This window comes from Oncorhynchus kisutch, linkage group LG29 (genome assembly GCF_002021735.2).
Source record: "Oncorhynchus kisutch isolate 150728-3 linkage group LG29, Okis_V2, whole genome shotgun sequence".
Lineage (NCBI taxonomy): Eukaryota > Metazoa > Chordata > Actinopteri > Salmoniformes > Salmonidae > Oncorhynchus > Oncorhynchus kisutch.
The window spans coordinates 16,190,558-16,333,473 of NC_034202.2; the positions used below are offsets into that span (position 1 = coordinate 16,190,558).

General features: G+C 44.2%; 7 protein-coding genes and 1 pseudogene across 16 annotated transcripts in view; 5 read left to right on the forward strand and 3 right to left on the reverse strand.

Moving 5' to 3' along the window:
• Positions 1-1,696, forward strand: part of LOC109874154 (tRNA pseudouridine synthase A) — a 3,243-nt gene extending 1,547 nt beyond the window's left edge. For all 3 annotated transcript variants that reach the window (XM_020465961.2, XM_020465963.2, XM_020465962.2), the window contains exons 3-6: position 1; positions 193-295; positions 624-1,321; positions 1,519-1,696. The exon at position 1 is cut by the window's left edge and continues 137 nt beyond it. In XM_020465961.2, coding sequence (XP_020321550.1) covers position 1; positions 193-295; positions 624-1,321; positions 1,519-1,557 — 841 coding nt within the window. In that variant the 3' untranslated portion in view covers positions 1,558-1,696. The remainder of the gene's footprint in view (positions 2-192; positions 296-623; positions 1,322-1,518) is intronic.
• Positions 1,697-3,135: 1,439 nt separating this feature from the next.
• Positions 3,136-6,738, forward strand: LOC109873577 (nucleolar complex protein 4 homolog; annotated as a pseudogene).
• An 897-nt stretch (positions 6,739-7,635) lies between these two features.
• Positions 7,636-13,643, forward strand: LOC109874159 (vacuolar protein sorting-associated protein 29). Of its 2 annotated transcripts, XM_020465967.2 has the most exons (5): positions 7,681-7,767; positions 8,597-8,608; positions 12,278-12,469; positions 12,596-12,831; positions 12,960-13,643. In XM_020465967.2, exons 1-5 carry the CDS (start codon positions 7,765-7,767, stop codon positions 13,075-13,077), a joined length of 561 nt encoding a protein of 186 aa, XP_020321556.1. In that variant the 5' UTR covers positions 7,681-7,764; the 3' UTR covers positions 13,078-13,643. The 2 variants fall into 2 exon arrangements, with proteins under 2 accessions (XP_020321557.1, XP_020321556.1); XM_020465968.2 differs by lacking the exon at positions 8,597-8,608 and having other exon boundaries at positions 7,636-7,767.
• A 10,501-nt stretch (positions 13,644-24,144) lies between these two features.
• LOC109874308 (GPN-loop GTPase 3) lies at positions 24,145-27,500 on the forward strand. The gene is made up of 8 exons (XM_020466168.2): positions 24,145-24,354; positions 24,842-24,950; positions 25,043-25,210; positions 25,408-25,532; positions 25,656-25,771; positions 25,940-26,036; positions 26,465-26,593; positions 26,768-27,500. Exons 1-8 carry the CDS (start codon positions 24,307-24,309, stop codon positions 26,831-26,833), a joined length of 858 nt encoding a protein of 285 aa, XP_020321757.1. The 5' UTR covers positions 24,145-24,306; the 3' UTR covers positions 26,834-27,500.
• Positions 27,501-27,599: 99 nt separating this feature from the next.
• Positions 27,600-30,746, forward strand: LOC109874309 (actin-related protein 2/3 complex subunit 3-B). Its single transcript, XM_020466169.2, has 7 exons — positions 27,600-27,725; positions 28,162-28,261; positions 28,590-28,666; positions 29,724-29,792; positions 29,970-30,096; positions 30,334-30,428; positions 30,507-30,746. The coding sequence occupies exons 1-7, from the start codon at positions 27,720-27,722 to the stop codon at positions 30,567-30,569; spliced, it is 537 nt and encodes a 178-aa protein (XP_020321758.1). The 5' UTR covers positions 27,600-27,719; the 3' UTR covers positions 30,570-30,746.
• Positions 30,747-30,773: 27 nt separating this feature from the next.
• On the reverse strand, positions 30,774-36,592 carry LOC109874310 (ubiquitin-conjugating enzyme E2 G1-like). 2 transcript variants are annotated; one of them, XM_020466171.2, is made up of 6 exons: positions 35,973-36,592; positions 35,419-35,521; positions 33,153-33,250; positions 32,492-32,670; positions 32,145-32,243; positions 30,774-31,951 (listed from the first exon to the last, which is right to left on the reverse strand). In XM_020466171.2, the coding sequence occupies exons 1-5, from the start codon at positions 36,013-36,015 to the stop codon at positions 32,157-32,159; spliced, it is 510 nt and encodes a 169-aa protein (XP_020321760.1). In that variant the 5' UTR covers positions 36,016-36,592; the 3' UTR covers positions 30,774-31,951; positions 32,145-32,156. The 2 variants fall into 2 exon arrangements, with proteins under 2 accessions (XP_020321760.1, XP_020321759.1); XM_020466170.2 differs by having other exon boundaries at positions 30,774-32,243.
• A 2,399-nt stretch (positions 36,593-38,991) lies between these two features.
• LOC109873787 (serine/threonine-protein kinase ULK1) lies at positions 38,992-86,996 on the reverse strand. Of its 6 annotated transcripts, none has more exons than XM_031808865.1 (26): positions 86,327-86,992; positions 82,367-82,459; positions 82,233-82,274; positions 69,205-69,237; positions 66,020-66,056; positions 63,007-63,180; positions 60,026-60,099; positions 59,809-59,910; positions 59,260-59,318; positions 58,847-58,929; positions 58,698-58,748; positions 58,465-58,553; positions 55,397-55,559; positions 55,117-55,180; positions 51,446-51,532; positions 50,226-50,360; positions 46,855-47,009; positions 46,129-46,379; positions 45,689-45,992; positions 44,156-44,278; positions 43,760-43,944; positions 43,390-43,568; positions 43,051-43,169; positions 42,688-42,845; positions 42,354-42,489; positions 38,992-41,904 (listed from the first exon to the last, which is right to left on the reverse strand). In XM_031808865.1, the coding sequence occupies exons 1-26, from the start codon at positions 86,414-86,416 to the stop codon at positions 41,849-41,851; spliced, it is 3,042 nt and encodes a 1,013-aa protein (XP_031664725.1). In that variant the 5' UTR covers positions 86,417-86,992; the 3' UTR covers positions 38,992-41,848. The 6 variants fall into 6 exon arrangements, with proteins under 6 accessions (XP_031664725.1, XP_031664726.1, XP_031664728.1 ...); XM_031808866.1 differs by having other exon boundaries at positions 39,240-41,904; positions 55,397-55,556; positions 86,327-86,996; XM_031808868.1 differs by having other exon boundaries at positions 39,240-41,904; positions 55,117-55,177; positions 86,327-86,996.
• A 44,657-nt stretch (positions 86,997-131,653) lies between these two features.
• Positions 131,654-142,916, reverse strand: part of LOC109874343 (matrix metalloproteinase-17) — an 81,144-nt gene continuing 69,881 nt past the window's right edge. The window contains exons 5-10 of the mRNA XM_020466211.2: positions 139,600-139,776; positions 138,547-138,649; positions 137,484-137,566; positions 136,619-136,771; positions 135,584-135,841; positions 131,654-133,874 (exon numbers count right to left, since the gene is read on the reverse strand). Of these exons, the coding sequence (XP_020321800.1) occupies positions 133,549-133,874; positions 135,584-135,841; positions 136,619-136,771; positions 137,484-137,566; positions 138,547-138,649; positions 139,600-139,776 (1,100 nt within the window). The 3' untranslated portion in view covers positions 131,654-133,548. The remainder of the gene's footprint in view (positions 133,875-135,583; positions 135,842-136,618; positions 136,772-137,483; positions 137,567-138,546; positions 138,650-139,599; positions 139,777-142,916) is intronic.

Consider the following 142,916-nt stretch of genomic DNA (forward strand, 5'->3'; position numbering starts at 1 on the left):
GGTATGGGAGACAAACATGGAAAGAGCTTAGTTTCTGTCAGAACAAATGCGTCCCTTGAGCAAGTAGTCTTACATACCTGTGTTTTATACCTGAAGTAATGGAATGCACGGGATAAGACATGCACTGTGTGTGGCCTCAAACACAAATGGATTATTACCTTGCTTTGTGATCAGCACCATTTGTTTTGTCAGGGTGTTTCTGCAGCAGGTCAAGTGGTCTCTCTAAAACTGTGGATGATTGAAGACATAAAGGAAAAGCTCAACTCCAATCTTCCACCACAGATCCGAGTGCTGGGTGAGATCGCACTGCTTCCAGTTAAAAGTGTTGGAGATAAGCCTAAACCCTTCACAAGGAAGCCCATGGTGTCAGAATTTAGAATACGTTCTTGAAGTCTAGGTGGTTGCTTTTGGGAAGTCATTGATTACACTTTTTGTGAAAATATGTTGGACGTGGGATGACAATGGAATTGTTAATTGTCTCATGCTGTTTATTCTGCTTATTGTTTTGAATATATATATATATATATTACTCTTTTTTATTTTTTATTATTATCTAAAAAATAACTTATGTCGGTTACCAGTGTGGTTCCACATAGTTTGTGATATTTTTTTTGTCCCGGTAGGTCTGAAACGAGTGACTGGGGGCTTCAATTCTAAAAACAGCTGTGATGCCCGCACGTACTCCTACATGCTCCCCACTGTGGCCTTCGCCCCAAAAGACTATAGCACTGAGAATTCTATTGCATTCCGCCTGGAGCCAGAGACACTGCAGAGAGTAAATTGTCTGTTTGGCAGCTACAAGGGCACTCATAACTTTCACAACTTCACCTCCCAGAAGGCCGCGCGGGACCCCAGCGCCCGCCGTTACATCACAGAGATGACCTGTGGCGAGCCCTTTGTGCGCGGCGGCGCTGAGTTTGCTGAGATTACCGTGCGTGGCCAGAGCTTCATGATGCATCAAATCCGGAAAATGATTGGCCTGGTGATAGCTGTGGTGAAGGGTTATTCTGGGGATGAGGTGTTAAAGCGAAGCTGGGGCGAGGAGAAGGTGGATGTACCCAAGGCCCCTGGGCTGGGCCTGGTGCTCGAGAAGGTGCACTTTGACAGGTACAACAAGCGCTTCGGTGGGGACGGCCTCCATGAGTGCCTGGAGTGGACTGAAGAGGAGCAGGCTATCTTGGCCTTCAAGGAGGAACACATCTACCCCAGCATTGTGGAGACGGAGTGCCAGGAAGGGTCCATGGCCAGCTGGATGGCCACACTGCCCATACACGACTTTAAGGCCACTGCGAAAGGGGCTCAGGATAAGGACAGGGGGCAGGTGGGTGAATCCAACAGAATAATATTTGCCAGTTCAATTGTCTGGTTTTTTTTTTTTAAATCCAACAAAATGTTCAACATTAGTAGCTTAATCATCAACTAGGAGCAGTTCACACTGAGGAGTCATAAAACTATCTTTTTGGGAGATACCATCACCCTCTTTTTTTTCTTTAACCCATAAAATGTTTCAATTTTCAGGATGATGATGAGGGTAATGGTTCAGATTCTGCACTTTGAAGTCTCCAGCGAGTAGAAAGACACCCTTTGCTGTATCCTCTCAAGAATGAGCTTTTGTTTTGCTATGGAAATGCATTGTCAATAATGCCACTGATTTTACATAATACGTTTGAATAAACATTTTGTTCTTTAATTTAAACCATTGAGCGTGAATCCTTTCCAGTGGTCATCTTTAACACATTGTATTTTGGAGGATTTGTTAGCTGGAAGCATTCATAAAACAAACACAGCTTGAGAAGACAGACAGGTCTATGATGGGATGCCATGAAATGAATTGTGGTATTTGATAACAATGTTAATCAATTATGAAAGTATATTTCATTACAGTACTTCTAGAATATTTGAGATACTTGGAATATTATTTGGCCATGCCCAGCACGATATACCCAAAGACTGCAAGGGTGCGAAATTAGAACTAAGTACGTCTATAGGATCCACAACTGAAAACAAGAGGCAACTTCGGAGGTGCAAGATGAGTTCGGAAGATGGTATAAAAACACCCCAAATGGACACAAATTATTATTTAGAGCAGGAAACATGCCAGCGATGTGTAAGACGTTATTTAGTATCTACGGGTATGTAACTAAACAGAATGTGGTCCATGTTATCGTTGCGTTTTGAAAGCTAGTTAATCAGACCCCCATATTAATTCTGCCCTGATAGTTCTATTGGTTATTGACGATCCATATTCGATATCAATGCACGTTCTTCACTTTCATCCTCAGTCAAAGAGAATAAAGTTGTTTGTGTGATCAATGGATGTAGTAAGCTGTTCTGCTCATCATTAGCAGTGGCGGTTCTAGACCATTTCAACTGGGGGGGCCAAGCTTTGGCCAGTTGTACTGTTAGAGGGGCCAGTAACAGAAGTTATTTTTGTCATATTGTTTTCACTGCAGGCATTAGTTATGTAAAAATGATTTCATGCTCCACATTTAGGGGGGCCACAAGGCCCCCCCCCAGAACCGCTAGAGGGGAGACCTGTATGTTGGGCAACTGCCCAAAGAAGACATGGGTACAGCACATCCACTTGTTATGTTGGAAAAGGTCACTAATAAATGATTCTGTTCTAGTTAAAAACAAGTCAATATGCTTTGATTAAATGTACAATATCCTCGCCCATGAGGAAATTCTGACAGAGTAACTGTACAGTACCAGTCAAAAGTTTGGACACACCTACTCATTCAATAGTTGTTCTTTGTTTTAACTATTTTCTACATTGTAGAATAATAGTGAAGACATCAAAACTATGAAGTAACACACATGGAGTCATGTAGTAACCAAAAAAGTGTTAAATAAATCAAAATATATTTTATTTTTCTTTAATTAAACTAGCCACCCTTTGCCTTGATGACAGCTTTGCAGACTTTTGGCATTCTCTCAACCAGCTTCACCTGGAATGCTTTTCCAATAGTCTTGAAGGAGTTCCCACATATGCTGAGCACTTGTTGGCTGCTTTTCCTTCACGCTGCGGTCCACCTCATCCCAAACCATCTCAATTGGGTTGAGGTCGGGTGATTGTGAAGGCCAGGACATTTGTTGCAGCACTCCATCACTCTCCTTCTTGGTCAAATAGCTCCAATGAAGGAGAGTGCCCTGTGTTCACTGATGAAGTTTGCCTCCACGGAAGGGAAGTTCCCCCTCCATGACTTGGACTGGAGTGAACACTACAGCTTCCCAAGGAAACTCATCCAGGTAGGGGGTTCAATTAAATACTACATGTTAGTTGCCTTGCACGAATGTTACACCATTTAAGAGGTCATTAGGGTTCATTGGTATACCAAAGAGGCAAGTTTGAAACTGGACCCACCTGTATTTATGCCATTTAGCAGCAATGATATTATATACATAATTGTTCAGCAGACAGTCATGCGTACATACATTGTTAGTATGGGTGGCCCCAGCAGGAATTGAACACATGATTCTTGGCGTTGCAAGCGCCATGCTCTACTAACTGAGCCACACCATGCTCTACTAACAGAGCCACACCTGAAACGTTTAGATTTTGTCCATCTGTAGCAATCCATTGCTCTGTGAACAGGCAGTGGTGGAGTGGCTGCTCTCTCAGGAGGACGATATGGCACTTCTTATCTCCAGATTTCAGGACTACCTAGATATGGAGGATGTGCGTCACTACGTCTTGAGCTCCGTCCACGAGAACGTGAGCAGGGTGATGGACAGAAACAAAGGGGTGAGCCCCAATAGGACTGGTGTCTGTGATTGGAGGTTCTAAATGAGATGGTTTATCGTAGCTTGTTTAGTTGTCGGTTTTATAGCGGTTATCTATTGTAAAACATTCTTCACTAATTCTCTTCCATCACCTCGGTTGACCTGTGCTCAACACCTTCGCTCAAGTTTTAGACTGTGTTGTCTGACTGATGTTGTTGGTTTAGAATGGTCTTGTCTCTTCAGGCAGTGATGCCCATTTACCAGAACAATGTTTTCACTCTTACTGTCCAATGTTAACAGGCCTAGCCAGGAGTGAGAACTCACCAACTTCCTGCTTTAACAGGAAGGTCAGTCCCTTCCAGCCTGCTGTTGTGCTCTTCTACTATATATTAAAATATAACAAATCATTTTTTGTAACTTGTATGCAACAATTAGAAATTGGCCATGTTATTCCATTATTACTGCAAGGGGCTCAAGAGTGCAAAGGTGCCATTAACTTATCAGAGTGGCAGAGATGCCAAATTCTCTGGACGCCTCTTCCCAATAGCTAAACACCTGAAGCTTCGGGGCATGTGTGGGATTCTGACATTTTTTTACGTAGCTGCTGCTCCTTCCTCCCTGCGGCCATTATCGGATGTCATTGTCTGTGTAGCCTATAAACTTCGACACTTTATAGAACAAACTTCTGTCCGTAACAGTAGGTAATTACAAATATAAGCACGACACAGACATGTAGTCTTTTTTGCAAACAATGATTGAGTTATATTATTAGCCTAAATGATGTAATGAACAGCAAAATCACTAGCATATGTCAATCTGCTATCCCCAATAGTAGAAAAGTTGACCTATTGGTCAGCTTGTCGTTCTGTGCGAGAAAGAAAAGGCCTATTCCAAACAGACTCTGGTACAGTTGTGGGATGATAGATCCCAAATTCATACAACCAGTAGGCCTAGGCTACACCCCAAAATTATTTATTCACATTAAAAGCAGAGCACAAGGCAGTAGGATACTCACAAATGTTCATTCCATAATGCAATTAACGGGAAAACACCATTGTGAGCGGTTTCATGTGACAGATGAAAATATCCGATAGAAATGTTGAAAGGAGGGAGATCTAAAGATGCAACAACGAGCATGGGTTGCTTGCTTATATGACTAGGATTATGCCTTTGGCTACTGGACAATGAAAGAAAGTTGTTGGGAGAAAAAGGCTACTTGTTTCAATAGCATATGGAAGTCTTTATAAAATAATTGCCTGCACGTTTGGTTGGATTTGGGCTAGACTACTTTGAAGCATGGCGGTTACCTTCAGTCGCGCAGTCTCAGCCTTAGCCTTAACTGATTGTGTGATTTTATTGCCCCTTGATTCATTCTACAGCTAAACACGAAGACTGGAAAGCAGCCAAACTAAAAGTAAGCAAAGTCTCCTATCAACTACAAGAAACTGCATTTTTGTGTCTGGTGATAAGTATTTGTATCGCTGTAAGTGTGAATGTAATGATCATCTCTCCTTCCCATCAGGAAGACAGGTGCCTTTGAGCGGTCGTGGCTTAGGTTTCGGAAGTATAAGGTATAAGGTCAACTATAACATGTAGACCACCTTGTTTGGACTGGAGTCTGCAGCCCAGAATAACATTTTCCTTCTCATGTCTGTCTGTTGCCCCCTGTAGTTACCCAACAGCATGTACAAGAAGGTGCTGGTGATCCTCTGTGACTCCATCCTGCCCCACATAGCAATCCCACACTGATGATCAACTTCCTGGCTGCAGCCTATGATGTTGGCGAGTTGGGTTTCCATCGTCTGTTTTCATAGACTGTTCTATAGAAGACAATCTGAGTGGATGCTATGCTGTACTGAAAGAGAGTAGACCTCTCTTTCATGCTTACTCCATTAACTATCGATGACTAGCATTTCATCCTCACATTTGCTGTAAATTTATTTACAGTCAACAACACCTTTTGTCCATTGTGTCTCATCTTTCTCTCAAAGTCACCTGCCAGTCTACTTGGTAGCAGCGTTTGCCAAGGGTCTGTCCCACCTGGCCCTCAAGGCCCTGCCTGCTGCCTTGCTCATGGTACTGTCCTTCATCTACAACCTGATCCGCCTCCATCCTGGCTGCCGAGTCCTCATTCACCGACCCAGTGCAGCAGATGGTAGGGTGTTCCCATTTCACCCCATACACTCACCTGTCTGGAGATGGGAATGAATTAGATACTGATTATAATGTTGTGGTGGGTTTACATTTAGGCAAAGTCTCAAAGGGCTTTCCAATAGACAGCAGATTGTTTGTCATTTCATGTGTGTGTGCTTGAACAGAAGCCTGTGTTGATCCCTACCTGATGGAGGAGGAGGACCCCACCCAGTGCCATGCCCTGGAAAGCAGCCTGTGAACTACAGGTATGTAGGGATGTCCGGAGAAACACACATGATCCATAGAGATGAACACAACGAAATCTCACTCATTGCTCTTAACTTTTTACTCCTGCTTTCCTCCTGAGTATAGACTCTTCAGAAGCATTGCCAGCCTGATGTGGCCAAGGCTGCCATGGCGATCAACAAGCCCGTCACAGCAGGAGGATGACATCAGCGAGGTCCTGGAGTTATCAACCTATAAGGTGAGGTGAGGTTTCATTGGTTGGTTAGGATATAATGTCTGGTGTGGATTCTTCCTTTGTTATCATTTCTTTGCATGTATATTTATATTGGTGTTTGTCACCATGTTATTGTTGGAATGTGTTTCCATGTCTGTGCACATAGCAGATGGAGCAGGACCTGAAGCAGAGCAAGACTGTGCCACTGGAGTTTGACCCTGCCATCTAGCTACTGCAGGGCACTGGAGGAGTGGGGGTACTGGGCCTGCACTTCTCTCTAGAGTAGAGACAACCAGCACCAGGACATTCATACACCCAGCTCTTTGGACCTCCCTCCAATATCCCCTTTATATTTCAGCTCCACATTTTTCTCTTGTTTTCTGTTTGGGATTCATTGTACTTCAATCATGTGTGTTTCCCGAGTGGCGCAGTGGCGGTCTAAGGCACTGCATCTCAGTGCTCGAGGCATCACTACAGACCCTGGTTTGATCCCGGGCTGTATCACAACCCGGCCGTGATCGGGAGTCCCATAGGGTGGCGCAATTGGCCCAGCATCGTCCAGGTTTGGCCCGGGGTAGGCCGTCATTGTAAATAAGAATTTGTTCTTAACTGACTTGCCTAGTTAAATAAGGGTTCAATAAAAAATATAAACCTTAGGAAACTGTGCGCTGTGTTTAATATTGAGGATTATTGTCAGATAAGATTTACAATGTTTTGTAGATGTTGACATTGGTATGCATGTGTGCAATCTCTGTTGGACATGGAATGATACAATATCTATAACCATTTTAAGCAGAAGTCATATAAAGTTTGACAGGGAGGGAGTTGCACTTAAAAGATATATTCACAACTCTATGCACCATGTTTATAATGCATTTCAATGGGCGCATTAAGATATAAAAATAAGGCAATGAAGTTGTTCAGAAATGTCAGAAATCCACCTAGAGTTTGATCATGATTCTGTTACATTACATTACACAGTCATTAAGCGTCTTCTGTACAGGGGAGTTTAGTTAAGCGCTCAGATGCTTGGTCTCAACATCAATGCACAAAACTTGCAGTACGGTTTAGAAAACATAAGGACCGTGTCTTTCATATCAGTCACAAATCATTTTCAGAAAACAAAAGGTTAAATTGATACCCACTTTTACAGAGTTAGTGTACCGGAGGAGGAAAGCACCCATAGCTGTATGAATCTGTGCAAAACTGCTACAGAACGTGTATATTTTTTTATTTAAATTAGTCATTCTCGCTGTTGAAAGATTAGGTCCTTTCTTTCGAAAGCCGTATTGCATTAGATTAGATTCCACTTTTCTCACATGAGCGTATGTCCTACATTGGAATCCGTAGGATTGCTCAGCATTCATTGGCTTGCATGATCGTTGTCACTGCTTACGTCAATACGCGTAGCTGCTTCCTGAAGCTTAGCAGATCCAGCAAAATAGAAGATGGTAAGTCTGGAAAGACAGTAAATATTAGATTTCGAGGCTTATTTATGTTTCGTGAACATTACTTGTATGAAGACGTGAGCACTAGCCTTGTTACCGTAAAATCTACCTCTAGATCCCGGTAAATAAAACTTGTGAAGTCTGTTGGTCTGCTAAGTTAGCTAGCTACGATCACATGACAGTGGAAAATGTGATCTGAATAAGCGTCAAAACACCGCCTGTATTCGGTTGTACTTTTTATGTTTGTCATTATTTGTTCGTTTTTACAAATCGGTGTGATGAGCTTGCTCGAGTAGCTAGCTAACGTTATTTAATTTCCTTCTCAAATTGTTAGCAAGCTTCAGACAGTAGCTAACTAGTCAGAAATGCTAGCTAGCGTGTGATTTTCAAAAACAAAATCTGGTTTAACTAACGTTACACACCATGTGCTTTACACATCGCAGTTATTTACGAATATAAATTCAGTAATGTGAGTTTTTGTATTTGTTTGATTTTGAACTTTATGGCCCTTTTTAACGTTTTGTGTGGTAGGGACACTTCATCACTCACACTCTCTAGTTTGATATAACCTGCAACCCACTAACAATTAAGGCTATTTACTATTGTCACCTAGCTAACGCTTCTTATTTGTTATGAATATTTCATTACTTTATTCATCCACTTTTAATTTATAATTTCAGTTTTCACTCTTGTTCTTTTTTCCTTTCCAATCTTTGACCATGCTTCATGTAAATCTCTCCACGCACATCTTGCTTTCCACCCCTTTCACCCACCATTCCCTTCCCACCCTCCCACCACTCCCTGTCTCCAATCAACCTCTGCTTGTATTCAGGCTGTTCACCGGGTAAGTGCCCTGTTCTCTGTGTTGGATCTTGTCTTCTGCCCGTTCTGTAGTCTTGTTTTGCGGGGGGAGATGGCTGTCATAGTAACACTCCACACCTCACTATTCTCTGCAGGTTAGGCCTATAATGATGCCCTAATAGCAAATATATATTCATTTATTGCATTCATCCATTAACACACATAGACACTTAGAATGCTGCATTCCATTCAGGTGAGAATATTGAGCAATTCTGATTTATTTATTTATCAGTAACCATGTTTCCATCTACAGTTTTTATGCGAGTAAAGTAGCAACGGGTCATCAAAATTGTCAAAGGTTTTAAAAATAATTATAATAAATGCAATAGTTGGATAATGGATAAAGATACTCCAAGCCATTTTAAATGTTTTTAATCCATCAGATATTTACTGAATTATAGCACACACAATTATAGCACACACAATGGCACGGACAAATAATGAATGGCTTTCAAGTGATTGTCAGATTTCACTTTTTTATTTATAGAATGCACTGAAATATAATTTTTTTAAATGGTATCGGGTAATAAAAAATGGTGTTAAAAATAAAGACAATTATTTGTGACTCAGATGCATAAAGACAAATACAAGTATCCATTATCCATAATAATCTCATCATGTAGGCTATCCTACCAGCACTGTATCTGCGAGCATTTGGCAAGCGCTCTGGTGCTAAAACCAGACTAGGCACATTTGCTATTTAACACAACAGTTTTTGTGACAAAACTATCGGTATAGTTGAAAATGCGATCGTAGTCACACACTGAATTTTGTTGGAAACACACAACTGGTGGAAAAATGCGTATCATTTTCTTTATGCGGATTTTAGAATATTCACATGAAAATCTGTCGCCAATTGGATGGGAACCTAGCTAGGACCCACTTTTCCATCCTGTTTTTATGCGAGTAAAGTCATACTGTATATTAAAAGAGAAATCACAACAGCTGTGATGGAAACAGGAAGTTCCAGTACAATTTCACTAATTGGATGGAAACCAACAGTTGAAGTCGGAAGTTTACATACACTTAGGTTGGAGTCATTAAAACTAGTTTTTTCAACCACTCCACAAATTTCTTGTTAACAAACTATAGTTTTGGAAAGTCTGTTAGGACATCTACTGTGCATGACACAAGTACGTTTTCAAACAATTGTTTACAGACAGATTATTTCACTTATAATTCACTGTATCACAATTCCAGTGGGTCAGAAGTTTACATACACTAAGTTGACTGTGCCTTTAAACAGCTTAGAAAATGGCTTTAGAAACTTCTGATGGGCTAATTGACATCATTTTAGTCAATTGGAGGTGTACCTGTGGATGTATTTCAAGGCCTACCTTCAAACTCAGTGCCTCTTTGCTGGACATCATGGGAAAATCAAAGGAAATCAGCCAAGACCTCAGAAAAAATATTGTAGACATCCACAAGTCTGGTTTATCCTTGGGAGCAATTTCCAAATCCCTGAAGCTACCACGTTCATCTGTACAAACAATAGTACGCAAGTATGAACACCATGGGACCATGCAGCCGTCATACCGCCCAGGAAGGAGACGCGTTCTGTCTCCTAGAGATTAACGTACTTTGGTGCGGAAAGTGCAAATCAATCCCAGAACAACAGCAAAGGACCTTGTGAAGATGATGGAGAAAACAGGTACAAAAGTATCTATATCCAAAGTAAAACGAGTCCTATATCGACATAATCTGAAAGGCAGCTCAGCAAGGAAGAAGCCACTGCTCCAAAACCGCCATTAAAAAAGCCAGACTACGGTTTGCAACTGCACATGGGGACAAAGATCATACTTTTTGGAGAAATGCCCTCTGGTCTGATGAAACAAAAACAGAACTGTTTGGCCATAATGACCATCGTTATGTTTGGAGGAAAAAGGGGGAGGCTTGCGAGCCGAAGAACACCATCCCAACCATGAAGGAGGGGGGTGGCAGCATCATGTTGTGGGGGTGCTTTGCTGCAGGAGGGACTGGTGCACTTCACAAAATAGATGGCATCATGAGGAGGGAAAATTATGTGAATATATTGAAGGAACATCTCAAGACATCAGTCAGGAAGTTAAAGCTTGGTGGCAAATGGGTCTTCCAAATGGACAATGACCCCAAGCATACTTCTAAAGTTGTGGCAAAATGGCTTAAGGACAACAAAGTCAAGATATTGGAGTGGCCATCTCAAAGCCCTGACCTCAATCCAATAAAACATTTGTGGGCAGAACTGAAAAAGCTTGTGCGAGCAAGGAGGCCTACAAACCTGACTCAGTTACACCAGCTCTGTCAGGAGGAATGGGCCAAAATTCACCTAGCTTATTGTGGGAATCTTGTGGAAGGCTACCCAAAACATTTTTACCCAAGTTAAACGATTTAAAGGCAATGCTACCAAATTCTAATTGAGTGTATGTTAACTTCTGATCCACTGGGAATGTGATGAAAGAAATTAAAGCTGAATTAAATCATTCTCTACTATTATTCTGACATTTCACATTCTTAAAATAAAGTGGTGATCCTAACTGACCTACGACAGGGAATTATTACTAGTATTAAATATCAGGAGTTGTGAAAAACTGAGTTGAAATGTGTTTGGCTAAGGTGTATGTAAACATCTGACTTCAACTGGAGCTATAGTCTGTGATTATGGAGTTTGGATGCACTGACCTTTTGGGCTGGTTTCATGGTGATGTAGGATGACTTTTCTGATGTCTGATTGTGGTGTGGAAAAATCAATAAACTTTTCTTGTTTGGGCCTAACGAGTGGCACAGCGGTCTAAGGCACTGCAGTGCTTGAGGTGTCATACAGACCCGGGTTCGATCCCAGGCTGTGTTACAGCCGGCCGTGACCGGGAAACCTGTAAGGCGGCGCACAATTGGGCCAGCGTCGTCCGGGTTAGGGGAGGGTTTGGCCGGCCGGGATTTACTTGTCCCATCATGCTCTAGTGACTCCTTGTGGCAGGTCGGGAGCCTGCAAGCTGACCTCGGTTGCCAACTGGATGGTATTTCCTCCGACACATTGGTTCGGCTGGCTTCCAGGTTAAGCGAGCAGTGCGGCTTGGCAGGGTCGTGTTTCGGAGGATGCATGGCTCTCGACTTCGCCTTTCCCAAGTGCGTACGGGAGTTGCAGGGATGCGACAAGACTGTATCTACCAATTGGCTATCATGAAAAAGAGGTAAAAGTACCAAAAATAAACCACTTTTCTTCTTTGTCTGAAACTAGGATTATTTTGATTAGTCGCAGGTCAGACAAACTGATCCAAACGTGGGGATAGCCTTGTCCCTAAGGGGACAAGAAGCTTTAGTCCTTGACCAAATTGTCAGAACACAATCTTATCTTCCAGCACTAATTACGATGGAGTATTGATATACCCTACCTAAGAGAACATGCAAAAAAAGTGATCATCCAACTCAATGACCAATGTTGTGGTATTTGTTTATGATGAATTGACATGTAATACAACAGACTTGTTGAAAATGTGAAAGTCACATGTTGAATTTCAATTAATTTCCTGAGTTGACTGAGCTGAAATGGTATAGATGCCAAACTTAATGTCACCCACAGCCTACATTTCGTAAGTATGACTGAGCCCCCTCTCGTAACTGTTGCTAACATAAATACTGTTGCTAACATAACTCTCCGTCCATTGTTTGATGACAGTTGGTCCTGGTGTTAGGTGACCTGCACATCCCCCACCGATGTAACACCCTTCCAGCCAAGTTCAAGAAGCTGCTAGTGCCAGGCAAAATCCAGCACATCCTCTGTACAGGCAACCTTTGCACCAAGGAGAGCTATGACTACCTGAAGACCCTGGCTGGGGATGTACACATCGTCAGGGGAGACTTTGATGAGGTTTTTGTCTCTGCTTCCCTTCTGCTTTATTACATGATCCATTGTCTTGAAACTTATATGTAAACCTTTAATGGGTTAGAACAGTGCATGAACTGTAGTGTGTTTTTGGCCTTCTCTGCCCTACAGAACCTGAACTACCCGGAGCAGAAGGTGGTGACAGTAGGTCAGTTTAAGATTGGCCTGATCCATGGGCACCAGGTTATCCCCTGGGGGGACATGGCAAGCCTGGCCCTGCTGCAGAGGCAGCTTGACGTCGACATCCTCATCTCTGGACACACGCACAAGTTCGAGGCCTTCGAAAACGAGAACAAGTTCTACATCAACCCCGGCTCAGCAACTGGAGCCTACAACGCACTGGAAAGGTAATGGAGGCATTTTTACAGATTAAGCCGTTCACATATTTATTGGGTCATTTAGCAGGTGACTTGGTAAATTGCTAACCGCTAGCATTAGTCTGAGCCTTCCTCTCTTTTGTTTGGTTTCTCCTCAGCAACATCATCCCATCCTTTGTATTGATGGACATCCAAGCATCCACAGTGGTGACATATGTCTACCAGCTCATTGGAGATGATGTGAAAGTGGAGAGGATTGAGTACAAGAAATCCTAAAACCAGGACTGAAGTAGGGGGCTCTGTTGTTCACTTAGCGTATCGTTTCATTCCTTTCTACCTGCAGCTCCAACTACTTCACCATTAATGCTTGACTTGGGCAGGAGCTCACCAGAGCTGAGTATCTGCACCTCAAATGTTCTACTGCTTGAGCTCCTGTTCCTCTTATAGAATAATAGCGCCAAAGTATTGTGGAGCTCCTGCGCCTAAATATAAACAGTACCAGCGCACAATGAGTACTGGAACCTATTTCAGTCCAAGTCAAGCACTGGTCACCACAATGCTAATGCTGTACCATATCTGTTTGCCACGTAACTCTATAAAGAAATGTACAATATTGTTTTATATTTCATCAGCATTTCCTTGTGTTTCACCCACCATCTGGTGTCTGTAGAGAATGCAATAAGATCATGAGTTTGCGTAATGTCATTAAAATAAATATTTTTAATTTTACGTATTGGGATGTAAAATGTCCTGTAAGTACATGTAACTCCATGGCCTTTATCTTCCTGTAGTGGGCCTTCTCTCACTCATTTTCCCCACAATAAAAATCCAATTTCACTTTCTTTCAGTCACTTGTTGTTATTAAATTGTAAGACTAACACCTATAGAAAATGTCACCACATGTAAAAACACTGACAACAAATGAGCGTTGCTGTCATGTATCCGATAAGTTAGTGAATTAGTCATCTCCCCCATGAACAGTGATCTCATGCATTCACTCATCTCCTCTAACTCCAGGTCATCTTCCCATTGGTTGAACCCTGATGACAAAGGCACAGATGTAAACCGTAACCGTAATAGCCTTGGTTTCATGCATGTTAACATTAGAAGCCTCCTCCCTAAGTTTGTTCTATTCACTGCTTTAGCACACTCTGCCAACCCGGATGTTCTAGCTGTGTCTGAATCCTGGCTTAGGAAGACCACCAAAAATTCAGACATTTTAATTCCAAACTACAACATTTTCAGACAAGATAGAACTGCCAAAGGGGGCGGTGTTGCAATCTACTGCAAAGATAGCCTGCAGAGTTCTGTCCTACTATCCAGGTCTGTACCCAAACAATTTGAACTTCTACTTTTAAAAATCCACCTCTCTAAAAACAAGTCTCTCACCGTTGCCGCCTGCTATAGACCACCCTCTGCCCCCAGCTGTGCTCTGGACACCATATGTGAACTGATTGCCCCCCATCTATCTTCAGAGTTCGTGCTGCTAGGCGACCTAAACTGGAACATGCTTAACACCCCAGCCATCCTACAATCTAAACTTGATGCCCTCAATCTCACACAAATTATCAATGAACCTACCAGGTACCTCCCCAAAGCCTTAAACACGGGCACCCTCATAGATATCATCCTAACCAACTTCCCCTCTAAATACACCTCTGCTGTCTTCAACCAAGATCTCAGCGATCACTGCCTCATTGCCTGCATCCGTAATGGGTCAGCGGTCAAACGACCTCCACTCATCACTGTAAAACGCTCCCTGAAACACTTCTGCGAGCAGGCCTTTCTAATCGACCTGGCCGGGGTATCCTGGAAGGATATTGATCTCATCCCGTCAGTAGAGGATGCCTGGATATTTTTTAAAAAATGCCTTCCTAACCATCTTAAATAAACATGACCCATTCAAGAAATTTAGAACCAGGAACAGATATAGACCTTGGTTCTCCCCAGACCTGACTGCCCTTAACCAACACAAAAACATCCTATGGCGTTCTGCATTAGCATCGAACAGCCCCCGTGATATGCAGCTGTTCAGGGAAGCTAGAAACCATTATACACAGGCAGTTAGAAAAGCCAAGGCTAGCTTTTTCAAGCAGAAATTTGCTTCCTGCAACACTAACTCAAAAAAGTTCTGGGACACTGTAAAGTCCATGGAGAATAAGAACACCTCCTCCCAGCTGCCCACTGCACTGAAGATAGGAAACACTGTCACCAGTGATAAATCCACCATAATTGAGAATTTCAATAAGCATTTTTCTACGGCTGGCCATGCTTTCCACCTGGCTACTCCTACCCCGGACAACAGCACTGCACCCCCAACAGCAACTCGCCCAAGCCTTCCCCATTTCTCCTTCTCCCAAATCCATTCAGCTGATGTTCTGAAAGAGCTGCAAAATCTGGACCCCTACAAATCAGCCGGGCTAGACAATCTGGACCCTTTCTTTCTAAAATTATCTGCCGAAATTGTTGCCACCCCTATTACTAGCCTGTTCAACCTCTCTTTCGTGTCGTCTGAGATTCCCAAAGATTGGAAAGCAGCTGCAGTCATCCCCCTCTTCAAAGGGGGGGACACTCTTGACCCAAACTGCTATAGACCTATATCTATCCTACCGTGCCTTTCTAAGGTCTTCGAAAGCCAAGTCAACAAACAGATTACCGACCATTTCGAATCTCACCATACCTTCTCTGCTATGCAATCTGGTTTCAGAGCTGGTCATGGGTGCACCTCAGCCACGCTCAAGGTCCTAAACGATATCTTAACCGCCATCGATAAGAAACATTACTGTGCAGCCGTATTCATTGATCTGGCCAAGGCTTTCGACTCTGTCAATCACCATATCCTCATCGGCAGACTCTACACTCTTGGTTTCTCAAATGATTGCCTCGCCTGGTTCACCAACTACTTCTCTGATAGAGTTCAGTGTGTCAAATCGGAGGGTCTGCTGTCCGGACCTCTGGCAGTCTCTACAGGTTTCAATTCTTGGACCGACTCTCTTCTCTGTATACATCAATGAGGTCGCTCTTGCTGCTGGTGAGTCCCTGATCCACCTCTACGCAGACGACACCATTCTGTATACTTCCGGCCCTTCTTTGGACACTGTGTTAACAACCCTCCAGGCAAACTTCAATGCAAGACAACTCTCCTTCCGTGGCCTCCAATTGCTCTTAAATACAAGTAAAACTAAATGCATGCTCTTCAACCGATCGCTACCTGCACCTACCCGCCTGTCCAACATCACTACTCTGGACGGCTCTGACTTAGAATACGTGGACAACTACAAATACTTAGGTGTCTGGTTAGACTGTAAACTCTCCTTCCAGACCCATATCAAACATCTCCAATCCAAAGTTAAATCTAGAATTGGCTTCCTATTTCGCAACAAAGCATCCTTCACTCATGCTGCCAAACATACCCTTGTAAAACTGACCATCCTACCAATCCTCGACTTTGGCGATGTCATTTACAAAATAGCCTCCAATACCCTACTCAACAAATTGGATGCAGTCTATCACAGTGCAATCCGTTTTATCACCAAAGCCCCATATACTACCCACCATTGCGACCTGTACGCTCTCGTTGGCTGGCCCTCGCTTCATACTCGTCGCCAAACCCACTGGCTCCATGTCATCTACAAGACCCTGCTAGGTAAAGTCCCCCCTTATCTCAGCTCGCTGGTCACCATAGCATCTCCCACCTGTAGCACACGCTCCAGCAGGTATATCTCTCTAGTCACCCCCAAAACCAATTCTTTCTTTGGCCGCCTCTCCTTCCAGTTCTCTGCTGCCAATGACTGGAACGAACTACAAAAATCTCTGAAACTGGAAACACTTATCTCCCTCACTAGCTTTAAGCACCAACTGTCAGAGCAGCTCACAGATTACTGCACCTGTACATAGACCACCTATAATTTAGCCCAAACAACTACCTCTTTCCCAACTGTATTTAATTTTTATTTATTTATTTATTTTGCTCCTTTGCACCCCATTATTTTTATTTCTACTTTGCACATTCTTCCATTTCAAAACTACCATTCCAGTATTTTACTTGCTATATTGTATTTACTTTGCCATCATGGCCTTTTTTGCCTTTACCTCCCTTCTCACCTCATTTGCTCACATTGTATATAGACTTGTTTATACTGCATTATTGACTGTATGTTTGTTTTTACTCCATGTGTAACTCTGTGTCGTTTTATCTGTCGAACTGCTTTGCTTTATCTTGGCCAGGTCGCAATTGTAAATGAGAACTTGTTCTCAACTTGCCTACCTGGTTAAATAAAGGTAAAATAAATAAATAAATAAAAACATGGCATAATTTAGGTTAGAACAAAAAATTGTGCAATACTAAAGCTTCAATAACTGCCCTGAGTGCTTTCAAACATACAGTGCCTTCGGAAAGTATTCAGACCCCTTGACTTTTTCCACATTTTGTTACATTACAGCCTTATTCGATAATGGATTAAATGACCAAATTTCCTTAGCAATCTACACACAATACCCCATAATGACAAAGCAAAAAGTTATTTTTAGAAATTTAGCAAATGTATTAAAAACATACCTTATTTACATGAGACTCGAAATTGAGCTCAGGTGCATCCTGTTTCCATTGATCATCCTTGAGATGATTCTACAACTTGATTGGAGTCCACCTGTGGTAAATTGAATTGATCGGACATGATTTGGAAAGGAATACGCCTTCCTATATAAGGTCCCACAGTTGACGGTGCATTTCAGAGCAAAAAACAAGCCATGAGGTCGTAGGAATTGTCCGTAGAGCTCCGAGACAGGATTGTGTCGAGGTACAGATCAAGTCTCACAGCAAAGGGTCTGAATACTTATGTAAATAAGGTATGATGGAACTGGCTCTCATGAGGACCGCCACAGGAAAGGAAGACCAAGAGTTACCTCTGCTGCAGAGGACAAGTTTATTAGCGTTACCAGCCTCAGAAATTGCAGCCCAAATAAATGCTTCAGAGTTCAAGTAACAGACACATCTCAACATCAGCTGTTCAGAGGAGACTGTGTGAATCAGACCTTCATGGTCTAATTGCTGCAAAGAAACCACTACTAAAGGACACCAATAAAAATAAGAGACTTGCTTGGGCCAAGAAACACAAGCAATGTACATTAGACTGGTGGAAATCTGTCCTTTGGTCTTTTGAGTCCAAATTGGAGAATTGTCTTTGTGAAACGCAGAGTAGGTGAATGGATGACCTCCGCATGTGTGGTTCCCACCGTGAAGCATGGAGGAGGAGGTGTGATGGTGCTTTTCTGGTGACAATGTCAGTGATTTATTTAGAATTTAAGGCACACTTAAGCAGCATGGCTACCACAGCATTCTGCAGCGATACACCTTCCCTTTTGGTTTGCGCTTAGTGGGACTATCATTTGTTTTTCATCAGGACAATGACCCAACACACCTCCAGGCTGTGACAAAGATGGGAAAACCTTTGAATGAGTAGGTGTGTCCAAACTTTTGACTGGGTCTGTGTATATATATTGAACAAAATGATTAAACAAAACATGCAACAATTTCAAAGATTTTACTGAGTTACAGCTCATTTGAGGAAATCAGTCAATTGAAATAAATTCATTAGACCCTAATCTATGGATTTCACATGATTGGGAATACAGATATTCATCTGTTGGTCACAGATATCATAAAAGAACTCACAATGGGCTTGTGAATCTCGTCACGAATTGCGATCAATAAAATGCAATTGTGTTTGTTGTCTATAGCCCATAACCCCATTACTGGCTCAAATTGCAGACCAATCAGCCTGTTACCAACCTTTAGTAAACTTCTGGAAGAAATTGTGTTTGACCAGATACAATTCTAATTTAAAGTAAACAAATTGACAACAGACTTTCAGCACGCTTATAAGGAAGGACATTCAACAAGCACAGCACTTACACAAATGATTGATGATTGGCTGAGAGAAATTGATGATAATTTTGTGGGGGCTGTTTTGTTAGACTTCAGTCAATCATAATGGCTTTACACCCCCTGCCATCTTGTGGATAAAGAGTTACTTGTCTAACAGAACAAAGAGGGTGTTCTTTAATAGCCTCTCCAAAATATTCCAGGTAGAATCAGGAATTTACCAGGTTAGCTGTATAGGCCCCTTTCTTTTTTCAATCTTTATTAACTACATGCCAATGGCTTTGAGCAAAGCCAGTGTGTCTATGTATGCGGATGACTCAACACTATACACGTCAGTTACTACAGCAACTGAAATGACTGCAACACTTAACAAAGAGCTGCAGTTAGTTTCACAAATGGGTGGCAAGGTACAAGTTAGTCCTAAATATTTTGAAAACTAAAAGCATTGTATTTGGGACAGATCATTCACTAAACCCTAAACCTTAACTCAATTTCGTAATGAATAATGTGGAAATTGAGAAAGTTGAGGTGACTAAACTGCTTGGAGTAACCCTGAATTGTAAACTGTCATGGTCAAAACATGTTGATACAACAATAGCTAAGATGGGGAGAAGTCTGTCCATAATAAAGCGCTGCTCTGCCTTTTTAACCACACTATCAACAAGGCAGGTCCTACAAGCCATAGTTTGGTTTCACCTAGACTACTGTTCAGTCGAGTGGTCAGGTGCCACAGAGACACTTAGGAAAATTACAATTGGCTCAGAACAGGGCAGCACGGCTGGCCCTTAAAAGTACACGGAGAGCTAACATTAATGAAATACATGTCAATCTCTCATGGCTCAAAGTGGAGGAGAGATTGACTTCCTCACTACTTGTTTTTGTAAGAAATGTTGACAAGCTGAATGTACCGTGCTGTCTGTTAGACTACTAGCACACAGCCCCAGACACCCATGCATACCCCACAAGACATGCCATCAGAGGTCTCTTCACAAGTCCAGAACAGACATTGGGAGGCGCACAGTACTACACAGAGCCATGACTACATGGAACTCTATTCCACATCAGGTAACTGATGCAAGCAGTAGAATCAGGGAAAAAAAAAAAACGGGTAGCAATACACCTTATGGAACAGCTGGGACTGTGAAGAGACACACACAAAGCTACAGACACACGCATATGCGCACTAGCACACGCACTCTTCACACACGTATGTTGTAATATTGTTGTATGGTGGTATTATCAATCACATTTATTCATAAAGCCCTTCTTACATCAGCTGATGTCACAAAGTGCTGTACAGAAACCCAGCCCCAAACATCAAGCAATGCAGGTATAGAAGCACAGTGGCTAGGAAAAACTCCTAGAGAGGAACCAGGCTATGAGGGGTGGCCAGTCCTCTTCTCGCTGTGCCGGGTATTATACATTTTGTATTGTAGATGTGTATTCATGTTATGATGTACTGTTTTATTTTTTGTTTTATATGTAATGTAAGTGGCTTCATGTGTTTGAACCCCAGGAAGAGTAATGGGGATCCCTAATAAATACAAATACAAATACCATAACCCCACCATGGGTCACTCTGTTCACAACGTTGACATCAGCACACCACTCGCCCACACAACGCCATACACGTGGTCTTCGGTTGTGAGACCGGTTGGACGTACTGTCAAATTATCTTTAACGACGTTGTAGGTGGATTATGGTAGAGAAATTAACATTAAATTCTCTGGCAACAGCTCTGGTGGACATTCTTGCAGTCAGAACGCCAATTACACACTCCCTCAAAACTTGAGACATCTGTGGCATTGTGTTGTGTGACAAAACTGCACATTTTAGAGTGGCCTTTTATTGTCCCCTGCACAAGGTGCATCTGTCATCCTGTTTAATCAGCTTCTTGATATGTCACACCTGTCAGGTGGATGGATTATCTTGGCAAATCAGAAATGTTAACTAACAGGGATGTAAACAAATTTGTGCAAAAAATGTCTGGGATCTCTCATTTCAGCTCATGGAACATGGGACCAACACTTTACATGTTGCGTTTATATTTTTGTTCAGTATCTGTCACAGATACCTTTAAAAAAGGTAGGGGCGTGGATCCGAAAACCAGTCAGTATCTGGTGTGACCACCATCTGCCTCATGCAGCACGACACATCTCCTTCTCACAGAGTTGATCAGGCTGTGGATTATGGCCTGGAGAATGTTGTCCCACTCCTATTCAACAGCTGTGCAAAGTTGCCGGATATTAGTGGGAACTGGAACACGCTGTTCTACACGCCGATCGAGAGCATCCCAAATGCCATAACCCCACCGCCACCATGGGGCACTCTGTTCACAACATTGACATCAGCAAACCACTGACCAGTCAGGTCAAGACTCTTGTGAGGATGACGAGCACGTAGATGAGCTTCCCTGAGACGGTTTCTGACAGTTTGTACAAAACCGCAGTTTCATCAGCTGTCCGGGTTGCTGGTCTCAGACGATCTCGCAGGTCAAGAAATCGGATGTGGAGTTCCTGGGCTGGCGTGGTTACACGTGGTCTGTGGTTCAAATCAAATCAAACTTTATTTGTCACATGGGCCCGAATACAAAAAGTGTAGACTTTACCCTGAAATGCTTACTTACAAGCCCTTAACCAACAGTGTAGTTCAAGAAGAGTTAAGAAAATATTTACCAAGTAGACTAAAATAAAAAGCAATACTTAAAAGGTAACACAATAAGAATAACAATAATAAGGCTATATACAGGGGGTACCGGTACCGAGTCAGTGTGTGGGGGTACAGGTTAGTTGAGGTAATTTGTACATGTAGGTGGGGGTGAAGTGACTATGCATGATAATAAACAGCGAGTAACAGCAGTGTACAAAAGGGAGGGGGGGTCAAAGTAAATTTTCTGGTGGCGATTTTATTAATTGTTCAGCAGTCTTATGGCTTGGGGGTAGAAGCTGTTGAGGTACCTCTTGGTCCTAGACTTGGCGCTCCGGTACCACTTGCCTTTGCGGTAGCAGAGAATACAGTATATAACTTAGGTGACTGGAGTCTCTGACAGTTTTATGGTCTTTCCTCTGACACCGCCTATTATATTGGTCCTGGATGGCGGGAAGCTTAGCCCCAGTGATGTACTGTGCCGTTCGCACTACCCTCTCTCGCACCTTACGGTCAGATGCCGAGCAGTTGCCATACCAGGAGGTGATGCAACCGGTCAGGATGCTCTTGATGGTGCAGCTGTGGACCCATGACAAATCTTTTCAGTCTCCTGAGGGGGGAAAGTTTTTGTTGTGCCCTCTTCACATCTGTCTTGGTATGTTTGGACCATGATAGTTTGTTGGTGATGTGGACACCAAGGAAATTCCAACTCTCAACTCACTCACCTACAGCCCCATCGATGTTAATGGGGGCCTGTTCGGCCCGCCTTTTCCTGTGGTCCACGATCAGCTCCTTAGTCTTGCTCACATTGAGGGAGAGGTTGTTGCCCTGGCACCACACTGCCAGTTCTCTGACCTCCCTATAGGCGGTCTCATCGTTGTCGGTGATCCGGCCTACCACTGTTGTGTCGTCAGCAAACTTAATGATGGTGTTGGAGACGTGTTTGGCCACGCAGTCGTGGGTGAACAGGTATTACAGAAGGGGACTGTAACACAACCCCCGAGGGGCCCCAGTGTTAAGGATCAGCATGGCAGATGTGTTGTTGCCTACTCTTACCACCTGGGGGCGGCCGGTCAGGGAGTTCAGGATCCAGTTGCAGAGGGAGGTGTTTAGTCCCAGAGTCCTTAGCTTAGTGATGAGCTTCGTGGGCACTATGGTGTTGAACGCTGAGCTATAGTCAATTAATAACATTCTCACATAGGTGTTATTTTTGTCAATGTGAGAAAGGGCAGTGTAGAGTGCGTTTGAGATTGCATCATCTGTGGATCTGTTGGGGCATGCGAATTGGAGTGGGTCTAGGGTGTCCGGGAGGATGCTGTTGATGTGAGCCATGACCAACCTTTCAAAGCACTTCATGGCTAACGACGTGAGTGCCAAGGGGCGGTAATCATTTAGGCAGGTTACCTTTGCTTCCTTGGGCACAGCGACTATGGTGGTCTGCTAGAAACATGTAGGTATTACAGACTCGGTCAGGGAGAGGTTGAAAATGTCAGTGAAGACACTTGCCAGTTGGTCTGTGCATGCGTTGAGTACAGGTCCTGGTAATCCGTCTGGCCCAGCGGCTTTGTGAATGTTGACCTGTTTAAAGGTTTTGTTCACATCGGCTACCGAGAGGGTTATCACACAGCTACCGAGAGGGTTATCAGCGAGCATAAAAGGCATTTAGCTTGTCTGGTAGGCTCACGTCACTGGGCAGCTCGTGTCTGGGTTTCCCTTTGTAGTCCGTAATATTTTTAGAGCCCTGCCACATCCGACAAGCTTCAGAGCCGGTGTAGTAGGATTCAATCTTAATCCTATATTTACGCTTTGCATGTTTGATTGTTCGTCTGAGGGCATAGCGGGATTTCTTATATGCGCCGGATTAGTACCCACTCCTTGAAAGCGACAGCTCAAGCCTTTAGCCCGATGCGGATGTAGCCTGTAATCTATGGCTTCTGGTTGGGATCTGTACGTACAGTTACTGTGTGTGCACTTCGTCGATGCACTTATTGATGAAGCCGATCAATGCCATTGGATGAATCGCAGGGTGGCAGGTAGCCTAGTGGTTAGAGCTTTGGACTAGTAACCGAAAGGTTGCAAAATCGAATCCCCAAAATCTGTCGTTCTGCCCCTGAACAAGGCAGTTAATCCACCTTTCCTAGGCTGTCATTGAAAATAAGAATGAGTTTTTAACTGACTTGCCTAGTTAAATTAAAGTAAATTAAATGTAAATAAATTCCTGTCTGTGCTAGCAAAACAGTCCCGTGGTGTAGCATTCTAAAATAAAATGTGATTTGTCCTAAGCACAAGGTGTAATGATCTTGACGTTTAATCAGCTTCTTGATATGCCACACTGTCAGGTTGATGGCAAAGGAGAAATGCTCACAGAGAGGGATGTAAAACAAACTTCTGCACAAAATGTTTGTGTATATGGCACATTTCTGGGATGTTTTATTTCAGCTCATGAAACATGGGACCAACACTTTTTAAATGTTGCGTTTATATTTAGATATCGGCGCGCAGGTGAAATTGTTCTTCTTCTTTTAGGTGTTATTGGTGGACTTCATCCTAAAAGCTATCCAGGCTGTATCACAACCGGCCGTGATTGGGAGTCCCATAGAGCGGCGCACAATTGGCCCAGCGTCGTCCAGGTTTGGCCGGTGTAGGCCGACATTGTCAATACGAATTTGTTCTTAACTTACTTGCCTAGTTAAATAAAGGTTACATAAAAAATGTAAAAAAAGGAAACGTTGTATTGCCGCTACAAAAGGCACAATTGTTTGTGCGCATGCGTGAAAATATACCTCTTGCCCTGTTTCGAACGGTATCTTTTGTCCCGAAACGATACCCGTATTTAGTGAAAGTGTTCTGTCTGCAAGCATGTTGGCTGCGCATTTACTCGCCGTCATTGTTTTGCAATATTAGTCTTGAAGAATTAAGCGACACTTTTTTGGGGTAATTTCAGTCCATGTAGTTTTCGGGATAGGATAGCAGAAATGCCTCGTTATGCTCAACTGGTGATGGGCCCCGCGGGAAGTGGAAAGGTAGCTACTAGATTATAGCTACGTTAGCTAAGTAACGTTATTTATCCACACAGCCTGTGGTGCTGAAATGCTTCCGTTATTTTCAGTGGGTAGTTAGCTATTAAACTAGCTAACTAAATAGGGGTTTGTTGGTTGTTCCATGTCGATTCCAAAATGAGCAGGGCTAGGCTATGTTTTGCAATTAAATGCCAATTCACACATTATTAACATATCTAGCGATACCACTTGCTAGATTGTTAGTGGGCTAGCTAACAGAGTTGCAACCAATTATTTATATATACACTATTGGTTGCAACTTCAAGGTCTAAACTGCTTACAGACACTGCCATTGCCATTTCAGAAATTTAGTTCTAGCACTTTAAAAATGTGGTTGTACTGTAGCTGTTACTTGATTTATCCTATTCAATGTTCTCATATCATCATGTATGTTTTTGCCACCGATAGTAAAGTCAGCTGTGGTTTCTATATATCTCCCGCCTCTCCTCAGAGTACCTACTGCTCTACACTGATCCAGCATGCGGCAGCCATAAACCGCTCTGTACAGGTGGTCAACCTAGACCCAGCCGCTGAACACTTTGATTACCCGGTCATGGCAGGTAAGAAAACCCATCTCTTAGGAGTTCTGATACTGTGATAGTCCTGTTTCTCTAACATTGAGTGGCACTGATGGCTGTTTTCCCACCCTCAGATATCCGGGAGCTCATCATGGTGGATGACGTGATGGAGGATGAGTCACTGAGGTTCGGCCCAAATGGAGGGCTGGTGTTCTGCATGGAGTACTTTGCCAACAACTTTGACTGGCTGGAGGAGAGCCTGGGTCACGTGGAGGACGACTACATACTGTTTGACTGTCCTGGTAAGGTGCTTTTCATAGAGCAGGGCAAGGAATGTGGCCTGGATGATGATGATGATGATGGTGGAGATGAAGTGAATAATATGGATCTGATTTTGATGTTGACCATGATGGTGATGGCAGTTGAGAAGTTTGTGCTGAAGGTGATGTGGTGAGAATGGTGTTGACGACGATGATGACGGTGTTAGTGGTGTCTGCAGGCCAAATAGAGCTCTACACACACCTCCCTGTGATGAGGCAGCTGGTAGAGCAGCTCCAGCAGTGGGAATTCCGTGTCTGTGGCGTCTTCCTGGTGGACTCACAGTTCATGGTGGAGACCTTCAAGGTAATATGTCCTCTGCTGACACATCTTATTTACAATCCCACGCTGCCTTTTATACAGGCTTTATAATATGCTATAACAGTTGTATTTTAAGTTAATTGAAAAACAAGTGTCTCAAAAACCTAGTTCATCTCTGGTATCATGGCTGCGTTGAGTGCCATGGTGTCCTTGGAGATCCCAACAGTCAACATCATGACCAAAATGGACCTGCTCAGTCCAAAGGCCAAGAAGGAAATAGAAAAGTAGGTGTCAGCATTTTGGATTTCCTCCTTTTTATGTGTATCTGTTGCCTTGGTCTATGTCCATCTGGTTTTATTTCTGTGTGTGTGTTTGGCTCTGAATGCATCCTATGCACAAGCTTAGCGGATCTGTATTGGCTGGCACTGACAGATCCCGCTCTCTCCATGTAGGTATCTGGACCCTGACATGTACTCAATGATGGAGGACAACTCTGTCACCATTAGGAGCAAGAAGTTCAAGAAGCTGACCAAAGCTATCTGTGGTTTGGTAAGTTGTATTGTAATTAATCACATTGTCTGAAAGCTTTCAAAATACACTGAAAACATCCTAAAATAGATCTATACAGCTAAAAACAACAATGCAATGTAAAAACAAGTTGACATTGAAGTTAAAGAAAGTATGCTTTCTCAATTGACCTAATTTTGCTAATCGTTCCTTTCGACAAAATCAAGACGTCAAGGGTCTTGTAACATTTTTTGAATGAAGAATATTCAATTCCAGCTTAATTTGAGCAAATTCAGAATTGACAAATAATAATAATTCAGTGGGTAATTGGTCCTATTTCACACATGTGCTATTAACTCAATTCAATGTTTTTAGCGTTTGACAGCCCTATGCCGTACAAAACTGTGCATAGAGAGAAGGCAGCACTGGTGTCCATAAATAAGTCATGACCCCTAGTTTGTGTTTTCTAGATTGATGACTACAGCATGGTGAGATTCCTGCCTTTTGATCGCACAGACGAGGAAGGCATCAACATAGTGCTTCAGCACATCGACTTTTCCATACAGTACGGAGAAGACTTGGAGTTCAAAGAGCCAAAGGTAAAATACAAAACAAATCCACTACTTTGTGGACTGAAATGTATGCTTAGCCCTAGAGGTTAGTAGAGCAGAGTAACTCTATTCCTGTTTTGGGAAATAATGTACTAAGTTACTAAGTCGACTCTCCAACTAACCAAAACCTTTCACTCATTCTCCTTTTTTCTCTCTCCTAAGGAGCCTGACGAGGAGCCAGACAACACAAATTATGATGATTTCTTCCAGGACAAAGAAGAGGACTGAGATGATATACATTACAAAATATTAAGTGCACCTGCTCTTTCCATGACAGACTGACCAGGTGAATCCAGGTGAAAGCTATCATCCTTTATTGATGTCACTTACGTTAGTGTAGATGAAGGGGAGGAGACAGGTAATAGAAGGATTTTTAAGCCTTGAGATAACTGAGACATGGATTGTGTATGTGTGCCATTCAGAGGGTGTATGGGCAAGAAAAAACATTTTGAAGTGCCTTTGAACGGGTGGTATGGTAGTAGGTGCCAGGCTCACCGGTTTGTGTCAAGAACTGAAACGCTGCTGGCGTTTTCACACTCAACAGTTTCCCGTGTGTATCAATAATGGTCCTCCACCCAAATGACATCCAGCCAACTTGACACAACTGTGGGAAGCATTGGAGTCAACATGGGCCAGCATCCCTGTGGAACGCTTTCAACACCTTGTAGAGTCCATGCCCCAACGAACTGAGGATGTTCTGAGGGCAAAAGGGGGATGCAACTCAATATAGGAAGGTGTTTTCAATTTCACCCGAATCCCTCCCCATCCCTGTCTGTGAAGCTCCACCACGTGACCTGTTGATATTTGACTGTAAGCAGAATTTAATGGAAATTAAGAAGACGTTTCTTGTTGAATATCTGGATTATGTTTTCGTAATTAAACTATTGTAAAACAACGTTTTGACATTTATTTCGATGAAAATTGTGATCAATTGTGCCACCCTGTGGTCATTCATATATTGTCCACACCGCGTCTCTATACGTTGGTCTATTTCCTGTCTATTCTGTTGGGTGGGACAGGCGGAAGCAGCAGCAGCGCGAGTAGCAGTAGTGTCCTGACAAACGCTTACATTTTTAGTTTGCAGGGGCTGAAATATTTGCATTAGTCTCTCAAAATGCCTGTAAGTAACTAAAATATTATGACCACCTCTTAAATGAACAACCTTTAATTGTGTTCTCTAATGTAAATATTTGTATCTTCCCCAATCTGTATCGACCATAGCATTTTCTGGTTAGCTAACGTTGGTCATTTCAGTCTTAACAAAAATGCTTTGGATCACCCAAAAATAACGTGGCAACAAAATTGTAAAAATATTGCTTGATATTAGTCTGTAGTTGCCAATTGAATGAAAACCGGTCAAAAAGAGACATGTTAATTTATGCAGCCAATGGAGTTAGTAGTTTGGTGGGTTTAGCTGCTAGCCAATCTGCTAGTTTAGTAGCTATAGCTCTGACCGCTATCCAGTACAGTAGAGTGCTGGCATTCTCATTTTGTCAAAAAGATCATCTCATAGTCAGCATTATATATGCATCAACTGTTTCATTTTCCTTTGCAAGGCGTACCACTCTGGCTTGATGGATGGGGACACCAAGATGGTGGGGAACATGGCTATGCTGCCACTAAAAACCCAATTCAAGGGCCCTGCAGCGAAAGAGAGTATGTTTCAGCTAGCAAACTAAACAATTTGACACACTTTTTAAAGAGCTGGTGTTGACATTCTTGCCCAATTTACCATACTCCACCCATCGGGTTTAGAAAATAGCCTACAAGAATGTACAAAGTTCTTGTGTGATATGAACAAGGATTCGATCATAAGTAGGATGTCTATCTTTCAACCTGTCCACTTGACTGTGGTTGCCTGGTGGTGCATGTTGCTTACTTATTAGGTGCCATGAGTCACTCAAGTGTTTATTCTCTTTATTTTTAAGTACTTGGCCAGCAACCCCTAACTTCCTCTATTTTCAACTGGTCTTTGTTATTTCAGCCAAAGATTCAGACATCATTGAGGAGGCCATCTACTATTTCAAAGCTAATGTCTTCTTTAAGAATTATGAAATCAAGGTAAGGCAGCATTGAAATGCAATTTTATTTTTTTTGCAAAATGGTGACTGTTAAAAATGGAAGTGGTCACCTGCTATTTCTGGAATGCTGTCTGTTTGAGTATAGTAGAGTAGACTACATGTTATAAGGAAGTTAATGTTTTTACAGTACCTCCCCCTTTCTACAGTGGCTTGGCCTGTGGTATCCCGCATGCCCCAGCCTGCTTCTCTGAATATTGCCCTTGGCAATACAGTATTCTCATAGCTCTGTTAGCAGTGCTTAGTTAGGCAGTGACTGAAACTAGGTTCTGCTCTCATACACCCATAGACAAAGAGTACTCAAACTTTTTGATAGCAAATTCAACAGGGACCCTTCATAATTGGAACATAACTTGAGCGAATATAAGGAGTTTAACTATGACGTCGGCTGTGCATGGCCGGACAAACCAAGTCTCAGGTCGCGGGAAGGAACATTTTAAAAGCCCGCCTTTTGCCATAGAGAACCTTTTGCAAATTTCCTGCAATTCTACTAATTTTGTCATGTTGGGGGGGGGGGGGGGGAGAAAGAGGATCAAATGTATAATTGGAGTATTCTAGTGGATACCAATATCCCTGTGAGCCTCCTAGGCCCATGCTGCCCAGTACTTTTGTTTACTTTCTAGGCAGTAGTTCTGAAAGTAGCGCCCACAAGCTAAAAGTGGAGGAACAATATGTACTTGTAATTTATTTGAAAAATAATGAATTGACAGTTATTTGCTGATGTAAAAATATTAATGTACCGTTTTTAGGTTGTCATTTGGGGTGTGGTAGGGTCATGTGGAAAATGGGGTCCGCCAGAAATTCTGGCAGGAAAAAGTGGTCTCAGGCTGAAAACCATTGCTCTAAACTTATTCAACAGAACCCTTTGAATTTGTTTTCTGTTAGTAGTATTTTGAGTGTCTGCAAACTCCTACCCGAGACAACCCTGGACACAGCATGTTGACATTAGACAACAGAATTCTCATTACTATGGACTTAAGTCTGTCGGTCACAAGGCTTGGTGTATCATTGGAGTTATCAACCTTTTTTCCCCTCCCCAGAACGAGGCAGACAGGACACTGATCTACGTCACCCTGTACATTTCTGAATGCCTGAAGAAGCTACAGAAGGTAACAAAATGAAATTAATTGATTGCCAACAGGCTTTTCTAATAAAGCAAATAGCTATTGATTCCAAATGACCCCCCCCCCCCTTAGTAATATGGAATGTTGGGTCCTCTGAACAATTCAAAGTCATGATTTGTTTTGTATGGTGACCTCCCCTCCTGAATTCTTGTTTATTTGCAGTGCAGCTCCAGGGGTCAGGGAGAGAAGGAGATGTACACCCTGGGCATCACCAACTTCCCCATCCCTGGAGAACCTGGTTTCCCTCTCAACGCCATGTATGCAAAGCCCAGCAACAAGCAGGAAGAAGGTAAGGAACTACAGTAATATTGATTATTTTCACTATTAGTAACACTATTGAGTAGACTGATAGAGGTGCCACACCAACCGTACATTAGTGTTTTAGGCTGCACTGTGTAGTACCAGCAGTTGTGATTACGTTTGGTCAATATCTGTTTTGTGTGGACCCCAGGAAGAGTAGCTGCTGCTTTTACAACAGCTAATGGGGATCCTAATTAAATACCCCCCCATGGTTTTTCCTGATCAGAGACCATGAGGGCGTACCTGCAGCAGATCCGGCAGGAGACGGGGCTGAGGCTGTGTGACCGTGTGTTTGACCCCCAGACAGACAAACCCAGCAAGGTGAGACATCTGACCGCTCCTGTCACAATTGTTTTTAGTGGATTGATGGACTAACCCTGACTGTGACCTCTTTTTCAGTGGTGGGTGTGCTTTGTTAAGAAACAGTTCATGAACAAAAGCCTGTCAGCTCCTGGACAGTAGACAATTCGGGTCTAAACTACTGCAAGGCAGATGGATTTTTGTTTGTTTCATTTTTGTGCCTCCATTTGTGTGGCTGAGATGATTTTATACTGAAGAGTACATGGACATACTGTTGTCAGGTGGCTTCTTTGATCATGTTAAGCGATTACTTAATGCAATAAAACAATTCTGAAAACATGTCTCGGTCTCTTACAATCAAGAAAATATTGTTTTAAAAACTTTATTGGACTCAAACAATGTGGGTGTAAAAACCTGTTATTTCACAACTCATGCCAGTCTTCACTCCACACAGGTGAATAGGTATAACTTGGTACTATCAGTTAAAAACTATTGAGCTACAAGTCTTATTGCTTGTTCTAACAATCCATCACCACTTTCATTATTTTGATCCTTTGCATTGCATGAATAACGTAAGACTCTAAAGCGTAAGACTCTAAAGCATCTCCTCGTAGATAGAAATTGTGCTGTTGCAAAGGGCTAGTGTAATCTGCTTCCACAGGAGAAAATGGCAATACTGGTGTGGACATTCAACCAGAACTGGCATCACCTTATTCACATTCTTGAGACCACAAACTACTTTTAAACAAGACAACCATCTGAAATGTGATGACTTCTCTTTCTGTAGATGTTCACAGGTGACCAAAGCTTAAATAATTATTCACACAAGGATAGACGACACTGAACACATGTCCCTGAAAAATATCCTAGAAAGGAAACTCAAGTATACAAACTTCACATGAAGGGGAAAACCAAAAGACACAACTTGATTTATGATACAGTACATAATATTTACATTTACAATTAGAGCTGAGATCTTTATTACAAAAAATATTATTTTCCTCATGCTAATATTCTTAGGTTTGTTTATCCCCAAAAAATGATTGATCAAAAATGGAAGAAACCAGACATCGCAGGAGCCAGTTTCCTTAGCTCACAGGGAAACAACTTAAGGCAGCAGAGTGTATTAACCCCTTTGAAAGGACTTTGCAGAACACTTTGGAAGGAATGGGCTTCCATAGGTAAAGAACGGGGGCAACGATAGCCATTGTTGGTTGGTATCTCTTCATTGACCACAATTGCATAAGTGACAAGTCAAAAGTAGATGGCTCAGTGGCAGGTTGAAAATAAAGAAGCTCTTCAAAACAAAAACATGCATCTTGAGTTGTCATAATTATCATTTAAATAAATACGTCTACGGTGAGAACTGGGCAATAAGCATGAGGGGATGTTTTTTCCTCCACAGAAGAAATTACACGACCCTATTTACACAACTAAAGAAAAAGGGCTGGCTTTTTATTCCACATCTTCCTAAGAGCAGAGCGCTGGTGCAAAAGTCTTTATTGAAGAGTGACATGATCGATCTCCCGATGTTAAAATTCTAGCTAAAAAAAATAAAACAATTAGCTTGCAGACAAAATATAAATCAAGGGAAACGATAATCAAAGCATCAAGACTGATAGGGAAACAAACAATTGACGATGTACTATCCAGCCAAGGCACTGAATGGGTCTCAATTTCTGCAACGTGAGTGTGAGATTATAGTTGAGCGCTGTGTGGATCCAGAAAGGTACTCACTGGGTGTGTGGCCTAGTCAAACGCCATCTCCTGACTCTTTCGTACACAGCGAGCCACCTTCCTCTTGAACTCTCCACAAGGATCCTCTCTCCATTCTTTCTACAGGGCACAACACAACTGTACATTAAAAACCCGAGCTTCACAAGCACTACAATCAACTAAACTGGTAGATAATCCCTCACTACTATCAAAAATGTTGTTCTACAAAAACACAAGTCTAAAACTGACATTTCACTTGTTTCTGTAAATTCGTTGAGGCCATAAAAAACAAGAAAATAACAGCACCGTCGTTTCAGCTTTTTCTCATTGAATTCCCCCACCTGCGAGGGTGTATGTCTGGGACTTACGGCTGCATCCACATTGGCGGGTGAGTCGCCGTTCGGGTCGGCCAGCATGGAGATGACACTGATCATGATGGTCTCTACAGTGTGAATGGGCAGCCAGCGCTCCTCAGGCTTCTCATAGCCAAACTTGTCCTCTCCGGGCTCGTGAAGGATGGAGATACACACGTCACCATTCTTTGCAACTGAAAGGGAAGAGTACAGGATTCAAACTGCTGACCAGTTGACTAACACACTGTACAGCACATCGAACAAAACTGAAGATCTTCAACTCAAATGTCAAATCCATTTTTCTGTATGGATCTGAAAAAAAAACTAAAGTAATTCATTAACCACTGTCTCAGATGGTGTCTGGCCAGTAGACTCCCAGAATACATCAGCAACATCAGGCTGTGGGAAATTACAAAACAAGACCCAATAGGAAGAACAATGAGAGAAGGAAGTGGAGCTGGATAGGACACACTAAGAAGAAACAAAGAAACAAATCAATCACAAAACAGGCTCCAACATGGAACCCACAAGGCAAACACTAAAGAGGAAGGCCTAGAACCACCTGGAGATTAAGCACAGAGCAAGAGATGAAGGCAGGAGGTATGCCATGGCAAGGCCTAGAGTAAATAAATAGCACAGAAAGGGATGAAGGTGATTCATCAATGAAACCACTTACCATTGGGATGCCATATTTCTGTGATGAACTTCATCTTCGGAGGCCTATGTGGGTAGTCAAGGGGAAAGGTCAAGTAGGCTTTAAAGAAACCACCCTCGCTGTAAAGAAACAAGATGAGAAAATGAGTGTCACTCATATAGGAGGTGCTAAAGTGCCAGTCACTATTTACCACAGACAAAGTAAACCCCACCTATTTATATAATTCCTCTTCTTAAAAAAGGGCCCCTCCCACCCCCAGAGGAAGTTGCCACAGCTATTTAATTTCCTGTCCTAGAGACGAAATGCACATTTAGGTTCTACCTCCGAAGAATGACGAAGTCTACTTATACATACTCATGAATCGGTCACCTACCATCTCAGTATGGAGCGCAGGTCACAATGCATGTAGACCTACCATCTCAGTATGGAGCGCAGGTCACAATGCATGTAGACATACCATCTCATTATGGTAACTTGTTTTATTGTGATTGGTAGGCCTATATTTTCTGCAACATAGTCTATGCTACAGTAATATAAAGACCGAATGTGCTTCTAATATACTCATCTCCATCTGGCTTTCGGGGGGGGGGGGTCAAGTTTTTTTTGGGTAAAGATTATTACTTTTTTAATTGTAGCTGCAGCCTATCACTCGAATAGCATTGCTTTAAAATCTGTGCACATGCGAGCACGCTCTCCTAGCCCACCTCTTAAGGTAATAAACTCAATGCAATATTAGCCTTACATTTAGCCAATTAAAGATGGGTTATACATAATAACCTCATTTATAGCCTCTGTCTCTTGCGCTATACGCAAGTGCCTGTGATCTGCTGGTCTCCTTAAAAAAAAAAAAAACCTTACCTCAGAGTCCCATGCAGAACTAGCTAGACTAGAATAGCTTGCTGGACATTTGTTTTTTGCATGAATTATACCAACAGGCTATTTGAAGAGGGACGCAATCTCTTTTTTTGCTGAATGTTAAATACAGCAGCCAATAAAACTCACGGGTAGTATGAAAGAACAGCGAACGCACGGTAGCCTATAGCAGTTACTTATTCAGACCCATAACCATTCAATCTGGAAGAGAAGTGAAAGCCTCCTGCATCTAATTCTAGTCCTATATTATTCTAGGATGTCATTAGGATGATGAAGATAAATGAAATAAGTTGTTGTCCTTCACTGTTGAAAGCGAGGAAGGAATGAAGAAACAAGAGAGAAAGAGGAGGTAGGCTAATAACCTTAGGGGAAACATTATGAAAGCTATTCATACAGTGCATTCGGAAAGTATTCAGACCCCTGGACTTTCTACATTTTGTTACGTTACAGCTTTACTCTAAAATGGATTAAACAAACTGAAATATCACTTTCACATAAGTATTCAGACCCTTCACGCAGTACTTTGTTGAAGCACCTTTGGCAGCGATTACAGCCTCGAGTCTTCTTGGGTATGACGCTACATGCTTGGCACACCTGTATTTGGGGAGTTACTCCCATTATTCTATGCAGAGCTTCTTAAGATCTGTCAGGTTGGTTGGGGAGCGTAGCTGTACAGGTATTTTCAGGTCTCTCCAGAGATGTTCGATCGGGTTCAAGTCCGGGCTCTGGCTGGGCCACTCAAGGACATTCAAAGACTTGTCCCCACCACAGGTGGACACCAATCATGTTGTAGAAACATCTCAAGGATGATCAATGAAAACAGGATGCACCTGAGCTCAATTTCAAATCTCATAGCAAAGGGTCTGAATACTTACGTAAATAAGGTGGGGTATTGTGTGTAGATTGATGAGGCATTTATTTTATTTTATCAATTTTAGAATAAGGCTGTAAGGTAACAAAATGTGGAAAAAGTGAAGGGGTCTGAAAACATTCTGAATGCACTGTACACCAACCTTTTAAAGGGCTGGTAGTGAGTTCAGAATTCTATCACCTGAAGAAGCATGTGGCAGAATCATGTAAACACAGTGCACAGCTCAGCAAGTATGCATGTAGTCAAATAATGTTTTTTCATCTTGTGCACATGCTTCAGGTGATAAAAAATCTGAACACATTTACAAAATTTGGAATTATTCTTTCATGTGGATATATTGTCTTATTCTTACCTGCAAAAGGACCAACCACATGGACAACTGGTAAAGTAAATAAAAATATATATTCTGGCTTGTAGAGGTCGTGAGAGGAAACTTTGCTGATCCTAACGCTAATTTACCCCCAACGTTGAATCCAATGCAATTCAACGTGGGGCCTCCAGGTTATGCCTTCAACAAACAGAGCAGATTTGTAAAACACTCACAATAATGTATCTTGAGGGCCAATAACAACCACCTCCCACTGATGGATGTTATCATCGTCTATGAGACCGGCAGAAAATCCCTCCACAGGGTTCTTGTTGAGCTCTAAAAAGGGGTAAACAAACACGCGGACATTATTACCCAATACCCACCCCTGAACGTGTGATCTCCTTGATGCCATGTCATGCATGTTGTCAAGCTAGAATTCAGCTAACGGACCAGTGAAAATGAACATGGGATGTTATTTAGCTTGAGGAAATGACCTAGACGTGTGGCCACGATTAAAATAAATGGCACACTTCTACAAGTCTTAGCTAGCGAACACAACGTTACCACCACTGTTGTGTTTCGCTAGTTAACTAGCTAGCAAAATGGTATGTCACGCGTTAGCTAGCTAAACATACACCAGCTGGGAATTTGCATTGCGTACTAGCCGTAGCTACGTTGACATTTTAAATACAAGTAAAACAAACATTATTTGACAACAAGCTAGGTAACTACTACACTACACTTGTTCAACTCGGCATAATTTAGCTAACGTTAGGTGCTCGCTTACCTGCCAGTTGTTTTCGAAGCAACAGGGATGATTGATCGGTCATTTTATGTGGATTAGCCTACCTATAAAGACAACGACCTGAACTGCCTCTAACATAAAATAGAACAGAACAAAGAATTGGAGAGAGAGAGACCTAGCTAGCTTGTTACCGATGTTTCAACAAGGCCTTATTAGTTGATCGTTTCACACAGAGGCACAGCTTCCGACAGCTAGGCTAGCAACATCCCCATACACCGCATGCGCCCTAACTCGTCAAGAGAGAGGGAGGTGCAAGCCTACATCAGGGTTACCCAACTGTGCGAGTGATTTTATTGTGACCGAACATTTTCTGAGCAAAACAAATTGTTTATGATGTGGTATATTGTTGTACATAAGACTGTAAAAAACACAAGCAAATAATCTCCAAGTGATTGTAATGTTGTAAATCGGTTCCAAAGTATTCCCACACCTAATAGAGATATACACCAAGTACACTAAACATTAGGAACACCTTCCTAATATTGAGTTCACCATCAGTTCGCCCTCAGAACAGCCTTAATTGGTTGGGGGGCATGGACTTTACAAGGTGTCGAAAGCGCTCCACAGGCCCATGTTGACTCGAATGCACTTGTGTCAGGTTGGCTGAATGTCCTTTGGGTGGTGGAGTAGAGGTTGACACAGGGGTGAAAATGCATTACTGTCCTGTCAATTGTTTTCCTGTTCTGTCCTGATCCCGCAACATTTCTATAACTTCAGAACTTTCTTGTTCCTTCCTGATAAAAACCAATCCAGTCCCATCCCGTGCTCATTTTTGCACGTAGAAATATGTAGGCTGTTGGTTTAGGAAGTATTTAAAATAATATCAGTAATGCCATATGCAACTGTAATACGTGGTTGTCTCATCTATTTTAGTTAAATGCACTGACTGTAGGTCTAAGTCACTCTGGATAAGAGGGTATTCTACACTGAACAAAAATATAAACACAACATGTAAAGTGTTGGAGCTGGAATAAAAAATCCCAGAAATTGAGGAGTATTTCTGTCCTTAATAAAACACTGTTGTGGGGAAAAACTCATTCTGATTGGCTGGACCTGGCTCCCCCAGTGGGTGGGGCTGGCTACTCAGTGGGTGGGCCTGGCTACCCAGTGGGTGGGCCTATGTCCTCCGAGGCCCACCCATGGCTGCATCCATGCGTCATGTGAAATCAATAGATTAGGGCCTAATGGATTTATTTCAATTGATGGATTTCCCTATATGAACTGTAACTCAGTAAAATCTTTGAAATTGTTGCATGTTGCCTTTACATTTTTGGTCAGTATAAATTACCTAAATGTATATCGATTAAGGCTGGATGAGGACAGAGACCCCAGCAGGATGGTCTGCTCAGCACAGCACTGGCATAAATCTGTAGCCTACAGCTGAGCATTGCCACATATGAACATTTACAACACATTAACATTTACAACATGAACATAAAAAATACATATGTCAGTCTGGTTTTATTTCACTCTTGACCTCAGATGGCACAGGTTTAGCTAAATATGCGAACAATTGGGCTTGCTATGCCGCTTCAGGTCACTTTTCCCCCAGCTGTAGCCTATTTGATCATTCGTGGAGCAACCAATAATGCTCCACACATTACATATTTCCGCCCCAAAAACGTATTTTATACTGTACTGCCTGTTCCTTTAGACCAGGGTTCTCCAACTGGCAGCACATGGCCTGAATTTGGGCCAAGGGTCATTTTATTTGGCCCCTCCTTTTCTGGGCAAAACGCAACTTCTTTTTTTTTATAATAAAATAAAATGGTAGACAAAAAGGACTGTTAAAACACCAGCTCCAAGGGATTTTAATTTAGGAAATCTCCTCCAAAGTATTCCCACACACAAGAGAGATATATGTGATCTTATACAAATGTAAGCAAGATTTATCTGTTTGGACTTTGTGGTCAATTTTTTGTCTACAAATTATTATTTCATTATGTTCTGGCCCCCTGTCAATCCTCTCAAGAAAAAAATGGCCGAATGTAGTTGATGATCCCTCCTGTTCACATGTTAGTCTCTATGATGGACCATTCTTGATACAGACAGGAAACGGTTGAGCATAAAAACCCCAGCAGCATTGCAGTTCATGACACAAACCTGTGCACCTGGCACCCACTATCATACCCTGTTCAAAGACATTTATATTTTTGTCTCTGCCCATTCACCCTCGTCACATCTCAGTGCATTTAAATTGCCATCAATAAAATGCAATTGTGTGCGTTGTCTGTAGCTTATGCCATAACCCCACAGAAACCATGGGGCACACCATTCACAACGCTGACATCAGCAAACCGCTCGCCCACATGACGCCATACACACTATCTGCCCGGTACAGTTAAAACTGGGATTAATCCATCGAAGGCCCACTGAAGACGGTCATGACGCCGAACTGCAGTTAGGTCAAGAACTTGGTGAGGACGACGAGCACACAGATGAGCTTGCTTGAGATGGTTTCTGACAGTTTGTGCAAACATTCTCCGGGTGTGCAAACCCAGTTTCATTTTTTTGGCAAAGGAGAAATGCTCACTAACAGGGATGTAAACAAATTTGTGCACAACATGAGAGAAATACGTTTTTTGTTCAAATGGAGCATTTCTGGGATATTTTATTTCAACTTATGAAACCAACACTTCACATGTTGTGTTTCTGTTTTTGTTCAGTGGTCAATTTGTATAATTTGTAATTATGTTCCGGCCCCCTGAAAATATGCCACAAAAAAAAAAAAAGCATCCCGCAGTTGAATCTACTGTAGTTGATGAACTCTGCCATACGGTCATTGGTGCAAGCAAACAAGTGCTGTTTGCATGGCTACCACTAAAGACACCTTGAAATTGTAACATGCCAATGGTTACAATTAGCATATCAACATAATAATTGTAGAAGTAAGCTATTAACATCCATTGAAATAAATGACATTTTGTACCTCACCTCCAGAAGTATGAAACTCTTATTTTCAAGAAAGAACCACCAGTAAAAATCAACATACACAACCTAATTCCTTTCACAATTTTATTTCTGCAGCGCCTTTCAAACCAGAAATGTTCACACAGACATTGTAATAGTGTGTATAGTTTTCCCCCCTCCTTTTTACAGGCTTAAATGTACAGTCAGAGATATAGCTCCAACAACAGTCTAAAATTGATAGTAGGGAAAGTTTCTATTTCTAATACTTTTCTTTGGATAGGTGGGGAAATTCTGTCCATGCTTTGTAATATACACACATATTCAGAGAAATAACTTAAATAACTTCAAATAACTTTATTTACTATAGTGATACTGAGATAGTATGGTCAATATTCAAATCAGCAGTGTGTGGAAGAAACGTTCAGGTGTACTGCATTTATAAAGCCAAAAGAAAAACGGCAAACGTCTTTAAGTTGGCAAAACCTTGTTTTCAGTCATATCCATTATGGAAATAGTGGGTATCATTAGTGTCACATAAGCACTGGAGTGCAGATCAAGCTTTTACTTCATGGGCCTTTTCAATCAACCCACCTTGTAAGTTGTCATTCTTCTTCAGAGTGACTTACATGACATAGGTTGCGTTCTTACACAACATTAGGATGGCTGCTAGGCTACTGGTCGTAAGAAACTAAACAAAACAAGTGACACGTATAAAATAAAAGGTCTACCATTGCCTTGCTACCTGCCACTCATTGAACATTTCCCATTTTATAACAACTGATCAGGTGATGAAAGCCATACGAGTCACTAGACATGACCACATCATTCATCTGGGATGTATAATATAAACTAGACATTTACTCTGTATGCTTGTTGTACATTTTGAGTCACTAGACATGACCACATCATTCATCTGGGATGTATGATATAAACTAGACATTTACTCTGTATGCTTGTTGTACATTTTGCTGACTGGTGAAAGGAAAACAGGCAAGAAAGCATCTATGGGCAAACCAGAATATTCAGACAATCTTCACAGGGGAAAATGCTCCCCTGCTCTTGTTTCTGATAGTTCCCTGTAGTGAGGAAATGTAAGTCATTCATTCACTCTTCGAAACAGTTTCACACAAATGCATACACAAAACACACATGCTTCTTCGAGTGGGTAGAGGTTGCCTCTAACCACTAGTCCATTGCACAATGAGATATTTTGTCCATCCCCTATTGGTTATTACTGAGGATACAAGCTATGGTTAGGGAAATATCCACCCACCTCTAATATAAATTCCACAACCGATCCACTACAATTCAATAAACTGTACTGCTTTTCAAAATTCAACACAAGCATCAGTCCTCATTTTGGCTACTCAATACAACAAAAATATTTTTTCAGTTACACATTTTTCTTCTTTTTTTCCTTCTTCAAAAAGGCACCTTTCAAAGTTTAATAGCTTATGACATTTCTCTGTCAAGATTAAGACAACCATCACACTTCAACATCTGACAATGAATAAACAAAACACAAAAATGCCTAAAACTACAATAAAAACCATAGAAATAACTCCCAAAACAAGATTGTCTCCAAGCATGTACATGAAAAACGGAACATATATGTTTCATGTACATCTTCTAACTCACCCCCCCGCCTTGTTCTTTTCTGTACAGTACTGATAAACCTCAACACAGTGCAATAACACCAGTAGTCATTGACAGGTGTAGTCCAGTTTTACAAGCAGACCTACATTGAAACTGATTGTGACTGGACTCCATAAGAGGTTTGAATCGGAAAATATGAAAGAAATAAAGCTCAACTAAATCTCACGTATTTGGTTAGAGATCAGTGGCAATTGGTTTCTTTTCCAATTTGGGCAATATTCCTTTGTCTAATTTGTCTACAAAGTGATATTCCTGGCTTTTTACTGGTTAAGAACAACTTTAGGAAATAATAAGATGATGATGATTCATCTCAAGTACTCTTGACTAAAAAGCTGAATGGGGAGTATGTGGTTCAAGCTGTTCTTCCAACATGGCTGGTCAAAGGGAAATGCTCAGCGAGGCCCATTTCCTGTCCATATTTAACATCCTGTCAAAGGCCCAGTGGCACAGACAGGAGAATCTAGAAAGGTTTGCTGTCTATGGTCCAACAATCTACCTACTGGGCAATATTCTCATTCTTAATATGGCAAATGAAGCATCAATAAAGTGTCAGACAGGGATAAATAAGGTAAAACACTTCTGTAATAGCACCTATATATTGTTCTATCTATCACAGGTAAGGTCCATAACTTAAAATGACCTATTTTCTACATACAACTCAAAATGTACACAAACAGGCCAGTGGGCTGTGACAGGCCATGCAATTGGGATAACGTTCTTAAACTCTTCTGGTTTCCCTGAAAAACACACCAAAAAAAGATATATTATATTTTTACACTGAGTGGCTTCTTATTTAGTAAGACTTCATGTCTTAGGAGTGAAGGTTCATTTGTGATTGCTTTGCACTGAATTACTGACAGGATTAAATGGAGTGAGACTGTGACTGCAGTTGCATCGTCCTGCAGACAGCTTGACTGTGATTGGTCAGGGTATCGTTCCAGACGGTAGGGGTGTGTGTGTGGCTCTGCAGAGAGTCAGTCCGTTTAGTGGGGTCCTGTCTGACACACAGAGGAGTGTGTAGTTGCCCCCCCCACAAGCCCTTCATCTCCAACATCAGTTTACCTAAGAGTGCTTGGTGGTGGGGCAGACACAGAAACCACCAGTCCAGTCTACCCTGTCCAGACTATAGGCCCTTCTTAACACACATACCCCCCACCGGCTGACATCTCCATGGAAACTAGAGGGTGGGGGGAAGATACAGAGTTGGTTGGGAGGTTGAATGGGCATGGTGGTGCCGGTCCAGAATGAGTGACATCATAGCATAGCAGCATCACGGGTGCTGAGCAGAGTCCTCAAACACATAGCCCTGACTGTAGAGCTGTGAGGCGACGCTCAATGCATTCCTTACCTGCCGAGAGAGAAAGTAGAAGTAGTATTATTCATTGATTGATGTTGTGAAAGGGACAACTCACTAAGCTACCAGTAAGTAAAAAAGGACAGCCAAGTGTCCAATTACCTTGTAATTACCTGTGTAGTCATGGAAATAAAGTCATGTTTTATACAGGTAGCATAGAGGCAGGTAGCCTAGAGGCAGGTAGCTTAGTGGTTATAGTGTTGGGCCAGACAGAGATTAACATAAAGGACGCAGGTTCAAATCCCCGAGCCGACAAGGTGAACAAATCTGGCAATGTGCCCTTGAGCAAGGCACTTAACCCTAACTGCTCCTGTAAGTCGCTCTGGATAAGAGTCTGCAAAATGACTACATTGTAAAATGTAAAAAACAACAACAGATACGCTACTGCAGTTCAGGCTTAATGGATGTGGTGGGTCAGAGGTGAAAGTTCTGAGGTGACTCACACTTGCTGACGCTGAGGATGTCGTTTTGCTCGGTAAGGAGCAGGGACAGGCCCTCCATCAGCAGCAGGGCCTTGTGGTAGCGCAGCACCGACGCCTCTCCCTGGTGGAACATCTCATCCAGAGCAGCAGCCTGCACCTGCAAGCCGAGTAGAGGGCGAAGAAGAGATCAGGGGCCGTATAAAGCATCTCAGAGTAGGAGTGCTGATTTGGGATCAGTTTAGCCTTTTAGGTTACAATGAATAAGATTACATGGACCGGATCCTAGATAAGCCCTCCTACTCTGAGAAGCTTGATTACACATGGCCCAAGATGCTAAACACAGTGTCTCCCTCACCATCTGAACAGTGTGGCTAAACAGCAGCCTCTCGGCGGTGATGGTATTGACGTGGTCCATGAGACGGTGCTTGCGGGAGAAGAAATGCTCCAGCCGTGCATTGAGGGAGAGGCAGGACGACACGCTGGACTTGTACAGCTCGTTCAGCCTCTTGACCACTAAACACACAGTCACAGAGGAGAGGGCTGAGAGTGGAGCAGTGTTCACGTTGGAAAGAGAGAGAGAAAGAGCAGTCCTACTCCACAGCATGGTTGGGCTCAAGACATTTTTTTCCATTATACATCTGCCAGATGAGTGTAATGTTATATCCTTCTGTAAATGTTGGCTTTTAATCAGCCATGTTCTTAAGTTGTTGGGTCTCACCTTGTTTGACAGTAGCAGAGGGGTACAGTTTTCCCTGTTTGACGCGTTCCATGGCTGTGTGCAAGGCAGACGACAGAAGCTCTGCAGTCTTCATGTACAACACCAGCTGCTCCGCATAGCTGACACACACACACACACACACACACAGATCAGAGTCATGATTTTGTAGCTGACGCTACAGTCATTGCCAAGTGTCTCTCAATCTCAAAGTGAACAGTAACCAAGTCTGACTCGCTTTTATCATCCATTTGTAAAGATCTCATATTCCCATGAAAAGGAAAGACTAGACGAAGTTGTTTCAGTAACAATGGTATAGCTTCACTAGCTGGAGGCTCTCACCTCCACTCCCGGCTGAGGGAGCTGATCTGGTCAGCCACTAGGCTTTGCTGCTGCAGGAGAGAGGGCGGAGAGGTGTCCCCGTGCTTCGCCCCAGCCCCCCTGACCCCTGCCACCTCCATCAGACAGCGGGCAAAGTCCAGGGTGAAGCGCAGGCTCCTCAGGGTGTCTGTGTGCTCCTGCTGCACTCAGACAGACAGAGGGAGAGAGACAAGGTCACGCACATCGGACGTCAAAAAATATAGCCTACAGGGAGATGGGCGTTCTTCAAAACAGAGACCGAGATGGACAGAAAAAACATGCAGAGACAAACTCAGAGAAACAGACAGCAGCAACCCCACATTCCAACCCCTACTCCTCCTCCTCCTCTCACCTCCATCAGTGTCTCCTCTGGCAGCTCAGGGGCCAGGAAGCTAACAGGTCCCCCCATGTTGGCCGTAATTGGGTCTGTGAAGCTGTAGCGTGGTCTGGAAGGACCCTCAAAGCCGTCCAGATAGGTGCCTGTCTGAAATCGGCTGGTAAAGGAACCCACTGGGCTTATGGAGCTGGAGGAGCCTGCTATAGAAATAAGTGTTTTGTGGTTAGAGCATGGAAAGTACCTCAGAACAGGCCCTTGATGGCAATTAGTCTAAACTGACAGTCGTTCAACTGACACAGAGTAGTGTATTGTGAATATCATTGCCACTAAGATCAGCATCCCTAGGACACTATAATGTATTTGGATGCTGTGCGGAGCAATGACACCTAGCTGCTGAGTCAATCATCTCACCTGAGAACTGTCTGGTCCTGGAGGGCTGTGGAGGGATGCTGCCACTGGGTGGGGAGCCCACAGTGAACACCACCTGGGCTGGGAGGGCTGAGCCTGCTGCCATGGCTCCAACACCAGAGGGTGCTGAGGACAGCGAGACAGAACTCATCAGACATAATACAGGGAGGATGAATCACAGTAATGACCTAGCTACATGCAGTGGAGCAAGTTAGTAATTTACCCTGGTAGTTAGTGTTACTGCTTTAAAAGTCCAGAGCTGTAGAAACACATTTCAGTTCCTATAGAAAAAAGGAATGTTCCATTAGAGCAGAGTAGGCTTGTGTGGGCCTGGGTGGACAGAGCCCCACTACCTGGGGCCCTTCCAGGCCCACCAAATCAGATTGAGCAAAAACAAAAAAGAATACATAATTCTTTAAATAATACAGTCCTCAGCACATTAGGCCATTTAAAACCAGAGAAGTTGGTTCTATATGGCATCGATATGAGTCCGACAATAGTGTCAAAATTGACGACAAAGTGTACATAGGATAATTTTGGTCATAAAGTCAGTCTCGTCTAAAACTGAGTTTTGTAAGTGAGTTTGTCACGACTTACTGGAGGGGTGGGTATGGATTACAATCATGCCCATTTGCCCATGCTCACTAATATGAGACAATCAGCTGTGCTGATTGCGCTGTGCATGCTCTATCCAATCATAGCAGCCAGAACCTCCAGACAGTGAGACAGACCTGCCCAATACACGACGCCTCAGGCTTGTTTACATAAGACCACACCTCACCAATGTTATGTTGAAAGAACCCATAAGCCCTTTATGGAGTGCTCACTTGCTGATGTTTGATAGTGCCAATCACTCGAGTCTGTTGGAACTTAGCTAGCTGGAACTTGATTTTGGGCACTGATAAACAGTGCGCAGCTTGTGCTTTATTTAAGATAGCTTGCAGCTTGCAGATGAAGTTGTAGACATGTTATTGTTCTCAGAAACCAGTTTTCAGCTCGCAGACAGACTTTCCCTTCATGATAGATTTGAAGGAAGTTATTATTTCGAGGAAGTGGCTGGCCATGTGTTGCTACGGTGATTCAGTAGGGACAGACAACAGTACCTGCCATGATACGATATTCGAACATAGCACACCCACATCAAACCACATCCCCAAGACAACTCGTTTGCCTTCAGTCATGGCCGCGTTTCTTAATGAACCACCAACACAAGGTCAAATCAGGAAGCGCAGTCACCCATTAAAAAGTTTTTGTGTTGGAATCGACTCCTGTGGAACTTCACCCAATTGATACCGTGACCCCAGTCTAAAAAATAAGTGAGGAAATATGCACAGCTCTGCTGACCTTGGAAGCTCCAAATTCTAACCCCCAAACAGATCTATACGGAGTGACCCACATCCATACAAAGGAAAACCGAGTCAGTCACTGTGATATTAACTATCTAGTCAACCTCGGCTGGTGAACAGAACAGCTTTAGTCATGCAGGTAGACAATGACTGAAGGGTAAAACTTGGTGAATAGGTCTACTATGCTCACCTGTGATGTCTCTGTTTGAGCGGAGGTTCTCAGTGCTGCCGTGCTCCCCCAGCGGTCCTCCAAACGCAGCCATCAGCAGCATGTCAGACAGACGACCTGCACTCTGAGACCTGCCGAAGCTCTTGTTGTCTTCTGTAGTCCTCTGGCTGTATTGCCCAAGCTGGCCAGTAGGAGGCTGTACTGGGTACATGTGGTTTGAGGCAGCCTTGCTGCCGGGCGGGGCCAGAACCATACCCTGCTGGGCCAAGAAAGTCACCAGGTTGGGGGAGCTGGGAGGTTTGGGGAACTCAAAGGGTGGTATGGCCTGTGAACAGGATATCAGTGTCAGATGCAGAAGTAGAGTCGAGAGACTATAGACAGTGGAATTGATTGTTTAAAGCAAGTTCAGTTTCCTCTAAAACACAGGCGTTGTACTAGCTGTGTCCAAAACATGAACTCACTCTAGAGGGGGATCCCAGGATGGTGGGGAGGGGGCTGCGCTGCATGAGTTCACTCAGCCTGGGGGAGGAGTGCAGGGGCCGCATAGCCATCATGCCTGCCTGCAGGTTGGCCACCACGGGGTCAGAGTGCTGCTTCCTGATCTTCTGCCTGCCACCACCACCCGTGGCCTCCAGGAGACAGGGGGCGCTGTGGAGCCGGGTGCCCAGGCCTTGCTGCTGAGGGGGAGGCCGTGTGTCGGGGAATTGGAGAGCTGGAGATGGACAGGGGTTAAAAGTTATGTTATCTTTACATTATCAAGATGAGTATAACTATACAGCTGAAAGAAAGACACAGGGAAGTAAAACATCTAAAAGGTGATGGTTCCTTTAAGTCAGGTTAAAACCCCTCTGATCAAGACAACAGGAAGTGAATAGCCTTGGTCTACCACAGAGCAACTCCCCAATGCCCCTGACCAGTTTAACCATTTCCACCACTAACAAAACACTAAAACAGTCAGCCCAAAAGTTGGCGCGATGGACAGGGAAGGAGGGAGGGCAACCCCGGATTCCCACCTCCGCTCCTTGACCCCCTTGCTGTCCGTGTCCAACGGGCGTGCTTGCCCTGGCAGCTCAGGGATGGTGCCCACTTCAGACACAGAGGGAGACAAGAGAGGGGAACAACAAAAAAGGAGGGGAAAGAAAGAAGAGGGGACATTTTGACACATCAATGCACTCTGGCAGACATACCTTGATGAGGAAGCTGGAAGGGTCTGGCCCCTCCTACAAACAGCCTGCAGGGGCCAGCCAAGGTCCCGTGGCCTCCTGGGTAAGGCAGCGATGGGCCAGTCCTCCCGAATCTCAGGGAACTATTGCTGCTGCAGCCGTGCACCAGCGTACACAGCCTGTGGCGGGAGGAGGAACATAGTCACAAAATAAGACAATATTCCCTGTTATCTCCAAGCTAGCAATGTTACTACTATGCCACAGAAGAGACTGTGTTTATATAAGCTTGTGTGTGTAAGTAATGCATGTCAATGTATACTGAGTGTACAAAACATTAAGGACACCTGATCTTTCCATGACAGACTGACCAGGTGAATCCAGGTGAAAGCTATGATCCCTGATTGATGTCACTTGTTAAATCCACTTCAATCAGTGTAGATTAATTGTATTTTAAATTTTTATTTAAACTTGATTTAACTAGACAAATCAGTTAATAACAAATTCTTATTTAAAATGACGGCCTACCCCGGCCAAACCCTAACCCGGACGACGCTGGGCCAATTGTGCGCCGCCCTATGGGACCCCCAATCACGGCCGGTTGTGTTACAGCCTGGAATCGAACCAGGGCCTGTAGTAGTAACGCCTCTAGCACAGAGTTAAGTGCTTTTGAACGGGCTATGTTAGTAGGTTCCAGGCGCACGGGTTTGTGTCAAATGCGCCGAATAGAACAGCTGTAGACCTTAGAGTGAAATGCTTACTTACAAGCCCTTAACCAAGAAAAGAAAAATTAGAGAAATTATTAGTTTAAAAAAAAGACAAGTAAAAAAATGTCAAAAAAATCAAAGTAACAAATAATTCAAGAGCAGCAGTAAAATAACAGTAACGAGGCAATATACAGGGGGTACCGGTACAGAGTCAATGTGCGGGGGCACCGGTTAGTGGAGGTAATTGAGGTAATATGTACATGTAGGTAGAGTTAAAGTGAGAGTAGCAGCAGAGTAAAAGAGGGGATGGGCAATGCAAATAGTCTAGGTAGGCATTTGATTGGCTGTTCAGGAGTCTTATGGGCTTGGGGGTAGAAGCGGTTAAGAAGCCTTTTGGACATAGACTTGACGCTCCGCTACCGCTTGTCGTGCATTAGCAGGAGGAACAGTCTATGACTAGGGTGGCTGGAGTCTTTGACAATTTTTAGGGCCTTCCTCTGACACCTCCTGGTATAGAGGTCCTGGATGGCAGGAAGCTTGGCCGCAGTGATGTACTAGGCCGTATGCACTACCCTCTGTAGTGCCTTGCGGTTGGAGGCCGAGCAGTTGCCATACCAGGCAGTGATGCAACCTGTAAGAATGCTCTCGATGGTGCAGCTGTAGAACTTTTTGAGGATCTGAATATCCATGCCAAATCTTTTCAGTCCCCTGAGGGGGAATAGTATTTGTTGTGCCCTCTTCACGACTGTCTTGGTGTGTTTGGACCATGATAGTTTGTTGGTGATGTGGACACCAAGGAACTTGAAGCTCTCAACCTGCTCCACTTCAGCCCTGTCGATGAGAATGGGGGCGTGCTCGCTCCTCCTTTTCCTGTCGTCCACAATCTTGATCACGTTGAGGGAGAGGTTGTTGTCCTGGCACCACACAGCCAGGTCTCTGATCATCATTGTCGGTGATCAGATCTACCACTGTTGTGTCATTGGCAAACTTAACGATGGTGTTGGAGTCGTGCCTGGCCATGTAGTCATGAGTGAACAGGGAGTACAGGAGGGGCCTGAGCACGTACCCCAGAGGGGCCCCTGAGTTAAGGATCAGCGTGGCGGATGTGTTGCTACCTACCCTTACCACCTGGGGGCATCCCATCAGGAAGTCCAGGATCCAGTTGCAGAAGGTGTTTTGTCCCAGGGTGATGAGCTTTGAATGCACTATGCTGTTGAACGCTGAGCTGCAGTCAATGAATAGCATTCTCACATAGGTGTTTCCTTTTGTCTAGGTTGGAAAGGGCAGTGTGGAGTGCAATAGAGATTGCGTCATCTGTGGATCTGTCGGCGCAGTATGCAAATTATGTGGGTCTAAGGTTTCTGGGATGATGTTGTTGCTGTGAGCCATGGCTATAGCCGTGAGTGCTATGGGTCAGTGGTCATTTAGGCAGGTTGCCTTAGTGTTCTGGGGCACAGGGACTATGGTGGTCTGCTTAAAACATGTTGGTATTACAGACTCAGTCTGGGACAGGTTGAAAATGTCAGTGAAGACACTTGCCAGTTGGTCAGCGCATGCTCGGAGTACACGTCCTTTAGTTTTTGCTTGTAATCAGGAGGATAGAATTATGGTCAGATTTGCCAAATGGAGGACGAAGGAGAGCTTAAAATCGCGTCTCTGGTTGCACATTTAACATGCTGGTAGAAATGAGGTAGAACGGATTTAAGTTTGCCTGCATTAAATTCCCCGGCCACTAGGAACGCGAATGTATGAGCATTCGAGTGCGGACTTAGTGGCAGCATCGGTTTGTGGTGGTAAATAGACAGCTACGAAGAATATAGATGAAAACTCTTGGTAAATAGTGTGGTCTACAGTTTATCATGAGATACTCAACCAAAACCTAGAGACTTCCTTATACTATTACATTTTGTGCACAAGCTGTTGTTTACAAATATACATAGACCGCCACCCCTTGTCTTACCAGAGATGGCTGTTCTATCCTGCCGATACAGCGTAAAACCCACCAGCTGTATGTTATTCATCTCGTTGTTCAGCCACGACTCATTGAAACATAAGATATTAGTTTTTATTGTCCCGTTGGTAGGAAATACATGATCGTAGTTCGTCTATTTTATTATCCAATGATTGTACGTTGGCTAATAGGATCGATGTTAAAGGCAGATTACCCACTCGCCGTCAGGATCCTTACAAGGCACCTGGGCCTACGTCCCCGATATCTCTGTCTCTTTCTCCTGCGAATGACGGGTGTCTGAAATAAATCCTTTGTGTCAGACTCGTTACAGAAAAAATCTTCTTCCAGTACGAGGTGAGTAATCACTGTCCTGATATCTAGAAGCTCTTTTCGGTCATAAGAGACAGTGGCAGAAACATTAAATACAAAATAAATTACAAATAACGCAAGAAAACACACACAATAGCACAATTGGTTAGGGGACCGTAATCCGGCGCCATCAAGAACTGCAACGCTGCTGGTTCTCACTTTCAACAGCTTCAGTGTGTATCAGAAATGGTCTAGCACCCAAAGGACATCCAGCCAACTTGGGCCAGCATCCCTGTGGAACACTTTCGACACCATGTAGAGTCCATGCCCTGACGAATTGAGGTTGTTCTGAGGGCAAAAGGGGTGTGTGCAACTCAATATTAGGAAGGTGTTCTTAATGTCTTGTACACTCAGTGTATGTATATACTGACTGTGGGGAGCCATCATGGCTGAGGGAATGAAGGTTCTGCTCCATGCGCTGGTAGTTGGGGACCTGAGTGGGAACGGGAATGGGCACCGACTGACCATAGTTACCACAGTTACTGCCAGAGAACTCACTTGGCCGACTGAAAGAAGAGAGAAAGCGGGAGCTACGTTTAACCATTCCCTGTCTAATCAATGCATTAACAAAGAGAGTGAAACAGCAAAAATACTGAGAGAATATTAACAGACAAAACATTATGTAATAGTGAGTGAAAGATAGAGCCCTTGATTTGTGATTGCTTTGGTAGAGAGGGGAGATGATTATGATTAGATTGACCTACTGAATAGTGCTGGGAATTGCCAGGGACCTCATGACACAATATTATCACAATACTTAGGTGCTGATACTATGTGTATTGTGATTATCACAATTTGATAATGCAATTTTATTGCTATTTGATGTTCCAAAAATATTGCTCACTGCTGCAGAGAGAAAATTAGTTTTAAATCAGTCATGGAAATAAGAGCTGAAATATTGGCTCACTATTTTTTTTTAATATTGATTTTTTTGCTGTGTAGATTGATGAGGAAAACAAATCATTTAATACATTTTAGAATTAAGGCTGGAACGTAACAAAATGTGGAAAAAGTCAAGGGGTCTGAATACTTCCCAAATGCACTGTAGTAGGCCTAGCCTGTAGAACGGGATCCTGCTCTTTTTAATTAAGGCCATCAAAACTCTGTTCTCTCACACAATTGTATTGCCTATAGAAATGTTGCGCAACATGAGCTCATGGGCTCACATGAAGTATTTGATAAGACTACATTTGCTGATGTCAGAGTGATTAGAGCGACAGAGAGCTGAGTACCAGGCAGTTAGCAAGTTTGGTAGGCTACTAAATGACCATCAGCAGCATCAGAGACTAAACGATCACGTGGAATTTGACTGCGGTCATGACTTGTGACCGCAGGTGTGGCGGTAATATGGTCACCGTAACAGCCGTACCCATCACTACTACTGACCTAACATATTTTTGTCATCAAACCTTACAAACAAATCCCCCTACTCTAGAAGGGTATCATTGGCCTGGGCTTCCAGTGCACAATATACATTGACTCACCCAGCTGCCAGAGTGAGGGAACTGGCATTAGCAAGTCATGGCTTTAGTATGTCTGAACACTGAGAATAAGTGAATCCCTTTCCAGTGAGAGTGTGATCAGAACTTACCTGATGGGACTGCGGGAGCCACTGTAGGAGGGGGAGTGGGGTGGGGTCTTGCCCTGACTGCCCAGGCCACCAGAGGCCAGTAGAGAGCTGAGGAGGAGGAGACAAGAGTTTAGTGGCTCTAATATATTATTAATAAGTAGGATTGTTATTTTAAGCCGGTTTCACATTGGCATTTCCCAACAGCATTGTGTACAGGTGCCCACATAAGACCAATGGGCTGGGAATTGCCAGGGACCTTGCGATACTTCGGTGCCAATATGATATGTATTGCGATTCCCACGATTCCATATGTAAAGCAATTCGATACTGCGATTTTATTGCAATTTGATGTTCCAAACATATTGCTCAGTATAAGTCTGCTGCAGAGAGACAAGAGATAGCATGGGAAAATACATTTTGATCAGTCAGGAAATAAAAGTGCTGAAAACATGGCTTACAATTTAAAAAGAAGAAAAAGCTTTAGAATGAAAGATACCTGAGTTTTGGAGCAGGAACAGCTGAGCTATAGATAGCAAAAAAAGAAACGTCCCTTTTTCAGGACCCTGTCTTTCAAAGATCATTCGTAAAAATCCAAATAACTTCACAGATCTTCATTGTAAAAAAGTGTTTAAACACGTTTCCCATGCTTGTTCAATGAACCATAACCAATTAATGAACATGCACCTGTGGAACGGTCGTTAAGACACTAACAGCTTTCATTCTATAGCTTTTTCTTCTTTTTAAATTGTAAGCCATGTTTTCAGCACTTATTTCCTGACTGATCAAAATGTATTTTCCCATGCTATCTCGTCTCTCTGCAGCAGACTTATACCGAGCAATATGTTTGAAACATCAAAGGCAATTAAGGTCACAGTTATGAAAACTTAGGACACTAAAGAGGCCTTTCTACTGACTCTGAAAAACACCAAAAGATGCCCAAGGTCCCTGCTCATTTGCGTGAACGTGCCTTAGGAATGCTGATGTGGCCAGGGTAAGAAATTGCAATATCCGTACTGTGAGATGCCTAAGACAGCGCTACAGGGAGACAGGATGGACAGCTGATCATCCTCGCAGTGGCAGACCACGTGTAACAACACCTGCACAGGATCGGTACATCAGAACATCATACCTGCGGGACAGGTACAGGATAGCAACAACAACTACCCAAGTTACACCAGGAACGCAAAATCCCTCCATCAGTGCTCAGACTCTCTGCAATAGGCTGAGAGAGGCTGGACTGAGGGCTTGTAGGCCTGTTGTAAGGCAGCTCCTCACCAGACATCACCGGCAACAAAGTCATATGGGCACAAACCCACCGTCGCTGGACCAGACAGGACAAGCAAAAAGTGCTCTTCACTGACAAGTCAGGGTTTTGTCTCACCAGGGGTGATGGTTGGATTCGCGTTTATCGTTGAAGGAATGAGCGTTACACCGAGGCCTGTACTCTGGAGCGGGATCGATTTGGAGGTGGAGGGTCCGTCATGGTCTGGGGCGGTGTGTCACAGCACCATCGGACTGAGCTTGATGTCATTGCAGGCAATCTCAACGCTATGCGTTACCTCCTCCCTCATGTGGTACCCTTCCTGCAGGCTCATCCTGACATGACCCTCCAGCATGACAATGCCACCAGCCATACTGCTCGTTCTGTGCATGATTTCCTGCAAGACAGAAATGTCAGTGTTCTGCCATGGCCAGCGAAGGGCTCGGATCTCAATCGCATTGAGCACGTCTGGGATCTGATGGATGTGAGGGCTAGTGCCATTCCCCCCCCCCAGAAATGTCCGGGAACTTGCAGGTGCCTTGGTGGTAGAGTGGGGTAACATCTCACAGCAAGAACTGGCAAGTCTGGTGCAGTCCATGAGGAGGAGATGCACTGCAGTACTTAATGCAGCTGGTGACCACACCAGATCGTGACTGTTACTTTTTATTTTGACCCCCCCTAGTTCAGGGACACATTATTCCATTTCTGTAAGTCACATGTCTGTGGAACTTGTTCAGTTTATGTCTCAGTTGTTGAATCGTGTTATGTTCATACAAATATTTACACATGTTAAGTTTGCTGAAAATAAACGCAGTTGACAGTGAGAGGACATTTCTTTTTTTGCTGAGTTTATATCTATATTTTTTACAAATCGATAGTTGGAATAAAAGTATCAATATACACTGAACAAAAATATAAACGCAACATGTAAAGTGCTGGTCCCATGTTTCATGAGCTGAAGATCCCAGAAGTGTTCCATACGCACAAAAATATAATTTCTCTCAAATTTTGGCCACAAATTTGTTAACATCCATGTTAGTGAGCATTTCTCCTTTGCCAAGATAACCCATCCACCTGACAGGTGAGGCATACCAAGAAGCTGATTAAACAGCATGATCATTACACAGGTGCAGCTTGTGCTGGGGACAATAAAAGGCCATAACACAATGCCACACAACACAATGAAACAGATGTCTCAAGTTGAGGGAGCATGCAATTGGCATCCTGACTGCAGGAATGTCCACCAGAGCTGTTGTCAGATAATTTAATTTCTCTACCAACATCGTTTTAGAGAATTTGGCAGTACGGCCAACCGGTCTCACAACCACAGACCACATGTAACCACGCCAGCCCAGGACCTCCACATCCGGCTTCTTCACCTTGCCTGAGACGAGCCACCTTGACAACTGATGAAATGGTGGGTTTGCACAACTGAAGAATTTCTGCACAGACTATCAGAAACCACCTCAGGGAAGCTCATCTGCACGCTCGTTGTCCTCATCAGGGTCTTGACCGGACTGCAGTTTAACATCGTAACCGAAACTGATTTCAGGGGGCAAATGCTCACTGTTGATGGCCACTGGCACGTTGGAGAAGTGTCCTCTTCAAGGATTAATCCTGGTTTCAATTGTACCGGGCAAGTGGCGTGTGGGCGACCGGTTTGCTGATGTCAAAGTTGTGAACAGAGTGCCCCATGGTGGTGGTGTTATGGTATGGTCAGGCATAAGCCACGGAAAACGAACAATGACATTTTATCGATGGCAATAAGAAACCGATTTCATATATAAATGCACAAAGATACCGTGACAAGATCCTGAGGCCCATTGTTGTGCCTTTCATCCGCCGCCATCACTTGATGTTTCAGCATGATAATGCACAGCCCCATGTCGCAAGGATCTGTAGACAATTCCTAGAAGCTAAAAATGTCTCGGTTCTTCCATGGCCTGCATACTCACCCATTCATTAAGCATGTTTGGGATGCTATGTATCGACGTGTACGACAGCGTGTTCCAGTTCCAGCCAATATCCAGCAACTTCACATAGCCATTGAAAAGGAGTGGGACAACGTTCCACAATCAACAGCCTGATCAACTCTATGTAAAGGAGATGTGTTGTGCTGCAAGAGGAAAATGGTCACACAAAATACTGAGTGGATTTCTGATCCACGCCCCTACCTTTTATTAAAGGTTTCTATGACCAACAGATGCATATCTGTATCACCAGTCATGTGAAATCCAGAGATTAGGGCCTAATTAATTTATTTCAAGTGACTTGATTTCCTTATATGAACTGTAATTCAGTAAAATCTTTGAAATTGTTGCAGGTTGCGTTTATATTTTTGTTCAGTGTAAAATCATCCTAAATAATATTACGATATGTAACTGTATCGATTTTTGCCCCCATCTCTAAAGACCATGTCCATTAAACTCACCCGCTGTTCATCAGACTGTCGTGGAACACCTTCCCAATAGGCCCGTCACAGGTGAGCTCACCTGCTGAGAAACCATAGCAACATGTCAAAGAGGAATGACCATACAGCCAAACTGATGAACCTCAGAATCATCTCAGAAAGTGGACTACACTGCTATTGTACCTTCAGAATGAAAGTAATCAAAACAACTTCTCTCACAACCTCTGGATTCTATACACATTACAAGACTGAAGAACAACAAGAACACCACTTAGTGGTTGAGGAATGAGGATGCGCTTACTGGGAAAGTGGACGGGCACCATTACAAAGTCGTCTGTGTCACAAGAGGAGTTCTTGCTGCTGCAGCCACCTCCAGATGAGTCCTTGAGGAGAAGGCCAGGGGCATCCTGGGTAGGGGAGGCAAGGGTCTTGGCGCGGAGCTGCTGGACCTCAGCCAGAGACTGCTGCAGAGAGAGAGAGAGAGAGAGAGAGAGAGAGAGAGAGAGAGAGAGAGAGAGAGAGAGAGAGAGAGAGAGAGGAACTATGACCACAGCACTGACTCTGAACAACCCACTATATAGTACACTACCGGTAGTACACTAACGTTCAAAAGGTTGGGGTCACTTAGAAATGTCCTTGTTTTTGAAAGAAGAGCAAACAGGCTCAAACCAGAATAGAAAGAGTGGGAGACCCCGGTGCACAACTGAGCAAGAGGACAAGTACATTAGAGTGTCTAGTTTGAGAAACAGATGCCTCACAAGTACTCAACTAGCAGCTTCATTAAATAGTACTCGCAAAAACACCAGTCTCAATGTGAATTGGCGACTCCGGGATGCTGGCCTTCAAGGCAAAGTTCCTCTGTCCAGTGTTTGTGTTCTTTTGCCCATCTTAATCTTTTCTTTTTATTGGCCAGTGAAATTGCTTTTGATTTACAACTCTGCTTAGAAGGCCAGCATCCCAGAGTCTCCAGACATTTCACGTGTTTTCATTGGTGATTCACTTCGACAACTGTGATGCAAGACCAGGCCAGCCATCAACAAGACAGCTGGCAGCGATCAGAGAGGTTTGGCACAAGTGGGTGGAGTGCCTGCCACTCATCTATAACCCAAGTCCATACATCACAGTGGATGAGCATCTGGTCGCTTTTAGGGGACGCTGCCCTTTCAAACAGTACATGCCAAGCCAACCGTCTAAATATGGAATAAAGATATGGGCAGCATGTAATGCCAGGACAAGATATGCCTGGAACATGCAGGTTTACACCAGGAAAAAAAGGAAACCCAAAAGGAACCAGGGGAAGCGGGTAGTCCTGGAAATGACTGCAGGTCTCCAGGGGCACAACATGTGACAATTTTGTCACCTCATATGGTTTTGGTCAGGAGCAGCTCCAGAAGAAAATGACCACGGTGGGGATGGTCAGAAGGAACAAGCCTGAGTTGCCTCCTGCCTTACTCACTACCAAAGACAGGGATCTTTTTTCCTGTAAATTTGCCTTCACCGATACACACACTCTTGTGTCCTACTGCCGAAGAAAGTGCTACTGATGACAACTCTGCACCGGGATGCCGCTGTGAGTACCTGGGAGGACAAGAAGCCCAACACTGTCCTGGAATACAACAGGAACAATGAACAAAGGGGGTATGTTACTTTTTATCTTTCAAGTCTCATGTACTTTTTCTACTACCAGATTATTTTTATGGTGCAGATAAAACAAAGACATGTTGTTGTTTGGTGAAATGTTCGTTGAATTTGTGAACAATATGGAGTCAATTCTATTCATTTGAATATGTAAATATGTTTTAGAAGTGATAAATTAAAAACGATGCAATTTTTCACGTTACTATGCAAGACATGAAGTACCACTTGTATGTACTCATTATTTTATTTACTGATTGTTGCACTTTTGCAGGTTACTGGCACATACTCTTGTAAGACGATGATGGCACGTTGGCCCATGGTGGTGTTCTTCAAACTCCTAGATGTGTCGGCCAACAACGCATTTGTGGTGTGGATGGAGTTGAATCCAGGCTGAAAGCAGGGGAAATTCTTCAAGAGACGACTATTCCTAGAAGAGTTGGGGAAAGCCATGGTGGCACCCCTCATTCAAAGGCGCCAACACCATCCTCCAACACCATCCTCTGCTGGATTGGTGAAAGATATACAAGGGCCAGAAGCTAGATTTACGGCTGCCAGAGACGGAAGAGACAAAAGGAAGGAGGTGCCACCTGTGTGCACCAAGAGATGTCAAAACGAGCATTAGGTGCCATAAATGCAGTGCATATATTTGCAAGGGACATGCAACAACCACCATGTATTGTCCAACATATGCATGAGAACACACAAAATGTAACCACCATTGATTGAAGGATTTGTTAGTAACACTGTTATTGTTACTGTTGTTCTTTAATGTGTTCAGATATTAATTTTGTAATATGGTAAAGTTGTGAAAACTAAATACAGGCACAGACTGTGTGTGGAAAAATATTTAAGACTGACACTCTCTCCAATACAACCTAACATTGCAGAGTTATGTGCATCCTTTCAAGCACACCCCTCTCATTAACGTGTGGTGAGTTATTCACAATTGTCGATGAACAAATAAGGTTTTATATGTAAGATGGTTAAATAAAGAGCAAAATTATTGATTATTATTATTTGTGCCCTGGTCCTATAAGAGCCCTTTCTCACTTCCCATAAGCCGGGTTGTGACAAAACTCACACTCATTCTTATGTTTAATAAATGTATCGTATAGTATGTGTGGGCCAGGCTTACAATGATGTCAAAAAACTACATTTGAGAGTGCACTGACCCTGGTGCTAGAGGGGGTACGCAGCTGGAAGTTGAATGTTTGAAGGGACTATAAAAAGTTTGGGAACCACTGCTGTAGACTGACCAGGTGAATCCAGGTGAAAGCTATGATCCCTTATTGATGTCACTTGTTAAATCCACTTCATGAAGGAGAGGAGACAGGTTAAAGAAGGACTTTTAAGCAATTGAGACATGGATTGTGTATGTGTGCCATTCAGAGGGTGAGTGGGCGAGACCACAAGTTTTAAGTGCCTTTTAATGGGGTATGGTAGTAGGTGCCAAGCGCACTGGTTTGTGTCAAGAACTGCAACGCTGCTGGGTTTTTCACACTCAACAGTTTCCTGTGTGTATCAAGAACGGTTCACCACCCAAAGAGCATCCAGCCAACTTGACACACATGTCGGAAACATTGGAGTCAACATGGGCCAACATCCCTGTGGAATGCTTTTGACACCTTGTGGAGTCCATGTCCCGACGAATTGAGGCTGTTCTGAGGGAAAAAGGGGTGCAAATTAATATTAGGAAAGTGTATACACACACACACACACACACACACTCACCGGTGGGGAGGCTAAATGTGAGTTGGAAGAGCTGCTACAGGAGCTTGCTGAAGCAGAGCTGGGAAAGCATGTCATGGTCACAGCAGGAGCTGTATCAAAGAAAAATATCAATATAAATTCTCAAAATAATAAATACATTCATTCATTTCTCACACTGTCCTCGTCATATGATAGATTGGTTCGAATGTTTCAATTAGGGTTGAGAAGATGGATGCATAAGGACCGTTACTCACTCTTCTTCATGGATGAGCTCGTCTCTAGGAAGGGGTGACAGAAGAACTCCTCTACAATGACAAGAGATAAAGATTGAAAGTGAGGAACTTGCTCCTCAATTTTAAATAATGAGCACTGGTTTGACCCCTGTGAGTGTGGCCCCACTGACCGAAGTCCATGCGGTCCTTGTGGTTGCGCTGCAGAAGCCCCAGCAGCAGATTCCTCAGGTGACAGGAGGTCTCTCTGGGGATGCTGGGTGGGGGAGACAAAAGTCACCATGAATGCATGATGGTACTTCACACTTCATTCCTGCTGTAACAATTGATCGGGGGCCTGTTTTGCATTTCCCCACAAATGGTTAATGTTAGGATTGTGGTAGCTGATCCTAATCAAATGTTAAAAGCAGTGCGTGAGACTGTGATAATCACAAGTAATTTGTAACATATCCTGTGGTCAAATCCAGTCTCCCACAGCATTAGTTAATTAACATGGAAGCACCATTCAATACACACTCTCATGTGAAAGGAATCTGTACTCTCTATCTCTAAAAACACACAACTACGAGAGCTGATCAACACTGACTTGGGGCTGAGGTTCTTGTTTTTCTCATAAAACAGCCGGAGGTCCTGAGGACTGCTAGCCTGTGGGTAGCACACACAGACAGATACACACAAATGTTAACAGAACAAATCAACTGTGCAAACTTCAGTGTTCGCATGCACACAAGTTAGTTTAAAAAGGGAGTGTAAAGATCTGAAGAGGAAACACAGTCAGCTGATCCTGTCTGGCCAGTTTGGGTTACTCGCTTTCCTAAGAGCCTTAGGAAAGGCTGGATAAATAGTCTTGTTGTTTTAACTCTAGCTTGTCTACAGTTTGCGATCTCTCACATTATGTGGAAAGAAAAGCCAGTCTGTTCGGGCTAAGCCTAAGAGAAAACCAAAGCTGATTGCTGTCACGCCAGTCTTAAATATTGTATGACAAGTCAAAAACAAACTCTCTCGCTGAATGACCCCTTTCTGCATCGAGTGGATTCATTTTAACCATTCAAACACCGCCCCTTTGATTAAGCCTTTGAGACCGGTATATATGGGTATGATTTGAGTCCTATATCATGAGGACTATGGTGCTCACCTGAAACGGGGCTTTCCCAGTCAGACACTGGAACAAAATGGTACCGATGCTCCACAGGTCAGCCTTGGCATCATAGTTCTGAGACATGATGACTTCAGGTGCCTGGTGGATATGGGGGAAACATTTCAGAGATGCACACACGTCAGACACGGTACCTAATGGGACAGATACACACCCTCTGCCTGCCTATGGTCAGGCTGTAACTAGAGGTGCTCACCATGTACATAGGGGACCCACACAGAGTGGCAGCCATCATGTTGTTCTGAAGGTACCGGGCAAACCCAAAGTCAGCTGGAGAGAGGGATAGAAGAAGAACAGTAAGGGGGGGGGGGGGGGGGGGGGGGGGTGGAGACCACAGCTGTGCACTCAGATACTCAGCAAAACCTTGGGGCGATCACAAAATGTTTGCAATGAGTGGAAAAATGTAATACCAGCTGGGAACGACTGGAGAGGTTACAGTGGAGAGAGAACTCAATTGATTTTCCACTGAGCCACCAAGAGGACCAGTGACTGGAAGATTTGCAAGAGATTTTTGAAACCTGTCATCTTACTCTTAATTGACAGGCACTGGAACACCTTTAAATTATATTAGTAACGGTCCTACTTCAGAATGTCACACGGTCACAGGGAAAACAAATCACCAGTGGTAGCTAAAAAGGCAATGAGAAATATCCACACAAAAACACATGTCGTCATCATCACCACTAACTAACTAACTACAGTGTTGCACTGTTAACTTCCTTTCAAAGTGAGCGATCCACACACACACACAACTGTTTAAAGATGTACTATGCAGAAATCCCTCTGCCATTTCCTGGTTGCTATAATTCTAATAGCTTGCCTAACTTCCATTTATGTGACAAAACAAGCAAGGATAGTGTAGAGAATCATTGTACCAACTAAACTGCTGTTTGTGCGGGTGATCTTGGAGCTGAGCAACCTTCAACAGCGGCATGAGGATTATAACACTGTTGTGAGGTATGCTTCAGCCTTCACAAAGGCGATACATTCTGTCTGCATGATAAATGGGCTTGAGAGGGATTAATATGAGTGAGTTTTAAAACACATACAAAAAATGCTGCTCTTTTGTCTTCAGCCCTGCACTAATTCATTCTTCACACAATTGTGATTATCAGCTATTACATGGGTGTCAATTAATTCGGTGGAAAGATGGAACTCTTGTCGCTATAATTTATATGATGCATTACAGTGCACGTGCATGCACCACCACACACACACACACACACACACACACACACACGAGAAGTATTCAAACCCCTTGACTTTTTCCACATTTTGCCTTATTCTGAAATTGATTCAATTGTTTTTTTAATCAATTTGCCCCATAATGCAGGTATTTAGAAATGTTTGCAAATATATATATATATATAATAATAATAAAAAAATATGTAAAAAACAGAAATATTACATTTACATAAGTATTCAGGCCTTTTACTCAGTACTTTGTTGAAGCACCTTTGGCAGCAATTACAGCCTCGAGTCTTCTTGGGTAGGATGCTACACAAGCTTGGCACACCTGTATTTGGGGAGTTTCTACCATTCTTCTCTGCAGATCCTTTCTAGCTTTGTCAGGTTGGATGGGGAGCGTCGCTGCACAGCTATTTTCAGGTCTATCCAGAGACGTTCGATTGGGTTGAAGTCCGTGCTCTGCCTGGGCCACTCAAGGACATTCAGAGACTTGTGTCGAAGCCACTCCTGCGTTGTCTTGGCTGTGTGCTTAGGGTCATTGTCTTGTTGGAAGGTGAACCTTTGCCCCAGTCTGAGGTCTTGAGCGCTCCAGGGCAGGTTTTCATCAAGGATCTCTCTGTACTTTGCGCCGTTCATCTTTCCCTCGATCCTGACTAGTCTCTCAGTCCCTGCCGCTGAAAAACATCCCTACAGCATGACGCTGCCACCACCATGGTGCCAGGTTTCCTCCAGACGTGACGCTTGGCATTCAGGCCAAAAACAGTTCAATCTCGGTTTCATCAGACCAGAGAATCGTGTTTCTCATGGCCTGAGAGTCCTTAAGGTGTCTTATTGGCAAACTTCAAGCGGGCTGTCATGTGCCTTTTACTGAGGAGTGGCTTCGTTCTGGCCACCATCTCCACAGAGGAACTCTGGAGCTCTGTCAGAATGACCATTAGGTTCTTGATCTCCTCCCTGACCAAGGCCTTTCTCCCCCGATTGGGCGGCCAGCTCTAGGAAGAGTCTTGGTGATTCCAAACTTCTTCCATTTAAGAATGATGTGTCCACTGTGTTCTTCAGGACCTTCAATGCTGCAGACATTTTATTATTATTACCACCCCCCTTTTCCTCCCCAATTTTGATCTTGTCTCATCGCTGCAACTCCCCAATGGGCTCGAGAGGCAAAGGTCGAGTCATGTGTCCTCCGAAACATGACCCGCCAAACCCCGCTTCCTAACACCCACCCACTTAACCCGGTAGCCAGCGGCACCAATGTGTCGGAAGAAAACACCATTTACCTGATGACCGAGGTCAGTCTGCAAGCCCGCCACAAGGAGTCGCTAGAGTGCATTGAGCAAAGTAAAGCACCCCCGGCCAAACCCTCCCCTAACCTGGGCGACACTGGGTCAATTGTGCACCGCCCTTTGGAACTTCCGATCATGAACGGTTGTGATACAGCCCGGGATCAAACCCGGGTCTGTAGTGATGCCTCTAGCACTGTGATGCAGTGCCTTAGACCACTGCGCCACTCGGGAGGACCTCTGCAGACATTTTTTGATACCCTTCCCCAGATCTGTGCCTCGACACATCTCTGTCTTGGTGCTCTACGGACAATTCCTTTGACCTCATGGCTTGGTTTTTGCTCTGACATAAACTGTCAACTGTGGGACCTTATATATACAGGTGTGTGCCATTCAATTGAATTTACCACAGGTGGACTCCAATCAAGTTGTAAAAACATCAATGACAATCAATGGAAACAGGATACACCTGAGCTCAATTTCGAGTCTCAGGAAAGGGTCTGAATACTTGTGTAAATAAGGTATTTTTTATTTATTTTTAATACATTTGCAAGAAATTCTAAAAACAGTTTTTGCTTTGTCATTATGTGACATGGTGTGTAGATTGATAGATTGTTTTTAAAATGTAATCCATTTTAGAATAAGGCTGTAACCTAACAAAATGTGGAAAAAGTCAAGGGGTCTAAATACTTTCCGAATGCACACACACCTATCTTGATGCAGGTGTTGGTGGAGTGGGACTTGCGTCCTGTGTGGTAGGAGAGCAGGATGTTCTGGGGTTTGAGGTCTCGGTGGATGATATCCTTGACTTGCAGCACCCTCATGGCTCCAGCTATCTGCTGCAGAAACACCCGGATGGTGTCCTCACTCAGGGTGCCCTTGGCTAGGGGAGAAACAGGGGTGGAGGGGTAGGACAGGACAGTCGGTAAAGGAAAATAAAACAAACTATACTAACAGAAACATCAGGCTTGTTCCTGTTCCACGGCAACCTATGAAAACACAGCTTCTCTGAAGCCTGGGACTGTAGTCTAAATAAATAAGCAGCCCAGGGAGACAAGGCCTAAACTTTCTGTGCTAAATTCAGGACCTGGTTGGTTCAACCCACACCCTCATTATCCAATGTTACATTACCCTGGCTTTCATTTTCACTTTGCTAACATACCCTTATTCTGATAGTTTGCCTCAATGCTCTAGGTGACTTTCAATTGACCGAGGCTTTAACCACACAAGCCAGCTCCAGTCATGGTGTGCTCTGAAACCTTCCCCCATTGAGTTTGCCCCACTATGTGCCACAGAGGCCCAAATTAAGGAATGTCTAGCAAGCAATTCTAATGGGAGAGTTGTCCTTGAATTACAGTGGCATATTTTTATTTTTATATTGAACTGTTTATCAATGTTACAACATAATGAAAGTCCTTTATACTGCAAAATCTTATGTAACAATGCTTTGTTTAAGGTACTTAGGGTCCCTGTAGTGATATGTAGAGTTGTCGTGATATGTTTTGGGCATTTAATCATAAAACATAGAATGGCCTCCGTTCCTTCTCTTGTTAAAACAAATTGGTCCATGCTGCATGCCGACCCGGTTGTAGCGACAAACCTGCAGATTCTGCAATGCTTGTCAGTGGGGTAAAAAATTGATTTTGCGCCAATCAGAGAACACCAACCCCCCCCCCCCCCCCCCCCCCCCCAGGTGAGGGAGCCAACAGGAGTGACAACAAAAAGGGGAAAAAAAGAGGGCATTTTCTATGTCATGAGCCAGTCGCACTTCATATGCAATGTAGGCTATGTGATGGTAGCTAGCTAAGTGCACAGACGCAATGCACAAAACACGCACACTTTCACCAAGCCGAAGCTACCCCGGCGAAACCCGGACGACGCTGGGCCAATTGTGCGCCGCCCTATAGGACTCCCAATCCCAGCCGGATTGTGATATAGCCTGGATTTGAACCAGGCACTGAGATGCAGTGCCTTAGACCGCTGCGCTACTCGGGAGCCCTAAGTATTGCGACAATTTCAACGCAACATGCGACAATTTCAATGATTTTACTGAGTTACAGTTCATATAAGGAAATCAGTCAATTGAAATACATTAATTTATGCCCTAATCTATTGATTTCAGAAAGTGTGTGTCACCAAGCCGAAGCTACCCCGGCGAAACCCGGACGACGCTGGGCCAATTGTGCGCCGCCCTATAGGACTCCCAATCCCAGCCGGATGTGATATAGCCTGGATTTGAACCAGGCACTGAGATGCAGTGCCTTAGGCTACTCGGGAGCCCTAAGTATTGCGACAATTTCAACGCAACATGCGACAATTTCAATGATTTTACTGAGTTACAGTTCATATAAGGAAATCAGTCAATTGAAATACATTAATTTATGCCCTCATCTATTGATTTCAGATTAGTGGGCAACCTGAGATAGCTGTGGCATTGTGTTGTGTGACAAAACTGCACATTTTAGAATGGCCTTTTATCATCCCCAGCACAAGGTGCACCTGAGTAATGATCATGCTGTTCAATCAGCTTCTTGATATGCCACACCTGTCAGGTGGATGGATTATCTTGGCAAAGGAAAAATGCTCAGTAACAGGGAAGTAAACACATTTTCTAGCTAGCTAGCACATAATGTTGTGGTAGCAAGTGAATATGCTAACATTAGCTAGTTATTTAAACATTTGGCAATGGGCTGGCACTGGGAGTATGGAATTATGGAGAGTGATTCAAAAGTTTCTTCTTCATTTTAATAGGTATTTATCTAGCTGTGGCCATCTGGCTAGTCTCAACAAGGGCTTTCTACAAAATAGCAACATTAGCTCAGCTAGCTAGCCAACATTGGAATCTAGACCATAAACTAAGCAACACATGCATGCATTGCCAAACACAGACATGCATTGCCAAACAACGCTTCTGCCACCTTATGGTTTGGAGTATTTTAACAAAGCTTTGTGGCTGACGACTTCAAGGTCTTTATTGTGTGAACACAAAAGAGATTGACTGCTGACACTGTTCAGAGGTGCTAATTACCCTTGGCTGGCGATTGGTAGACAATCCTATGTGTGTGTCCTGCTTGAGAGATTTCTGTTTATCTTGAATGCTAGAAAGTGAAAAAAAGTATTTAATATATTGTATAGATCAAGAAAAAAAGGCCATTCAAATACCTATTTATTTTACTAGTATAATGTGTCATTGGTGTTACCGCCTTGAAAATCACTCATTACAAACATTTAGGACCTTGAGCATTCTCTCCTGTGGCAAACTTATTGGGGGAGGGGTCTACATTAAAGAAAATGATTAGCTAATCACACCCTTTTATTATGTAATTATTTGTAAGATTCCATTGATAATTTGGTGTCTAAATCCAAAGTGTCACTTGGCGTTGCTCAATTTAAATGAAAGTAAATAACATTGTGAGTAAAATTATTAATCATATCACTTTACTAAATAATTTTTTAAGGATTAATGACCTTAGAACATTTGGGGCCTCCATTTCAGAAAATTCTCACAAACCTAAAATGTCTCATTGGAGTTAGTACTCCTACTGGTGACACAATGTAATCATAATGGAACATATTATTTGAAGTCATTGAGCTACCAGATAAGTTGATTTAGAAGACGACAGTTCATTTTTTCTCCAAAATGCCATGCACAAATGCCACCTTAATTCAAGAAAGACCCGAGAGCTTCCCTGGGCGTTTGACCAATGACACAGTCCACTTACAGTGCAGATAGTCCGCCAGGTCCCCACCATTGCAGTACTAGAGAGAGAGGGAGATAAAAAAAATAATGACATTAGGAGACATACAGTGCATTCGGAAAGTATTCAGACCCCTTCACTTTTCCCACATTTTGTTACGTTACAGCCATATTCTAAAATTGATTAAAATATATATATTTTTCTCATCAATCTACACACAACACCGCATAATGACAAAGCGAAAACAGGTGTATAGACGTTTTTGAAAATGTATTTCAAATAAAAAACTGAAATACCTTATTTACATTAATATTCAGACCCGTTGCTATGAAACTCGAAATTTAGCTCAGGTGCATACTGTTTCCATTGATCATCCTTGAGATGTTTCTACAACTTGGACTCTACCTGTGGTAAATTCAATTGATTGGACATGATTTGGAAAGGCACACACCGGACTATATACAGTTGAAGTCAGAAGATTATATACACCTAAGCCAAACACATTTAAACCCAGTTTTTCACCATTCCTGACATTTAATCCGAGTAAAAATTCCCTGTCTTGGGTCAGTTAGGATCACCACTTTATTTTAAGAATGTGAAATGTCAGAATAATATTAGAGAAAATGATTTATTTCAGCTTTTATTTCTTTCATTACATTCCCAGTGGGTCAGACGTTTACATACACTCAATTAGTATTTGGTAGCGTTGCCTTTAAATTGTTTAACTTGGATCAAACATTTCGTTAGCCTTCCACAAGCTTCCCACAATAAGTTGGGTGAATTTTCGCCCATTCCTCCTGACAGAGCTGGTGTAACTGAGGCAGGTTTGTCGGCCTCCTTGCTCGCTCACGCTTTTTCAGTTCTGCCCACAAACTTTCTATGGGATTGAGGTCAGGGCTTTGTGATGGCCACTCAAATACCTTGACTTTGTTGTCCTTAAGCCATTTTGCCACAACATTGGAAGTATGCTTGGGGTCATTGTCCATTTGGAAGACCCATTTGCGACCAGGCTTTAACTTCCTGAGATGTTGCTTCAATATATCCACAGAATTTCTTGCCTCATGATGCAATCTGGGGCGGCAGGGTAGCGTAGTGGTTAGAGCGTTGGACTAGTAACCGGAAGGTTTCAAGTTCAAACCCCCGAGCTGACAAGGTACAAATCTGTTGTTCTGCCCCTGAACAGGCAGTTAACCCACTGTTCCTAGGCCGTCATTGAAAGTAAGAATTTGTTCTTAACTGACTTGCCTAGTTAAATAAAGGTAAAATAAAATAAATAAAATCTATTTCGTGAAGTGCACCAGCCCCTCCTGCAGCAAAGCACCCCCACAACATGATGCTGCCACCCCCGTGCTTCACGGTTGGGATGGTGTTCTTCGGCTTGCAAGCATCCCCCTTTTTCCTCCAAACATAACGATGGTCATTATGGCCAAACAGTTCTATTTTTGTTTCATCAGACCAGAGGACATTTCTCCAAAAAGTATGATCTTTGTCCCCATGTGCAGTTGCAAACCGTAGTCTGGCTTTTTTATGGTGGTTTCGGAGCAGTGGCTTCTTCCTTGCTGAGCGGCATTTCAGGTTATGTCGATATTGGACTCGTTTTACTGTGGATATAGATAATTTTGTACCCGTTTCCTCCAGCATCTTCACAAGTACGTTCATCTCTAGGAGACAGAACGTGTCTCCTTCCTTAACGGTTTGATGGCTGTGTGGTCCCATGGTGTTTATACTTGCATACTATTGTTTGTACAGATGAACGTGGTACCTTCAGGCATTTGGAAATTGCTCCCAAGGATGAACCAGAATTGTGGAGGTCTACAATTCTTTTCTGAGGTTGTGGCTGATTTATTTTGATTTTCCCATGATGACAAGCAAAAAGGCACGGAGTTTGAAGGTAGGCCTTGAAATACATCCACAGGTACACCTCCAATTGACTCAAATGATGTCAATTAGCCCACCAGAAGCTTCTAAAGCCATGACATCCCTTTCTGTAATTTTCCAAGCTGTTTAAAGGCACAGTCAAATTAGTGTATGTACATTTCTGACCCACTGGAATTGTGATACAGTGAATTACAAGGGAAATAATCAGTATGTAAACAATTGTTGGAAAAATTACTTGTGTCTTACACAAAGTAGATGTCCTAACGGATTTGCCAAAACTATAGTTTGTTAACAAGAAATTTGCGGAGTGGTTTAAAAACGAGTTTTAAAGTGTATGTAAACTTCCAACTTCAACTGTAGGTCCCATAGTTGACAGCGCAAGTCAGAGCAAAAACCAAGCCATGAGGTCTAAGGAATTGCCCGAAGAGCTACGAGACAGGATTGTGTTGAGACACAGATCTGGGCAAAGATACCAAAAAACATCTGCAGCATTGAAGGTCCCCAAGAACACAGTGGCCTCCATCAATTCTTAACTGGAAGAAGTTTGGAACCACCAAGACTCTTCCTAGAGCTGGCCGCCAGGCCAAACTGAACAATCGGGAGAGAAGGGACTTAGTCTAAAAACCTGTTTTTGCTTTGTCTTTATGGGGTATTGTGTGTAGATTGATGAGGGAAAAAAATAATTGTATACATTTTAGGATAAGGCTGTAACATAACAAAATGTGGAAAAGGTCAAAAGGTCTGAAAACTTTCCAAATGCACTGTATATAGTCAGTAGCCTCCCAAACAAGGCCTATCTGAATATATGAAAAGAATCAATGAAATCACCAGGTAGCCTATTGTTCTGGTAAAGATGCATCCGTAGCAGATTGCTAAACTGTATTTTATATGGAGTATATAAGTGTAGGCCTACTCTGTTTTTGCCAGACAAAACCAGAGAAAATAAAACAAGTGCTTTCTGGTCACTAATCTGCACAAGTGCCTTTGCGCGCCAATGCTGATGACTGGCCATTGGTCAACAGTCAAGACACACAACATTTTGGTTCTGAAGCATGTTATGTCTTTGAGACAAGAATTTGGTGCAATACCATAGGCCTATGTTAGTAACCAAATAGAATAGGCAAAGACATAAATATAAAATAGGTATATGTAGCCTATTAATATATATAGAAAAAAATAAGTATTTTTCCCATTCAGCTTCACACTTGCGACCTCTATCAAAACCTTCTTGCGGCCACCGGGATGAGAACCACTGAGTTAGAGCAGGAGTGTATGTGTTGAACCAGACACCAAAACAAGGGCCAAAGACAGAAATGACATAAGTAGCTTACCTCCATGACCAGGTACACAGAACTGGCCGTTTCCTAGAGAGAGAAACAAACGCAAGTCAGGGTTGTGGCAGACGACAAGAGAAAAACAACAATACAGGTGTCTGGGGTTTTAGCATGTCAACACTTACAATAGGAATGTTGTGACTGTGTGTTATAGAGCAGGAGGTGTTGAAGGCACATACATACTTGTGCTCGGTGACATAACTAGATGGTTACCGTTTCCCTGAAGTAGGAGGGGTAAATGAAAAGTGATGACTACTGTGAACAGGGACACTTCGGGAGAAAGATATGTTCAGTTAGAAGTTGATGTTCGTCAAATAAAAGTCTACCTCACTGGAACTTATGTTCCCATCTTATTTGAAATCATCCACTATAATGACTACTGACCTTTCAAGTGGTTTGAGCTCAACCCCCGGAGGTAAAGAATTAATGACACGTCGCTACTCGCTAGCCTAAATCTCTGGGTCATCCATGCGGAGTTAACAGGGTTAAGGTATGGGCCATGTCTGCTCGGAAGTCACGGAGGTTAGCGCTGAACAGGAATGGTCAAGAGGCCACAAAACCTCCCCGCTGTGCCGGCTGAAGTGTGAACTATGCTAAAGCTAAAGGGATTGTCTGAGTCTTCACACTCACTCAGCTAAATGTAAAGAGGATCAATATCAGGGTTCTCTACAAGCTCATCGCACATCATACTGAGAGCAAGGATTAGGCCACAGAGCCATATCAAGAGCAAACAAGATGGGGGGGGGGGGGGGGGGGGGGGGGTGCATGACAAACAGGAAAATGACACTTTCAGAACTAATAGGCTAGTCGTCGCCCATAGCTACAAGTTGGCACATCAGGCTGAGTCTGCATTACAACTGATTGGATTTTGTGGTGGGGGGGGGGGCAGCTCGACTTGGCTGACAAAGGCAAAATATTGGATCACCAGGGAGTTCACTGTTAAAGAGAGGGTACAAGTCTGTTGTCTGAAACCACAACGAATGCTCTTCGAGAGAGCATAAACAAACAGAGTCATAAGCCTGAGTCACACGCCATATTATGCCAACCTCAGAAGCTTGGCTGCTTTTTGCCACTGAAAACAAATGGGCATTACTGAGCCCAAACAACCATTGTGTCTCTCTCATTTTTACCAACAGCATGTCAGCCATAGCACAGGCCTTACAAAAACAACACAGTGCAGCCCACTTAAACGCCCTCTTATCAAATAGCAACAGATGACTGCTCTTTCTCCCTCTCTAGGTCTCTTTCAACAGCCAATCAGAGCTGAGTAATGGCTCATCCTAGAGTTAACTACTGCAGAGTCAGCGCTTCTGAAGTTGTCTTTTTAGCCATGTTGGTGATTGCAGCCAGCAAGCCAGCCGTCTGGTTTCCATTGTGCTTTGCCAGGCAGGCAGGGCCAGACATACTTGTCTACCCGAGGTGGTTTTGGCTTACTGACCTGGTAACATCTCCTGTTTATGACAACCAGCCTATAAAAGAGCACGAACAGTGTCAGCTGTGTAAAATCATGCAGCGCTCCTCCCCAATGCTACGTGCCGAGAAAAGTGTAGGCCTACATGCCAGTCAGGGAGGTGATAAAACTGCCCTGCTCTAAAATCCTGCAGGGGCTGAGATACTGTACACAAAGTAACAGGACATATTAACACTTTAGTGATTGACAGAGCTCACCAACTGGAGTGTAGAGTAGGACAATACACTACCCCTCTAATTGGACCCTTCCAAATAGGTCTCACTCTATTTGCCCACAAAGTAGGCCTCATGACTTTGGTTAGCTTCCCGTTGCACAACACTGTTACCCTAGCCTAGTTCGTACTCCTGCAAGAGTGTGGGAACTCTGTCCGGCGGGAAAAAATATTGGTAAACTGAAAGTAGTCTGTTCTTTCGACCAATTCATTTTTTCAAATACAGTTCATTTGGAAAATATTCAGACCCCTTCAATTTATATGAAATTTGTTACATTATAGCCTTATTCTAAAATGGATTAAACAAAAACAATGTCCTCATCAGTCTACACACATTACCCAATCACTTTTCACAGCTACTGTTTACAGGCCTCCTGGGCCGTATACAGTGTTCCTCACTGAGTTCCCTGAATTCCTATCGGACCTTGTAGTCATGGCAGATAATATTCACATTTTTGTTGACTTTAATATTCACATGGAAAAGTCCACAGACCCACTCCAAAAGGGTTTTGGAGCCATCATCGACTCAGTGGGTATTGTCCAACATGTTTTTGGACCTACTCACTGCCACAACCATACTCTGGACCTAGTTTCGTCCCATGGAATATTGTGGATCTTAATTAGGGATGCACGATATATCAGAATCGGCCGATATTAGCTAAAAATGCAAACATCGGTATCGGCCGGATGTCTAGTTTAACGTGGATTTTAAAAACCGATGTCAAAGCATACCTATGTAACGTAGGTACCTGACGTAATGACGCCACGTAAACTTTTGCGCTACAAGCTTTCAAGGAGCGGGAGACTAATCTGGACGTTTATAAGAAATCCCGCTATGCCCTCAGAAGAACCATCAAACAAGCAAAGCGTCAATACAGGATTAAGATTGAATCCTACGACACCGGCTCTGATGCACGTCGGATGTGGCAGGGCTTGAAAACTATTACGGACTACAAAGGGAAACCCAGACGCGAGCTGCCCAGTGACACGTGCCTACCAGATGAATGCCTTTTATGCTCGCTTTGAGGCAAGCAACACTGAAGCATGCACGAGAGCACCAGCTGTTCTGAATGACTGTGTGATAACCCTCTCGGTAGCAGATGTGAAGAAAACCTTGAAACAGGTCAACATTCACAAAGCCGCTGGGCCAGACGGATTACCAGGACGTGTACTTAAGGCATGCGCGGACCAACTGTCAAGTGTCTTCACTGACATTTTCAACCTCTCCCTGACCGAGTCTGTAATACCTACATGTTTCAAGCAGACCACCATAGTCCCTGTGCCCAAGGAAGCAAAGGTAACCTGCCTAAATGATTACCGCCCCATGGCACTCACGTTGGTAGCCATGAAGTGCTTTGAAAGGCTGGTCATGGCTCACATCAACAGCATCCTCCCGGACACCCTAGACCCTAGACCCACATGACGCTATTTCAATCGCACTCCATACTGCCCTTTCTCACCTGGACAAAAGGAACACTGAGAATGCTGTTCATTGACTACAGATCAGCGTTCAACCCCATAGTGCCCACAAAGCTCATCACTAAGCTAAGGACTCTGGGACTAAACACCTCCCTCTGCAACTGGATCCTGGACTTCCTGATGGGCCACCCTCAGGTGGTAAGAGTAGGCAACAACACTGATCCTTAACACCGGGGCCCCTCATGCATGTGTACTTCGTCCCCTTCTGTACTCCCTGTTCACCCACGACTGCGTGGCCAAACACGACTCCAACATCATCATTAAGTTTGCTGACGACACAACAGTGGTAGGCCTGATCACTGACAACGATGAGACGGCCTATAGGGAGGAGGTCAGAGAACTGGCAGTGTGGTGCCAGGACAATAACCTCTCCCTCAATGTGAGCAATACAAAGGAGCTGATCATGGACCACAAGAAAAGGTGGGCCGAACAGACACCCATTAACATCGACAGGGCTATATTGGAGCGGGCCGAGAGTTTCAAGTTCCTTGGTGTCCACATCACCAACGAACTACTATGGTCCAAACATACCAAGACAGTCATGAAGAGGGCACGACAAAACCTTTTCCCCCTCAGGAGACTGAGAAGATTTGGCATGGGTCACCATATCCTCAAAAGGTTCTACAGCTGCACCAACGAGAGTATCCTGACCGGTTGTATCACCACCTGGTATGGCAACTGCTCGGCATCTGGCCGTAAGGCACTACAGAGGGTAGTGCGAACGGCCCAATACATCATTGGGGCCAAGCTTCCTGCCATCCAGGACCTATATAATAGGTGGTGTCAGAGGAAAGCCCATAAAATTGTCAGAGACTCCAGTCACCCAAGTTATAGACGGTTTTCTCTGCTACCGCATGGCAAGCGGTACCGGAGCGCCAAGTATATGATCAAAAGGCTCCTCAACAGCTTCTACCCCAAGCCATAAGACTGCTGAACAATTCATAAAATCGCCACTGGACAATTTACATTTACATTATTTTCTTCTTCTTGAACTGCACTGTTGGTTAAGGCCTTGTAAGTAAGCATTTCACGGTAAAGTCTACACTTGTTGTATTCGGCGCATGTCACAAATCAATCAAATGTATTTATAAAGCCCCTCTTACATCAGCTGATATCACAAAGTGCTGTACAGAAACCCAGCCTAAAACCCAAAACAGCAAGCAATGCAGGTATAGAAGCACAGTGGCTAGGAAAAACTCCCTAGAGGCCAGAACCTAGGAAGAAACCTAGAGAGGAACCACCCCCCTATGAGGGGTGGCCAGTCCTCTTCTGGCTGTGCCGGGTAGAGATAACAGAACAGGAAAATATTGGATATTGGTTTCGGCCAAAAATGTAATGTCGGTGCATCACTAATCTTAATGTTAATGTTTAATCCTGGACTATCGGACCACCTTTTTATTACATTTGCTATCGCAACAAATAATCTGCTCAGGCCCCAACCAAGGATCCTCAAAAGCCATGCTATAAATTCCCGGACAACCCAAAGATTCCTCAGAGTACAACAATCGGTTAACCACCTAACTGAGGAACTAAATCTAACCTTGCGTAATACCCTAGATGCAGTCGCACCCCAAAAAAACGAAACATTTGTCATAAGAAACTAGCTCGATGGTATACAGAAAATACCTGAGCCCTGAATTAAGCTTACAGAAATTTGAAACGGAAATGGCGCTACATCAAACTGGAAGTCTTCCAATTAGCTTGGAAAGAGAGTACCGTGCAGTATCAAAGAGTCCTCACTGCTACTCGGTCATCCTATTTTTCCAACTTGAGGAGAATAAGCACAATCTAAAATGTATTTTTGATACTGTCGCAAAGCTAACTAAAAAGCAGCATTCCCCAAGAGAGGATGGCTTTCACTTCAGCAGTGATAAATTCATGAACTTCTTTGACGAAAAGATCATGATCATCAGAAAGCAAATTACGGACTCCTCTTTAAAAGTGGCAGAAATAAAGCCTCTCTTGAAAAACCCAAAGCTTGACCCAGAAAATATAAAATTCTATCGGCCTCTATCGAATCTCCTATTCCTCCAAAAAATGTTTAAAAAGCTGTTGCGCAGCAACTCACTGCCTTCCTGAAGACAAGCAATGCATACGAAATACTTCAGTCTGGTTTTAGACGCCATCATAGCACTGAGACTGCACTCATGAAGGTGGTAAATCACCTTTTAATGGAGTCAGATCAAGGCTTTGCATCTGTCCTCGTGCTCCTAGACCTTAGTGCTGCTTTTGATACCATCGATCACCACATTCTTTTGGAGAGATTGGAAATCCAAATTGGTCTACATGGACAAGTTCTGGCCTGGTTTAAATCTTATCTGTTGGAAAGACATCAGTTTGTCTCTGTGGATGGTTTGTCCTCTGAAAAATCAACTGTACATTTCGGTGTTCCTCAAGGTTCCATTTTAGGACCACTATTATTTTCAATATATATTTACCTCTTTGTGATGTCATTCGGAAATATAATGTTAACTTTCACTGCTATACGGACAATACTATTTTTTTTGTCCTATGCAGAATGTCGCCAATTCGGCATGTCCGGAGTCTCCGTTTTCCGGTCAAGAATAAAAATGTAAAAAATCTGAACTTTTTCGTGAAAATGGTTTTAAAATGTTTGTTTTTTTGTCCTATCCAGAATGTCGCCAATTCGGCATGTCCGGAGTCTCCGTTTTTCGGTCAAGAAAAGTTAACCACCTAACTGAGGAACTCAATTTAACCTTGCGCAATACCCTAGATGCAGTTGCACCCCTAAAAACTAAAAACATTTCTCATAAGAAACTAGCTCCCTGGTACACAGAAAATACCCAACCTCTGAAGCAAGCTTCCAGAAAATTGGAACGGAAATGGCGCCACACCAAACTGGAAGTCTTCCGACTAGCTTGGAAAGACAGTACCGTGCAGTACCGAAGAGCCCTTACTGCTGCTTGATCATCCTATTTTTCTAACTTAATTGAGGAAAATAAGAACAATCCGAAATTCCTTTTTGATACTGTCGCCAAAGCTAACTAAAAAGCAGCATTCCCCAAGAGAGGATGGCTTTCACTTTAGCAGTGATAAATTCATTAACTTCTTTGAGGAAAAGATTATGATTATTAGAAAGCAAATGACAGACTCCTCTTTAAATCTGCGTATTCCTTCCAAGCTCAGTTGTCCTGAGTCTGCACAACTCTGCCAGGACCTAGGATCAAGAGAGACGCTCAAGTGTTTTAGTACTATATCTCTTGACACAATGATGAAAATAATCATGGCCTCTAAACCTTCAAGCTGCATACTGGACCCTATTCCAACTAAACTACTGAAAGAGCTGCTTCCTGTGCTTGGCCCTCCTATGTTGAACATAATAAACGGCTCTCTATCCACCGGATGTGTACCAAACTCACTAAAAGTGGCAGTAATAAAGCCTCTCTTGAAAAAGCCAAACCTTGACCCAGAAAATATCAAAAACTATCGGCCTATATCGAATCTTCCATTCATCTCAAAATTTTCAGAAAAGGCTGTAGCGCAACAACTCACTGCCTTCCTGAAGACAAACAATGTATACGAAATGCTTCAGTCTGGTTTTAGACCCCATCATAGCACTGAGACTGCACTTGTGAAGGTGGTAAATTACCTTTTAATGGCATCAGACAGAGGCTCTGCATCTGTCCTCGTGCTCCTAGACCTTAGTGCTGCTTTTGATACCATCGATCACCACATTCATTTGGAGAGATTGGAGACCCAAATTGGTCTACACGGACAAGTTCTGGCCTGGTTTAGATCTTATCTGTCGGAACGATATCAGTTTGTCTCTGTGAATGGTTTGTCCTCTGACAAATCAACTGTAAATTTCGGTGTTCCTCAAGGTTCCGTTTTAGGACCACTATTGTTTTCACTATATATTTTACCTCTTGGGGATGTCATTCGAAAACATAATGTTAACTTTCACTGCTATGCGTATGACACACAGCTGTACATTTCAATGAAACATGGTGAAGCCCCAAAATTGCCCTCGCTAGAAGCATGTGTTTCAGACATTAGGAACATGCAGACATGCAAACTTTCTACTTTTAAATTCGGACAAAACAGAGATGCTTGTTCTAGGTCCCAGGAAACAAAGAGATTTTCTGTTGAATCTGACAATTAATCTTAATGGTTGTACAGTCGTCTCAAATAAAACTGTGAAGGATCTCGGCGTTACTCTGGACCCTGATCTCTCTTTTGAAGAACATATCAAGACCATTTCAAGGACAGCTTTTTTCCATCTACGTAACATTGCAAAAATCTGAAACTTTCTGTCCAAAAATGATGCAGAGAAATTAATCCATGCTTTTGTCACTTCTAGGTTAGACTACTGCAATGCTCTACTTTCCGGCTACCCGGATAAAGCGCTAAATACGGCTGCTAGAATCCTGACTAGAACCAAAACATTTTATCATATTACTCCAGTGCTAGCCTCCCTACACTGGCTTCCTGTCAAAGCAAGGGCTGATTTCAAGGTTTTACTGCTAACCTACAAAGCATTACATGGGCTTGCTCCTACCTATCTCTCTGATTTGGTTCTGCCGTACATACCTACAAGTACGCTACGGTCACAAGACGCAGGCCTCCTAATTGTCCCTAGAATTTCTAAGCAAACAGCTGGAGGCAGGGCTTTCTCCTATAGAGCTCCATTTTTATGGAACGGTCTGCCTACCCATGTCAGAGACGCAAACTCGGTCTCAACCTTTAAGTCTTTACTGAAGACTCATCTCTTCTGTGGGTTATATGATTGAGTGTAGTCTGGCCCAGGAGTGGGAAGGTGAACGGTAAGGCTCTGGAGCAACGAATCGCCCTTGCTGTCTCTGCCTGGCCGGTTCCCCTCTTTCCACTGGAATTCTCTGCCTCTAACCCTATTACAGGGGCTGAGTCACTGGCTTACTGGGGCTCTCTCATGCCGTCCCTGGAAGGGGTGCGTCACCTGAGTGGGTTGATTCACTGATGTGGTCATCCTGTCTGGGTTGGCGCCCCCCCTTGGGTTGTGCCATGGCGGAGATCTTTGTGGGCTATACTCAGCCTTGTCTCAGGATGGTAAGTTGGTGGTTGAAGATATTCCTCTAGTGGTGTGGGGGCTGTGCTTTGGCAAAGTGGGTGGGGTTATATCCTTCCTGTTTGGCCCTGTCCGGGGGTGTCCTCGGATGGGGCCACAGTGTCTCCTGACCCCTCCTGTCTCAGCCTCCAGTATTTATGCTGCAGTAGTTTATGTGTCGGGGGGCTAGGATCAGTTTGTTATATCTAGAGTACTTCTCCTGTCCTATTCGGTGTCCTGTGTGAATTTAAGTGTGCTTTCTCTAATTCTCTCTTTCTTTCTCTCTCTCGGAGGACCTGAGCCCTAGGACCATGCCCCAGTACTACCTGACATGATGACTCCTTGCTGTCCCCAGTCCACCTGGCCGTGCTGCTGCTCCAGTTTCAACTGTTCTGCCTTATTATTATTCGACCATGCTGGTTATTTATGAACATTTTAACATCTTGGCCATGTTCTGTTATAATCTCCACCCGGCACAGCCAGAAGAGGACTGGCCACCCCACATAGCCTGGTTCCTCTCTAGGTTTCTTCCTAGGTTTTGGCCTTTCTAGGGAGTTTTTCCTAGCCACTGTGCTTCTACACCTGCATTGCTTGCTGTTTGGGGTTTTAGGCTGGGTTTCTGTACAGCACTTTGAGATATCAGCTGATGTACGAAGGGCTATATAAATTAATTTGATTTGACTGTTTCAAGGACACCTTTTTTTCAATCTTCATAACATTGCAAAAATTTGAAACTTTCTGTCCAAAAATGGAGCAGAAAAATGTATCCATGCTTTTGTCACTTCTAGATTAGACTACTGCAGTGCTCTACTTTCTGGCTACCCGCACTAAATAAACTTCAGTTAGTGCTAAGCACGGCTGCTCGAATCCTGACTAGAACATAAAAAATGTATCATATTACTCCAGTGCTAGCCTCTCTACACTGGCTTCCTGTTAAGGCTAGGGCTGATTTCAAGGGTTTACTGCAAACCTACAAAGCATTACATAGGCTTGCTCCTACCTATCGTTCCGATTTGGTCCTGCGATACATACCTACAAGTACGCTACGGTCACAAGACGCATGCCTCCTTATTGTCCCTAGAATTTATAAGCAAACAGCTGGAGGCAGGGCTTTCTCCTATAGAGCTCAATTTTTATGGAATGGTCTGCCTATCCCAAGTGAGAGACGCAGACTCTGTCTCGACCTTTAAGTGTTTATTGAAGACTCATCTCTTCAGTAGGTCCTATTGAGGGTAGTCTGGCCCAGGGGTGTCAAGGTGAACGGAAAGGCACTGGAGCGACGAACCGCCATTGCTGTTTCTGCCTGGCCGATTCCCCTCTCTCCACTGGGATTATCTGCCTCTAACCCAATTACGGGGACTGAGTCACTGGCTTACTGGTGCTCTTCTATGCCGTCCCTAGGAGGGGTGCGTCACTTGAGTGGGTTGAGTCACTGACGTGATCTTCCTGTCCGGGTTGGCGCCCCACCTCGGGTTTGTGCCGTGGGGGAGATCTTCGTGGACTATACTCTGCCTCGTCTCAGGGTAGTAAGTTGGTGGTTGAAGATATCCCTCTAGTGGTGTGGGAGCTGTGCTTTGGCAAAGTGGGTGGGGTTATATCCTACCTGGTTGGCCACGTCCGGGGGTATCGTCGGATGGTGGCAGTGTCTCCTGACCCCTCATGTCTCAGCCTCTAGTAAACTATGCTGCAATAGTTTATGTGTCAGGGAGCTAGGTAATGGAACCCTGACCTGTTCACCGGACGTGCGACCTTGTCCCAGACCTGCTGTTTTCAACTCTCTCTCTCTACCGTACCTGCTGTCTCTAACTCTGAATGATCAGCTATGAAAAGCCAACTGACATTTACTTCTGGGTTGCTGTCCTGTTGCACCCTCTACAACCACTGATTTTTATTTTTTGACCCTGTTGGTCGTCTATGAACGTTTGAACATCTTGGCCATGTAATGTTATAATCTCCTCCTGGCACAGACAAAAGAGGACTGGCCACCCGTCAGAGCCTGGTTCCACTCTAGGTTATTTCCTAGGTTCCTGCATTTCTTTGGAGTTTTTCACTTTGTGACATTGGCTGATGTAAAAGGGATTTATAAATACATTTGAATGATTGATTATCCCATAATTACAAAGCGAAAATGGGTTTTTGGACATTGTTGCTAATTTATACAAAATAAAAACAGAAAAATATTATTTCCATAAGTATTCAGACCCTTTGCTATGTGACTCGAAATTGAGCTCAGGTGCATCCTGTTTCCATTGATCTTCCTTGATGGTTCTACAACATGATTGGACTCCACCGGTGGTAAAGTCAATTGATTGGACATTTTATTTTACCTTTATTTAACTAGGCAAGTCAGTTAAGAAGAAATTCTTATTTTCAATGATGGCCTAGGAACAGTGGGTTAACTGCCTTGTTCAGGGGCAGAGCGAGAGATTTTTACCTTGCAAGATCGAATCCCCGAGCTGACAACTTTTCGGTTACTAGTCCAACGCTCTAACTACTAGGCTACCCTGCCACCCCACATAATGATTTGGAAAGGCACACACCGGTCCACATAAGGTCCCACAGTTGACAGTGCATGTCAGAGCAAAAACTAAAACAATTATGCAGCATTGAAGGTACCCAAGAACAGTGGCCTCCATCTTTCTTAAATGGAAGAAGTTTGGAACCACCAAGACTCCTAGAACTAGAACTGGCCGCCCAGTTAAACTGAGCAATCGGGTGAGAAGGGCCTTGGTCAGAGAGGAGATCAAGAACCCAATGGTCATTCTGACAGGGCTCCAGAGTTCCTCTGTGGAGATGGGAGAACCTTCCAGAAGGACAACCATCTCTATAGCACTCCACCAATCAGGCCTTTATGGTAGAGTGGCCAGACGGAAGCCACTCCTCAGTAAAAGGCACATGCCAGCCCGCTTGGAGTTTGCCAAAACGAACCTAAAGGACTCTCAGACCATGAGTAAACAAGATTATCTGGTCTGATGAAACCAAGATTGAACACTTTGGCCTTAATGCCAAGTCAATCAATCAATTTAATCACATTTATTTATAAAGCCCTTCTTATATCAGCTGATGTCACAAAGTGCTGTACAGAAACCCAGCCTAAAACCCCAAACAGCAAGCAATGCATGTGTCACGTCTAGAGGAAACCAGGCACTGCTCATCACATGGCCAAAACCATCTCTTGGGTGAAGCATGGTGGAGGCAGCATCATGCGGTGGGGATGTTTTTCAGTGGGAGACTAGTCAGGATCGAGGTAAAGATGAACAGAGCAAAGTACAGAGATATCCTTGATGAAAACCTGCTCCAGAGCGCTCAGGACCTCAGACTGGAGGATCACCTTCCAACAGGACAATGACCCTAACCACACAGCCAAGACATTGCGCAGGAGTTGCTTTGGGACAAGTCTCTGAATGTCCTTGAGTGGCACAGCCAGAGCCCGGACTTGAACCCGATCTAACCTCTATGGAGACCTGAAAATAGCTGTGCAGCAACGCTCCCCATCCAACTTGACAGAGCTTGAGAGGATCTGCAGAGAATAATGGGAGAAACTCCCCAAATACAGGTGTACAAAGCTTGTAGCGTCATACCCAAGAAGACTCGAGGCTGTAATCGCTGCCAAAGGTGCTTCAACAAAGTACTGAGTAAAGGGTCTGAATACTTATGTAAATGTGATATATGTTTTTTTGTTTTTTTAATCCATTAAACATTTCTAAAAACGTGTTTTTGCCTTGTCATTATAGAGTATTGTGTGTAGATTTATGAGAAAAAAAAACAATTCAATACATTTTTGAATAAGGCTGTAACCTATCAAAATGTGGAAAAAGTCAAGGGGTGTGAATACTTTCCGAAGGCATTGTGTATCCATAAAAACTATGCCAGCTGATTCATGATTTCGACTGGCTGGGAAACGCTGCCTGCCTCATCCCGACAAGTTCATTACTACGGGACAGCTGGAGATAGAATTTGAATATTGAAACAATGTTGCAAATGTCGGAGAGACAGACAACAAGGTTTATACAAACATCCGCTGTTGAAAATTAAATGTTAGTCTAAAAGAAATGTGAGATAAGACACCGGCTGGAATGTGGTTTTAACCAATTCAGGATTAGTGCCACCTGTCTATAATGATTGATAAATGAATTGTACAGAGAAGCTCAGTACAGAACAACAAACTCGTGTAACCAGCAAGTAATGCAACAAAGATAACATGAAACAAAATTGGGTCAAAAAATGCATTTCACCCCTCCCCCCTGGCAAAAAAAAAACCATTGCACCATATAAACAGCTGTGAAATATATGTTCAATAACCCAAAATATTGTATTTTCAGCTGTTTGAAACTGGTGTAATAAAATTTAAGTAAAATAAGCCAAAATTAAACTTAAGACCAGGAAGCATATAAATAGGCACATATAACAAATCTACCACTTCAGACTTGGTTTCAATGAGAATGACAGATCTATAACTCACATGTGTGAATGTGGTCAGGCTGTCCAAAAAATGACATGTTGTTGCTTCCAAATTGACATTCAAATTTGAGTTATAGAGTTGTCATTCTCATCAAGTCTAAGAAGGGGTAGATATGTTCTATGTGCGCTATTTCTATGCCTCCAGTTCTCAAGTTTTGGTTTTGTACATCTGCTTCAAACAGCTGAAAATACAATATTTTGGGTTATTGACAATGTCTTTCACAGCAGTTTAGATGGTACAATAATTCTCTACACTTGTCACAAACTGAAATTAGGCAAACTATTAGAATTTTTGCAACCATGATATGGTGGAGCGATTTCGGCATATTGCACCTTTAAGGATTTGGCTTAATACATACCTGAAAGTCATGTAATGCAACAATGTTCTCATGTTTTAGTTCCTGGGGAAAATAAATGGGAAATGCAAGTTTACAGCTATTCAAATTGAAAGTCTTACTGTATACACTATCGATAATAAAACTGGTTGTCTTACCTTAAGTATCTTGATCTCTTTTCCCAAAAGGGTCTGAGATTTTGCCAAGTTTTTCTTATTTATGCATTTCACAGCCACCTCCCAGTCGTGTTTCTATAGACAAACAAAAATAATTATGAAAAATTATAATACACATTTTTCCTAATGTTTTCTGGGTTCATGTAATGCCGTTTAATGAATGCTTATCGGTAAAAAGCATGGAACATAAGGAAGTGGAAAGGTAGCCTACTATAAAGCCTTATGCGTGCTTTGGTTCGGCTGGTGGCTAGGCAAACCGAATGAGCATGACTTACATTCTCCCTTAAAAAACATTTGTTTGAAAAATGAGAAAAAAAGCAGGAATAGTACTGTTTGTCCAATTTCCAGCCAAGTGTATACTCGTTAGACGTCATGATACGTCATCAGAAGTGTCCCCTTAATTGAGGGCTGAGGGGATAGTGTGTGTCTTAAGTGTTTGGACCGCACACATGGTAACAATCGATGTTCCTTCTAAGCTCCTGCACGGCACAGCTCCCTGGGACAGCCCACAGAAATATCAGCCAAGGCATTCCTAGTCAATCTGCAAACATTTCTGTAAAAATAAAAAATAACAATAAAACCTTGTGTTCCTACTTAAATTTTTTGGTCTCGGGCTGTTGACTTTAGGTGCAATCGATTCAGCTGCCCTGCATGCAGGGTAGAACTGTTTCCATTTTTAACCATTTCATGTGTCTGAGGGTACAAACTCTGCCTTCCCGGTGGGTCCAGAGAGCAAATCAAGTGCCCCATTAGGTCTACTGCTGGCCAATCGGATGGCTCAGATTACCGTGTCCGAGGTAACGTAGCGGGCATAAAAGAAAGCTACAGCAAAGTTGATACTGTGAGATTTCAAAATGTAGAAAACCATGACTAAAGAAAGACAGTCAACGAATACAGCAAAGAGATGCTATTTTAATGAGTAAGTTCATATTTAAAGTTCTTACTCAGCACTGTCAACACTTTGTAGGCTATTCAACACTTGTATAAGCCATAAAATGCACGTTCTTCCTATTTCCACTGAGCGCTACAACAAGCACTGCAGCAGTAATGAATGAGTAGGAAAGTGGATCTGTAGGCTTGCATTGTTATTAGCGGCTGGGTCTTTTTTAATATTGTGGAATATTTCACTTTCTCTGTTCATAGGAGTAACAAAGACAATTTGTGCATGAGGCCACAATAATGTGGTGCGACTCGAGTTTGGCCATCAGCTGGAAGACAGTGTCCTTTTTTGGTCAGTGTCAGTGGAGCAAAGGGAGAGCGGAGGGGTGTTGAGAGGCGGGCCCTCAGATGCAGGCACCATCAGCCCAGTAAAATAAAAATAAAAAGTACATTATTTAAATGTATTCTCACTTAGCTGTGCTTCACAAGTAATACAACAACAGATATATTACAGGTGTGATCATTTTGCCAACCTCAAATGTTGAAATATATATTTTGAATGGCCCAAACAACAATGCAATTCAAGCAAAGCCAATATGCAGGCACACCTGTTAATTGAAATGCATTCCAGGTGACTACCTCATGAAGCTGGTTGAGAGAATGCCAAGTGTGCAAAGCTGTCATATGTGTTATTTCATAGTTTTGATGTCTTCACTATTATTCTACAATGTAGAAAAAGGTAAAAATAAAGAAAAACCCTTGAATGAGTAGGTTTGTCCAAACTTTTGACCGGTACTGTATATTATTTAGTATATGTAAAGACATCAAGAATAGTCCGATGGGTGACAAAATTAGCCTATAGCTTGTGAATAATGCCCAGATTGTGTGTAGTAATGCAAGTAAAGCATTCCTTTTCTAATCATAGCCGCACTCCACATGTAGTCTAGCCAATAGGCCTATATGTTTTGATAAGGATTGCATCACAACTAAAGTGGCCAAATAACTTCTTAAACTTAAGCACATTAAATCAGCTTTACAACGGGTTTAGAACCTAACTGGAATACATACACAGCACGTGAGTTTTACGTTTGGGAAAGATAATTTTCACCATAAAAATGCACCTTTAGAATAAAAGCATTACATACATAAATCACATTGTGGAACATTTGCATTTATAGCCTACTGCCATGTGAGCATTTCTGCATAATGTGAAGAAATAGCCTAATAGTTTATCAATATTTTAAGCTAAATGTTCTGATCTGTGTCAGCCTCACAAAAAGTTGATGCTAGTGGTTGAATTCATTTGGGATCTATCCCACAACTATCCCAGACTGTTTGGAATTTCTTTCTCGCACAGAATATAATAGCTAAACGTGTGTACTATGGGGAATAGTGGATGGACATAGGCTAGTGCTTTTGCTGTTAGTTAGGCCTACTCATCTTGTTGGCTGATGAAAATTAAATGTGGACAGTTCTTCCAATATCTTCAATATGCGCCTCGTCCCTGATGTGTCAGTCTTTACTTGTAGCCTATGAGAAAGACCCAATCAAGTGAAGGAGAGCCATTTGAGTGAGAGGAGCTTTGGAGCACGCAGCAGGGAATTATCATTATTATGTTCAGCCCAAGGTCACAACGGCCACTGGCTGCAAAAGGTATGGATTTTTTTTAGGGGACATTAAGACCACACAAAGAGGATGCCGCCAGGGAATTTGAGGCCTTATCAAGTGTTTGTCAAGTTGTGAATGAGAGATTGAAAAAGTCTCATGGAATGTAGGCCTACATTGAACACCACACATTGGCTGCTACTGTAGGCTGAATGACAGAACAGCTATTGCCATGTTAAATTGTTATTGAATGCATTTTCTCCATTGTTTTTGATGGTAGGCCACTCTGATCAAATAGCCACAGTAGTCTACATGGCCACTGTTAAAACGGTAACTTAAAGTAGGTACAGACCCTGTTTTCACAGTAAATGCACACTGGAATTTGCACAGAATTTTCACAACTTTCAAGCAGACCTGAATTTTGCTCAGTGTTGAATTTTTTTGAGGGAACATTGGTAACAACTTGGGCTGGGAATTGGCAGGGATTCGATACTGTGATTTTATTGCGATTTGATGTTCCAAACATATTGCGCACCATATATCTGCTGTAGAGGGACAGGAGAGAGCCAAGCAAAAACACGTTTTTATAAGTAATGGAAATAAGAAAATTGCTTAAAACAAATTGCCTCCCTATTAAAAAGAATATGGAGAACAAGCTATGAATTAAACAAAATACTGGTACAGGTGCAGCCAACTAGCGCTAAAATAATCTGGCGATATAGTCAAAACGATACAATATCATAAAAAAAATATATATCCCAATATGTAACTGTATCTCCCCCCCATCACTAGTAACAACATACAGTGGAATGAATAAGATAGGCCTGCCTGGCTTTCCATTTTCCCCATGGGACCAGAATTCTCCCTCCTCAGCATAAAGTGTGTTGTTGTTGGACAAACATGTCTCAACATGCCATTGTGATCAGTGTAGCCTAGTGGTTAGAGCATTGGACTAGTAACCGAAAGGTTGCAAGTTCAAATCCCCGAGCTGACAAGGTACAAAATCTGTCGTTCTGCCCTTGAACAGGCAGTTAACCCACTGTTCCTAGGCCGTCATTGAAAATAAGAATTTGTTCTTAACTGACTTGCCTAGTAAAAAAAAAAAAAGGTCAAGTTTGGACTTTTGAAATAGACAAAAGCCCCCCCCAACATATAATTATAATAGGCTAGATGTTCGACCATCACAAACACACCCACCAAAACTGTGAAAGGCAAATATTGTAATTTAGGTTCATAATTCACTTGTAATAAATGATTACTCATATTTCATCTGCAAATGGCTGTTCATATTTTTCATCCTCAAACCCGATGATTGCATCTTTCAGCTGCCATGTCCAAATTAAGGTCGTACGACAACATAAAAATGATAACAATGCAGACGCAACTACTTCATTTGGATAATAGCTAAATTTACACAATCTAGACTGACACAATGACACTGCCACATCGTTCCCTCACCTCTCTATTCCTGCCTTTGAACACCACCGCAAATGCACCGTGTCCTATCAAGTCCTTCCTGCTGAACTCGAATTTCCCCACGGTCTCCATCGCTCCAGAACCTCGGGGTTTTATTTTGAAGTAAAATTACAAGCGTTGCACGGTCGCATATCTCCTCTCTCGGAAGTCCCTTTCTCCTCCGTGAAGTCCGGGCAGCAGGAAAGTTCACCCCGTCTTTCAATTGTCATGAACTGCCTTCTTAAGAAATAACGACTTTCTTCTCTCATGTTTAGGTAACGAATGGAAAGGAGTCAGCCTCCTTTTAACAATATGCGAGTCCCATGTTTTTTTGTTTTGATAGCTAGCTAGCTTACACAACTGACGCAGTGTTTACAAAGACACAATGCCTCAATGTAAGCTAGCTAGCTGCTAGCAAAACATATCCACCTTAAAAACAGAAGGCACGCCTGGGTGTTTTTGTTGGTATACAGAGGATATCGTTGGCTCCGTTGCAACCCGTTCAATAATGTGTTTTAATTTGTTCCAACGCAAGCCCATAACATTTATGCAAGCGGCATCTCGTAATATTTTCAATGGGCTAATAGTTCCCCCCCCCCAGAGGAACCCTCGTATCGATTATGGTCTCAACAAGGTTAGTGCACGCCTTCAGTTGCTCTCTTAAGTCCCGCAATTTTGCGCACGCGCACAGAGCTACAGCTGTATTTTCTTTTACGTCAAACTGGGGTGGTGTCACATCAAGTGTGCTGTTGTTTTTGTTTGCACACTTTTCTGCATGCAACCACCTAGACTAGATATATTACCTGGACAGCAAAGTAAAGAACAGTAACCTAACCTATAATAATTGTCTGACATCAACAGAAATTGCCTGCTATCTTTGATAGCATAACTGATGTAGAGTGTTATTATGGCCCAAGCACAAATTGTATGGAATCTTTTATAGCCTCTACACATTTTTGGTGAAGTGAAATAACATGATGTGTGTTTTTATGATGTTCTCGTAAGAACAGGTATGGGCTGAGTCAATAATTAACTGTCTTTAGTTAAAACCAAGTTTACATCTCTCTACTGGCACCATGTGTTATAAATCAGTGTTGCATGAGGGTCATGCAAGTGGCAGACCAGACACAACACTATTTTTGGGGGGTAATCTTACAAGGAGCAATTGGGGTTAAGGGCCTTGCTCAAAATCCTGGTCTCATAGACTAGATGTATTACATGTAAATCCAGGATGCTAAAATCAGTATGATATGTTACACAAGACAGAAGGTTACTTAAGGCAAAAATGAAAGGAGGGTGGTTGGTCGGTCAAGCTGGATGAGTGTGCATATAATGTGAACATACAGCAACAGGTTAAGGTTAGGGTTAGCTAAAAGGGTTAGGGTAAGGGCTAGCTAACATGCTAAGAAGTTGCAAAGTAGTAAGTAGTTGCAACGTTACTAATTAGATAACATTGTCTGTAATAAGATTTTAATATGCAACCTTTGGATTGCTAGAAGTTGCAAACGATGCGTGTTTGAATCTCATCAAGGACAATTTTAGCTAGTTAGCAACTACTCACTACATTATAGCTACTTTGCAACTACATAGAATGTTGGCTAACCCTAATCCTAACCCTTTTAGCTAACCCTTCTCTTAACCTTAGCCCTTTAACCTAACTCCTAACCTTAACCCTAACGCCTAGCTAATGTTAGCCAGCTAGCTAATGTTAGCGTTGGCCACCTACCGCAACAAATCATATGTTTAGCAAATTCGTAACATATTGTACGTTTTGCAAACATTGTGCGAATTGTAAAACATTACATATCATACAAAATGGATATCCACAAATTAATACTAAATGGAGTGTTCGGATTTATGTACAGAATAACCCAAAATCCTCTGAGACCAGGTTGTGCCAGTTTGGGGATTCAAACCAGTGACCTTTCGGTTACTGGCCCAATGCTCCGAACCGCTAGGCTACCTGACACATCTCCCACATTGTCTGTGCGCGTGTGCATGTGAATTATGCCTAATTATTATAGTTTATAATATGAATATTGAATTAGAACATGTATGGAAGGGCCATTACTATGAATACTAGCTGCATGCCTATTAAAATATAACTATGTGTTGTCCTGAGTGTTCTATCATGGCTATAAAACATGTAGGCTAATAATGAGGTTTGACACCACAATAGAATAGAATAGAATAGAATGTGAGAATATAATGTTGTCTACTCTGCAGTAGATTGGGCAGTGTTTCTAATTCGAGGGACAAACTGACTAACAGACAGTATTTCAATTCGATGCAATGTACAGTATTTTCCCTTGAAGGAATTTTTAGAAGCCAATACAGACTAAAATAACATAGAGGGCAGGACATAGAGAACAAAACATCAAGAACAGCGGCTTACAGCAGATAAGGTTAGCTCATGTTGATATTGTTTGCCATTCTTTTAAAAACATTGTTTTTTTTTCAAACACCAGATAGTACAACCAACTGGGCACAGATGTCAATTCACTGTCTCTTCCATGTTGGTTCAACCAGTGGAAGCAACGTTGATTCAACCAGTGTGTGCCCAGTGGAAACCACTTATGAGACAAATAATGTATTGGTTAAGAATCTTTATTTTGTACATAAAAAAATCAAAAGGCTAGGCTACTTATTATGGGTGCTTAGAGGACACAGTCAGAATCTACCTACAACATGACGCATTACAGTAACCTAATGTCCTGAAATGAGTTTCCTACTGTCAATCTTAACCAAATTGACATCTCAGCACAGCAAGTTGGATGTGCGATTCAACGCATACAGTACAAGGGTGAAGAAAAGATAAGCTACTAAATGGAATGTGGAAACATTTTGAGTTGAATGAGCTCAATTACAGTGTGGTTATTAATGACGATAATGATCTAGGCCTAATTATCTAGTTCAGGCTTCTACTAAATTATCTCATTAGCCTGTCTTGTCATTTTTTATTCGTTTCATAGGCACATTTGTGTAAAAGTATCAACATGGTCAGTAAAGCAAGTTCGAACTTTGTGGTGGTCACATGAACAGTGCATTCAGAAATGATTCACACCCCTTGACTATTTCCACATTTTGTTGTGTTAGAAAGTGGGATTAAATGGCTTTAATTGTCTTTTTTTGTCAATGATCTACAAAAAACACTCTCTTATGTCAAAGTGGAAGAAAAATTAAAAATATTATTATTATTAATGGAAAATAGATTAGATAAGTATTCAACCCCCAGAGTCAATACTTGTTAGAATCACCTTTGGCAGAGATTACAGCTGTGAGTCTTTCTGGGTAAGTCTATAGGAGTTTTGCAAACCTGGATTGTACAATATTTGCCCATTATTCTTTTAAAAATTCTTGAAGCTCTGTCAAATTGGTTGTTGATCATTGCTAGACAGCCATTTTAATGTCTTGCCATAGATCTTCAAGCCGATTTATGTCGAAACTGTAACTAGGCCACTCGGGAACATTCAAATGTTGTCTTGGTAAGTAACTCCAGTGTATATTTGGCCTTGCGTTTTAGGTTATTGTCCTGCTGAAAGGTGGATTTGTCTCCCACTGTCCACTGATTTGTCTCCTACTGTCTGAACCAGATTTCCTCTCTGACTTTGCCTGTGCTTAGCTTCATTCTATTTCTTTTCATCCTAAAAAAACTCCTTGATTCTTGCCGATGACAAGCATACCATAACATGATGCAGCCACCACCATGCTTTGCCCCAAACATAATGCTTTCTATTCAGAACAATTTTTTTTTTCTAGTATTGCTTTAGTGCCTTATGCATGATGCATGTTTTTGAATATTTTCATTCTGTACAGGTTTCCTTCATTTAGGTTAGTATTGTGGAGTAACTACAATGCTGTTGATCCATCCTCAGTTTCCTCCTATCACAGCCATTTAACTCTGTAACTGTGTTAAAATCACAATTGCCCTCATGGTGAAATCCCTGAGTTGTTTCCTTCCTCTCTGTACACTGAGTCACCTGTATCTTTGAGTGACTGGGTGTATTGATACACCATCCAAAGTGGTGTAGAGTGAGTCTATGTAACTTATTATCTGACTTGTGTTGTGGAAATTCAACACCAGGGACACCTGAAGTCATTTTTAATTTTATTTACTTTTATTAAGATAGGATCCTAGGTGTAATTTAGCAGTGTGTGTGCAAAGTTTCAGACTGATCCAGTGAAGATAACCCCACTACACAAATTGAACAACAACCGTCCCGGTATTGGGACACCAATCCCATAGAGGTTTTTAATAAGTGTGATGCAGAAAGTGGATATCCAACAGAGATTTGTAATACATATATAGAGTAATATTGTTAGGGTAGACTAAAATGAAAACAATGCCTTACAGAAAGGATAATGTTATCATGTTTGTTTAGTTATTTAACATTACAATAAGGGTAAAAGAAGAACATCGTTTGAGAGTGATCCGTGTTTAATAGCAGTAGTGATTGAGAGGGTCTTCCTACTGGGAAGAAAGAGTCCTAGTTGAAGGAAACAGATATGGACAGTAGTGAAGGTAACAAATTGAATGGTAATATTCGTGGCTTTCAGATAACACTCTAATAATGCAATACTTTAGTAATTTGAAGAAGTAAATGTTTCAATATAAGGTCACATGAAGAACAGAGGGATTGAGCCTTGGGACTGATTATATTAGAGGCTGCCATCTGGTGTTTGGGTTAGATATAAGCTTCCTGTGGACAAATAGATAAACCGCCTGTGAAAATGAGTGGTACTCACTGAACTCAAACAGGCTCTAAGGGACACAGTGGGACATTTAGGCAGAGGCATGAATAATTGAATAAGAGACGTTTTTGACTATTTCCAACTATTATTACTAAAGGTAACGTCATCTTAAACAATAATCTGTTTCCATTATGTGGAACTGTGTCCAAAATTGAACTAGATCCAAGTAAATGTTTTTAGTACCGAATAAAGCGAGCACCAACTTTTTGAAGGACCTAGCACATTAGTTAAACAACAGGTTTCATATTTTGGCTAGTTTATGTCACAGGGACAGTCAGTACAGGACATATTATGTCAGTGCAACAGGTCAAAATGATTAGATTACAAGAAAGGGGATCTGGGATTGTTTACTTTAGAAGATGCCTATTCCGCTTAACGGGACACTATATCATCTGATGTGTCTGAAATATGATTCTGCACAGGCATACATTTTCAGATAATACACATTTCTAATTTTGTCTGATTTTCCTTGCTAGTTATAGCCTAATGTTAGCTAGCTAACATTGAACTTGGTTGGTCTCTGGCTGGGCCACTCGAGGACATTCAGAGACTTTCCGAAGCCACTCCTGCGTTGTCTTGGCTGTGTGCTTAGGGTCGTTGTCCTGTTGGAATGTGAACCTTTGTCCCAGTCTGAGTTCCTGAGCGCTCTGGAGCAGGTTTTCATCAAGGATCTCTCTGTACTTTGTTCTGTTCATCTCTCCCTCAATCCTGACTAGTCTCTAAGTCCCTGCCGCTGAAAATCATCCCCACAGCTGCCACCACCATTGTCACGAATACCACCGAAGGTGCCTCCCCTTCCTGTTCGGGTGGCGCTCGGCGGTCGTCGTTGCCGGTCTACTAGCTGCCACTGATCCCTTTTTCCTTTTCGTTTGTTTTTGTCTAATTGTTTTCACCTGTTCCTTTTTGGGGTTTTGGGATGGGAGAATCTTGTTTCTCATGGTCTGAGTCCTTTAGGTGCCTTTTGGCAAACCCCAAGCGGGCTGTCGTGTGACTTTTACTGAGGAGTGGCTTCCGTCTGGCCACTCTACCATAAAGGCCTGATGGATGGAGTGCTGCAAATATGGTTGTCCTTCTGGAAGGTTCTCCCATCTCCACAGAGGAACTCTGGAGCTCTGTCAGAGTGACCATCGGGTTCTTGGTCACCTTCCTGACCAAGGCCGTTCTCCCCCGATTTCTCAGGTTGGCCAGGCAGCCAGCTCTAGGTAGAGTCTTGGTGCTTCCAAACTTCTTCCATTTAAGAATGATGGAGGCCACTGTGGTCTTGGGGACCTTCAATGCCGCAGAAATTGTTTGGTACCCTTCCCCAGATCTGTGCATCGAAACAATCCTGTCTCGGAGCTCTATGGACAATTATTTCGAACTCATGACTTGGTTTTGCTCTGACATGCACTGTCAACTGTGGGACCTTATCAGGACATGTGTGCCTTTCCACATTTCTAAAAACCTTTTCCACTTTGTCATTATTGTAACAGGTGCATCAAAGCTTGGACCGAGAGACTGAAAAATAGCTTCTATCTCAAGGCCATCAGACTGTTAAACAGCCATCACTAACATTGAGTGGCTGCTGCCAACATACTGACTCAAATCTCTAGCCACTTTAATAATTAGAAATTGGATATAATAAATGTATCACTAGTCACTTTAAACAATGCCACTTTATATAATGTTTACATACCCTACATTACTCATCTCATATGTATATATTGTACTCTATACCATCTACTGCATCTTGCCTATGCCGCACCGCCATCGCTCATCCATATATTTATATGTACATATTCTTATTCATTCCTTTACACTTGTGTGTATAAGGTAGTTGTGAAATTGTTAGATTACTTGTGAGATATTACTGCACGGTCGGAACTAGAAGCACAAGCATTTCACTACACTCATATTAACATCTGCTAACCAGATCAATAAAACTGAATTTGATGAACTCAGTCACCGTGTTCATGTATACGGTCAGACCAGCATTGAATAAACCTTAGGACTGGTACTTCCTGTTTGAGTTTCTGCCTATAGGAAGGAAGGAGGAAAATGGAGACATAATCTGATTTGCCGAAGGGAGGGCGGGGGAGGGCCACGTAGGCATTTTGAAAGGGAGAGTAGCAATGGTCCAGTGTTTTACCAGTGTGAGTACTACAGTCAATGTGTAGGTAGAAGTTCGGTAGCGTTTTCCTCAAACTTGCTTTGTTAAAATCCCCAGCTACAATAAATGCTGCCTCAGGATATGTGGTTTCCAGTTTGCATAAAGTCCATTGTAGTTCCTTGAGGGCCATCATGGTATCGGCTTGAGGGTGTATAGGTTCAGGTAGCCTATACAGGACAGTTGTAAATTTTAGACTGCCACCAGCCGGCAGTCTAAAAATGGCAGCATTAGGACACTGTATATAGCTTCGTGAAATGTTAGGCTTAACATTATTAAATGACGACCAAATAAACCTTTATCCATTAGCTGTAGCAAAAGCTATACAAACAAAAATTGTGCCTAATGACTTTCGGCGATTGCCATTGATTAGGCATTAATTATTAACATTAATTGATGCATCTTGCTGACAAATTGACCTTTTTTGCAGCCTGAAAAGTTGGGACATCTGAAATGGGGCTGAAACTGTCCTGGGAAAAACGTGATGGTCACCCTAACACACATGATCAATTTAGGTAAATTTACTAGACCAGGCTACAATGCGTATTACCATGAACTTCTAATAGGCATACTGGTAGCCAGTAATGTAGTGGTAAAACAATTGGTGGGTAAACTCTTATTGATGGTCACGGTAAAAAATAAATAAAGAAGTTATGCTCCCTGTACTTTCAATGCATTTTTCTGAAAAAGGTGAGTAAACTTGCGCTTACCCTCCAGTATGCCTACAGCACTGCCGATAGCCTACCGAGGTAATTTTACACACGCTGTAACACACATGAACACACACACACACCGTGGACAGACGCCCACCCGGACCCTCCCCTATGGGTTTAAGTGTGCGGCCGGGAGTCCGCACCTTGGGGGGGGGGGGGGGGGGGTCTGTCACGCCCTGGTCTTAGTATTTTGTGTTTTCTATATTTATTTTGTCAGGCCAGGGTGTGACATGGGTTTATTTTGTGTTGTGTTTATGTATGGGGGTTTTTCGTAGGTTTTGGGATTGTGGCTTAGTGGGGTGTTCTAGCAAAGTCTATGGTTGCCTGAGGCGGTTCTCAATCAGAGGCAGGTGATTCTCGTTGTCTCTGATTGGGAACCATATTTAGGCAGCCATATTCCTTGAGTGTTTGGTGGGTGATTGTTCCTGTCTCTGTGTTTGTTTGCACCAGAACAGGCTCAGTCACTTTGGATTTTCTTTTTTCATTGTTTTGGAAGAGAAGAGAACGAGCGCCATTCTCCTTGCGGAGATGGTGCTAAATACATCAACACGGTCGGTCCCTGGGATTGGGCTGGCCAACACGATTCGTTTTGCTTGGAAGGAAAAGGAGTTGGAGCCTTTAGGACGGGAAACTTTTGGAAGGATAATATTGATGGGGATTCTAAAGCTGACGGTGAAGGACGTGTTTTGTTTCCAAGGCAACTCGTTGGAGGGAGCATACGATGTGGCACTATATACAGAGGAGAAACACGATGATATCCTGAGAAGGGCAAGAGCAGTGGGAGGCGAGAGGCCGATGAGCCACTATGAAATAACAAGCCTGGCGAAGAATAACTTTAGGGTTGTAACTGTCAACATTTACAACCCATACGTTAAGGATGAAGAGGTGAGGGCCTTTCTGGGGAGATACATGGATAACGTCTCCTCAGCAAGGCACCTCAAAGACTCCCTTGGGTTTTGGAATGGGAGGAGAGGCTTCCAGGCCCTCCTCAGAGAGGACCCAAAGGGACATGGTGGCTACCTCCATCCTCCTGCTATGTTCTCCCTAGGGGCTGACAGGGGGACGTTGTTTTATACACGTCAGCCCCCATTTTGCAGGCGCTGTATGGCCTACGGCCACATATTCGCCTCGTGCAGCACAAGAAAATGCAGATTTTGTGGATCTGAGGAACACGAGGCGAAGGATTGTGACAAGCCTAAGGCGTGCCACGGGTGTGGCTCGTCAGCACACCTGTGGCGGGGGTGCCCGGCTCGTCAGAGGTCATATGCGTCTGCGGCTGGGGGGGGAGCAGGAGCGGGGGATGGGGGAAGAAGAGGGGGGGAAGGAAGCAAGCCTCATGACCAGAGTACAGGTCCAGAGGGGAAGGCCGCAAGGAAGGAGGAGGAGCAAGAAGCGGCGGATGGAAGAGAGAAGGAAACGGAAGGCACGGGAGTAGGAGAACCAGGAAAAGCGGCGGAAGAAGGCAACCGAGTGGAGGAGCATGAGAGAGAAGAAAGCGAGGGAGGAGTGTTGGAGAAGGAGACGGTGGAAGAGCAAGTGGACTGGGGGGAAAGTGCCCTGGTGGAAGAGATGAGGGGTATGGTGGAGGAGCTGGTGGGGGGGGAGGGTGGTATCTCTCCACTACCGCCATCACCAAAGAAGAGAATGAAGAGGAGGGTGCGATTGGCCGACAGTGAGAGGGAGGGGATGGCCAAGAGAGTGATGGGGGTGGGAGAAACCTCTGGGTTGCTGCTGGTTTCCCCAGGCCCTCAACTTCTGTTGGGTGGGGACACACCTAACAAGACTCAGGACTGGGTACAGGAGGAGGTGGGGAGTTTTTTGTTTGGGGACTCAGCCTCCCCGATTTTTTTCCAATCCAGCTGCAGCACTGGGGAGGGGGAGGATTGTGGGGGTAGACCCAGGGTGCAGGGCACCCCGGAGCCAAACACTATTCCTGCATCCTGGGTTGGTGAGATGGAGGAAGTGGGGGGGATGTCGGGAGTACGGATGGTGTTTTCACCGGTAGATATGGAGCAGGGGAGCATCGGGTGAGTCTCCTGTTTTTGTTTTTTTCTGTCTGGGTTTAGAATTTGAGTGTATTACATGTTTTTATTTGATTCTTTCATGGGGTCTAATTTTACTTTTGTTACTTTAAATGTAAGGGGTTTAAGGGATTTTGTTAAGAGGAGGGCGGTTTTTAGTTATTTGGAGGGTGTGGGGTTTGATTTTTGTTTTTTACAGGAGGTTCACCTGAGGGATGGAGGGGATGTTAGTAGGTTTAAGAGGGAGTGGGACAAGGGGGAGTCTGTTTGGGGTATTGGGGGGGTGCACTCATCGGGGGTAGGGATTTTGTGTGGGCACAGGGAGGTAAAAGTGGAGGATTCTTTTGTGGTAATGCAGGGGAGGGTTATAGGGGTGGATGTCACGATAAGAGATTGTAAATTTAGATTAGTGGTGGTGTATGGGCCACAGGTGGTGGCAGACAGGAGGGAGATGGTGGACTGTCTGACGCCCCTGTGTGTCACAAATAGGAAATTAGTGATAGGGGGGGATTTTAATACAGATTTAGGAATAGGGGGGGATAGCAGTGCAGGCGCCATTACCAGGCTAATGGCTTGCCATGGTCTGGTTGATGGTGGTCTGCACACTACTCCGAAAATGGCCGGTCCTACATGGCGCAACTCCAGGGGGGTTGAGCGGAGGCTCGACTATATTTTTGTACCCAGGTCTTTGGGTAAGTTGTCTGGGCGGCTGTTGCCTGTTTTCTTTTCGGATCACGACGGGGTGCTCCTGCAGGTGGGGTCTCCAGTCTGCCTCTTTGGTAGGGGGTACTGGAAGTTAGATCGGGATGTGCTGGAGGAGCAGGCTTTTGTTGACAGGTTTTATGATTTCTTTTGGAGGCTTGAAGGCCTCCGGTCCATGTGCGAGGGGGTGTTAGAGTGGTGGGAATTAGTTAAGGTGAGGATTAGGGCTTTTATAATAGGGTATTGCAAGAGGAAAAAAAGGGAGGAGAGGAGGGAGGTGGATCGTATCCAAAGGTTAATTGAACTCGAGTATGAGGCAGGCAACCTCGGCGGGTCGTTTGACTGGGAGAGATCCGCTACCCTAAAGGCGCAGCTCAGGGAGTTGCAGGAGCGGAAGGCTCGAGCTTTCCTGGAGCGTGCGCATAGTGGCTTTCTAGAACACAATGAGACTTGTTCCGCTATGTTCTTTAAGTCGGTTAGGGCCAGACAGAGTAGGAAGGTAATGCATGGCATTAGGGAAGAAAATGGTAGTATAGTTAGAGAACCAGAGGATATGGTCAGGGTGACAACTGATCATTTCCAAGGTTTATTTAAGGAAAGGGAAATAGATGTAGAGCAGGGAAATGTGTTTTTAGAACACTTGTCCAGGCGGTTGCCGGAGGACATTAGAGAAGTGATGGAGGCCCAGATTTCACTAGAAGAGGTTGAGAGCGCTCTTAGGAGGATGGGAAAAGGGAAGGTGCCTGGGATGGATGGGCTGCCGGCTGAGTTTTATCTCAAGTTTTGGGGTATACTTGGACCAGTGGTCCTCGAAGTCTTGAAGGCCATCCTTGAGACGGGGGTCCCGGGGGGATCAATGGCTGTTGGTGTGCTGTCACTTTTATATAAGAAGGGGGAAGTAACAGACCTTGGCAACTGGCGGCCATTGACCATGCTGTGCGTAGATTACAAGCTACTTGCAAAGGTTTTAGCAGACCGGTTGCGCACAGCCCTTCCCTACGTCGTTCATGAGGATCAGACGTGCGGGGTAGAGGGCCGCTCTATTAGATGGAACCTACAGTTAATCAGGGACTCCATCGCTTGGGTTGAAGATAGAGGACTGCCTTTAATGGTAGCAGCGCTAGATCAGGCGAAAGCCTTTGATCGCGTGAATAGATCCTTTTTATTCAGAGTGTTAGGTCGATTAGGATTTGGGGAGAAGTTCATAGGATGGATTCGTACATTATATGTCGGAGCGGGGTGCCGAGTTAGTGTAAATAGTCACTTGGGTGACGTTTTTGACCTCTCGTCTGGGGTCAGGCAGGGGTGCCCACTCTCGGCTCTCCTCTTCGTTCTGTACATGGAGCCTCTGGGGGCTGCCATTAGGGCAGACACAGGGGTGGAAGGCTTGTTGATCCCTGGAAGTGGTGGGCTGCGTGTTAAGATGACGCAGTACGCCGACGACACTTCCTTGCTGCTGTGCAAGGACTCGTGCCTGACAAGGTCCCTTGCCATCTTTGGGGATTTCACCCGAGCGTCGGGAGCGGTTCTGAACCATGCAAAGTCTTCCGTCAAGTTTTTCGGTAGATGGCGCGGTAGAACGGATGTGCCCGGGGGGTTATCTCTCTGTGAGGGGGCCCTGAGGATTCTCGGGGTCCATTTTGAGACCTCCGGCTCAGCGACGCTGAACTGGAACATGCGTATCGCAGTGGTACAGCGGAAGCTAGCAATGTGGAAGGCTAGGTATTTGTCTTTTATGGGCAAAGTCCTGGTCCTAAAGGTGGATGTGTTGCCGTCTCTTTTGTATTTGGCGTACATCTACCCGTTGCCGGCTTGTCTGAGGAGGCCTCTAGTGAGGCTTGTGTTTCAGTTCATGTGGAGTGGCAGGTGCGAGTGGGTCGCCAGGGCGCGCATGATCTGTCCCATCGGGGAGGGAGGTAGGGGGGTACCACATTTCCCCCTCAAGCTGGACACAATTTTTGTTTCTTTCTTGTTAACGGAGCTTGCTCATCCAGTGATACACCCATCCGGTTACCTCCTGCGGGTGTTCTTCTCATATCAGGCGAGAAGCATAATGGTGTGGTCTAACACGGGTCCTCGGGCAGAACAGCTGCCGTGGCACTTTGGTCATGCGGCCAAGTGGCTGCGTGCGCACCCTGAGGTTGAAGTTGCCCGAGTAGGTTTAGATCACAGGCACCTGTACGAGGAGGCCAGAAAGGCAGGGAGTCCGGTGCCTGTAGTGGGCATCTCGGAAGTGGTCTGGGAGGGAGTGCAGACGCGGGGTCTGGACAACAGGCTCAAGGACCTGAATTGGTTGAGCCTCCATAGGTGCTTGCCGGTACGTTCCATCATGTACCGGTATAGTTTGGTGCAATCCCCCACCTGTCCAAGATCCTCTTGTGGCAGGGAGGAGACTGTGCGCCATGTCTTTTGGGACTGTGCCTTTGCCGGAGTAGTATGGTCTAGGGCACGGGTGTTGTTAGGTTTGGTAAGGGGGGATTTTGTATTGACGTGGGCCAGGTTAGAGAGAGGTGTAGGGAGAGCGAGAGGGACGGATAGGGACAGGTTTCTGCTCTGGCTTCTCATGAGTCTCTTTAAAAGGGGGCTGTGGGAAGCCAGGCAGAACATGGTGAAGACAGGGAGAGATTGGGGGGTGGAAGGGATAGTGAGGAGGGTGGAAGGAGATTTGAGGGGGAGGATGAAGAGGGAGGAGAGGAAGTGGGGGCAGCATGCTGCTCGGGAGAGGTGGAAGGGGGGTTTAGGGCTGGGTGTCATTTAGATTTGTAAGGGGATAGATTAGGGATGGGGAGATAGGGAAAGGTATTTTGTAGGGTGACGGGAGGGAAGATGCTCCCCTGAGGTTTTGTTTGGGGTTTATGTTTAGTTAAATTAGTTAAATTAAAATACCATTATTTGAGTATGTATGAAAATTATGAGTTGTAAAGAATGAATGGTATTGAAGATAATAAATTATTTTTTATAAAAAAAAATAGGCTCAGTCACTTTGGATTTTCTTTTTTCATTGTTTTGGAAGAGAAGAGAACGAGCGCCATTCTCCTTGCGGAGGTGGTGCTAAATACATCAACACGGTCGGTCCCTGGGATTGGGCTGGCCAACACGATTCGGTTTGCTTGGAAGGAAAAGGAGTTGGAGCCTTTAGGACGGGAAACTTTTGGAAGGATAATATTGATGGGGATTCTAAAGCTGACGGTGAAGGACGTGTTTTGTTTCCAAGGCAACTCGTTGGAGGGAGCATACGACGTGGCACTATATACAGAGGAGAAACACGATGATATCCTGAGAAGGGCAAGAGCAGTGGGAGGCGAGAGGCCGATGAGCCACTATGAAATAACAAGCCTGGCGAAGAATAACTTTAGGGTTGTAACTGTCAACATTTACAACCCATACGTTAAGGATGAAGAGGTGAGGGCCTTTCTGGGGAGATACATGGATAACGTCTCCTCAGCAAGGCACCTCAAAGACTCCCTTGGGTTTTGGAATGGGAGGAGAGGCTTCCAGGCCCTCCTCAGAGAGGACCCAAAGGGACATGGTGGCTACCTCCATCCTCCTGCTATGTTCTCCCTAGGGGCTGACAGGGGGACGTTGTTTTATGCACGTCAGCCCCCATTTTGCAGGCGCTGTATGGCCTACGGCCACATATTCGCCTCGTGCAGCACAAGAAAATGCAGATTTTGTGGATCTGAGGAACACGAGGCGAAGGATTGTGACAAGCCTAAGGCGTGCCACGGGTGTGGCTCGTCAGCACACCTGTGGCGGGGGTGCCCGGCTCGTCAGAGGTCATATGCGTCTGCGGCTGGGGGGGGAGCAGGAGCGGGGGATGGGGGAAGAAGAGGGGGGGAAGGAAGCAAGCCTCATGACCAGAGTACAGGTCCAGAGGGGAAGGCCGCAAGGAAGGAGGAGGAGCAAGAAGCGGCGGATGGAAGAGAGAAGGAAACGGAAGGCACGGGAGTAGGAGAACCAGGAAAAGCGGCCGAAGAAGGCAACCGAGTGGAGGAGCATGAGAGAGAAGAAAGCGAGGGAGGAGTGTTGGAGAAGGAGACGGTGGAAGAGCAAGTGGACTGGGGGGAAAGTGCCCTGGTGGAAGAGATGAGGGGTATGGTGGAGGAGCTGGTGGGGGGGGAGGGTGGTATCTCTCCACTACCGCCATCACCAAAGAAGAGAATGAAGAGGAGGGTGCGATTGGCCGACAGTGAGAGGGAGGGGATGGCCAAGAGAGTGATGGGGGTGGGAGAAACCTCTGGGTTGCTGCTGGTTTCCCCAGGCCCTCAACTTCTGTTGGGTGGGGACACACCTAACAAGACTCAGGACTGGGTACAGGAGGAGGTGGGGAGTTTTTTGTTTGGGGACTCAGCCTCCCCAATTTTTTTCCAATCCAGCTGCAGCACTGGGGAGGGGGAGGATTGTGGGGGTAGACCCAGGGTGCAGGACACCCCGGAGCCAAACACTATTCCTGCATCCTGGGTTGGTGAGATGGAGGAAGTGGGGGGGATGTCGGGAGTACGGATGGTGTTTTCACCGGTAGATATGGAGCAGGGGAGCATCGGGTGAGTCTCCTGTTTTTGTTTTTTTCTGTCTGGGTTTAGAATTTGAGTGTATTACATGTTTTTATTTGATTCTTTCATGGGGTCTAATTTTACTTTTGTTACTTTAAATGTAAGGGGTTTAAGGGATTTTGTTAAGAGGAGGGCGGTTTTTAGTTATTTGGAGGGTGTGGGGTTTGATTTTTGTTTTTTACAGGAGGTTCACCTGAGGGATGGAGGGGATGTTAGTAGGTTTAAGAGGGAGTGGGACAAGGGGGAGTCGGTTTGGGGTATTGGGGGGGTGCACTCATCGGGGGTAGGGATTTTGTGTGGGCACAGGGAGGTAAAAGTGGAGGATTCTTTTGTGGTAATGCAGGGGAGGGTTATAGGGGTGGATGTCACGATAAGAGATTGTAAATTTAGATTAGTGGTGGTGTATGGGCCACAGGTGGTGGCAGACAGGAGGGAGATGGTGGACTGTCTGACGCCCCTGTGTGTCACAAATAGGAAATTAGTGATAGGGGGGGATTTTAATACAGATTTAGGAATAGGGGGGGATAGCAGTGCAGGCGCCATTACCAGGCTAATGGCTTGCCATGGTCTGGTTGATGGTGGTCTGCACACTACTCCGAAAATGGCCGGTCCTACATGGCGCAACTCCAGGGTGGTTGAGCGGAGGCTCGACTATATTTTTGTACCCAGGTCTTTGGGTAAGTTGTCTGGGCGGCTGTTGCCTGTTTTCTTTTCGGATCACGACGGGGTGCTCCTGCAGGTGGGGTCTCCAGTCTGCCTCTTTGGTAGGGGGTACTGGAAGTTAGATCGGGATGTGCTGGAGGAGCAGGCTTTTGTTGACAGGTTTTATGATTTCTTTTGGAGGCTTGAAGGCCTCCGGTCCATGTGCGAGGGGGTGTTAGAGTGGTGGGAATTAGTTAAGGTGAGGATTAGGGCTTTTATAATAGGGTATTGCAAGAGGAAAAAAAGGGAGGAGAGGAGGGAGGTGGATCGTATCCAAAGGTTAATTGAACTCGAGTATGAGGCAGGCAACCTCGGCGGGTCGTTTGACTGGGAGAGATCCGCTACCCTAAAGGCGCAGCTCAGGGAGTTGCAGGAGCGGAAGGCTCGAGCTTTCCTGGAGCGTGCGCATAGTGGCTTTCTAGAACACAATGAGACTTGTTCCGCTATGTTCTTTAAGTCGGTTAGGGCCAGACAGAGTAGGAAGGTAATGCATGGCATTAGGGAAGAAAATGGTAGTATAGTTAGAGAACCAGAGGATATGGTCAGGGTGACAACTGATCATTTCCAAGGTTTATTTAAGGAAAGGGAAATAGATGTAGAGCAGGGAAATGTGTTTTTAGAACACTTGTCCAGGCGGTTGCCGGAGGACATTAGAGAAGTGATGGAGGCCCAGATTTCACTAGAAGAGGTTGAGAGCGCTCTTAGGAGGATGGGAAAAGGGAAGGTGCCTGGGATGGATGGGCTGCCGGCTGAGTTTTATCTCAAGTTTTGGGGTATACTTGGACCAGTGGTCCTCGAAGTCTTGAAGGCCATCCTTGAGACGGGGGTCCCGGGGGGATCAATGGCTGTTGGTGTGCTGTCACTTTTATATAAGAAGGGGGAAGTAACAGACCTTGGCAACTGGCGGCCATTGACCATGCTGTGCGTAGATTACAAGCTACTTGCAAAGGTTTTAGCAGACCGGTTGCGCACAGCCCTTCCCTACGTCGTTCATGAGGATCAGACGTGCGGGGTAGAGGGCCGCTCTATTAGATGGAACCTACAGTTAATCAGGGACTCCATCGCTTGGGTTGAAGATAGAGGACTGCCTTTAATGGTAGCAGCGCTAGATCAGGCGAAAGCCTTTGATCGCGTGAATAGATCCTTTTTATTCAGAGTGTTAGGTCGATTAGGATTTGGGGAGAAGTTCATAGGATGGATTCGTACATTATATGTCGGAGCGGGGTGCCGAGTTAGTGTAAATAGTCACTTGGGTGACGTTTTTGACCTCTCGTCTGGGGTCAGGCAGGGGTGCCCACTCTCGGCTCTCCTCTTCGTTCTGTACATGGAGCCTCTGGGGGCTGCCATTAGGGCAGACACAGGGGTGGAAGGCTTGTTGATCCCTGGAAGTGGTGGGCTGCGTGTTAAGATGACGCAGTACGCCGACGACACTTCCTTGCTGCTGTGCAAGGACTCGTGCCTGACAAGGTCCCTTGCCATCTTTGGGGATTTCACCCGAGCGTCGGGAGCGGTTCTGAACCATGCAAAGTCTTCCGTCAAGTTTTTCGGTAGATGGCGCGGTAGAACGGATGTGCCCGGGGGGTTATCTCTCTGTGAGGGGGCCCTGAGGATTCTCGGGGTCCATTTTGAGACCTCCGGCTCAGCGACGCTGAACTGGAACATGCGTATCGCAGTGGTACAGCGGAAGCTAGCAATGTGGAAGGCTAGGTATTTGTCTTTTATGGGCAAAGTCCTGGTCCTAAAGGTGGATGTGTTGCCGTCTCTTTTGTATTTGGCGTACATCTACCCGTTGCCGGCTTGTCTGAGGAGGCCTCTAGTGAGGCTTGTGTTTCAGTTCATGTGGAGTGGCAGGTGCGAGTGGGTCGCCAGGGCGCGCATGATCTGTCCCATCGGGGAGGGAGGTAGGGGGGTACCACATTTCCCCCTCAAGCTGGACACAATTTTTGTTTCTTTCTTGTTAACGGAGCTTGCTCATCCAGTGATACACCCATCCGGTTACCTCCTGCGGGTGTTCTTCTCATATCAGGCGAGAAGCATAATGGTGTGGTCTAACACGGGTCCTCGGGCAGAACAGCTGCCGTGGCACTTTGGTCATGCGGCCAAGTGGCTGCGTGCGCACCCTGAGGTTGAAGTTGCCCGAGTAGGTTTAGATCACAGGCACCTGTACGAGGAGGCCAGAAAGGCAGGGAGTCCGGTGCCTGTAGTGGGCATCTCGGAAGTGGTCTGGGAGGGAGTGCAGACGCGGGGTCTGGACAACAGGCTCAAGGACCTGAATTGGTTGAGCCTCCATAGGTGCTTGCCGGTACGTTCCATCATGTACCGGTATAGTTTGGTGCAATCCCCCACCTGTCCAAGATCCTCTTGTGGCAGGGAGGAGACTGTGCGCCATGTCTTTTGGGACTGTGCCTTTGCCGGAGTAGTATGGTCTAGGGCACGGGTGTTGTTAGGTTTGGTAAGGGGGGATTTTGTATTGACGTGGGCCAGGTTAGAGAGAGGTGTAGGGAGAGCGAGAGGGACGGATAGGGACAGGTTTCTGCTCTGGCTTCTCATGAGTCTCTTTAAAAGGGGGCTGTGGGAAGCCAGGCAGAACATGGTGAAGACAGGGAGAGATTGGGGGGTGGAAGGGATAGTGAGGAGGGTGGAAGGAGATTTGAGGGGGAGGATGAAGAGGGAGGAGAGGAAGTGGGGGCAGCATGCTGCTCGGGAGAGGTGGAAGGGGGGTTTAGGGCTGGGTGTCATTTAGATTTGTAAGGGGATAGATTAGGGATGGGGAGATAGGGAAAGGTATTTTGTAGGGTGACGGGAGGGAAGATGCTCCCCTGAGGTTTTGTTTGGGGTTTATGTTTAGTTAAATTAGTTAAATTAAAATACCATTATTTGAGTATGTATGAAAATTATGAGTTGTAAAGAATGAATGGTATTGAAGATAATAAATTATTTTTTATAAAAAAAAAAAAAAATAGGCTCAGTCACTTTGGATTTTCTTTTTTCATTGTTTTGGAAGAGAAGAGAACGAGCGCCATTCTCCTTGCGGAGGTGGTGCTAAATACATCAACACGGTCGGTCCCTGGGATTGGGCTGGCCAACACGATTCGGTTTGCTTGGAAGGAAAAGGAGTTGGAGCCTTTAGGACGGGAAACTTTTGGAAGGATAATATTGATGGGGATTCTAAAGCTGACGGTGAAGGACGTGTTTTGTTTCCAAGGCAACTCGTTGGAGGGAGCATACGACGTGGCACTATATACAGAGGAGAAACACGATGATATCCTGAGAAGGGCAAGAGCAGTGGGAGGCGAGAGGCCGATGAGCCACTATGAAATAACAAGCCTGGCGAAGAATAACTTTAGGGTTGTAACTGTCAACATTTACAACCCATACGTTAAGGATGAAGAGGTGAGGGCCTTTCTGGGGAGATACATGGATAACGTCTCCTCAGCAAGGCACCTCAAAGACTCCCTTGGGTTTTGGAATGGGAGGAGAGGCTTCCAGGCCCTCCTCAGAGAGGACCCAAAGGGACATGGTGGCTACCTCCATCCTCCTGCTATGTTCTCCCTAGGGGCTGACAGGGGGACGTTGTTTTATGCACGTCAGCCCCCATTTTGCAGGCGCTGTATGGCCTACGGCCACATATTCGCCTCGTGCAGCACAAGAAAATGCAGATTTTGTGGATCTGAGGAACACGAGGCGAAGGATTGTGACAAGCCTAAGGCGTGCCACGGGTGTGGCTCGTCAGCACACCTGTGGCGGGGGTGCCCGGCTCGTCAGAGGTCATATGCGTCTGCGGCTGGGGGGGGAGCAGGAGCGGGGGATGGGGGAAGAAGAGGGGGGGAAGGAAGCAAGCCTCATGACCAGAGTACAGGTCCAGAGGGGAAGGCCGCAAGGAAGGAGGAGGAGCAAGAAGCGGCGGATGGAAGAGAGAAGGAAACGGAAGGCACGGGAGTAGGAGAACCAGGAAAAGCGGCCGAAGAAGGCAACCGAGTGGAGGAGCATGAGAGAGAAGAAAGCGAGGGAGGAGTGTTGGAGAAGGAGACGGTGGAAGAGCAAGTGGACTGGGGGGAAAGTGCCCTGGTGGAAGAGATGAGGGGTATGGTGGAGGAGCTGGTGGGGGGGGAGGGTGGTATCTCTCCACTACCGCCATCACCAAAGAAGAGAATGAAGAGGAGGGTGCGATTGGCCGACAGTGAGAGGGAGGGGATGGCCAAGAGAGTGATGGGGGTGGGAGAAACCTCTGGGTTGCTGCTGGTTTCCCCAGGCCCTCAACTTCTGTTGGGTGGGGACACACCTAACAAGACTCAGGACTGGGTACAGGAGGAGGTGGGGAGTTTTTTGTTTGGGGACTCAGCCTCCCCAATTTTTTTCCAATCCAGCTGCAGCACTGGGGAGGGGGAGGATTGTGGGGGTAGACCCAGGGTGCAGGACACCCCGGAGCCAAACACTATTCCTGCATCCTGGGTTGGTGAGATGGAGGAAGTGGGGGGGATGTCGGGAGTACGGATGGTGTTTTCACCGGTAGATATGGAGCAGGGGAGCATCGGGTGAGTCTCCTGTTTTTGTTTTTTTCTGTCTGGGTTTAGAATTTGAGTGTATTACATGTTTTTATTTGATTCTTTCATGGGGTCTAATTTTACTTTTGTTACTTTAAATGTAAGGGGTTTAAGGGATTTTGTTAAGAGGAGGGCGGTTTTTAGTTATTTGGAGGGTGTGGGGTTTGATTTTTGTTTTTTACAGGAGGTTCACCTGAGGGATGGAGGGGATGTTAGTAGGTTTAAGAGGGAGTGGGACAAGGGGGAGTCGGTTTGGGGTATTGGGGGGGTGCACTCATCGGGGGTAGGGATTTTGTGTGGGCACAGGGAGGTAAAAGTGGAGGATTCTTTTGTGGTAATGCAGGGGAGGGTTATAGGGGTGGATGTCACGATAAGAGATTGTAAATTTAGATTAGTGGTGGTGTATGGGCCACAGGTGGTGGCAGACAGGAGGGAGATGGTGGACTGTCTGACGCCCCTGTGTGTCACAAATAGGAAATTAGTGATAGGGGGGGATTTTAATACAGATTTAGGAATAGGGGGGGATAGCAGTGCAGGCGCCATTACCAGGCTAATGGCTTGCCATGGTCTGGTTGATGGTGGTCTGCACACTACTCCGAAAATGGCCGGTCCTACATGGCGCAACTCCAGGGTGGTTGAGCGGAGGCTCGACTATATTTTTGTACCCAGGTCTTTGGGTAAGTTGTCTGGGCGGCTGTTGCCTGTTTTCTTTTCGGATCACGACGGGGTGCTCCTGCAGGTGGGGTCTCCAGTCTGCCTCTTTGGTAGGGGGTACTGGAAGTTAGATCGGGATGTGCTGGAGGAGCAGGCTTTTGTTGACAGGTTTTATGATTTCTTTTGGAGGCTTGAAGGCCTCCGGTCCATGTGCGAGGGGGTGTTAGAGTGGTGGGAATTAGTTAAGGTGAGGATTAGGGCTTTTATAATAGGGTATTGCAAGAGGAAAAAAAGGGAGGAGAGGAGGGAGGTGGATCGTATCCAAAGGTTAATTGAACTCGAGTATGAGGCAGGCAACCTCGGCGGGTCGTTTGACTGGGAGAGATCCGCTACCCTAAAGGCGCAGCTCAGGGAGTTGCAGGAGCGGAAGGCTCGAGCTTTCCTGGAGCGTGCGCATAGTGGCTTTCTAGAACACAATGAGACTTGTTCCGCTATGTTCTTTAAGTCGGTTAGGGCCAGACAGAGTAGGAAGGTAATGCATGGCATTAGGGAAGAAAATGGTAGTATAGTTAGAGAACCAGAGGATATGGTCAGGGTGACAACTGATCATTTCCAAGGTTTATTTAAGGAAAGGGAAATAGATGTAGAGCAGGGAAATGTGTTTTTAGAACACTTGTCCAGGCGGTTGCCGGAGGACATTAGAGAAGTGATGGAGGCCCAGATTTCACTAGAAGAGGTTGAGAGCGCTCTTAGGAGGATGGGAAAAGGGAAGGTGCCTGGGATGGATGGGCTGCCGGCTGAGTTTTATCTCAAGTTTTGGGGTATACTTGGACCAGTGGTCCTCGAAGTCTTGAAGGCCATCCTTGAGACGGGGGTCCCGGGGGGATCAATGGCTGTTGGTGTGCTGTCACTTTTATATAAGAAGGGGGAAGTAACAGACCTTGGCAACTGGCGGCCATTGACCATGCTGTGCGTAGATTACAAGCTACTTGCAAAGGTTTTAGCAGACCGGTTGCGCACAGCCCTTCCCTACGTCGTTCATGAGGATCAGACGTGCGGGGTAGAGGGCCGCTCTATTAGATGGAACCTACAGTTAATCAGGGACTCCATCGCTTGGGTTGAAGATAGAGGACTGCCTTTAATGGTAGCAGCGCTAGATCAGGCGAAAGCCTTTGATCGCGTGAATAGATCCTTTTTATTCAGAGTGTTAGGTCGATTAGGATTTGGGGAGAAGTTCATAGGATGGATTCGTACATTATATGTCGGAGCGGGGTGCCGAGTTAGTGTAAATAGTCACTTGGGTGACGTTTTTGACCTCTCGTCTGGGGTCAGGCAGGGGTGCCCACTCTCGGCTCTCCTCTTCGTTCTGTACATGGAGCCTCTGGGGGCTGCCATTAGGGCAGACACAGGGGTGGAAGGCTTGTTGATCCCTGGAAGTGGTGGGCTGCGTGTTAAGATGACGCAGTACGCCGACGACACTTCCTTGCTGCTGTGCAAGGACTCGTGCCTGACAAGGTCCCTTGCCATCTTTGGGGATTTCACCCGAGCGTCGGGAGCGGTTCTGAACCATGCAAAGTCTTCCGTCAAGTTTTTCGGTAGATGGCGCGGTAGAACGGATGTGCCCGGGGGGTTATCTCTCTGTGAGGGGGCCCTGAGGATTCTCAGGGTCCATTTTGAGACCTCCGGCTCAGCGACGCTGAACTGGAACATGCGTATCGCAGTGGTACAGAGGAAGCTAGCAATGTGGAAGGCTAGGTATTTGTCTTTTATGGGCAAAGTCCTGGTCCTAAAGGTGGATGTGTTGCCGTCTCTTTTGTATTTGGCGTACATCTACCCATTGCCGGCTTGTCTGAGGAGGCCTCTAGTGAGGCTTGTGTTTCAGTTCATGTGGAGTGGCAGGTGCGAGTGGGTCGCCAGGGCGCGCATGATCTGTCCCATCGGGGAGGGAGGTAGGGGGGTACCACATTTCCCCCTCAAGCTGGACACAATTTTTGTTTCTTTCTTGTTAACGGAGCTTGCTCATCCAGTGATACACCCATCCGGTTACCTCCTGCGGGTGTTCTTCTCATATCAGGCGAGAAGCATAATGGTGTGGTCTAACACGGGTCCTCGGGCAGAACAGCTGCCGTGGCACTTTGGTCATGCGGCCAAGTGGCTGCGTGCGCACCCTGAGGTTGAAGTTGCCCGAGTAGGTTTAGATCACAGGCACCTGTACGAGGAGGCCAGAAAGGCAGGGAGTCCGGTGCCTGTAGTGGGCATCTCGGAAGTGGTCTGGGAGGGAGTGCAGACGCGGGGTCTGGACAACAGGCTCAAGGACCTGAATTGGTTGAGCCTCCATAGGTGCTTGCCGGTACGTTCCATCATGTACCGGTATAGTTTGGTGCAATCCCCCACCTGTCCAAGATCCTCTTGTGGCAGGGAGGAGACTGTGCGCCATGTCTTTTGGGACTGTGCCTTTGCCGGAGTAGTATGGTCTAGGGCACGGGTGTTGTTAGGTTTGGTAAGGGGGGACTTTGTATTGACGTGGGCCAGGTTAGAGAGAGGTGTAGGGAGAGCGAGAGGGACGGATAGGGACAGGTTTCTGCTCTGGCTTCTCATGAGTCTCTTTAAACGGGGGCTGTGGGAAGCCAGGCAGAACATGGTGAAGACAGGGAGAGATTGGGGGGTGTAAGGGATAGTGAGGAGGGTGGAAGGAGATTTGAGGGGGAGGATGAAGAGGGAGGAGAGGAAGTGGGGGCAGCATGCTGCTCGGGAGAGGTGGAAGGGGGGTTTAGGGCTGGGTGTCATTTAGATTTGTAAGGGGATAGATTAGGGATGGGGAGATAGGGAAAGGTATTTTGTAGGGTGACGGGAGGGAAGATGCTCCCCTGAGGTTTTGTTTGGGGTTTATGTTTAGTTAAATTAGTTAAATTAAAATACCATTATTTGAGTATGTATGAAAATTATGAGTTGTAAAGAATGAATGGTATTGAAGATAATAAATTATTTTTTATAAAAAAAAATAGGCTGTATAGGTTTTCACGTTGCGTTTATTGTTTTTGTATTGTTCGTGTTTTTCGTCTATTAAAGATGTATCGAACTAACCACGCTGCATTTTGGTCCGACTCTCTTTCGACGGAAGAAAACCTTAACACAAACTAGCTGCACTTCGTTTCGTTTTACCTTTTTTCAATTGACATTCCTTTGTATATATACAGTGCCTTGTGAAAGTATTCGGCCCCCTTGAACTTTGCGACCTTTTGCCACATTTCAGGCTTCAAACATAAAGATATAAAACTGTATTTTTTTGTGAAGAATCAACAACAAGTGGGACACAATCATGAAGTGGAACGACATTTATTGGATATTTCAAACTTTTTTAACAAATCAAAAACTGAAAAATTGGGCGTGCAAAATTATTCAGCCCCCTTAAGTTAATACTTTGTAGCGCCACCTTTTGCTGCGATTACAGCTGGAAGTCGCTTGCGGTATGTCTCTATCAGTTTTGCACATCGAGAGACATTTTTTCCCATTGCTCCTTGCAAAACAGCTCGAGCTCAGTGAGGTTGGATGGAGAGCATTTGTGAACAGCAGTTTTCAGTTCTTTCCACAGATTCTTGATTGGATTCAGGTCTGGACTTTGACTTGGCCATTCTAACACCTGGATATGTTTATTTTTGGAACCATTCCATTGTAGATTTTGCTTTATGTTTTGGATCATTGTCTTGTTGGAAGACAAATCTCCGTCCCAGTCTCAGGTCTTTTGCAGACTCCATCAGGTTTTCTTCCAGAATGGTCCTGTATTTGGCTCCATCCATCTTCCCATCAATTTTAACCATCTTCCCTGTCCCTGCTGAAGAAAAGCAGGCCCAAACCATGATGCTGCCACCACCATGTTTGACAGTGGGGATGGCGAGCTGTGTTGCTTTTACGCCAAACATAACATTTTGCATTGTTGCCAAAAAGTTCAATTTTGGTTTCATCTGACCAGAGCACCTTCTTCCACATGTTTGGTGTGTCTCCCAGGTGGCTTGTGGCAAACTTTAAACAAAACTTTTTATGGATATCTTTAAGAAATGGCTTTCTTCTTGCCACTCTTCCATAAAGGCCAGATTTGTGCAATATACGACTGATTGTTGTCCTATGGACAGAGTCTCCCACCTCAGCTGTAGATCTCTGCAGTTCATCCAGAGTGATCATGGGCCTCTTGGCTGCATCTCTGATCAGTCTTCTCCTTGTATGAGCTGACAGTTTAGAGGGACGCCCAGGTCTTGGTAGATTTGCAGTGGTCTGATACTCCTTCCATTTCAATATTATCGCTTGCACAGTGCTCCTTGGGATGTTTAAAGCTTGGGAAATCTTTTTGTATCCAAATCCGGCTTTAAACTTCTTCACAACAGTATCTCGGACCTGCCTGGTGTGTTCCTTGTTCTTCATGATGCTCTCTGCGCTTTTAACGGACCTCTGAGACTATCACAGTGCAGGTGCATTTATACGGAGACTTGATTACACACAGGTGGATTGTATTTATCATCATTAGTCATTTAGGTCAACATTGGATCATTCAAAGATCCTCACTGAACTTCTGGAGAGAGTTTGCTGCACTGAAAGTAAAGGGGCTGAATAATTTTGCACGCCCAATTTTTCCGTTTTTGATTTGTTAAAAAAGTTTGAAATATCCAATAAATGTCGTTCCACTTCATGATTGTGTCCCACTTGTTGTTGATTCTTCACAAAAAAATACAGTTTTATATCTTTATATTTGAAGCCTGAAATGTGGCAAAAGGTCTCAAAGTTCAAGGGGGCCGAATACTTTCGCAAGGCACTGTACATAAAAAATTATGCCAGCTGATTCATGATTTCGACTAGCTGAGAAACGCTGGCTGCCTGCCTGTCTGTCTCGTCCCGACTCCCGACACGTTCATTACTACTTGGACAGCCGGAGATCAAATTTGAAAATTTAAACAATGTTGCAAATGTCGGAGAAACAGACAGCAAAGTTGATACAAATCTAAATGTTAGTTTAAAAGAAGTGTGAGATAATGTCTAGATGCTTTTTATAGTGAAGATCAAGTTTATAAATTGCATGGCTTGGCTGATGAGACAGTGAATTGCGTAGTCAGATGGAACAGAATAAATAGGCATTTTAATAATATCATAGATTTAGCCGGTGGTAACTTGTGGAATAGACACCATCTGGAATGCGGTTTTCACCAATCAGCATTCAAGATTAGACCCACCCGTTGTATAATTGTCATTAATTAAGCATTTAACAATTGAATTAGAACATTGAACTTAAACCCTGTATGAGTCATGGACCTTGGAGATCTCGAAATATACACTGTGAATGTAACTATGGCAATGTATCATTTCATTATGTTTCACCGTGAAAACAGTTCTCATGGGCACACAAATCCAAAATAATGTAGTCCTATGCCATTACAAAATCGAATGCTTCTAACCTAACTTTAAATTCTTCTAACCCGAAAGAGTCACCTTACTGTCATTATGTATAGGCTACTTGTTGGATGGATTGGATGTGCATCGGTGTCTAGCTGTAGGCTAGTTGTCTAGTGATATTGTGGACCATCATCAGCTGATCTGGGAAAGAAAACAAATAATAGAGCTAAATAAGGGGTCTACTACTTCTGGCCACATTGGCACAGAGAACATATGCGCACCCCTGAGCACTCGAAACAGCTGACTGACAACAGCAAACAATGATACATCAACAGATAAATCTAATGCATTGGAATAAAAGCAGAGGTTGTTTTTTAAAATCAAGGATACTAAATGGACAGCAACTGCCACATAGAAATAAATGGTTTAAACCATAACAGACAGGTGGGGGTGTTTGTTTAATTTGGAAGCTTTTATTTTCATATTTACCAATGTAAAACATATTTACCACTGTAAAACATATTTACCACTATATTTGAAACAAATAGGGAATGGATAAATGTGAATTTTTTAGAGATCCTCCAAAGTTGGACTTTGTTGCTTTTAGGGGAGCTAATGTCTAATTCAGGGGAGCTTAACCACCCCTGACTCCCCCGTAATTTGCACCCTGCTAGCACTACAGAAAGCCTACCATCGATTCGATCGGCATGCAACCACATACCATAGACGTGTCACAATTTCAGCACCATGGACAGCGATCGGTAGTTTATACTTTGTGAGTGGCTGTCTGTCTGGCTGACACATTCGAGGTCTCTGGCCTCCAACCCTGCGGGGGTCCAGAGAAACTGCATTACACCAGTATGAACAGGGTAAAACATGCACATACCATTGGATTGTATTCAAATTTCCCAAAGTATTTCATAGTTTTGATGTCTTCCCTACCTTTCCACAATGTAGAATATAGTAAAAATAAAGAAAGACCCTTGAATTGGTAGGTGTTCTAAAACTTTTGACCGGTAGTGTATATGCCTAAAATATTTAGTCATGGCTCCGAATGTCTTGGACGTGAGATATAGAATACAATAGAATAGATTAGAATTGAATTGAATACTGAATAGAGCATTGCTTCCTCATTCTCAGATGGAACTTCATAATTAGGCTAGTTAGAAGTGGTAATGGCAATGTTACAATAGGCTACATGGATGGTCACACTGTCCAATATAGGCTATTAAATAAAACGCAGTAATGTCATATGGCTGCATCATTAAGCTTAAAACACATTAGCTGTTTGTTACAGCACTTATTGATCACAAAACATTGGCTTTATTGGCTGTGTGTTGTGTAATGTGGGTACAATTGAAGCCTCATACACTCAAAAAGACAGCCAAAAGTTAGTTGAATTTCCAACATGTTGTCACTATGGTTTCAAACATTTATAAGCACAGCAAAGCTCAAATAGCAGAACCAAATGACCTGGATTGCAGTTGAGATTACATTAAAAGTACATGGTGCAAGTGATCAATGCCGTTTGAGATTCTGCACAGATTATTACAGAAATTCTGAATATCTCCACAGACCTGTGACGACTTATGCATGATATCTTGAACATGCATGCTTTATATAACAAAGGAGTTTATTGATGACTTCAGGAAGCAGAGGAAACATGACCCAATCCACATACAACAGGACTGTAGGAGAGAGAGTCAGCAGTTTTCAATTCCTCTGCTGTCTATGTCCACATCAGCGAGGACTTGTCATGGACCACCAACACCAACACTCTTGTCAAGAGGGTGCAATAGCATCTCCACGTCCTAAGGCGGCTGAAGAAATTTGTCATGCCACCCCGGGTCCACGCCAAATATTACTGCTGCACCATCGAGAGCGTCCTGACCGGTTGCATCACGGCCTGGTACGGGATATAGCTCCGTCCATGACCGCAAGGCCCTTCAGCGGGTGGTGAAGACGGCCCCGAACATCACTGGACTCCATCGAGGACTCAGATTATGATTGCTAAATACTGCACAATTCAAACACTTGCCCCTAAATCCCCCCTTCCCCAAAACATGTGTAAGTTGTGGACTATAAATTATGCCTTCCTGTATTATGCTTAGGCTAAAATATTTATTCTATTCTACTGAGCCATATGCAGTTGAAGTCAGAAGTGTACATACACTTTAGCCAAGTACATTTAAACTCAGTTTTTCACAATTCCTGACATTTAATCAGAGTAAAAATTCCCTGTCTTAGGTCAGTTAGGATCACCACTTTATTTTAAGAATGTGAAATGTCAGAAAAATAGAGATAATGATTTATTTATTTCATCATATTCCCAGTGGGTCAGAAGTTTACATACACTCAATTAGTATTTGGTAGCATTGTCTTTAAATTGTTTAACTTGGGTCAAATATTTCGGGAAGCCTTCCACATGCTTCCCACAATAAGTTGGGTGAATTTTGTACCATTCCTCCTGACAGAGCTGGTGTAACTGAGTCAGGTTTGTAGGCCTCCTTGCTCGCACAGATTTTCTATAGGATTGAGGTCAGGGCTTTGTGATGGCCACTCCAATACCTTGACTTTGTTGTCCTTAAGCCATTTTGCCACAACTTTGGAAGTATGCTTGGGGTCATTGTCCATTTGGAAGACCAATTTGCGACCAAGCTTTAACTGATGTCTTGAGATGTTGCTTCAATGTATCCACATAATTTTCCTTTCTCAGGATGCCATCGATTTTGTGAAGTGCACCAGTCCCTCCTGCAGCAAAGCACCCCCACAACATGATACTGCCACACCTGTGCTTCACGGTTGGAATGGTGTTATTCGGCTTGCAAGACTCCACCTTTTTCCTCCAAACATAACAATGGTCATTACGGCCAAACGGTTCTATTTTTGTTTCATCAGACCAGAGGACATTTCTCCAAAAGTACGATCTTTGTCCCCATGTGCAGTTGCAAACTGTCGTCTGACTTTTTTATGTCGGTTTTGGAGTGGCTTTTCAGGTTATGTCGATATAGGACACGTTTTACTGTGGATATAGATACTTTTGTACCCGTTTCCTCCAGCATCTTCACAAGGTCCTTTGCTGTTGTTCTGGGATTGATTTGCACGTCTCACACCAAAGTACGTTCATCTCTAGGAAACAGAACACGACTCCTTCCTGAGCGGTATGACGGCTGCGTGGTCCCATGGTGTTCATACTTGCGTACTATTGTTTGTACAGATGAATGTGGTACCTTCAGGTGTTTGGAAATTGCTCCCAAGGATGAACAAGACTTGTGGAGGTCTACAATACTATTAGTCTTGGCTGATTTGACTCAATTATGTCAATCAGAAGCCTCTAAAGCCATGACCTAATTTTCTGGAATTTTCCAAGCTGGTTAAAGGCACAGTCAACATAGTGTATGTACATTTCTGACCCACTGGAATTGTGATACAGTGAATTATATGTGAAATAATCTGTCTGTAAACAATTGTTGGACAAATGACTTGTGTCATGCACAAAGTAGATGTCCTAACCGACTTGCTAAAAATATAGTTTGTTAACAAGAAATTTGTGGAGTGGTTGAAAAACGAGTTTTAATGACTCAAACCTAAGTATATGTAAACTTCCGACTTCAACTGTATTAACTTACATTGATAACAGTCTGTTTGCCATGACAATGAACGAGCATGGCAGAGGGGAATGGGCTAGCCCAATAGTTTCATTGAACAAAAGTATGAGTATGTTGGGACAGGAGGACTGAATGGTTTATTGGTCTATAATCAGGCATTGGGATTAAAGACATGATGCAGTATGTTTGTTTCTATTCAGCGGCAGACGAGCCACTTGGGTTGGAGCAGAACAATTCTATCATTGGTTCCTGAATCAACTAGTTGTGCAACAACCTAATAACAGTGTTTACATTACCGATCCAGGAACCAAATAAGTATTGGGGACGCATTTACAAGTTTTAGTTTGAGTGGTTGTTGTTGCAGAACAAATGGGCTATGACTTTGATGTAATGCTGGCTGAGCTGTGATAAAATATGAGCTGGTTAGAGTTATTTGTTTGGACTTTCCAGAGATGCAAAATTTTAAAAAAGAGATGAGATCTCAAGAGGACAGGCAAAAAGAGACGAACGGTTCAAAGAAGAAAGTTTGCAATTGGAGAGGAACATCCTGTGAGAAAGTTGAGAGTGATTGACACAGTTTCAATAGTTCTGTAAAATCAATACCATTGATGTATAGAAAGTCATAAGCATGGAGGATCCTATAATTATTTGATCTATTCAATTCTGTAGCCACAAGTACACTACATGTACAAAGGTATGTGGACACCCCTTCAAATTGGTGGATTCGGCTATTTCGGCCACACCCGTTGCTAACAGGTGTATAAAATCGAGCACACAGCCATGCAATCTCCAAAGACAAACATTGGCAGTAGAATGGCCTTACTAAAGAGCTCAGTGACTTTCACCTTGGCACCGTCATAGGATGCCACCTTTCCAACAAATGTCTGCCCTGCTGGAGCTTCCCTGGTCAACTGTAAGTGCTGTTATTGTGAAGTGGAAATATCTAGGATCAACAACGCAAAGTGATAGGCCACACAAGCTCACAGAAGGGGACCACTGAGTGGTGAAGCACGTAAAAATCATCTGTCCTCGGTTGCAACACTCACTACCAAGATACAAACTGCCTCTGGAAGCAACGTCAGCACAAGAACCGTTTGTTGGGAGCTTCATAAAATAGGTTTCCAAGGCCGAGCAGCTGCACACAAGCCTAAGATCACCATACGCAATGCCAAGGGTCGGCTGGAGTGGTGTAAAGCTCACCGCCATTGGACTCTGGAGCAGTGGAAACACTTTTTCTGGAGTGATGAATCACACTTCACCATCTGGCAGTCTGACGGACTAATCTGGGTTTCCTGGAATCCAGGAGAACGCTACATGCCCCAATGCATGGTGCCAACTGTAGAGTTTGGTTTAGGAAGAATAATGGTCTGCGGCTGCTTTTCATGGTTCGGGCTAGGCCCCTTAGTACTAGTGAAGGGAAATCTTAACGCTACAGCATACAACAGCATTCTAGACAATTCTGTGCTTCCAACCTTGTGGCAACAGTTTGGGGAAGGTCCTTTCCTTTTTCAGCATGACAATGCCCCTGTGCACAAAGCGAGGTCAATACAGAAATGGTTTGTTGAGATCGGTGTGGAAGAAGTTGACTGGCTTGCACAGGGCCCTGAGGAATTGGAACGTTGACTGCTAGCTCAAACTAAAGAATCTATCCTGCGAGAGTGGGACATTCAGACCAAGAGAAAGAACAAATAGATGTCTTCCATTTCTCTCTCTATGTGTATAAAGACTAACAGAGAGGGGAAGAAATAGGTCTACAGAGAGGCAACAGAGGAGACTGAGAGAGATAATGGAAGCAGTTTTGAGAGAACATCAGGAGACAGGGAAGGACATTCAGGAATTAAAGACATCGGCAGAGAGGATAGATGGGATCCATGAGAGAAAGATGGAGGAGATGCACTGGGAGATTAAGATATTTAGAGAGACGGTGAGATAAGGGGCCAGTCTGAGAGGGACGGAGAGACTAATACACATGGAGAGAGAAATGGAAGACATGCGGAGGAAGATAAAGACTAACAGAGAGGGGAAGAAATGGCCAAAGTCAGAAAGAGATAGAGAGACTGCTACAAATGGAGAGAGAGAAGGAAGATATGCAGAAAGAGAGACTGCTACAAATGGAGAGAGAAGGAAGATATGCAGAAAGAGAGACTGCTACAAATGGAGAGAGAAGGAAGATAGACTGCTACAAATGGAGAGAGAAGGAAGATATGCAGAAAGAGATAGAGAGACTGCTACAAATGGAGAGAGAAGGAAGATATGCAGAAAGAGATAGAGAGACTGCTACAAATGGAGAGAGAAGGAAGATATGCAGAAAGAGATAGAGAGACTGCTACAAATGGAGAGAGAAGGAAGATATGCAGAAAGAGATAGAGACTGCTACAAATGGAGAGAGAAGGAAGATATGCAGGAAGAGCTAGAGAGACTGCTACAAATGGAGAGAGAAGGAAGATATGCAGAAAGAGATAGAGACTGCTACAAATGGAGAGAGAAGGAAGATATGCAGAAAGAGATAGAGAGACTGCTACAAATGGAGAGAGAGAAGGAAGATATGCAGAGAGAGAAGGAAGATATGCAGAGAGAGATTGAGAGACTTGGAGACAGGGGCGTCATTTCAGCTTATCACCTTGGCTGCTGTAACTTCATTCAATCTCAGTCGAAAGGGGATTTAACATTCCGCAAACACGTCATACAGAAATGAACTGTTACGCGCTAGTTCAGCACCGGGATCAAAAACTCTAGTTTCATGTCAAGTCAAACAACAGTTACATATCTACAGCCATTTTCCACCTCTGCACTGTTTTGAGAGAAAAGTTGCGCTGTTCACTGTCCCAGAGATACTGTATATAATGACGAGACGGTCTTTTCTCTGCCCAAACAATGGGAGTCATTGTCCCAAAGGCGGGAAGACAGGCAGTCTGGTTATCGGTCTGCTTATTGTGGACAGATTTTGAGTAAACCCTGTCACTTCGCCTATTCCTATGGACTATGGCTGTCCATAGTCGATATTCCCTTAACACATGCCACTTCGATACAGCTACGACCGGAAGTTCCATTTTTTCGTTGCAGGTTAGGAGAACTTACGCAGCAGGTTCGGAGAATTAACGTAGCAGGTTAGGAAAATTAAGTTAAGGTTAGGAAAATGCACTTCTAACCTGCTATTAAAAGTAACTCCGGTCGTAGCTGTATCAAAGTGGTGTGTATTTAAGGAGTACCAAAGTCCAGCCTTCCTGCCCTGCTCTGCTCTGGTCCTAAAGCCATGCTACTAATAATGCTACACTGCGTTTGCCTTTTAATCGGGATTGGAATGATTTTAGTAGCCTATTTGAAATGGTTGGTGTTGAGCTAGGGTATGGCGACCGCCATACCCACTGAGGCCTCCGCTTGGAGAGGTTTAGAGAATGGTGGAAAGTCAGAAAGAAATAATGGAAGATGGAGAGTGAAACCAGGGAGATGGAGAGGGAGATGGAAGGACTCATAGAGAAGGTGAGAAAGGGTGATGAAGAGAAACAGAAAGGGATGGAGACACTGGCCAGAATGGAAAGAGAGATGGATGTGATGCAGAAGGAGATTATTCAGGAAGGTGGAGAGACAAAGGGACAAGAAATAGGATGAATTTGAAACGCAAAGAAAGATGGAACATGGAGATGCAAGAACAAAATAAATTATATAAAAGACAGGAGATTAGAGAGGTGAGGCAAAACATGGAGAAAGAGAGAAATACAAATTCAACAACTGAGAAACAGAATAAAAACATAACAAACAAGCTGGATGAAAGTGGCGAAGAGAGAGAGAGAGAGAGAGATAGAATGACAATGACAATAGTTCAATGACACAAAGACTAAAATGTCGGGGGGGAGGAGAGGAAATTGTGGGAGGAAAGAGAGACAGAAAAACAGAAGGCACAGTAAGACATAAAAGAGAGAAAAAAACGATCTAATACAAAGCATGTTTAGGGACGATGACAAAGAAACGACAATGAGAATTGAAAATATAGAATATCAGAGAAAAAAGAAACAGAGATAACACTTGAGCATTACCTAAAAACAATAGTGAAAAGTGATGTGGACAAAGTCATGACAACAAAAGGGAAAGGGGAGAGAGAGGAGGAGGAAAGAGAGATCAAACTGAATGAAAGTGACAAGAAGAGAGAGAGAGCGAGAGAGAGAGATAGGGTCATTGACACAAAGACAGAAGGAAGTGACAACAAATGGCGGATAGAAGAGAAATTGGGCAGGAAAGAGAGGACGGGAGAAGAGAGTAAAACATACATATTTAATGAAAAGCTTGTTTAACTAGGCCTGTCAGTTAAGAACAAATTCATATTTACAATGACGGCCAAACCCGGACGACGCTGAGCCAATTGTGCGCCACCCTATGGGACTCCCAATCACGGCTAGATGTGATACAGCCTGGACAAGGAAGATACAACAGTAGATACATTGATAATTGAGGAGGTATGGAGTCAGAGAGGGAAACAATTTCAAACATCAGGGAACAAAGAAAAGGGACAAACCACTTAAGAGCTATCTTGTGATGACAACGGGGGGAAATTGGAGACAGAGGAGGGAGGAAAGAGCGATAAAGACAGACAGAATAACAGAAAAGACAGCATGGCTACATGAATTTAAAAGCTTTCAAGATGTAAAAAATAGACAAAGACAGGGAGATAGAGCGGAAGAAAATGAAGGCAATGGAGAGAGAGTGAGAATCCAGAAAGAGGAGGAGAAACAAACAGAAAGAACAAGAAAAGCTCATTTACTTGGAGAGGAAAAGAGAAGAGTCAAGACAAGTAGTAGAAGAACAAAGGAAGTCCAAAGAGAGCTGGATGACAGGCAAAAACAGATAGAGAGGGAGACAGTCCAGAGAAAGGAGGATACATGGATGGCAAGGGTAAAGGACGAAACAGAGAGTATTATAATTCAAATACAGAGAGAACAAGCTAAATAAATTGTGGGGAACAGCAGAGTCAAGCCAATGAGAGGAGGAAAGGTGGAAGTGAGAGGAGGAAACTACTCAGCAAATGGATGAAGAGAAAAGGAAAAATCCAGAAAGTGGAGAAGAAACTGATGTGGAAATGCAGGAAAGACAACAAGAGATTGGTCATGAAGAAAAAAAAAACAGACAGAACTAGAAAAAGCAAGGGAGAGAATGAGAGAGCGAGTACAAGATGAAAATAAAAGGATGTGAGGATGAGGGTAACAAATAGATGGAGAGAAAAGAGAGAGAAAGTGGTGCAAAATGAATCAGAGAGGAGGGGAATTGGAGAGCAGAGGTTACACATTTAGCAATACAATTAAATTGTGTATAGAGGCAGAAAAACAGCTAATATTAAAACAGCAGAGGAAGATGGAGACAGAGATGGAGAAAAAAGAGCAGAGTTAAAAGGTGGAAGAACAGCTTGAAGAACAGTTGAATAGGGCAAGACAGGCAGAGGCAGAGAAACATGGAGCATTAGAGAAAGCGAGGAAGATGGAGAGAGAGAAGGAAGAAAGACAAGAACAGATTGAAAGACAAAAGAGTCAAGAAAATTTAGTGGCAGAGCAAAGAGGATATGAGGACAGAAGAGAGTAAGGAAGATGTTGAGGGAAACAATAATATAGAGAAAAAGAAAAAGCGTCAGGAGGAAAACCAGCTGGGGAAATGATAAGATCGAAAAAAGAAACAAACTGAAAATCGAGAGAACTTTTCCGAGAAGGAAGGTGATAACTAATGTTGTGTCTTTGGCTATGCCGGATTAAGTGATATGACATGCTATTCTATAAAATAATTTCTCCGTAATTAATATTACCTAATTGAGCTAATCATGTAAATGTAATTAACTAGAGAGCCGGGGCACCATGATGGAATATTTATAGAGCTGTTATCTTCCGAATATACTCTTAAAGACCTAGTAATATTTTACATCAATAGCAGTCAATATTAATCGTCATCTTAATTCAGTCTCATCTGAAAGTTGTAAATTCTGGATTATCTGCACGAACCCTGGCTAACAAGTTGAATCAACAATACAAAATTGGGTTTAATTATTTATTTACTAAATACCTAACTAATCACACAGAATTACACTTACACATAATTAAATCATAACTTGATTACAAATGACGTCATAAAGGAAAACGTCCCTAGTGGGCGGAACAGATATGACAGCTGGTTACACAAAAGAAAAGGGCTGGGTTTGAGTGAAAGAGCGGGAAGACTGAGGAACAATGGGCGAAGCTGTGCTATGGTAAATACAGTACCTTATGCATTCTAAATTACCACCCATTTGGAAAAGGAAAATGCAATAAATATTTACTCTGAGCTGCGCTTCGGTAGGTTGGTGGTAGATGGAAGGCCGTGTTGCCCAACCGAGTCCTTTGTCCTTTGAAGAATGTCTCTGGTTGTCAATTGGATACGTTGTAGTAACGTCGTTGTGTGATAGACGGGATACTCTGTCTGTTCCTTCCTAACCCTCATTTGCTGCGGCTGTTGCTAACTCAACGGCTAGGAGGTATCACTTCTGTAGTGAATAAGAGTTCAAAGTTCATACCATTCGCTACCAAAGCTCACGCTGATGTTGGCTTCGTTCTGTAGTTATTATCTGAACCATTCTGACATCGGACCGTCGTCCTCACATCCTCGGAACAGGAGGTTACATTGTCATCAAGGCTTTATATAGGAAGGGAGAGGAGGCGTGTTTGAAAAGTTTTATAGCCCATGTCCCTTCACAGGGACGGGCCACTGATTGAGCAGAGCCCTACCTTATGAAAACCCAAATCTCACATTTTAGAAGCTAAAATCACATTTCATCCCATCACGAATAATTTCATATTCAAAAATTTATATTGAACAACAATTCCATGTGAATCCGATAACTCTGATGTGTAGACTTTCCACTGTAATGTTTTTGTTATCTTATCATTGATGAGAATGTCTCCGATGACAACCGAACTGACATCATATTCATTAAGTTCCACCGCATATGTTCAATTGGTCGGATTACCAGAATATAGTTAATTTCCCCCCACCTTCTGATGTTCCCAGAATCTCTATGTTAACCAAGGGGTTTGCAAATGTAACATCAGTAGGGTAGAGAGAGGAAAAAGGGGAGAAGAGGTATTTATGACTGTCATAAACCTACCCGCAGGCCAACGTCATGACACTAAGTTATACAGCATAGGTTAGTTAGTTGCTTCCATCTCTTCCACTGAAGTCAAAATGCCAGAGAAGCTGGTGTTTGGAGGATATATTGGCATGGGTGTTGTTTGGCCCGAGATGAAGTCGATGGCCGGCAAACCGTGCCAATATACCTTCAAACACTGGCTTCGAGGGCATTATCAATTTTATACAACGGGTGATCAACATATTTAAATAATGATTTACATATTTTCATAAAAAACGTAATTTTGATGAATTTATTAATACTATTTCATCCTTACACAACATATAGTCCCGACACAAATCTAGGGTTGCTACCCAAGCTGGCTAGTCGTTCGTTTTATCGGATCGGTTGCCAGAGATGCGACCCAGTCGTTCACTCTTTTTGTTCTGTGTCTATGGACGCGACCCAGTCATTTGTTCTAAATGTTCCATTGCCGTATTGGCTGGCAACGTTCTCATCCCTTTCTTGCTAGCTAGCCAACTACGGATAACTTACAGTCATCCAGAATAACAATAGTAGCGGCATTTGCATTTGTTTAAGCTGTTTTCTAGTGACATTTATTTGGATACATCCATAACAATGAGCTGAGGCGCGATTTCGCCCTGGCACAGAAAATGTGCTCTCTCGTCAGTTGTTCAGAGGAGCTAGCCAACAACACAGCTAACACAATCACTTCAAAGTGAAGCTGGAAAGACTGCAAATGAGCTGCACTTCGTTTCCATTTTTCAATTGACATTTCTTTGTATACATCCATACAAATTATGCCAGCTGATTCATGATTTCGACTGGCTGAGAAACGCTGCCTGCCTGTCTGTCTCATACCGACACGTTCATTACTATGAGACAGCTGGAGATTGAATTTGAATATTGAGACAGACAGCAAGATTTATACAAATCTCCGCTGTTGAAAACAAAATGTTGGTCTAAAAGAAATGTGAGATAATGTCTAGATGCTTTTTATAGTGGAGATCAAGTTTATGAATTGCCTGGCTGGGCTGATGAGACAGTGGATTGCGCTGTGAGATGGAACAGAGTAAATAGGCATTTTAACGTCATAGATTTAGCCGGTGGTAACTTGTGGAATAGACACGGTCTGGAATGCGGTTTTAACCAATCAGCATTCAGGATTAGAACCACCCGTTGTATAAATACTTTATAGTGTTGGATTCGACATTTTGAACATTGAGATATTAAAGACATGATAGATCAGATGCATAGTATATTAAGGAGTGAAAGAGACTGAGTCTCTGTAGAAAGACAGATAGCTGTGGAATGTGTTGGGTGGAGAAGAGGAGAGCAATGTGTTAATATACAGGGGAGACAGATGGACATCTGTGGATTAGTTGAGGTCAGGAGGTGAGGACAAGTCCCCTGAAGGGAGTAATAAGGGTTTGGTATTTTGTTACTCTTTTCCTGTTATTAAACCATAAGATGTAAGGATTGGAGAGAAGGAGGAGTGTCTTAAGTGGGATATACAGTGCCTTGCGAAAGTATTCGGCCCCCTTGAACTTTGCGACCTTTTGCCACATTTCAGGCTTCAAACATAAAGATATAAAACTGTATTTTTTTGTGAAGAATCAACAACAAGTGGGACACAATCATGAAGTGGAACGACATTTATTGGATATTTCAAACTTTTTTAACAAATCAAAAACTGAAAAATTGAAGTTCAGTGAGGATCTCTGAATGATCCAATGTTGACCTAAATGATAATGATGATAAATACAATCCACCTGTGTGTAATCAAGTCTCCGTATAAATGCACCTGCACTGTGATAGTCTCAGAGGTCCATTAAAAGCGCAGAGAGCATCATGAAGAACAAGGAACACACCAGGCAGGTCCGAGATACTGTTGTGAAGAAGTTTAAAGCCGGATTTGGATACAAAAATATTTCCCAAGCTTTAAACATCCCAAGGAGCACTGTGCAAGCGATAATATTGAAATGGAAGGAGTATCAGACCCCTGCAAATCTACCAAGACCTGGCCGTCCCTCTAAACTTTCTAAGACTGATCAGAGATGCAGCCAAGAGGCCCATGATCACTCTGGATGAACTGCAGAGATCTACAGCTGAGGTGGGAGACTCTGTCCATAGGACAACAATCAGTCGTATATTGCACAAATCTGGCCTTTATGGAAGAGTGGCAAGAAGAAAGCCATTTCTTAAAGATATCCATAAAAAGTGTTGTTTAAAGTTTGCCACAAGCCACCTGGGAGACACACCAAACATGTGGAAGAAGGTGCTCTGGTCAGATGAAACCAAAATTGAACTTTTTGGCAACAATGCAAAACGTTATGTTTGGCGTAAAAGCAACACATCTCATCACCCTGAACACACAATCCCCACTGTCAAACATGGTGGTGGCAGCATCATGGTTTGGGCCTGCTTTTCTTCAGCAGGGACAGGGAAGATAAAATTGATGGGAAGATGGATGGAGCCAAATACAGGACCATTCTGGAAGAAACCCTGATGGAGTCTGCAAAAGACCTGAGACTGGGACGGAGATTTGTCTTCCAAAAAGACAATGATCCAAAACATAAAGCAAAATCTACAATGGAATGGTTCAAAAATAAACATCCAGGTGTAGAATGGCCAAGTCAAAGTCCAGACCTGAATCAAATCGAGAATCTGTGGAAAGAACTGAAAACTGCTGTTCACAAATGCTCTCCATCCAACCTCACTGAGCTCGAGCTGTTTTGCAAGGAGGAATGGGAAAAAAATTCAGTCTCTCGATGTGCAAAACTGATGGAGACATACCCCAAGCGACTTACAGCTGTAATCGCAGCAAGAGGTGGCGCTACAAAGTATTAACTTAAGGGGGCTGAATAATTTAGCATGCCCAATTTTTCAGTTTTTGATTTGTTAAAAAAGTTTGAAATATCCAATAAATGTCGTTCCACTTCATGATTGTGTCCCACTTGTTGTTGATTCTTCACAAAAAAATACAGTTTTATATCTTTATGTTTGAAGCCTGAAATGTGGCAAAAGGTCGCAAAGTTCAAGGGGGCCGAATATTTTCGCAAGGCACTGTATATATCTGGATGGGAGAAATGTTGGGTTGTCTGAATTACAGCTGTACAGAACCTTTGGGAAGAATTAAACTTGGTTAAAGCTTCTCTAGTGTCCTTGAGTTATTTACTCTGAAAAAGAAGAACCTAACAATAGTTAATTACGTTCCTTTTTTGAGAAAGGAAGTAAAAATGTCATGACTTAGGTATTGTTTCAATATACAATACCAGTCAAACGTTTGGACACACAAGGGTTTTTCTTTAGTTTGACTATTTCCTACATTGCAAAATAGTAATGAAGACATCAAAACTATGAAATAACACATGTGGAATCAAAAAAGTGTTAAACAAATCCAAATAGATTTTATATTTGAGCTTCTTCAAAGTAGCCACCCTTTGCCTGTGCTTTGCACACTCTTGGCATTCTCTCAACCAGCTTTACCTGTAATACTTTTCCAACAGTCTTGAAGGAGTTCCCACATATGCTGAGCACTTGTTGGGTGCTTTTCCTTCACTCTGCCGTCCAACTCATCCCAAACCATCTCAATTGGGTTGAGGTCGGGTGATTATGGAGGTCAGGTCATTTGATGCAGCACTCCATCACTCTCCTTCTTGGTCAAATAGCCCTTACACAGCCTGGAGGTGTGTTTTGGGTTATTGTCCTTGTCATGCCCTGACCTTTGATATCCCTGTTTTTCTATATATTTTGGTTAGGTCAGGGTGTAACTAGGGTGGGTATTCTAGTTTTTGTACATTCTATGTTTTGTATTTCTATGTTGGCCTGATATGGTTCCCAATCAGAGACAGCTGTTTATCGTTGTCTCTGATTGGGGATCATATTTAGGCAGCCCTTTTTCCCACTTTCTGGTGAGGGATCTTGTCTATGTTTAGTTGCCTGTCAGCATTATTTTGTATAGCATTTCGTTTGTTCTATTTATTTAGTTGGTTTGTTCGGTGTATATTTATTAAAAGGAATATGTACGCATACTACACTGCGCCTTGTTCCGAGCCTTAAGACGAACCTGACAGTCCGGTTGAAAAACAAATGATAGTCCCACAAAGCACAAACCAGATGGGATGGCGAATCGCTGCAGAATGCTATGGTAGCCATACTGGTTAAGTATGCCTTGCATTCTAAATAAATCACAGACAATGTGATTAGAGTATGTACATTATCTGAGAGTAACCTACTTTTTTTTTTACTACTATGTATATTTTTCCATAGTTGCTTGTCAAATGTCAACAGTATGTAATTCTACTAATGTGTGAAACTCTAACTTCTAATCTTTCTGTTCTGTTTCTAAGATTGAATGCTTTCAACTGACTTGGCATATATGCTGCTCCACCACACTTTACCCTCTCAATTCATGCATTCTTTGCTTTCCTATTTAGACACTGGCCTCCCTCTCAGATGCCAGAGCTTCTTTCCTGCCTTCTCCACCTGAGTTCCATATGCTACCTTCATCCCTTGGATTGGTTCATCATCCATACACCTTTATCTTTCTATTATTGTCATTTGTCAAGTTTTTTTGCAAGTGCTTACTTAAAAAAAATATGTTTTTGCACATTATCATGAGTAGTTGATTTTTTTCCACCACCAGGGGGCAGTGCAGGTCTACTAAAGTGAGGACAGGGGAGCTTGAGGTGAGGTACTGTAAAATGAGCGACACAGTATGTCGAGTTTCCATCTGAGGTATACCAAAGTGTTTTTACCGAAAAGGCTCAGACTTTTCTGTTTCCATCTACGCAGGTCGGCACCCATGACTCACTGGGCCATGGCTCCGGCAGACCTGCTCTTACTTGGGGCCAAAGCCAGGCCATTGGTACTTTTCAGCGGGCATATATATAACAATGGATAACTGTGAACTTGAAAACCTTCTCACAAAGCAACTGTCTTCATAATGCAGAGGTTGTTGATTCTACTACCCAAGTCTTTAGTGTCACACTGCTGATGGAAACACAATAACACTACAGCTGACGGTAACATACAACACTGGCGACAGACACCCTGGTGTGTTAGGTGGAAGGAAATGCAGCACTACAGTAGTAGCCTAGTAGTAGAACACCTCACCCTCCCCCCAGTAGTAGCCTAGTAGTAGAACACCTCACCCTCCCCCCAGTAGTAGCCTAGTAGTAGAACACCTCACCCTCCCCCTAGTAGTAGAACACCTCCCCCTCCCCCCAGTAGTAGCCTAGTAGTAGAACCCCTCCCCCCAGTAGTAGCCTAGTAGTAGAACACCTCACCCTCCCTCCAGTAGGAGCCTAGTAGTAGAACACCTCCCCCTCCCCCCAGTAGTAGCCTAGTAGTAGAACACCTCCCCCTCCCCCCAGTAGTAGCCTAGTAGTAGAACACCTCACCCTCCCCCCAGTAGTAGCCTAGTAGTAGAACACCTCACCCTCCCACCAGTAGTAGCCTAGTAGTAGAACACCTCACCCTCCCCCCAGTAGTAGCCTAGTAGTAGAACACCTCCCCCTCCCCCCAGTAGTAGCCTAGTAGTAGAACACCTCCCCCTCCCCACAGTAGTAGCCTAGTAGTAGAACACCTCACCCTCCCCCCAGTAGTAGCCTAGTAGTAGAACACCTCCCCCTCCCCCCAGTAGTAGCCTAGTAGTAGAACACCTCACCCTCCCCCCAGTAGTAGCCTAGTAGTAGAACACCTCACCCTCCCCCCAGTAGAAGCCTAGTAGTAGAACACCTCACCCTCCCCCCAGTAGTAGCCTAGTAGTAGAACACCTCCCCCTCCCCCCAGTAGTAGCCTAGTAGTAGAACACCTCACCCTCCCCCCAGTAGAAGCCTAGTAGTAGAACACCTCACCCTCCCCCCAGTAGTAGCCTAGTAGTAGAACACCTCACCCTCCCCCCAGTAGTAGCGTAAATGATAACCAGGATGTCACATGAAACATCCACTGCTGCGTTCCTGCTCAGCAAACCCCAGCCCGACAGACTCACAGACACACAGTAGCAATGCAGCCTCTGTAGACTGCCTTAAAGGTTAGGTGTAGAGGAGGGGACAGTTTGGGACATTTCGATCCAAGAGCCAGAGCACCTCAGCCAGTGCAACGTTTTTTAACTCTTACCGTTCAAGTAGTCAGTGTGGGGCACCATGCGTCATGTATTATTGCAGTAGTGGTTGTACAGCGCCATGTGGAGGCACATCAGAAAGGGTTATTACAGAGGAGGTGTGTGTGTCAAATATCCCATCTGCAGAAGAACTAAGATCCAAGGATATTTCCATCTAAAAATCAGACTGACAAATGCGATATGTGCTGGCTTATGGCTCATATAAATAATGTTTTATACAATGTAGACAGTACTGAGATGTGCAAATTCAGCAGTTGTTCTGTTCTCAGATCCGGTGTGTATTTTCATGTCAGAACCTTCCAGCAGTGCAGGTGGTGTAACCTGTCGGAAGGAACACCATCTCCTGTCATTGCTATCAATATCACCACAGATGCTCTGTAAGTGTTTTCTCTGGTCTTGGATGTGGAGTGGCATCGTGGGAGCCCAGGGGTGATTGATCGGCTCTCCCTGGCCCATCTGGAGGATACCCTGCTGCGGCTCGGTCCAAAGCCTCGCGGTCTCAGTTCTGTCAGTCTGGGTGAAGGGATTGAGGTTTTCACACGTACACACATGCACAAACGCATACATTACACACACAGGTGGAGACCGGTAGAGGCTCTCCTCAGAGGGGTAAGGGGAGGACCATCCTACTCAGTGAATTTAATAAAAATACGAAAAATGAAATAATGATCCTTTTTAGATAAAACTATACTAAACGTCAAGTAACTGATTAAAACACATGAAGGTAGCACCATGGTGTAGACAAATGGTGTGTGGCGGGTGATCAGGCTGTATTCATTCCGCAGGTTCTGTTGCAAAACATTTCTTAAATAGAAGCAAACGGAACGAAACCGGGAGGGACCTACCTGAATTTCTCCAATTGAAACTCTCGTTTTAGTATGAACTTGCAGTGTTTGGACTAATGATTACTGCCAGATCAGCTAGATGCAGGCAAGACTGTAAAGCAGTATTGAATGTGTCACCTTGATTACTCCAATTTGTCTCTCGACCTACGCACCTGTATTTTAAACTTTCATTTGTGATGGGTATAGGGCAAATTCAAGTATCATGTAGTAGCCTAAACCTATCAACAACAAAAAACGTCCTCCATAATCTTAAACGGCACCGACTGCCACTGGTGCACGCACGCACGCACGCACGCACGCACGCACGCACGCACACGCACACGCACACACACACACACACACACACACACACACACACACACACACACACACACACACACACACACACACACACACACACACACACACACACACACACGTGTCCTATAGTGCACACCTGTGTGTCTGAGTTTAGATCCCAGTGTCTCCTGCAGGTCAGAGCACAGCTGTGTGTGGAGGTAAGAAGGGTTGTATGTAGTGTAGCAGGGTTGTGCAGAGGTCAACTCCAACCACTGAGAGATGAGGTCCATTGTGATCTTTCTGGTTGAAACAACTTGTCAAGATCTTCCTTGAAATTGGAATCTCTTTGAACATAATGATCTTTTGCCCTGTACAAAGAGTACAAAGAGTACAAAGAGTACCCTCAAGAGTATTTTGCTACTTTAAATGGAGTCAATTGGCAATAACTCAGTTTCTTTATTTTGACCTGGCATTGTGCTGCTTAAGTAATTAGTCAGACTGTTTCTTCCAAACTTCCAAACTGCTGCAGCCTCTGATCTGCAAAAAACACATGGCACGTACGGCTGCTTTCTCTGCGTGCTAATTTCTTAATGCTAGAAAACAGTGGAGGCTGCTGAGGGGAGGACGGCTCATAATAATGTCTGGAATGGAGTGTAACGGAGGGAATGGAGTGAATGGAATGGTATATGGTTGATGCCATTCCATTGACTCCAGTCCAGCCATTATTATGAGCCGTTCTCCCCTCATCAGCCTCTGCTGGAAAATGGTTTGTTTCAATCCTCATGCCATTGTGTGTCTGCCTGAGTGTCTGCCTCACATTTATTTCTCCTTGAGTCAATAACACAGTATCTGGAGTGTTATTGGCTCTAGTCACAGAATCAACATTGTTCAGACTTATTCTCAAAAGTCACTGAACTCTGTCACAAAACACATGCACTACACATAATCCTGAATAAACAGATCTGAAACAGGGAATGAATGTAGAAGATGGCTTGTTACCAGGAGGAGATTGGCATAGTTTGATTGGCATGGTTTGTTTTGCAACGAGGAAACAATAACCTGCGCCTGTACATAAGAAACATGGCTCCCAACAACACAGACAAGAAAGTAACTGTCAGCCTGTGACGGGCTGCCGACACATTGTCCTCCTCTTTCTGTTCAGCCTGGGCTCCCTGTGACACAAAATCATTACACGACCCAGTACACTCCGTCTTACCCCCTCTTTATTTTCCTACAAAAATATTTCACCTTAGAAAAGACGGCTGAGAAATGTACATGTTTTTTGTTGTTGCAACTGCCATAGAACGTTTCACCTCAAATAGATCTGTATATATAGACTGTAAGTAAATATATCTTAGCAATATTCATAAATCTAGTTGTGTTTTGAGTGGGTGCCCTCCTCTCAGCAGGCAGGTCTCTGGTGGATATTCATGTCCTGTACTGGTACCCAGACATCCTCCTATCCTTAGAGATAGTTCATGTTAGGAGAGACAATGGAGAAGGAGAAATGGCGCAGCTGGGTGACCGCTGGGTATCGCTGACAGCTGCAGTGGCCACTGACCTGACCAGACCAAGGCATCATGAAAACCCCATCAAGCACATCCCCGAGTAGGGCTCGACCACAATCCCTCTGTGCTTATTACAAAAATACATCCTAATAATCGATGCTAACGGGTTACCCTCTCTGATAACGGCAGGAGGTGCGACTGTATCTCAGCTGAGAACAAAAAGAAAGATACAGGGGCCAAGGTCTCAAAAGGGCACGCGAGTCCAGTCAAGGAGGGAGAGTCAGTGTCATTACAGGAAATAGTGTCCATTCCATCCAGATAGCCTTGACATTAGAAACTCAGTGAGAGAACAAGCTGTCCAATTATAGTGGAGTGTTCATCCGACCAGCCCACACATTACCAGTTGAATGAGTGAGAGGAGACAGATACATTTGTCCAGCTAGCTCAGACTGTAAAAAACACACACGGAGTGGTCTGTGTGTGTGTGTGTGTGTGTGTGTGTGTGTGTGTGTGTGTGTGTGTGTGTGTGTGTGTGTGTGTGTGTGTGTGTGTGTGTGTGTGTGTGTGTGTGTGTGTGTGTGTGTGTGTGTGTGTGTGTGTGTGTGTGTGTGTGTGTGTGTGTGTGTGTGTGTGTGTGTGTGTGTGTGTGTGTGTCTGTGTGTGTGTGTGTGTGTGTGTGTGTGTGTGTGTGTGTGTGTGTGTGTGTGTGTGTGTGTGAGGGTTCTTAAAGTAACTTTCCAGTAAAAAAACACATTTAAAAGTTCATATTCTGTTAACTCATACGCAAATAATGCTGTTGACTCATCCTATACTAGTATTTGTGGCCAAAGCATAAATTGGAGACAAAACACTTGAAAAACCCAACCTCAAACAGTGAAAAAAATGCTTGGTTATTTCCTCAGAGAGGATGGTCATCTTCCTGAGGAGGATGAGCTAGCCAATCAGTGGTCTAGTCGTGTGAATATTTTTAATGACCGGTATACGCCAACACCATTCTGTTGTTGGGGCACGCCCCACAACATTCCAACAAAGAAAAGCTGTTTTTTAACATAATACATTTTTTGGGGGAAGGAAAACTTTCACTAATATTGTAATTAATAATAGGTCATATTTCACAGAAATCCCAAAACACTGGAGAGTTACATTAACCTCTTATAGTGATTGCAGGAACAAGGGGACAGGGAGCACAACATCCCAGAGGACCACTCTCCTTCTAGACTGCTTAGTCACGGAGGGACATTTTGCTATAAACTTGTTATCATTATCATCATCAGGTTGATATACTATTTCCATTATCGTCACGTTATCACATTTCTAATTCAATCCAGTATCATAATTTAAACATCATTCATTTGAAAGCATATTGATCCATTGAGAAAGATTTGGTATAATAAATAAAACAAATTAACAATGAGGATCCCAATTAAGATAACAATAACAACAAATTCCTCCAGTCATCGTTTTGATTCGATGGTGTAGCTGGTCTGGCAGTACCCAGGCGAAAAGCCCCTTAAGCCACTCCCCCGCCCCGCTCTCAGCAGATTGGCTGCTGTACTTCCTGTCACAGAGTGAGGCCGCTCCCCTCTGCTTACATCATAGAGGGACGTAGGATAGTACCCCAGAGAGAGTCAAGAGGGCAAGTAGCCAGAGGGGGGAGGGGGAGGGCTGGGCTCCCAAGGGCGAGGCAGAGTTGGAGGTGCAGGAGCACACCTCGTAGCCGTTTTCGGCGTGGTCGGCGTGGTGCTGCCCGTGTAGCCGCGTGTTAGCCGTGTTATTGGCCTCTGTGGCTGGGGAGTCCGACTGCATCTCTGTACACACCAGCCAGTCCTTTCCTATGGACCGTGGGTACCCAGCCTCCACCTCCATATCACTGCCCACCACACGCCAGTACTCCTTCCCCTTGAAGAAGTATGAGGAGCCTTAATGAAAAGAGGAAGAAGACAAAGAGGCTGCATAAGTGAAAAAGAGGGTGTGACGATTGATTTTGCTATGGTAATACATCAGTCACTTGATTCTGTCTCGCAGTTTTTCATCCAGTCCCTCTCTCTATTCACCAGTTTGTTTTCCCACACCAGTTCGTATCCCCACAACAAACTCTCATTCTCTTCCTCTCTCTCAAATATAATCCCCCCCCCCCTCATCTGTCTCCTGTGTCTCTACAAGCAGCGATCTCTTCCTCTCTCTCTCTCTCCCTTCCTCGCTCTTATCCTCCCTAGCACTATCTCTCCCACTCTTTCCATCCCTGCCACCACATCCACCTCTCTCCCTGAGGTCTTTGATGTGCTTCCAGTTCCCAGGCCCCCAGGGTCCACGTGTGTATGTATGAATCCTCTGGTGGCTCAGACTGTGTCCTGTGCTCACCGACACCAAACAGCTCCGAGCAGGACCTCTAGAGTTGGCGACGGTACAGAGCCCAGCACACGGAGGAAAGCGCTTACATACACTCAGCCACAGGAGTCGCTACAGGGGAGAAAGGATCTAACTGGCTCATGTGGAGACTCGGCTGGAGCTTGCCATGCGTGTGTGTGTCTATGCACTGTAGAGTGAGTGTGTAAAATGGCTGTGTGTGTTACTGAAGAAGTGATTTTGATAACTTGTGGTCACTATACTGTATGAATATGTTTGATAAGCTATTGTATGTATTTGTGGCTACATTATATGCTTGTTTGTGTGTGTGTGTGTGTGTGTGTGTGTGTGTGTGTGTGTGTGTGTGTGTGTGTGTGTGTGCGCGCGCTTGAGTTTCTGTGAGACAGATAGAGAGGTGAGGGCTGTATACTGCATGTGTGCTTTGGTGTGATATGACTTACCAATGTGTCAGACTGAGTGTACTTTAATTACTGTTAGACTGGAGCTCCACTGGTTAGGGTCTGACTGAGATAGGCATGAGTAAGGAGCTCACTACACACACACACACACACACACACACACACACACACACACACACACACACACACACACACACACACACACACACACACACACACACACTCCAGCTGCAGGCGATTGCTGCCATGACAACCCAACAATGAAAACACAGGCTCAGCAATGAAAACACTATGGTTGAATCCCAAATGACACCCCATTCCTTATACAGTGCACTACTTTTGACCAGAGCCCTATGGGCCCTGGCTGAAAGTAGTGCACTAAATAGGGAATAGGATGCCATTTGGGACAAAGCACCTATCATTCCCAGATCACACTCCAGATCAAAAGACCGAATATCAAATGACATGTTAGGGGCCGTCTGCATTGAGGGCTTTAGAATGCATAGCGCCACCAGGACTGTAGTTTAGGCAGGCTTGACTGACCAATGACCTGGGCTGTTTTTGACTAGATTAGTCTCCAGTCTGAGAGAGTTAGAGGGCAAGGGGGCTGGAGAGGAAAAGGACCCAGTGTGGGTTAGTAGTGGATATACTGTAGAAGTAGACCTGTCAGGACCCTGAGGACATACACTCAGGTACTCCATTCTTTTTTACTAATGCTTCCATTCTTTTTGTGTACTGTCAAGTGCAGTGTACTGAATGTGTTTTTCAGCTTGTATTTAGTTTTACGAAGTGAGCGATATGTGTATATGTAGTAAGTAAATGTGTGTGTTTAGTATGTTGATCTGTGTGTGTCTAATACTCACCGTCAGACCATCGCATGGCGTCGTCTAGTGGGGACGGGATCCCCTTCCACAGTGTGCTGTCTTTTGGGTAGCCCTGATCCATACGCCGTAGATGGTCGTCATAGCGCCAGTAACGGTTGTCCTTGAAGAAGTAGGTCTTGTCATTGTGGAGCCACACAAAGGCCGCGTCTACGCCCTCCATAGGCAGGCCGAAGTCACTGATTGGCCGAGGATAACCCTCCTCCACGTTGTTGTCCTTAAATATCCAATACTTTAGTCCTGAGGAGGCGGGACAAAGGAACGTCAATCAACGAGAGTGAACTGGATAACTTGTTTAATTTAATAACTCAACTGAATGAAAGTGACTTGTGATTAAATCTGTTTTGTGATTAAACTATTCAATTGACTGAAATATAGAGATTCAGGTTTTTACCAAGATACAGGTTTTACCAAGATACAGGTTTTACCAAGAGGTGTTCTTGTTTTTGTGCTTTGGTAATCTTGATTGTATTTTAAACTCTCTGTTATCCACAAAACCGTCAAAAACACCCTCCAAGGCCAATGATGACACATGAAAGCAGCAATCAGCAGTTACACAATAACAAAGTGTTTCCCTACCAGTGTTTTGGTAAAAGGCTGAGGGATGCAGCCGGAGAAATGTAACCACTCTGAAATTCATTGACAGAGCTATGGTTCCAAGGACTGACCATCCATGATATAAAATTATAGTTTTAACCATGTATGTGGCTATATAGTGTTTGTTTACATTAGCTTTATTTACAAACATCGGAGTAAAACAAGCTTATATTTTGTGTTCTGATGCGGTGTGACAGTTGAACCTATAAGCTCACGAGGCATTTTATAAGTTATATCCTTCAAGAATCAATGGGCACAGATCATACATTTATAAGTCCACAAAAGGAAGTAGCAACTGATAGACCTCTTTTCATGTGTTTCTCAGAACACAGTCACCTTCCTTTGACCAGCCCATCATTGGGATCATAGCTGCAGTCCCTGCCTCAACCACGTCCACGGCAGAGTTTCCGAGTTATGTACCTTTGAAGAAGACGATCTTGTGGTCCCCAGGTCTCTCGTAGACAGCGTCCACGCTGTCCAGGTTGGTAGGCAGACCTCTCCAGAACCTGTGGGTCTGAGCCGGACGCAGAGACACCAGGTGCTTCTCCCGCGTCAGACGCCAGAAATACTTCCCTAGGAGGAAAATAGAGAAAGTAAAAGAAAAGTAGAAAGGAAATGTTTTTAAAAAAGTGGAAGAGAGAATACAAAGTCCTTCTCTCTCTGTTTAAGTGTGTGTGTGTGTCTGTACAGGCAGGATTGTGCACTGTATGTGGAGTGTGTGTGTGTGTGTGTTTGTATGCATTGTATGTGTGTTAATTGTAAAATAAGATAAATGGTCCACAGGGAAAACATGTGTGGACACCTCAGGGCATATTGTACCCAGGCAGGCACACAGCTGGCGGATCCAACCAAGCGAACAGGGAGAAGCAGATTCAACCTAGCTCCCAGTATCTGTGTCGGACTGCCTTAGTCTAAGTTTGTCTGAGTTTAGTCACAGCCTGTGCATTATTACTTTGTAATCTGCAGCTCTACAGGGTATTAACAGCGTCCATACATACTTAACTTTAATTATTACCAGGAGTTCTCTTGAGGTTAACCGATGTTAATTAAGATTTTTTTTTTGTTGTTGCAAGAGAGACCTGTCTCATAAAACCTTATAACTGGACAGTAAAATGTATCGAATTGATTGTGTGAGTCAGATGGAACTGGGGGCCCCTCTAGGGCTATCCCCTGTTTTGGTGTGAAGGTGTGTGTGGAACTCAGAGAGATATGCTTGGCTGGGTTCTATATTGATCGCAGGCAGCGCCACACTCTGTTTTCTCTCCTTTCTGGCCTCTCTCTGTACCTTTGAAAAAGAAGGCCTCTCCACGAATCTGGGCCACTGCATCGAAGTGACTAGTGCACCTGTTAGGGGCATCTCGTGCCGGCCTAAGAGAAGGGAGAGAGGGGGAGGGGAGAGAATGAGAGGGGGAGCGAGAGACAAAAGTGAATTATATAATTAATTGAAGAAACGAAGACAGAATGTTCTGTACACCAAACCACTTCTCTATCCCCAGTCAGACGTACTGTAATGTGTGTACGTGTTACTATGCCAGTCTAAATCAGTGTCTTCTCATCTTAAACCAATGTGTGCGTGTCTCTGTTTGTTTCATGTATGCAAAGCGCCCATGCGCACTATATTTGTGTTTATTTTCTGCGTATGCGTGTCAATTAAAAAACGAGCCAAACATCAGAGGAGATGTTATCGTCCTGACGCAGGAGACCGAGGTCCTCACACGCATTATCCCAGTGCTAATGACTGAGTAAAGCGCTTGACGTGTCCTGGCTGCAAATGACGAGGCAATTACAACGACAGGGCTGCTTTTGTGAGACGCTACTCGCCTAGATCCTTATTAACAAAGATCTCCATTCAGGGCTTATTAACAGAGGAGCTGCGAAGAGACAACTATATTAGTGACCTTTGTCGGGCTAAATCCACCTTCTCCACACATTATCCAACAAGATGGAGTGGAGGAGAAATGAGAAGGGAAAGCTACAGAAAAGAGGACAAAGTCTCCGCTTTGTATGAAAATCTATTACATTAGATGAGTGCTGTGTCATCTGGAGACTGGATTTGGTATAAATGGACTCATTTTGTACTGTGAGCACACGCTCGGCTGTACTTTACTGTGACTCGAGAACAAGGTGAAGTAAGAGACTGCTATCTCTCACTGCTGCGGCGTTGTGACAATGTCCAAACTCGCTGACCTCCAGGACAGATGGATGACTGAGGGAGAAAAAATGGGTCTGGAAGTTTCTGAGCTTCAGTTTGGAGGTATACAGGGGTGTGTAGATTTAATGTGTCTGCTTGTGTGTCCGTGTGAGTGTGTGTTTGTGTGTGTGTGTGTGTGTGTGTGTGTGTGACTTACGGGACAGTAGATCTGTTCTCAGGGAGGTCCAGTAGTACAGGTGGGTCAGCCGTCTGGGAGGGATCATCAGGACGCGCCGTATGAGACACTGAATCTCTCACCCCTGGGAAAGATGAGAGGGCAAAGGTCAAGTCAACAGCACTTTGACACGCAACCCCGCATTCAGATAGATATTCAACACATAGGCTGCGTTTACACAGGCAGCCCAATTTGTATATTTTTTTCACTTATTTGTCTTTTAACCAAAAAGATCAGCTCTTTTGCCCATAATTGGGCAAAAGATGAGAACTGGGCTGCCTGTGTAAACGCAGACATACAGCCCCAGCATGACTCAACATGGTCTCTCCCTCCCTCCTTCCATATCTCTCTCTCTCTCTCTCTCACCCTCCCTTTCTTCTTTGTCCTACCTTGCCCGCTAACTCGAGTCTCTTCCCTTCTCCCCCAGCCACTTATCCCCTCTCACCTATCAGTCTTCCTATCCTCCTCGTCTCCCTCTCTCTTCGCCCCTCAAGTATCTGTCTTCCTCTACTCTCCTCCTCTTCTACCTCTCTCAGTAGCATGGCACACAGTGATAAGCAGGGCCTGTGCCACAGGGATGACCAATTAAAGCCCTCTCTTCGCTCCTTGCATATAAACAAATCAATTCTGCTTCCTGTGCCGAGGCCTTGGGTTTTCTGCTCTGCACCGCCATGTCGCGCTGAGGGATGGGCGGCCACATCCCGCTAGGAATCATGGGTAATTATAGGAGACATTTGCAGTGAGTGGTTGAGGGGTGGTGGTAGGTAGGATTTTCTGCACAGCATGTGTACATAGAAGGGATGGCAGGATGCCAGTCCAGTGATCTGTGTAAGTGAGGTAGGTGGGGGCAGGTATAGAAGAGTTATGGAGGAGTAGCTAGGCAGATGTGTGGGCCGAAGGATAAAGATGACTGAAATAGGAACGATAGGAGGAGAGTGGAGGGAGATGACTGGACTATGTGAGATGGAGAGGGGGAGGAGAGAAAGAGAAGTGTTGGTTATAGTATAGGAGAGAGATGTGGGCTGGAGAACGTACCGTAGAGCTGCCAGACGCGGACCTTGTCCTCATAAGGGAGGTCGTACTTGAGTGGGTCCCCCACAGGACCCTGGTAGTACGGCCTCATGATGGACTCTATTGCTGAGGTGTGGGCCAGGCCAATAGCATGACCAAACTCATGCACTGCTACCGCAAACAGATCCATCCCGTGAGAGTCTGAGGAGAGAGAGCAAAAGGATAGAAGTGAGATAGATAACGCTGAGATTTCTCCATCCATTGGAGCAGAGAGCAAAAGGATAGAAGTGAGAGAGATAACGCTGAGATCTCTCCATCCATTGGAGCAGAGAGCAAAAGGATAGAAGTGAGAGAGATAACGCTGAGATTTCTCCATCCATTGGAGCAGAGAGCAAAAGGATAGAAGTGAGAGAGATAACGCTGAGATTTCTCCATCCATTGGAGCAGAGAGCAAAAGGATAGAAGTGAGAGAGATAACGGTGAGATTTCTCCATCCATTGGAGCAGAGAGCAAAAGGATAGAAGTGAGAGAGATAACGGTGAGATTTCTCCATCCATTGGAGCAGAGAGCAAAAGGATAGAAGTGAGAGAGATAACGGTGAGATTTCTCCATCCATTGGAGCAGAGAGCAAAAGGATAGAAGTGAGAGAGATAACGCTGAGATCTCTCCATCCATTGGAGCAGAGAAATGCTTTAATAAAGCTTTGTATCATGAACACACCCCTCACTGATAGACAAGACAAGTCAGAAGAATGTTGTGTTGGCCTAGAAAGCCTTGGCTTGAGTGAACTGGAATGGCTAATAGGAGCAGGAGCCTATTGTGACTTGAGGAGGTAGGACCCAGGAGCAGAGAAGAGAATCAGACGATAGGTGACCGAGTTGATGCGACTCAGGATCTTGAATGGTCCTACATAGCGCGGGGGCGAGACTCCGAGAGTACTCTTTTAAGCGGAGATCACGGGTGGACAGCCACTCCCGCTGACCAGGTTGGAGGAGCCGAAGGGGATTTCGTTGTCGGTTTGCCTAGTTTTGTTATCAAACAGAGGAGCGGAACAAGGTGATAGGCTAGTGTGAAGTTGAACCTGTTAAAAAACAGAGCCCACCGAGCCTAGCGAGTGTTCAACCTCTTCGCTTCTTGAATGGAGACCATGTTCTTGTGGTCCGTCCAGATTACGAAGGAATGAGGTGCCCCCACCGACCGGTGTCTCCACTCGTCAAGTGCCCACTTAACTGCCAAGAGCTCCCGGTTGCCAGCATCGTAATTGCATTCCACCTTTGAGAGCCGCTTGGAGAGAAAGGCACATGGGTGCAGTTTCCTGTCCCCCTCATTCCGCTGTGAAAGGACCGCCCCTGCTCTGGTATCCGAGGTGTCCACCTCTACCATGAAGGGACGAGCAATATCAGGATGAACAAGGATGGGTCCGGAGGTGAAATGTCCCTTGAGCTCCTTGAATGCCCTGTCAGCCTCGGGGGTCCAGCAAAACCGGGTCTGGGACTGACGGGTTAGGGCTGTGAGAGGCGCTGCCACCTTTATACACCACACAAAGTTGTGTATAAAACGTCTGTAAAAATTTGAGTGAGGCGGGACGGGGCCAGTCGGTGACCACCGTAACCTTTACGGGGTCCATCTAGATGCCGGCGGGAGAGATAATATGAGAGATAATATGAGAGATAATATGAGAGATAATATAGCCCAGGAATGAGACTTGGGATACGTGGAACTCACACTTCTCTATTTTGACATATAGCTGACTCTGCAGGAGGCGTCTCGGGACTTGGCAGACATGCAGGATGTGTTCTGGAAGGGTCTTGGAGAAGATCAGGATGTCGTCGGGGTAAATAAAGACGAAACGATTCAACATGTCCCTAAGAGTGTCATTGACCAATGCCGGTAAATTCAATAATCCGAATGGCATGAATCATAGTGGCCACTAGGGGTGTTAAAGGTAGTTTTCCATTCATCTCCCTCCCTGATTCTCACCAGATTGTAAGCATTGCGGAGGTCCAGTTTGGTGAAGAATTGGGGCCCTTGGGTAAGCTCCAAGGCGGAGGACATCAGGGGTAGGGGGTAACGGTTCTCAATCATAATCCTGTTCAGCCCTCGGTAATCGATGCAGGGATACAGATGCCCATCCTTCTTTCCCACAAAGAATAAGCTTGCGCCAGCTGGGGATGTTGAGGAACGAATGAAGCCTGCCTCCAGCGACTCCTGGATGTAGTCATCCATGGATGCTGCTTCAGGGGCCGAGAGGGAGTAAAGAATCTGAAGAGGGATGGGGCATTTCACGCAGGGATTGGTAATGATCAATGAAATGATCCGCGGCCCCGGAGTTCACGAAGGCTTGAATATGGTGCTGATGGTTGTCCCAGTGTAGGGTCACCGGTAGTGACAGTCGGTGACTGGGTAGCCTGGGAGTGACAACACAGCTTGTCAGGGTCTCCCCCTGTCCTGGCGAGCCCCTGTGTTTCCCGTAAGCTCTGGGCAAGTAGAACAGACAGAGATGGCCGAGACCTCCTCAGTAGAGGCAGCAGCTTTTGCACATGCGCATGTCGCCTTCCTGTCGCCTTCCTGTGGGCTTCCTGTGGGCTCAGACGTGTGCGTCCCAGCTGCATGTACTGGGGAAACCAGGATACGGGGATGGTATCAAAGGGACGCTGTCTCCCTCATTCTTGGATGCGGTTGTTGATCTTGAATACAAGCGTTATCAGGGACTCGAGTTTCTCTCCCAGTTTCTGAAAGGCCAGTTCATCCTTGATAAAGTTAGACTGACCCTGGTGGAAGTCGGTGATCAGTGCCTCAGTATTCCACCCACTCTCGGCAGCGAGGGTGCAGAACTCAATAGTGAAGTCAGCCACTGCTCGCGGAGGTTGAAGAGCCGGCTCGCCGCTTCTCGTCTGCCGATTGGACGGTCGAAGACTCGTTGCAACTCGGAAATGAAGGCTGATATCAAATCAAATTTTATTGGTCACATACACATAATTAGCAGATGTTATTGTGGGTGTAGAGAAATGCTATGGAGCTGCAAGATGATGGCTGCTGTTCCCACACCACTGTTGCCCATGCCATGGCTTTACCCGAGAGTAGAGAGAGGATATAGGTGATCTTGGCCCGATCGGTGTGGAACAAGAATGACTGTAGCTCGAACACCAGAGAGCACTGTGTTAGGAACCCCTTGCATCTTCCCGGGTGGCCGTCATGCTACTCGGAGGCTGGGTTCTTCGGTTCCGGGTGCAGGTTCCCTGGGAAATCTACGGTGACGACTGGAGCACTGGGCGCTGAGACTTAGGCAGTTGTTCCTCCTGAGTTGTGGGTGTGCATTGGTTGGAGGGAGTCGGTAAGTG

Bases quoted from the DNA above. Each gene is read 5' to 3' on its own strand.
- LOC109874310 (XM_020466171.2), bottom strand. From the start codon at position 36,015: ATGACCGATCAATCATCCCTGTTGCTTCGAAAACAACTGGCAG. The intron at 35,522-35,972 runs GTAAGCGAGCAC...ACCCCTTTTTAG, and splicing joins GCTTCGAAAACAACTGGCAG to AGCTCAACAAGAACCCTGTG. The intron at 32,244-32,491 runs GTAAGTCCCAGA...TGTGCCCTGTAG, and splicing joins CCGCCAATGTGGATGCAGCC to AAAGAATGGAGAGAGGATCC.
- LOC109874308 (XM_020466168.2), top strand. From the start codon at position 24,307: ATGCCTCGTTATGCTCAACTGGTGATGGGCCCCGCGGGAAGTGGAAAG. The intron at 24,951-25,042 runs GTAAGAAAACCC...TCCCACCCTCAG, and splicing joins TGATTACCCGGTCATGGCAG to ATATCCGGGAGCTCATCATG. The intron at 25,772-25,939 runs GTAGGTGTCAGC...CTCTCCATGTAG, and splicing joins GCCAAGAAGGAAATAGAAAA to GTATCTGGACCCTGACATGT.
- LOC109874159 (XM_020465967.2), top strand. The intron at 12,470-12,595 runs GTTTTTGTCTCT...TCTGCCCTACAG, and splicing joins TCAGGGGAGACTTTGATGAG to AACCTGAACTACCCGGAGCA. The intron at 12,832-12,959 runs GTAATGGAGGCA...GTTTCTCCTCAG, and splicing joins GCCTACAACGCACTGGAAAG to CAACATCATCCCATCCTTTG.
- LOC109873787 (XM_031808865.1), bottom strand. From the start codon at position 86,416: ATGGAGACCGTGGGGAAATTCGAGTTCAGCAGGAAGGACTTGATAGGA. The intron at 47,010-50,225 runs GTCAGTATATAC...CTCCCGCCACAG, and splicing joins AGCCATGATGGCTCCCCACA to GCTGTGTACGCTGGTGCACG. The intron at 45,993-46,128 runs GTGAGTTCATGT...TCCTGTTCACAG, and splicing joins TCCTGGGATCCCCCTCTAGA to GCCATACCACCCTTTGAGTT.
- LOC109874309 (XM_020466169.2), top strand. The intron at 28,262-28,589 runs GTATGTTTCAGC...TTGTTATTTCAG, and splicing joins GGGCCCTGCAGCGAAAGAGA to CCAAAGATTCAGACATCATT. The intron at 30,429-30,506 runs GTGAGACATCTG...CCTCTTTTTCAG, and splicing joins AGACAGACAAACCCAGCAAG to TGGTGGGTGTGCTTTGTTAA.